General features: G+C 44.2%; 1 protein-coding gene across 2 annotated transcripts; it reads left to right on the forward strand.

Moving 5' to 3' along the window:
* Positions 1–9026: 9026 nt before the first annotated feature.
* On the forward strand, positions 9027–76197 carry RYBP (RING1 and YY1 binding protein). Of its 2 annotated transcripts, none has more exons than XM_036878058.2 (5): positions 9027–9184; positions 9961–10086; positions 71334–71510; positions 71602–71700; positions 72141–76197. In XM_036878058.2, the coding sequence occupies exons 1-5, from the start codon at positions 9153–9155 to the stop codon at positions 72391–72393; spliced, it is 687 nt and encodes a 228-aa protein (XP_036733953.1). In that variant the 5' UTR covers positions 9027–9152; the 3' UTR covers positions 72394–76197. The 2 variants fall into 2 exon arrangements, with proteins under 2 accessions (XP_036733953.1, XP_036733952.2); XM_036878057.2 differs by lacking the exon at positions 9027–9184 and adding an exon at positions 9362–9498.
* Positions 76198–144179: the final 67982 nt, after the last annotated feature.

Raw genomic sequence — 144179 nt, forward strand, 5'->3', positions numbered from 1 at the left:
CAGGTGACTTTCTTCTGTCTCTGTTGCCTTGTTTATAAAAGGAGCACGTCACAGAACCTCCTTCACAATAACTAACAATAATTTCAGGGGGATTTGCAGTATTCATTGAGTTAAAACACCTCAAGTGTTTAAGACCTCGCCTGAGTAAATGTTCCATATATGTTGGATATTATTATTCCACGGGCGGCCTCTCTTTAGCAACCCACAAACTCATGACATGTGTATTAGACTGCTGGGCTGCTGTAACCAAATGCCATAGACCAGGCAGGAGAAATTAATTTTCTCAAAGATGTGGAGGCTGGAAGCCCAAGAGTGAGGTGTCAGCAGGGTGGGTTTCTCTGAGGCCTTGCTCCCTCACTTGCACGTGGCTGCCTTTTTGCTGTGTCCTCAAATGGCCTTCCCTGTGTGCACACCCCCCACCCCCACCCCAATGACTCTTCTTATGAGGACAGCAATCAGATTGGATTGGGTAATGTCATCACTGCTTTAAAGGCCCTATCTCCAAATGCAGTCCTATTCTGTGGGCCTGGGAGTTAGGACATAACATCTGAATTTGAGGGGGGACATAGTTCCATCCGTGACAACATGTAAACAGACTCCAACATTAGGTGTTCCTGCAGGTGAGCCTCTTTCTTAATCTAATTCTTGATTAATAAATCCCAGGATATTTGGGTTCTAAGGATTCCACTTGTGGCGTAATAGACAGAACCTGCCATCAGAAGAGCAGGTTGTGAAGTTTGGATTTAAAACCTGCTCATGGGTCTATGGCCTTAGGTGAGTCATGTGCCCTGCCTGAGCCTCAGCATGTCTTTACCTTGTGGAGGATAATGGTAACTCACATGGAGGGTGGCTGTAAAGATCAAGGGCCCAGTGTGTGCGAAAGCCCTCCATAATCCGCACATTCCTGGGTTTTTGCCTCTGAGCTAAAAAGAGAGAACTGGATGGATTGGCTTGACTCTCTTTTCCATTCTCAAAATTCTATGAATCTGATTTCTGAAGGGTAGAAATGCAAGTATGAAGCACAAGCTTCTGGGGAAGCAATTTTGGGGCCTATGGTGTCAACAGATATTGTCGAATCAGTGAAGGAAATCACACCACCTTAGAAAACCCCCCACTCTGGATATTCCCAAGGCCCCAACTGGAGCAGCGCGGGAGTGCATCATTTGTTTCCTGAGTTCTGGCATAGAACTCATGGTAACATGGGCCCATAAATTAGGTGTGCCAGGACCAGAACACCTCCCTCTCTTTAAGAGGACCCTGGGATCCTCTGTTGTGAAGGACCACTTGAACTTCCCTGTCTGCCCACCTCCCTCAGGACCCCCCTAGAACCAGCTGGTTTTTTGGCAACGGAAGTTGTTTGGAAGCAACATAACACAGAGATTAAGGGATGGAGCTGGGAAGTCTTGGGCACATCACTTTCACTGACTCAGTTTCTTCATCTGTCAAATAGAGGAATAACAGCTCTTATCTCACTGGGTCATTTGGGGTTTGATGCAACAGATTGGGTAACAATGCTGTAACATGTAAAAGTGCTACATTCATCCCACAAATAATTTCCGACTTCCTCCTATGCATAGGAATGCTTCTTAGGCACTAGGGACACAGGATGGGACAAAACAACGTCACGGTCCAGATCGAAATTAAATTCTAATGGAAGAGTCGGGCAAAAACGAATACTAGATCATGTAATGCCAGGCCATGATAAAGATGTAGAGAAAAATAAAGCAGGCTAACAGGATGGCACTGACTGGGGGCCATGCCATATAAGATCTCCTGGTCAGGGAGGTCATCTCTGAAGGGGGAACATTTAGCAGACACTTGGACAAGGAGAGTGAGCCCTGGGAATACCTGGTGGAGAACAGGTAGAAAGATCAGAAGAAGTGGCCGGTTTTGGCAGGAAACTGCAGGAGGCCAGTATACTTGGAGCTGAGTTGGAAATGGATGAAGTCAGGAGGCCTTGAAGTCCAGGGTGATGATTCTGGATTTTAATCTGAGTGTCATGAGAAACCATTAGAGGATTTCAGGCAGCAGAGTGACTGTATCATCTATAACTAAAGGGATCCTGACTGCTGTGTGGAGAAGAGACTAAAGAATCATGGTTATCACAAAGCTGATCGCCAAATATTTCCTGCCCTCCACCTCCCAGGCACATGGTGGGCCAGACTTCCTGTCACTGAGGGAGGTCGTGGGAGTCTGACCAATGGGCTGTGAGCAGAAGTCACAAGTGCCACTTCCAGGCCAAGCAGTTAATTGCCAGTGTGAGGCCCTCCAGGGCCCCTTCCCCCTCAGTCTCAGCGTCCAAGAGTATTCAAAGTGGAGGCTTCTCCATCAGCCTGGCTTCTAGGGGAGGAGATGGGGCACAGAGCTGCAGCTTGCCTGCGTTGCTTCAGTGAGAAATCAACTTTTGTTGGGATAAATCATGAAGACTTGGGAGTTGTAATCCTTGTATGACCTCACACATCCTGACGCGTTGAGGGCGCATGAGGAGAAGCAGAGAGGCCAGTTAGGTGGCTGAAAGGTGATCCGCGCTTAGATTAGAGCGATAGAAACAGAGATAACGACAAGTGGTCAGATTTAGGACACATATTAAAGGTCAAGTGCAAAAGATTTGCTGATGGATTAGATGTAAGGTGTAAGGGAAAGATAGGAGCCAGGGATGATTTCAAGAATGATGGCCTGAATAATTGAGTGAATTACTGAAAAGAACCTTCAGGAAAGTGCAGGATTACCCACAGGGCTGGGCACATGGCTAAATGACAAAATGTTAGTTCTTGTGGTTATTACTGTTAAGGGAGCAGACATACGGAATGCAGAGGCTTGAGGAACTTTTCAGTTTATACTGATCAAAAGTCAGATTTATTGAAATGAAATTTATATACAGTAAAATATACTCTCTCTGGTGTACCAGTCTGAGTTTTGACAAATGCATTTTTATCTTGTAACCAACTCCACAATCAAGATGCAAATTACTTCCATCGCCTCCCAAATTCCCTTTTGCTGCTCCTCCCTTTGTAGTGAGACCTTCCATCCACCCCTAACCCTGGCAACCACTGATCTGTTCTCCATCCCTGTAGTTTTGCCTTTTCCAGAATGTCACATCAATCGAAGAACACAGTGTGTGGCTTCTTGCACTTTATATATATCAACTAATGAATTCACTTAATGAACTTGAGATTCATTTCTGTTGTATGTCAGTCGTGTGTACTCCTTTTCCTTGCTGAGCAGTATGCCATGGTAGGGATGGATCACTCTTTGCTTTTCATTTACCAGTTGAAGGTCATTTGGGTCATTTCTAAATTTTGGTGATTACAAATAAAGCTGCTTTGAATATCTGAGTACAGGTTTTTGTGGGAACATATGTCTTTATTTCTCTTCATAAACTTCTAGATATAGGATTGCTGGCTCATATGGTAAGTATGTGCTTAATTGTGTAAGAAAACACCATGCAAAAAAAAAGAAAACACCTCGCCATTTTTCCAGAGGAACTGTACCATACTGTACTCCCCCAGCATTGTATGGGGGTCACCCCACATCCTCCCCAGCATTTAGGATTATCAGGAGTGTTTTGGTTTAAATGATTCCAATGCATAGCGGTATCTCACTGTGGTTTTAATTTATATTTCCCTAACAAATAATGATGTTGAGCATCTTTTAATCAGCTTATTAACCATTCATCTTTTTTGGCAAAATGTCATTTCAAATCTGTTGCTCATGTTTCAGTTAGGTTGCTATCTTTTTAGTGTATAGTAAAAGTTTTAAAAAAATATTTATTTTGGACATGATTCCTTGTTCAGGTTTATGTTATGTTGTGCAAATACTTCCTCCCGCTCTTTGACTTGTCTTTTTGTTTTCTTAATAGTGTCTTTCAAAGAGCAGAAGTTTCTAATTTTGATGAAGTCCAAGGCATCAACTTTTTCTTTTATGGATCCTGTTTTTTATGTCCTAAGAAATCTTTGTTTACCCAAGGGCACAAAGGTTTCTCTTATATTTTCTTCTGGAAATATTATAATTTTCAGTTTAACACATAGGTCTATGATCTCTTTTGAGTTTATTTTTGAAAGTGGTGTAAGGTATAAACCAGGACAGTTTTGACTTGTGATTTTTCCTCCTGTGCAAGCAGCAGATCAATACAGTTTCTTATCTCTGATAAGCACATGCACAGGTGACATTGTAGCTGGTTGCAAAACCTGGTTAAGGTTCAGACACAGATGGCCAGGGAAGCTCCGCCTCTCTCTGACTCCAGGGCTGCTTTTTGAGAAGTTAATCCTATCTTCATTATTGCTCTGCAGATGTTCAGTGATACCGGCCCAAGCCTGAGTCCTTTTGTGAAATGAGCTAGTTTCTCCCCAGTTCCTAAGCACTCCAGGTAGTGAGTTGCTTCAGGAAACCATGTTCTCTCTTAAACCACTGAAGGAATCTTCTGTGCAAAGCAGGGCATTAAATCTTAGCAATTAGGATAGAAATCTTAACCCTCTTAGCTTCTGCCCTTCTTGGGTGACTTTTTCAGTCACCAGATGATCTCGTTTTCTCCTTCTCTTTCCCTCAGTAACATGAGCTCTGAACGTTTCATTACAATCACTTAGGTCTTGGGATATGTTAAATGTCAGGAATAAAACTGGTGAAGAAAGAGGGTTAGGAAGCCAACTAGAATTGTCAACTTGTGATTCGGTCAATTGAGGACCTTTTAAGAAAGGCAACTACTATCTAGTGTTGCCATCACTCCATTAAACAAAGGGCATTTAAATTATCCAACCCTCCAAGAAAAGACAAAAATTGGAAGGACATCATCTAAGAATAAAAAAGTCTCTCCAGAGAACCAACTGTTGATAATTTCCTTGGAAGTAGGAAAGTATTCATGCATTTACTCCTTAGTTTTCTCATTTTGCTGTGGACTGGTGGAAACCTCCCCTTAAACCACCATTTGAGACTCAGACCATAAAAAGTTGTGACATGGGTGGGGTGGGGTAAAGCCTGAGGAATGTAGAGAAAGGTTTTTTTCCTCTCATTTACTTATAATCCATTTATTAGGTATTCCTAAGGTTCAAAGTCCTAGTCTTAGTGAGTATTTAGGTTTTCTGTCTGGGAAAATCATTTGCACATTTAAAGGCAGGGGGAAGCTGAGTTGATAACATTCTAGACCCTTCCTTTGGTGGGCACTAGTAGTTTTTGTGTCTTTCTGGGCAAAAGAAAGGAGGGAAAGCTCACTCAAGCTGCCCTTCCTAGTCCACCTCTCAGGCCAATTTAAAGGTCCTTCCACTATTGAACTCTCCAAGGCATCTGCCTTCTCCCAGCATCTCATTCATTAAGACTGACCAAGAATAGTTTCGGGTAGACGAGTATTCTTGGGAAATGGATCAGCATCTCCCATGGAACTCAGGGTAAAGGCCCCATCCCAACTAAGTTACCCTGCATACAGGATCTAGTTGGGGTCTACTTCTCCTGCCTCATCCCTAATCACCCACAGGGCTCCAGCCACAGCTGCTTGCCTTCATCTCCAAAGTACCATATCCCTTAATCTCTTCCCTTCTCTTTCAGGCAATCTTAACCTTTTCAGAGACAACCCCCACCCCCCCAGCTACATCAACCCCCTCCCTCTCTCATTACCCTCTCACCTTATATGGTCATCATAACGATGGTTAATTATTTGAATAAGGTCTGGCTTCTCAGCTAGAATGTAAACTCCCTAAGTTTAGGAATCAAGTTTATTTGTTAATCTGATCTTCCAGCCGCTGGCATGGGGTATGGCAACTAGTTGCTGCTCAATGAATTATTGTTAAATGAAAACAATTCTCTTTAATGCCTGTTTACCAGGCACTGTTCTAGGTTCTTACATATAACAGTGGGGGGGGGGGGGTAAGCAAAAAGAGAAAAAAATCCTTGCCCTATTGGAGCTTATATTCTACTGGGGCAAGATCTGCTAAACAAGATAAGCAAACTATAGGCTATGTTAGATGATGATAAGTGTTAAGGAGAAAAAAGTAAAGCAGTTAAGGACATGAGGCATTAGGTTATGGGCTGGTGTGTGACATTTTTAGACTAGATGGCCAGGGAAAACCTCACTGAGAAAAAAAGACCTGAAGGAAGGCAGGCAGTTGAAAATGTGGTGATGTAGGGGAAAGAGCATTCCAGGCAGATAGAACAGCAAGTCCAAAGGCCCTGAGGTAGGAGCAGGACTGTTCCAGGAATAGAAAAGAAGTAGAGTCAGTCAGAGGAGGGGAGGCAAATGTGGTCTTTTAATCTCTCCTGTGTATCTGTGGAATCATATACACCAGCCATTTCTTGGGGAGTGCTTGTCCCAGGCATTGACTCTAAAACCATGGGTTTCAAATAATTTTTAAAGCAGTAGAGTAGAACACTTCTTTCAAATAAAACATGAAATGGAATTTCAAGGTAGGAAACCGAGGAGCAGGGGAGGAGTTCTCTGTTATCTCCTACCCACCCCTGCACCTCACTTCGGTTCAAGGCAAACACCATAGAGGAAGATTTGTTCTTCAACGAGCTCAGGTGGAGATCACTGCTCTAGAATCATAGTCTGCTGCTCTGCCTAGAGCCCTGCTGTTCTACAGCATGCTGCTCCAGCTCCAGAGGTAGTCTTGCCTGGCTCCTGTCACTGTAAGGAGACTTTCAGTGGATGTTTGCTTGCAATGTGGGACTGAAATCAGAGCCTCTACACTTAGAGCCACCTGGGGATGTGTGGCTCTAATATGTTTAGAGAAATTAGTTCTCTATTCTGAAACTTTTTCCTTAAAAACATTTTAAAAACTTTCTGAAAAGGTAAAACAGGTAAAAGAGACACACAAAAAATACACTAAAAAAAAAATCCATGTCCTATGGATAATCAAATTACAGTGTATTTTCAATGACTGCTATACACTTAAGCAAATAAACAAAAATAAGCTACTGATATAGGCAACCAAATGGAGGAATATCATAAATGAAATGTTGAGCAAAAGGTGCCAGCCAGACACACAAGTACATATCATACCACCCACGTATATGATGCTCGTGAGCAGGCAAAGCTAATCGTTGGTGAAAGAAGTTGGAAAAGTGGCCACCTGAGGGAAGTGGAGTAACTTACTGGGAGGATAAAAATGTTCCGTATTTTCATCTGGATGGTGGATACAAGGCGTCGTAGATACATGTATATAAATTCAGAGAGCTGTAAAAATATCTGCATGTTTACTGTATGTAAATAGTAATAAAGTCAGTCTCTTTTCTACTACCTGTGGCTGCAGCTACCCAGTTCCTCCTCCCTGCAAACCACTCCTCCAGCTGGGGTTTCTCAATGCCCCTTTTCTTTCAGTACCTTCACACCAGGGGTGGAGTCCTGGGAGCACGCCAGGCAGACACCAGAGGCCAAGACTGGAGGTGCTGGGCCACACCTTGTATGCATGTCCTTTGGCTCTCTCTGGGTCCTTTGGCCCTCTGCTCCTTGCCTCCCTCCTCCTCGTCCTCCTCTCCTCTCTCCCTTCCTTGGAAGGCAGGGGTGGCTGCTGACCCTTGCTAAACAGTGCTGTCCCTCCTGGCCCTCCAGGGTGTGCCTGCCTGGGACAATTGACAGCATGTGCTGATCAAGCTTATCATTGACACATTCCCTCCCTCTTTCATTCTCTCCCTTCTGATCCCTGGACTGATCCTAGAACTTCCTGCTCCCTGGGTGCTCAGCCTCCCTGGGCTTCCCTGGTCTCATGCTTCCCTTCTACTGAGCTGTCCTGGTAACAGCTCACTTCGTGTTTGCATATAAAAGGGTCTATCTAAGTGGGTGCTGAGGGCCTGTCTTATCTTTCTTCCACACCCCTATCCCCCACACCCCCCAACTTCTAGAATCATTCTTTGCCTGTCCTTACCTCCACAGGGCTGCAGCCCAGCCAACCATTTTCTCTTATTATCTGGAGTCCTCCCCCTACCACAATTCCTCACTGTCTGAGGGCTGAGGGGCCTGAGTCACCTTCAAGTCAATTTGGCAAGCATTCTTAGAGCTAGGCAGAACGTAAAGGGTCCTCACCTTCAAGAATCTTTTGAAGTGGGGCAAATGGTGCGCATCCCAGGTACAGCTGCAGTAGTTCTTAACCCCATACTTTGTATTAGTCCTTCCTAAGTGCCAGGCACTGACCTGAGTGCCTTTTGTGCATTAAGTCTCTGAATTTTTCAAACAACCCTAGGAAGAGGGTTATTTGCCTCATTTTGGAGATCAGGGAGCTGGAGGCACAAGGTTAGACCCCCGGCATGTGGCTGCCAGGATCTGACCGGCAACTTCCCTAGGGAAACGCCCTATTGATGCTCTAGGGGCATCTCAAGTGGGAGTAGGCGCACAGCTTAGTGGTCGGCCTTGGGGAACCTCTACTTGTGCCACACCCTTTCTGCACAGTTCTTTCCTGCGTCAGGGGCCTGGGAAGGGGCTTAGGGCTGGAGTAAGGTTGGAGACAGGGACTTTGGGAGTGGCAGATACAAAGCTCCGCGTGGCAGACGAGCAGAAGGGCGCCGGGGAACCCGGCCAAAAGAAAGAAGCCCTGCCAGCTCCCGGGGCACTGCAAGCCTCGAGGCGTTGCGAGCAGCGCGGCAGTAGCAAGCCCCAAGGGCGCGCACAAACTGCGCGGAACTACTTCCCCGGGGCGGCCTCGGGGCCGGAGTCCGGGCGATAGCCCACCAAGGCGGCCGCGTAGGGCCCCGAGCCCATCGCCGGCATCAGGGCGCGGCCACGTGCGCCCCACTGGGCTCGCACGCTCCGCGGCGCCGGGCGGTGGGGCTACCGGCAGGCACGCGCGCCTCAGCGCGCACACATTCTCGGGCACGCACACCGACGGCCCGGCCCACGTCCGCCCCGCCCCGCCCTCTACCGCGCCCCGCCCCCGCCCTCGCGGCGCCGGCCGCCGCCCTCCTATTGGCTGCACGGCATATGACGCGCGGCGCCCGGCCCCGCCCCTCGTCAGTCACTCGGCGGAGGCGGTGCTGGCGGGGACTAGTCTCGTCCGGAGACTGGCGGCGGCGGCGGCAGCGGCGGCAGCGGCCGGAGCTCGAGCCCCAGCGGTTGAGGGCGGGCGGGCGGGCGCGGGGGAGGGAGGGGGGCCAGTCCGCGACGACTCCCCGGACGGCGTTTCTCCTCCGAGCGGCGCCGGTTTCGGCTTTGGGGGGGGCGGGGGTACAGCCCATCCATGACCATGGGCGACAAGAAGAGCCCGACCAGGTACCTGCTCCGAGCTGAGGGGGCGGAAGGGGAGGGAGGGCTGGGGGCGGGCGGCGGGCGGGGGCCGGCGACGACTAGGCCCCGGAGCCACCCGGGGCGGGGGGAGGCGCTGCTAAGATGGAGATCCGGGGGCGGGGGGAGGCGGCGGCGGCGGGCGGTGGCGGCGGCGGCGGCGGCGGGAGGCGGTGTCGCTCCGGCTCGGGGCCGGCGGCCGTGCGCGCCGCAGCCATGGCGGCTCCTCCTCAGCCTCCCTCCGCCGCCTGCCGCCGCCGCCGCCGCCGCCACTTCTCCCAGACAAAGGGAGATTTAACCAGGTGGGGAGGGTGGGAGGGAGGGCGCGAGCATGGGAGGGGAGAGGGAAGGAGCCGGCCCACTCCCCGCCGCCGGCCTCGGGCTGCCCCTGCGCGCCCCCTCCGGATCCGGCCCGCGGCTCCCCTCCCGGCCCCCCCCGCCAGCCCCAACGCTCAAGTCCACAAGTCCGCCCGCTTCCTGCGCCTGCCGCGGCCCTTCCCGGGCGCCGCCGCCGCCGCCTGCTGTGAGAGGCAGCACGGCCCAGGCGCGGAGGTTGCAGGGTGCCGGTGGGGGCGCCCCTTCCCCTCCCTGGCCCCTCTTCTAGTCCTCGAAGAGGGTGGGTGGGTGGGTGGTCGCCTGAGCGAAGTTTCTAGCGCTGGATTCCTGCGAAATTACGACGGCTCACCAGCGCCTGTGTTTTGCTGTCTCTCCCCGTTTTTCCTGCTCCCTGTCTCTTCCCTCCCCTTTCCCCCACTCCTCCGAAGGCCAAAAAGACAAGCAAAACCTGCCGCAGACGAAGGCTTTTGGGATTGTAGCGTCTGCACCTTCAGAAACAGCGCCGAAGCCTTCAAATGCAGCATCTGCGATGTGAGGAAAGGCACCTCCACCAGGTACCTAAGATCTGTGTTAGCTTTTGTTAAAGGACTTTTTTTTTTTGTAAAGGTGGGGGAGAGGGTAGGAAGCTGTACTTTTCTGCCTTCTTTGCAACTTGTTGATTACAGCTTTTTCTGCATTTGGGGAGGGTGGGTGGGTGATTTGCGGTTTTGGTCGTGTGAATTTCATGTTGGGTGCAAAGCCTCATGTTCACTGAATGATTTATGGGAGGAAATTTTTCCAGGTTTTCGTCTTATTTCAAACACACTAGATTTATTTGACACTCTATCCATTGGTTTTTTGGTATTGGCTCAAAAAGAGGAAGCAGTACTTTTGCTGTGGATTGTAGGACATTAGACCTATTATTTTTGCCATGTGCGGGCTGTTTTTAATTTGCCTGTCTTGAATTATTTTTCTTTTCCTTGAGAAATTTAATGGTGTTTGTTCGGTAATCCTGGTGGTTGTGCCTTTCCTGTCTTGAGATGCAAATGTCTGTTTTCTTGCACTCGAAAATAAACGTTTGGGGTTCAATAAAGTGCATTTTTTTAATAAGCCTGGGCTGTCAGTTTTGTTTTTGTTTTTGTTTTTTCCTTATCTTATGCAGAGTAGTTTTTGTTTTTGTTTTTTCCTTATCTTATGCAGAGTAGTGATAAAGGACGATTTTGCAAAATGGTGAAATGAATAGTATGACTATTGACTTTGTGTTGAAAGCTTTATTGTAATGAAAAGAATGTTGAAAGAATTCCTCTTCATTTTGGCAAAGGTAGCAAACTGCATCTGGTATCAAAGTGAGTTGAACTGCTCCAGATTTAACATTAAGATATACTCGGGTAAAATGTCAAGAGTTGATTTTGTAGTCTCTCTGTCATTTTAACTTGTACCTGGAATTTCAGTGATGCTAGAGTTTGAAATGAAACTATTCTTGATGTCATTCAATGGGCAGTCATTGGGGTGTGTGTGTGTGTGTGTGTGTGAAAAAAAAGTGAGCCACAGTATGGATGAGTTCCTCCTGGATCCTTGAAGACTTAAAGTTGATTGCCAAAAGTCTTGTTTTTCGTCTACCTGTTTTTGAATTGGTGACATTCCAGTATGACTGTGTTGTAGTGCTCTGTAGTTCTAACTGGATATTGTTCTTTGACTAAATGAATGTGTCCTGTTAGGGTTTCATTGCCTTATTTATACCTGGGATTAAATAGGATATTGTGCAACCTAAAGAATATAACTGGGATGAATTGGTACAATTACTGGTGGAACAGTTCTGTGAATTCCACTGACTTTAAATAATCTGCCTTTGAATAAAAGTATTAAAGAGCTAAAAATATTTCCCCATAGTTTTTAAAGTAAATTAGTGTCATTTTTTATCATTGAATAGTTAAAATAACACCATTAAGAGCGTAATAGATTTTATTTTGCTATCTAAAACAGGGAATTCCATCAAATGGCATGAGAGTTTAGAAATGTATTTGTTATTTAAAGCAATAGTGGTTGTATTTTATTTATGAGTAATGTTTTTTTACATGTAGAATCCCTCAGAGGCCAAACCTCTTTATTGTGGTTTTGCTTTGAGTGTTACCGTAGATGATGTTCAAATAAATGACTAGGAAACTCCTAAACTTGAGAGAACTTTACTGGTGAAGAGAAACTTAAACCAAATTCAAAAGTTTACATCTGATGCATTGCTGGGAATAATTATCTTATAGGGAAATGCATTTAATTTCCTATATGTATTTTTTAAAAATCTGACTCATTCAGCTTTTTGCAAGCACCTGGAAAGTTTTGACTTTAAAAACAATATAGATGGTTTAAGTTTTTTCAGAGTCACAGATGATAACAGTGAAATTCAGTTTTTTAAACAAATAAATTGTTACTAATGAAAATATTTTAGAGTCTGTTCAGGAACAGGATGCCCCACTACTGTCTTTAAGGGTCTTCATGTAGTTTTTTGATGTCTGTTGTTGAGTAGGATTTCCGCACAGATGTCAGAGATCTGAGCACTTAAGCTCCTGTCACCTCTTGATACACTTAAATAGCCAGGATTGTTTTGTCTTGGTTCTTGTCAGTTCTTTGCTGTTTTAGATTTGTCTTAGAAGTCATTATTAATTGGAAGGCAAGTAACATTTTGGCTTTCTCATGCTAGAAATGGCCTTCCTGTGGGAAGGTATCCCATCCAGTGTGGTAACGGTTGGGTTAGATTTCTCTGTGGTACTAGTTGATACTAATTAATGCAGGGCTTTCTCCCTGGGCCTTTTTCTTGGTACCTCAAAGGTTGGACATTTTCTGCCTTGCATGGTTTTAATCAGACTTGATATTGATGGCAGTAGAAAATTTGTTAGGTTTTAGATGCTGGATAATGAGTAAAAATTTGTGACTTTTGAATTATTTTTAAATAATGAAAGGGCTTAAATTGGGTTTTATTGCCCAGAGCTCATGTTTGGTATTACAGCAGCCTAGCTGCTTGGCTAGCCAGTAGTCGTTTTGGAGTTTCCATCTGTGTCACTGTTGCCATTTACCAGTCAACCAAGGGAGTCAGCTTTGGTTAGTGTTAGTCCAGTGGGACATAGAACTGTGTTTATCCTTTGAGGACAGAAGTGATATTCCTCAGTTTCATTGAGAAAGTATTGCCATTCCTCCAGAGGACTTTTGTTAAATTACTAGGATGTGAAAGGTACTGCTCAAGAGCAGGGAGGAGAGGAGGGTGTTAAAAGATTGATAGAACATGTGCTGGAATGACCAAAAAGAGAGGTGAAATAAAATGCTATAGGGGGTAGGAGCGATCTGGCTAGACAATCAATGAAGACTCCCCCCCATCCCCTGTTTTCCTTGTCCAGAGAAAATTGATTTCTACAAAATCACCTGCCAACTTTTCAACTGTTACTGTTGTGTATGTACCACATATATTTAATTCTGCAGGCGGAATCATGAAAGTGATGCAGAAGGTCTTCATTTTCTGAGCAACATAAAAGCTGAATGAAAGGAAGGTCAGAAGCTGTTAAGGAATATGTGAAGGGAAGAAGGAGGGGACACTTACTTAACAGGCTACTTGGAGGGTCAGGGGGCAGTAGAAATCTTTATTTTGGATGTATTATCAATTATATATTGGGTCTCTGGCTTATTGAAGTATAATTTGCATACCATAATCTTAAAGAGTTGTGCAGCCATCACCACAAACTAGTTTTAGAACATTTCTACTGTATCACATGGTTTCCTCATACCTGTTATATGATATACTTCTACATCCTTAACATTAGAGCATGGAGGAGTCACCTGCAGCTGGGAAGGTTGCCTCCACACCATGCTGATGGACTGTAAGCCTTTCAAGGTAGAAAATAAAGGAGCGGGTATGTAAGGTGGCGGTGGGTGGGGAAGAAACACTATCCCTTTCCTAGGTGATAGCTAACATACTATTTCCCAGCCCACTTTGCCAGTCCCATGAAAGAGGATACTAGCTTTTAAGAGAGAGACAAAAAATCCCACAAATTCACAAATTTACCTAACCGTAAATTCTTGAGTGTTGGGCAGAGTAACTTCATAGACTTGGCAAGAAATATATTTTACTTTTGGTCTTCTTATTTCTCTGAATGCAATAATATCTTTATTGTCAGATAAAAATTACCAAGACTTTGCTGCAACTCTTTGATTAGTGGTTCCTTAATAATTAATATTCCATTTTGACCTTCAGCTACTGTTTAAATTACACTTAAAAAATTGGAAGATTTTTGCTTTGGATGATTATCAAAGATTTAGAACTTTTCTAGTCTTCAACTCCAGATTTTGTCATGGTGTTAAGTCAAAATATGTTTTCTTCAATTCCTCCAGTTCGTTGGACTACTCTATCTCTGAGAAGTGTTGTGTTTTTAGAGCTTTTACTGACAAGTTAAAGTGAAGAATTCACTTTTCACTGTGTAATAAGATTATGTAGCTTAAAAAAACTTGGTACTTGGGATGTTGAATTGGAAGTTGGCCTTCAGTTGTTTTTTTGTGTGTAAAACATTTTCCTTGTTGAGAAATTCCCTTATTCTTTGCAGTTGTAGCTTTGGACTTTTTCTCCCTTTAAGTTTACATACATAACAACTCAAAAACCTCAGGAGTAGTCATGAAGCACTTTAGAAATTTTAGTGAAAGACACATAATCAGTGATAATGTGGAAGTTTTCATCTTCGCTGGAAGCTTCAAAAGGTTATCATCCTGTGATACTTTCCAGATAGGGAAAACTCCCGGAAACTAGAGGGCATACCTAACGTGGAGCAAGAGCCAGGCCTCTTAGGGTTTTGGGTCATCCAGCCCAGTGATTTTGCTCCTTACGTCACATTGATTTTTTGTAGTGTTTGTCTTTCATAAAAAATATTCATAAAATACATCAGAAAATTTCTTGTCCTCCAAATCATCAAACCTTACCAACCAACCCTTCAGCTTCAGAGCTGGTACAGTTTCAAAGATCACGCTTACCCAGAAATAGTGATTATTTATTTTGTATTTACTGTGACTTTGGACTTACTGATTTATTGGTACTGACTTGATCTTATGTATACTTGGTGACCTTAAATTTACCTGGGTAGTTGTGGTTCTTTGACAAGTTTTTATTAAGCGCATGGCCATCTGGGCTGATAAGTGTACAGCGGTGTAAAGATAGACAAAGTCCATGTTTAAGTGGAGCTTAAATACTATGGAGAAGAAGAGAAAATAAACAGAAAAATAAGATAATTTCAGCCAGTAATAAGTGAGAAAGTTTAAGTGATAGTATGGAATGAGAGCAGGACGGGGAACTGGTGTGATAACTGGATGGAGCAGTGTAGACAGTATTGAGATGCACATTTGCCTTTTTTGGAAACACTAATGCTGCTATCTTTTGGAGCAGGGAAGTAATTATTTCTGTAGGTTTACCTGTGCCAATTAACTCACTTGGGTGGGGACAGTTCAGGGCTGGAGGCTTTCTGCACAGGCTACTCAGTTTTTGCTAGTTGCATGTTGTAAACTAAACTCAGGCCTGCAAACTTGCCAGTGTATCCTATAAGTTGGTAGGGTGAGAGGTTTTGAATGGATTCAGTTATGTATTATTTATCGGTGTGGTATAACATTTATTGTGTGCCTCTAATTGGCTGAAGAAAATCTGAGATTAATAAAACTTCCTCGAGTGGCAGTAGTTTACCACAGTGGTTACCAGCACAATGGGCATTAGTGGGTCTCTACATGTCTCCTTTACAGCTTGAACTGAAAGCTGCGGCAGTCTTTCTGGCTCTGATTTTCTCTTAGGCTCCATCACTGGGGCCTCTTCTCTTTGCAGCATCTTCCATGATCTGCTCCATCACTGGTGCTCCCCTCCACCTCTTTTGCCTGTTATCTTTAAGTAAACTTTGTGAACTGTAGCATACATTCAGAGAAGTGCAATCATTGTGAGGCTTGATGGACTTCTTTGAAGTGAGTTGTATAACCAGTGCCCATATTCAGAAACAACATTACTTGAAGTCTCACATGCACTCTTTAACAGTCACCCCCACCTACCCCAACTGTTATCCTGACTTCCAACATTGGAGATAAGTTTCACTTGTTTCTGTATGTAAGTGGAGTCATACAGTAGGTACACTTACGGATCTGGCTTCTTTCACTCTCTGTTATGTTTGTGGTGTTCATCCGTGTTTATTTTACCAGTGCTGTTCTACCCTAAAGCTGTCTTAGGGTAAACTCAACTCTTTGCATCTAGACCCTTACACATTCCAGACATAAGATCTCTTTAATTTCTGTTCATTACCTACATACTTGAACACAGTTACCTCCTTCCAGCAGTAGCAGAAGTCCACACATCATTAGGTAATAGAAATAAAACCTGGTGTGTAAAACTTTGTGGGGTACGTAAATGAGGTAAGTTTTGCCTGTCATCAGTGGTTGTGGTCATCAGACATTTAAATTTCAAGGCATTGGTTCAATAAACAGAAAATTGTTGCTTTCAAGGAACCTAACAAACTTATTGAAAAGATAGGACCATAAAAAGGTGCCAGTGGTGTAAAGTACCCAGTTATGTGAACTTCATGGTAGGCATGGGATGAATGAGTACGTGGTGCAGAGCGTCAGTGCTTTTTCGAAGGTGTTAGAGACAGCCTGTGGAGGAGCATTGGTGAAGGCCTCACTGGATTTGGGGTTTCCTTTGTGATTATTGGATATAAGGTTTGTTGTATAGGCTGATAGAAGTCAGTTAGTCCTTTGTCCCCTGCTTGCCTTCTCTTTAACTGTTCACTCTCTGCAGATATCATCCACACCTTTTCACTTCTCCCCACAGGCTGGTAATTTCCAGGTACTGTTTATTGACCACCCATCACCACCCCCATACACACATACACATGACAAATCCAATTGGTTCTTGGGCCTCTCCACTTGGACAAGTGGCTCCCAGTTCACATTGCCTTTAGGATAAAGTCCAAATTCTGAGCATCACAAGGGACTTCTGCTTTGATCCTTTACTGTTTTCTTTAGAATTTCTGGAAGCAGCCTGCCACCACCCCATCATCCCTCTGTGCACAGCCTGAGTGTGTTTCATACCAAATGGCTTGGTGTTTTTTCCAAGGCCATGATGTCTCATTTCCATACCTTCACACATTCTTTTCCTCCAGATTTTCTTCCAGAATGCTTTTCCTTCGTTCTGTGTCCTGGCTGACCCCTTGTCCTAGAAACACTCCTTTTTGTCCCTCACCCTCCAGTCATGTATATCTCGTCATAATACTTGAACTGTGTCTTTATATGATTGCCTCTGTTTTTGCACCATTTTTGAGGGTAGGACCTTCTTTTTGTAACTTTATTTTTCTGTCTCTATTGCAGTCTCTTAAATGGTAGGGGTTCAGTAAATGTATATAGAATAAATGAAGAGTGGGAATTTCAGTTTGAGTCCCCTTTAAAATGGTTCTAATTAAGAGTTCTAATAAATACTCTTTTGTATTAGAACTTGTGTCTTGAGTGTGTAATGTTATTGGATTAGGGAAAATTGTCTTTATGAAGTATGTCCTCAAAAGTAGTATTCCTGTTACTTTCTGGTTTTGCTTTCTAAACATGTCCTAGAAATTAAACATATAGCTGCAGCCTTGGAGGCTGTAGGCAGTGCATTGTGAGTACTTGCTGGAGTGGTTTTGAGGTTCGGAATGTTAGCATACTTACTTAAGTAACAATAACTGTGATGATTTTTAATCCTTTTTGGTTGCCCATTTGGTGCTTTAAGAATCCAGAAGTTGTATTGAAAAGTCTAGCAATAAAACAGAAGGTCAGTCATGTTGTGTCAAACCAGTTTGAGGTGTGATAAGAAACTAGATGCAGGTGCTTCTAAGCTGGCATCTAAAGGCAGTTTAAAATGGCTCCAGAACATTTTGAGTGTTGTTGGAAATGTAATGCTGTCCATTGTGTAAATTGTCATGTTAACATACCCATAACTTGATAGTTGTACCTTGTACATAGTGTGCATTACTCTTTTGTTGATTAATTTGGATTAATTATTTGTGTTAAGTTGACATCGTCACTCATTCATTTCATTCATTTACTTAGCTACACTTCCCTTTCCATGCAGTGATTGACATAGACTGTGGTGTCAACGGTGAATTCTCAGTAAAAGCAATGCAAATAAACTACTGTTATTCAGAGATCATGAATAGTTTCAGTCATAAGGTAAACAGGTGGAATTGTTATTTTCAGATGGGATTAGACACTCCCTCCCCAATTTAGAAAATTATTTAAATTATCCTTTGGTTAGAAAAACCAGTGGAGAGCATACTTAAAACTTGTTCAAAACATGGTTTCTTTGTAGGTAAGGAGCATTAGCAATACAATTTAAGAAGAAACTCTGATAGCCCTTGGGGAGGGCAGGGGACAAGATTTTAAGGGTGATGTAAGATGCCATTTCAACAGTGTACTGGGACTTAAAAAGGGAGAATACCTGGTGACTGCTTTCTAAGAACAGGTCAAATTACATACATAGGTTATAGAGTTTATGTACTGTTTTTTTCATTCTTTTACAAAACTAAAAGTTGTTTGGTCACTCACCCAGTTCCTGGACTTTCCTTGTTGCCTGGAGGTTGTCATTCTGTGGTTGGCCAAGCCTGAGATGTGCGGGGTCTTGTTACTTGAAGGGAGATGGAAACCTTACTTGGGTGGATAGGAAATAGCTACCATAGTTGAGAATACTGGCTTTGTTACTGGTCTCATACTCATGATATGTTCAGTTCTAATTTCTAACTATAGTAAACTCCTTGAAGGCTGGAACTCTGTTTATCTGGGAAACTGTCTATCTTACTCCTGCACCTTGTAAATTTTTATCATATCAATAAGGGAAACATTATCAGTGTACGTAGCTTAATTGTAAAAATACTGGTGTTCTGTAGGTTAATTGCCTTTACCATAATATATGTGGTCATTGATTATTTTTCCTTAATTTTACTAATGTAGATAATATTTATTACAGAAAATTTGGGGACAAAACAGAAGAACATAAAGGCCACCAGGAATTATTCTAATTTATTGAGCAATTATTATTCATTCACTGGACCACAAATATTTGAGTAACTATACTTTTTCAGGGGCTGTGTTTTAATATAACTAATTAAATTTTCAAAATGATATGGGTGGTAGTTCCATGTGGGAATGGGTAAATCAGGCAGCGTGTGATATGAACCAAATTGAGTCTGATTTGAAAGATACGAATTCTGACCTATTGGTTTAAGTGGCTCATTTCAGATTCTTCCTTTAAGGCAACTTGTTTGTGAATACTTCATGATGTTAAGATTCCTGTTTGTAGAAAATAGTACTAAAGTCCAGTTTCCAGTGCTTTTTTTGGATTGTTTTAATTTAGGGAAGAACAGAAATATGTAACTAAGTTATTAATACCTGTAGAATAATTAACTTTGTTCAAGTTCTACCTAGATTTAATGTTCTTACGCTAAAATTTTTTTAAGTGATGTTTTTCAAACTTCAGCATGCATCAGATTCACCTAGAAGGCTTGTTGAAATACGTTACTGCGTCCCACCCCCAGAATTTTTAGTAAGTAGGTCTGGGGTAGTGTTCTGAGAATTTGCATTTCTTAGAAGTTTCCAAGGTAATGTTGATACTGCTGGTTTGGGGGAGCACACTTTGAGAAGTACTTATGTAGATGACCTTAAATTATTGAAAGAGAAGTCAGCCAGCCTTCCTAATGAGGCTGATAGTTTTGATGTTTGTTATGGAAAAATTATGTCTTGGCATTTCAGAATGAACTTAAGAGAAGTACAGATCATTCTAGGAACCATGCTTTTAATGTAGAATTGGCATTAGAGGTGATTCCTTAATTAATATACGCATTGTGTGAAGTACAGAAGTACTTATAAATTGGGAGACCATATCTGTTAAACTCATCTTTTTCAATTCTAAAATCAACTATTTTGCATTACTAACATTTGGATTGGATTTCAGACGTATTTAAAAAACATTTCTCTGCAACATATATTAAAGAGAATGGGAATTGGGTCTTATAATCAGTGAACCAACATTCCAGTAAAATGTTGGCAAAGAACATGAACAGGTAATTCATAAAATAACTACAAATTAAGTCAGGAAATATGAGAGCTGTACAACCATCCCCTTTCTTAAATAAATAAAAAACAATGCTTTTTTGGCAAGGCAGATTTTAAAGATGAAAGTGTTTCTGATGAGGCCAGGAAACAGACATTCTCACGGATCCTTGGTGGTGGACTTAAATTTTCTGAAGGCCAATATAACAGTATCAAAAGCCTTTAAAATATTTGTACCCCAAAATTTAACTTAGAGGAATTTCTGTGATCTGCATGTAAAAATTTGTGCTAAGTATATTAATTGCATCATTTTAGCAAAATATGAAAATTATCTACATAGAAATCAGGGAATTGTTAAAAACTATGGAATACTGATAAATATTTTGAAGCTTTTAAAACTGTTTTGAGATCTCTCACACATTCGTGGTGGGAACGTAAAGTGGTACAGCCACTCTGGAAAATAGTTTGCCAGTTTCTTAACGAAATTAAACATATACTTAACCATATGACCTAACAGTTGCACTCCTGGGAATTTATCCCAGAGAAATGAAAACTTAAATTCACACAACACCTGTTCACAAATGCTCATGGCAGCTTTATTTTTGATAGTCCAAAACTGGAAACAACCCAAATGTCCTGCATTTGGCGGCGGTTATACATCCATACCATGGAATAATACTCAGCAGTTAAAAAGGTACAGACTATGGTACAACTCACATGGAGCTCAAGGACATAATGCTGAATGAAAGAGGCCAACCACTGAGGGTCACATACTGTAGGTTGCCATGAACATTCCTGCAATGACAAAATTACAGAGAGAACATATTGGTTGCCTGGGGATAGGGAGGGAGATAGGTGTATATATACACACCACCCCCTATATAAAGGGGTGGCAAGAGAGGGAGGTCTTTGTGGGGATGGAATGATCTGTATTTTGATGATGGTTTTGCTTACTTGAATGAATCTATATGCATGTGACAAGATGGCATACAAGTATTTACACACACATTGCACCAATGTCAGTTTCCTATGCTTGGCATTGTACTGTAATCAAGTAGATGCAGCCATTTAGGGGAAACTGGGTGAAGGTTATATACTATATCATACTATTCTTGCAACTTTTTGTGAATCTATAATTATTTCAAAAAATTTTTTTCGAATAAAATAAAGTTTGTAATTATTTCAAGATAAGTTATTTCACATAAAAACAAAACAACATAAAAAGTTTATTTCAAGATAAAAAGTTAAAAATTTTAGAATAAGTAATAAAATGTTCATAATATATTAGAAAAAAGCAGGTTTACAAAATGATAAACCTATTATCCCACTTTAATATTTTATGCCATTTTTTATTTAACATACATACCTGGAGGTAATGACTGTCAGAACATAAATTCTGATTTGTGGGATGATGGATTCTTTCTGTATGCTTCTCTTTCTATACTGTGGATGAGTTGGTATTACTTTTGTAGCTTGGAAGACCAGTTTTTGTAATGGGGAATTTAAATGATCTAATTTATAAGTACTGAAAATTAAGCAGAACTATATGCATTTTGAGGGACTTTAAAGTTTTGTTTATATTGGTTATACCACCTTAATATTAAAATAGCTATTAAGATCGGAAAGTATTTGTATGTTCTAAAACATGTTGTGTTTGTGGATTTAAAATTCTTTTGTTTTCTTTGTATTACAAGATATCCTGTGTGATGTTCTAAACCAGTGCTGTCCAATATGTTCTATGCATTTCAAGTCCATGTAATTGTAAACTTTCTAGTAGCCATAGCAAGAAAGTAAATAGGTGAAATTAATTTTAAAAATATATTTAATCCATTATATCCAAAATACTGTCATTTCAACATGGAATCAACATAAAATTGCAGTGAGGCATTTTACATTCTTTTTTCATACTAGGTCTTCAAAATCTGGTGGACATTTTACAGTTAAAACACAACTCACTTGACACCAGGCACATTTGGAGTAAACTATAGCCTCGTGGGGCTTGTGGCTGCTGTACTGGAGAGCGGTAGTAGCAGTAGTTGAGAGCCAGGGCTTTGTGAGATCTAAGTTGGGAGTAACATCAGCTCTGTCGTTTGTTTTGCTTGTGACTTTGGGCAAATTAATTGAACTTGTGCTTTAGTTTTTCAGTTGTGGCTAACAGCTTTTCCATGGGGGTATGGGAAGGATTAAATGAGGAGTGAATGTATGTAGCTGTCTTGGCACAGGATACATACTGTGAACAGTACATACCTGTTGGCAGTGTTATTACCCCAGTAGGTTGTGTATTGGGTTGCATGACTAATTGTTTTAAAAGCACAACTGGATTCTAAGTATTACTAGTGAATACACACACACATACATATAAATATATATGTATATTTAACTAGTACATGAAATAATCTTTGTTTTCCAGAATTAAAGCTTTGGGCCCTAACTTAAATTACAGTTGAATGAACAAATATTTGAGCACTTGTGTGCAAAGTATTGCTCCATGCACTTGAACATTTACACTGTAAGTGTTAAGGTGATATCCTTACATACTATATATTCACACTGTACTTTGCATTTTGCTTTGTGTGCCAGTTTTATGTCTGTTTTCCCAGTGTAATACTCAAAGCAATATCCTGACAGAGAACTGTTTTCCCATCTCTCACAGTTGAAGCTGAGGCTCAGAAAAGTAAAGTAACTTACTTGATTTCATATCCATTTAGTAAAGTAGAAGAAATAATAAAGGTGACTTAACTAAATGGACAAACTAGTATGGTATCAAAGTGTTTTAAGTGCATTCTTCGGATTTTTTCCTCCCATCTGCTCTCACTGGGGAGAACACATCACTCAATTCCAGGGCCATTTAAATTAGAAGAGGGTGATAATAGAATGTCAGTTGAATAGCACCTTGCTCAGAATTATTTTGAAATTATTAGTCTAATCAGTCACCTATGATGTAAAAAGTTGACATAAGCCTGTAATAGATGAGGTGATTTATTCTGCTTGTTGTGAGGTTTCCCTTTGTAAAGTTGAGTGTTTCTCATTCTGTCTTTGTGTTAAATACACCCATAAAAATGGCCTGGGAATATGTAATAATATGCTGACTGCTTGAAAATCAGATTTCTTTGAAGTGCTGTCCATTGCTTGGCTTATTCAGAAAATTACACAATTCTTTGAAAGGATATTGCATGCTACTGTTAAAATCAGTGGTGAGAGCAGCGAGTTTTTGAATGATTGGCTCTCCCACCCCCTGGTGCAATGGAAGGCAGTCTCCTAGGCAGAGTCAGATGGAGCATCTATCATTAGGTGTTCAGTTTCTGTGTTCTAGTATGCAGATACTGCTTTCACTGTATGCACTGCTAGCTTTCTGGTTTCTTTTCCAGTTAAGAAAATTGAGATGTCACAGGTCATCCAATTTGTTGTTGGGTACTCTGGGACAAAATGTGTGACAGTAAACTATAAGCTCATCTTGACAGGTACTTTTTGGTGAGCATCACTGAAGTTTATTTATAAAAATGAGAATTGTAACAGGTACCAAAGGGAAAGGGACTGGGGAGGATGGGTGGGTAGGGAGGGATAAGGGGGGGAGAAGTAGGGGGGTATTAAGATTAGCATCCATAGCGGGGTGGGAGAAAGGGGAGGGCTGTACAACACAGAGAAGACAAGTAGTGATTCTACAACAGGTTGCTACGCTGATGGACAGTGACTGTAAAGGAGTATATAGGGGGGACCTGGTATAGGGGAGAGCCTAGTAAACAAAGTAAGTGTAAGTGTAGATTAATGATTAAAAAAAAAAATGAGAATTGTATGTTGGGGCTCTGAATAGGAGGATGATAGGGAGGTAGAATGTTCTTTACTTCTTGGTTTTCTGTCTGCCTTTTCAGATCTTTTTTAACTTTGGCTCAGTATGGTTTGCCTGACAGTGCCTTTCTTACTGTCTACTCAGCCTTTACTTTTGATTGAGAATTAAAAATCCTACATAAAGAGCTCATCAGAATCCTATATGAAGAACTCACATTTCTCATCTTGGTGAATATTGACAACATGAAATTCTGCTTTTTTGGGGGGTGGTGATGGTTTTTTGTTTTTCTTTTCATCTTAATTGAAGGGTTGTTGTGAGGATTGTGGACTGGTTATCCTGATCTGACTTTTGGGGATAAAATTTGATGTACTCATGTTTCAAAGATTTCTGTTTTGGCAGAGGGACTCTCAATGCCTAGGATTCCCTAAAAGTTTCACAGTACACACTTTCTGCTACTGCAATAATGTGAATAAAAGCTTAAAAGAAGCACATCGTAAGATACTACATATGTACAGATGTGTATGCTAAGTTGGGATTTTAAACTGGGTTGTAATTAATATTTGAAATTCCCTGAAATCACAGAACTAGATAATTTCTGTCTCCTCTAGTTCTAAAATACTGTGATTTATGTCAGTCTTGGCTGTTTATAATATAACAGTAAAATGTCTCTTAAATGTACTGATACCAAATTACCTGTCTAAAAATATTGAAAATAGTTTATTCGTAGTGTCTTACCCCACCCCCAGGATACATCAGTAGATACTTACACATTTCAGAATCTCTGAATAGGAAAGCTTTATCTTTAAAAAAGATTTTTGTCATTGTCAAGTTTATGCATAGCTGAACAATTTCCTTATTTAAGTTATAGGTAATGTTTTTTATTTTGAAATCCTTCATTTATGGGTTAACAAATCCTTGTCCCTAATTTTACCAGTCCTAGAAATTACACTAATTGCAAACTGACCAAAACACTAGATTCAGTTAATCTCCTATTAACGATCTTTAAGTTAAGGGTTTCCTGTTAGAACACCTGGTGTGGCAGATGAGTGTTTTTTTAAGTACAGACAGGTGTACTACAGCCCTTGGGGTGTTCTTAGTCGTTATATCGGTTAATTAAAAGAATCGTCTGATGCATCTTTTTTGGGGAAAAGTTTTTATTACTGAAATAGTTAATACTTGGCATCATGCCCCAAGGCAAAGCTTGTGCTAATAGAACAGGTGTACATTGGACACTTCTCATGCTGAGCATTTATTGGACAACTGTTCATTGAATGATTTAGGTGCTGTTAACTGTAACACAGACCCAGACCCAGAAGGAGCTACATTAGGTAACAGGAAGAAGAGTGGAAAAGAGCTCATCAAAGGCTTCATCAGTGATTTGTGCCCAACCCAATAATAATGCTGATAAGGGCCAACATTTAGTGGACCTTTAACCTATATCAGGCACGATTAAGCCCATTTCATGCATTGTCTCATTTAATCCTTACAAGGTATGATGGACACAAAGACATAGCCCCATTTTACAGATAATGAAATGAGGCTTAGAGCTTACATTCCTAACCCAAGTTTATATATAGGACATTATATATATCACAGTTGCACACTTATTTTTTTCCCCCAATTTCAGAGCATTTTCCATTGTCTGTTTAGTCCTTTCCTCTGAAAATGGTATTACTATTATCTATACAGCCACCCAATCTATACACATCAATTTAGACAACCATCTTACTATCATATAGCAAATTGTTTTGATTTATTCCTCCTGTATTCCTTTTCTGCTACCTTAATTTAGGTCCCCATTATTTCATTTTTTTATTTCAGTATGAACTTAACTAATGTAAGCTTCTGTAGTCTGATTTGTAAGTCTACCACTGTGGTAGCCTTGAAACATACCTGGACCTTGAAACTGGTCCACCAGATGTTCAGTGGTATTTCTGGAAAACTCATGGATCATATAGCTTGTGTACTTAGAATCCTTGGTATTGCCTTGTCTCCTTAAACACGACATAAAAGACCCACATGGTCTGACTGTGTGTCCTGCCTACCAGCTCAACTGCCACTTCTTAACCATGGACCTGTGAAAATTATTCCCGCAACAAGTTGTTTTATGCCACTGTGCTGCCTGAAGACAGCTCTTACTGCTACCTGGTAAATACCACCTTCTGGTTTAAGACCCAGCTCATGTTAGTTCTTCCAGGGAGACCTTCTATGGTCATTTTCTTCTGTAATCATTGAGGCACTTTGTGCTTGTCTCTTCCGTAGCATATCATCATTTTGTACTGGGATTTCTTGTTCACATTTGTCCTCCCAAATTTATAGTTGAAGCCTTTTACATTTGGTCAGGGACAGTGACATTGTTAACCCTTCAGAGGCAGGATCTTACTGTGCTGCTGCTTTTTATTCTTCAGTGTCCCTTTGAGAGTGTAATCCGTTCTCCCATTATTTTTAAAATAATTGTGCCATATGTTGGTTAACCCACTCTGCAAATGGGTATGTACATTAAAAAAAAAAAACACTTGGTAAATGACTTGGAAGTACTCTAACATTAGTTTACTTCCTCTATTTAGTTTATCATTTTACTCTTTGTGTACACTCTTGTTACTCTATAGAGAGAGGCCCCTTGATGATCTCCCTTTCAAGTTCATACTTGCTTTTCTGCTTACAGCTGAGACAATTGATTGCAAAATAGAATTGTTCTGAAGCACTGTTTTAAAAAGGTGATCCCTTTCAGGAGAACTCCTTAAGAATGCCATCCTCTGAAATTCCATTCTGTTCTGTGGTTGCTGGCTAAAGGTTTTAGAAACAGCTGTCTTGAAAGGTTTGTAAAACAGTGACTGGAGTGGTCTAGACTCAATGTGGCTTAAAGAGGAAAAGTAGATTAATACCGACAAGAATATGAAGTCTTTTTTACTTAGAAATTTTTCATCTGAATAGGACTCAGAATTCAGTAGTTGTAATTCTCTTAGCAAAGGATTTTCAAAAGGTGGGCTAGAGAATTTCTTGAGCTGATTAATAATTGAGATACTGGAATTGTATCTTTACTTTTCAGTGAAGTCCTAGATGATCTTTCCCTTGTCAGCCGGTTCTGTTTTACAAATGAAGCCTCTGAATTGTTTAGTGTTTTCAGAACTCTTTGACCTAATAATGAATTTCATGAGAAGATATTGATTCTGATGATTGGGGTGCTTTGATAAAAAGAATTGGTTGCATTTTAAATTAACCTATCATCTATTAATCACTTAGTTACTGGAGCACGAACTTTGAGAATAAATTTTCAATGAAAATAGAGACTAATGCTGAACTGCAAAGGTGTTTTCAAAATAGATGTTACATGGAAACTTGTAAAATCAGTAAATTTAATACATAATCATAAATTAATATATATATAAACCCATACATGTAATTTGAATATATTATTATAATATATTTAGTATGAATTTAATCATAAGTTTAATACATAGCAACCAAGCTGATCCCTAGGCTGGGAAATTTTTGCTGAATTTAGTACTAGAATTAATTCTAATAGCTAGGTCAGCTAATGGTAATTTGAAGAATTGTTGTGATCCTCTTATAGTATTGAAAGATGTATTTTCAGAATTAATTTTATTCACAACATGCTCACAGGAGATTGGTATAAGGATATTGTTTTTCCTAGTGGCCAATGCATTCTTTGAAGAGTATTTTGATATCAGTGTAACTTTGTTCTGTTTTCAGTCCTACTTAATCTTTCCCTATTCCCCTTTTTCCAGTTTCTCCAGTCTGTTGCTTTATATGAAATAATACTTTAGAAATGAAATTTTTATTTGTAACTCTTTACTTGTTCAGTTATCTTGCTTATAAGGTGTAATTCAAATTTGTAGTAGTTTTTTTTGTCCAACTTCTTAGTAGTAGTCAATGTGGTGAAGTGGAAAAACCTTTTAAACTAATGTAACAAGTATGTCAGGGATATTTTTATTACCATTTTAACTTTTCTAACCCTAGTGCTGATAATCAGGTTTTTGAGGTAAGAGGTAGTAAGGGCTGTACTTCTAAATTTGACTTTATGTTGGTGTCTGTTACTCAGTCTTTATCTTAAAACTCTGTACCTCTGTGTAATTGAGTAAACCTACCTGGATTGTTAAAAGTAAGATCATGTGATACTCTTGTGCTGTTTATATTTTTACTTTAAAGAGTAAGCTTTTGGAGTGATGGATTTTTCCTTCTTCAGAATATTTGTAGTGGCAGATAAATCAGACTTTATGTATAGCTCTGTTCTCAAGGATATAATTTGACCTTAGGTTTAGCAAATGTTTGCATTAAGGTTTGGGATACTTTTAATTGTATATGAATGAGCACATTTTAAAATTCTTGCCACTTGGCTGTGTTTGGAATCAGAAAACAGTCTAGTTGGCTGCTTTCTGCTTCTGATTTACTTAGAAAGCAACATAAGAATGATGAGCGCACATTTCCACTTGTCTTATGTGATTGAGAATTTCCTCATCTAACCCCAAAATTCATTTTAATCATTAGCTTCAGCCTTTTCACCCCACCCTCTTAAAAGAAAAAGCCAAACCCTGGTGTTAAACAAAGGAAGGCTACTGGCAAATGAAAGTTAATATACTTTTCTTTCATTACCTCTCTGACGTTTCAGGACTTGCGGATTCAAAAGTAGTAAAGAAGGCCCACCTCTCTGCTTGTCCAGCCCCATGAAAACTTTGAGCTTGATATGAAGCAAGAAACAGCTAACTTCATCACTGATCATTGGTCTTTGAGTAAACTGAGCCTGGCTGTTTCTTTTCTTTTATACCTTTTCTTCTGTTGGACACAAAAATGTTTGGACCAGATATTGGTGTGGAGATGAGGAAGGACATAAGAAGAGTAGAATTACTCTGTTGGAGGGAATATGAGAAATAGCATAGTGATAACAAATCATGTGAAGTTGTAAGTAAGCTAGATCTGTGATCTCTTCCAGTCACCGAGAAAACTATTTTATGCCTTTGTGAAACCCTGGTGGTACAGATTGTTCCTGAAGAGGTGGTGTTAATAATTTGTAGGTTGGGCTTTTTTTGTGTGTGTATGTAATGGTAACAATGGTATTGATAATAAATTTACAGCTAAGATTTTAGGCTCTACTGCCAATTTAAAATTACTAGGAATGAAAAAAGCATTTTGAAAATACTTACACTACTTTGATGTACAAAATATGATTGTAGCATTTCTAGAATACATCCCCATATAGTACTGAACAACTGGATTTTGTCTCCTAATTTTAAAAGATGATAAACAGTGAAACCTGTATAGTAAATTTTGTGCACTCATGATTTCTGTATGAATTTAATCCTCTATTTAAGAAAACCCAAAAAGTGTTTACTGCAGTCAGAAGAAAAAGCACATCATCTTGTCATTCTGTTCAACTTTTTTCAGCTTTATAAGATATAATTAACATGTAAGAAACTGTACATTTCAAGAATCACCTAAGAATCTACTGCGAGTAAGATAATGATTACATCTGTTATTCCTAAATATTTTCTCTTGCCTGTTGATAATTCCTCCTTTTGCCCCTTTATGTCCCCAGGCAATCACTAGTCTGCTTTCTGTCAGTATGGATTAGTTTGCTTGTTCTTGGATTTTATATAGTGTAATAATATAGTATGTTCTCTTTTTTGGTCTTTTTTCTTTCAGTCAACATGCTTATTTTGAGATTCATCTTTGTTCATTTCCCTTTATTGCTGAATAATATTGCATTGTTTGCATATTATGCTATATGTTTATCTGTTCACCAGTTGATGGACATTGGGGTTAACAATTTCTGGCTGTTACAAATGTAATTTGTGCATTCCTGAACAAGTCTTTGTGTGGACATATGCTTTCACTTCTCTTGAGTAAATGCCTAGGGTTGGAATCTGGGTGTTACTAACTTTTTAACAGATTGCCAAACTATTTTCAAAGTGATTGTGTCATTTTAAATTATGGGTATGAGAGTTCCAGTTGCTCCATGTCCTTGCCAACCTTGATAAGGTCAGTCTTTTTTTTAGTTTTAGACTGATAGAGGATGCTGAATGTTATCTCATTGCAGTTTTAATTTGTGTTTCCTTAATAAGTAATGTTGAGCATGTTTTCATTAGCTTGTTTTTCATCTTATTTTATTTTCGTATCTTTTATTACCTTTTTAAATTTGGTTTATTATTATGAGATGTGGATGTGTTTTAAAAGTCTTTTGAAGAGGAGACATAATTTTAATTAAGTTTAATTTATTTTTTCTTCTGTAACTTTTTTGTGTCATATTTAAGAAATCTTCACTAAACCCAGCATCACTAAGATTTTCTCAAGATTTTTATGTCTAGAAGTTTTATAGTTTTAACTTGTACATTTAGGTCTTTAAGTCTGTTTAAAATTACTTAATATTTATATACACACTTTTAAGTGTGAGTTTTTTTTTTAACATGGCTATCCAGTTCTAGCACCATTGATTGAAAAGATTATTCTTATTGGATTGCCTTGGCATCTTTGAAAATCAGTGGACTGAGGCTCTCAGAGAGGAGGTTCTGAATGGAAAACTGGAAAACACTTTGTTTTTTTTTAAAGCAAGGTTTATTGAGGTATATATAGTAAAATTAATCCTTTCTGGTGTACAGGTCTGTCAGTTTTGATGAGCTTATTAGTGTTGTGTAATTTCAATCAAGAAAAAGATTGTTTACATCTTCCCAAAAGTACCACTTTACGTTCTTATCAGCAGGATAGGAATTCTAATTTCTGTGCATTCTCCTTAATAGTTGGTATTGCTCTTGTTGTTTTGTCTTTTTTTTTTTAATAGCTAGTCTAGTAGGTTATAGTGGTGTCTCATGTAGTTTTAATTTCCATTTCCCTAATGAAAAATAATGTCTTCTTTCATGTTCTTACGTAAGTCATCCATATTATCTCTTTGGTGAACTGAGTTCAAATTTGTTTTTGACCATTTAAAAATTGAACTTTTAGAATTTCCCATATATTTTGGGTAACAGTTCTTTATCAGGTATGCATTTTGCAAATGTTTTCTCCTAGTCTGCGGCTTTTCATTTTGTAAATCATACCTTTCAGGAGAGAGGGGAATTAAAGGAAGGTGGACAGAAAGTATAAACTTAAAGTTGAAAGATTGATGTTAGGCATGTGATGTACACCATGAAGATAGTTAACACTGCTGTGTGAGATAAAGTTAAGAGTAGATCCTAAAGAGTTCTCATCATGAGAATATTTTTCTTTTTATATTGTATCCATAGGAAATGATGAATATTAACTAAACCTATTATAATCAAAATTATAATTTTGGTTCCTTTATAGTCTATTCTGTATCCTTTGTCTTTTGTTACCTGTTTAGTTCAGAGTACAAAAGACTACAGTATGTGCCCATCTTGCTTTTCTTTCTGTTGTTACAACTATTAGGTAATGTTGGGGATTTTTAGTGGTTCCTTTACAGCTGCTGCTGTGTTTGAAATGAAGAAACCATCATGCTGTCTGTACACCTTAAACTTAATACAGTGGTGTATGTTATTTCTCAGTAAAACTGGAAAAAATAGTGTCTTTCAAAGAATAGAAATTAAAAAAATTTTTTTGAAACCCAGTATACCATTTTTTAAATGGTTTATAATACTTTTTATGTTTTAATCTAAGGAATCTTTGTATAAACCAGGTTCATAAAGATTTTTCTTCATGTTTTCTTAGAGGTTTTATAATCTTGAGGTTTTATAATTAGGTGCATGATCCGTTTTGAGTTATTATGTATGGAGAAAAATATGAATTGAGGTTCTTAATTTTTGCACAGGACGTCCCAATTTTTTCCTACACCATTTCTTGAAAGACTGTTCTCTGTCAAATTTCATTGGTGTCTTTGTTGAAAATCAAATGAACATACACACATGGGTGTATTTCTGGACTGTTTTATTCCACTGATTCTGTGTATCTCTTCTTTTGCCAGTACCACACTGTCCTTAAACTACTATAAGAAGTCAATATGAATCATGAAATCAGGAAGAGTCCTTCAACTTGGTACTTTTTCAAAACTGGTTAGACTATGGTAGGTCCTCTGTTACCCCATGTAAATTTTAGAATCAGTTTCTCAATTTGTAAGAAACTTGATGGGATTTTGATGGGATTCTTTTGAATCTATAGATCAGCACTATAATAGAACTTTCTGTAGTGATTAATCTTCTGTATTTACACTGTCTAATGTATGGTGGTCACGACATGCAATTATTGACACCTTGAAATGTGGATAGTGAGGCTTAGGTGAATTTTAAATTTCATTTAGTTTTAATTAATTTAAACTCAAACATAAATAGTTATCACTAGTGGCAGCTATAGATCATTTTAAGGAGAATTGACTTAGTAACAATATTGAGTGTTCGAGTCCATAAGCATGGTATATCTCCTGTATAGTTAAATCTTTGATTCACTCATTACTGTTTTATAGATTCCAGCATATAAGATCTTGGACATATTTTTTAGATTTATCCCTGAGTAGAGTATTTCATGTTTTTTTTGGTCTACTGTAAGTGATACTTTTTCTTTAGTTTTAATTTCCAGTTGTTCATTAATAGTATGTACAAATAAAATAGATTTTTGTATTCGCTTATTTTAGTAATTTTTTGTATGTTCTTTGGGATTTCTGCATAGACAATCATATAAACTGTGAATACAGTTTTATTGTGTCTTTTCCAATCTGCTTCTTACAGAGTTATTTTTTTTCCCTCTTACTCCATACGCCAGGAACGCTAGTATAGTGTTGACTAGAAGCTTTAGCTTGCTGGCTTTTTAAAAATTATTATTATGAAAGGATGTTGAATTTTGTTAATGATTTTCTACTGTATCTGTTGAGATGGTTATGTAGTTTTCTTTAATATGTTGACATGGTGAATTATTTTGATTTTTCACATACTAAAACAGCTTGCATTCATGGCATAAATTCTACTGGTCATCATGTATTATCCTTGTTGTGTATTAATGGGTTCAGTTTACTAGTCATCTGTTAAGGAGTTTTGGGTCCATATTTTTGAGAGAACTTTGTGTGTAGTTTTCCTATGTTGTCTTCGTTTAGTTTTGCATTTTAGTAATGCTGCCCTTGCAACATTGAGTTTAAAAGTGTTCTTTTTTCTTCTGGAAAAGATTATGTAGAATTCTTTCTTAAATTTTTGGTAGAAATTCACCAGTGAAGTCATTTTAACCTAATGGGTTTTCTTTTGGTTTTGTTATTTTAATTGTTGAAAGTTTTTAAAATACATGAATCAGTTTATTTAGTTAGATGCATTCATGTTATCTATTTCTTCTTAAGTGAGCTTTGGTAGTTTAGAATAAATCCTTGAGACATTTCTTCTAAGCTGTCAACCTTAACATAAACTTTTCCATAATTTTCCTTTACTATCCTTTTAATGTCTAAGACTTGTAGTAATCTCTTCTTTCATCCCTGTTAGAACTTTTCTTTTTTCCTTTGACTTAAACACTGCTTACTTTTTAAATGTAAGGAAAAAAATCATCCTTCAAACTAATAGAAAAACACAAAAAGTAATATACAGTACTGAAGATATGTACTCACCACCTGATATTAATAAATGTTAACATTTTACCCCCACATATGCTTTGGATAGTTTGAATGGAAATGTTTAAACAGCTAATATTTAGCAGGATTTAAATGGTCAGCACCCTCTTCTCTCCAGCCTCCCCCCGCAGTGCCTTTCCCAAATACCCTTACTGAAGCAGGTATATATAATTCCTATGCATATTTTTAATATCTGTTTGTATGAAGCCATCATTGATGTAAACCTTTTTCTTTGTTTGGAAAATGACCTAAATGGTGCACTCTACATACTCTTGTGCACCTTGTTTTTTTCACACAGCATTGTTTGATATATAACCTTGTTAATATTGGATCTGGCTTGCACATTATAACTGGTGCAGTATTTCACTGGGTATACTGCTTGTCTGTTCTTACATAGGTTTTTTCTCCTTTTCTTTATTACAAATAGCTCTGTTGTGAGCATCTTAGTATATATATCCTTGTGGTAAGTATGAGAATTTCTTTAGGTTAGAAATCTGGAATTGCTGGATCATAGGATATAGCCTTCTTCAGTGTTAAGAATTATTAAATTGGTTCCCAAAGTGTTTTTGCCAACAGCAGAATTCCAGTTTTCCTCTGTAATACCAACATTATGGGCTTCAGATTTAAATTTGAGAAGGGAGAGTGGAATCTATAGTTTGGAAGTGCTATTTCATTGTTTTAATTTACATTTTCCTTATCAAGAAGGTTATTAAATATCTTTTCATGTTTGTCAGCTATCTGAAATCCTTCTGTATTAACTTTGTTGTTGGAATATTGAGAGGGTTTAATCCCCTCATCCTACTTCCCCGAGTTATAATTTGAACTTTGGTATTCATTACTGTTGGTTCCTTTTTCGTCTATTCTGTATCCTTTGTCTTTTGTCACCTGTTTAGTTCAAAGTACAAAAGACTACAGTATGTGCCTGTCTTGCTTTTCTTTACAACTGTCAGATAATGTTGGGGATTTTCAGTGGTTCCTTTACAGCTGCTTCTGTGTTTGAAATGAAGAGGAAGGGTCTCCCACCTCCATCCCCAACTCTCTTTTTCCTGTGAGCTCTCCATCTGGGTGCCATCCTTAGGTCACCAGATTAAGGGACTGAGCTTTGTAAGGTTTTCATGGGGATAACAGAGGAAGAGGAAGATGAAATCAGCAGAATTGCTGTTTATTGTCATACTTCTTTCCAGTAACCAGAATGTGAGGCATCCCATCAGATGCATTTTGTTACTTGCCAAGGCACTAAGAAATCAAGGTAGTAATTTGAACTTGCTTGGTAAATTTGGAGTTCATGAGGAAAGATGTGCCTCTTTGCCTTACAGTCTTGAAACCATGGCTCCATTTGTATCATACTAGAATATAACTTTCTTGAGGTATTTCCTCAAGTAAATACCTTGATGAGATTGTTCTTGTTTTGTGTGAAAATTTTAAATACATCTCTAGAGATTATTTTACGTGATTTTGTGTAGAAGTTTTAACTACTGGATTTCTTTTCTGCCTTTTTTCCTCTGGTGTTTAGGAATCAGTTATTAAGGTTTGATTTTGATCAGAGACTTTTCTTAGGTCTATGTTCCGAAAAAGGTTTAAAATAAACCCCATAAAAAACAATGATATGTTGGAAGACTTAAACATACTAATAGCCTCAGAATATGTGATGTGTTGGTATTCATCAGAAGCAGTGGTGCAAATACAGTGCATTGATTTTTTCTTTAACTTAAAAATAAAAATCCCTGTCTTGAAATACTGGTAGAGTCACATGCTGTTATAAAAGAATCCTACAGAGAAATCTCATATACCCTTTACCCTGTTTTCCCCAATGGTAACATCAGGCACAGTGATAGTACAGTATCACATCCAGGAAATTAACATTGATAAAATATAATACAGGCTTTATTCAGATTCCTCTAGTTTTACTTGGACCCATGTGTGGTGCTGTGAGAGCATGTATGTGCACATATTTAGTTATATGTAATGTTTTCACATGTAGTTTGTGTGACTGTCACAGTTATAATACAGAATAGTCCCATCACAATACTTCCTCATGCTGTTTCTTTATAGCTAGTCACCTCCCCAACCACCCTCAGCCTCTCTGGCAACTGCATATTTTCATCTCTATAATTTTGTCATTTCAAGAATGTTCTGTAAATGAAATTACCCATATGTAACATACACATGTAGCATTTTGAGATTGTATCTTTTTTCACTCATCATAACTCCTTTTGAGATCCATTTGAGTTGTGTGTATAAATTCACTCCGTTTTATTGCTGAGTGATACTCCAACATAGGGATGTACCACAGTTTTAACATTCACTTGTTAAAGGACATTTCGGTTTCCAGTTTAGGACTATGAACATGTGAATATGAATTTTTATTTCTTTTGGATAAATGCAAAGAGTACAATTAAAAGGACAGTACATTGATTTTTTTTTTAATGATCCTGGAGATAAGACTTTAACATGTGCTATGTTAGAAGTTTCTAAACAATGTGCCTTAAATGAGAAACTGCTATATCTTGAGTTTCCTTTAATCCTAATACAGTTTATGTTTGAAAATATAATCTTTTGCCTCTTGGTAAATAATAAGATCTGAGAATATTTCAAAAATTAAATTCCCTTCATTAAAAATGTTTAGAGGATTGGGTTGGCAAAGGTTTTATTTTTAACGTCTTTATTACTTATAATTTACAGTGTAATTCACCCATCAAACAATTCAGTGAGTTCCAGTGAACTTAATACAGTTGTGCATCTATCACCATAGACCGATTTTAGAGCCCTTAAAACACCTCAAAAAGTGCCCTTATGCCTGTTTGCCGTCTGTCCTGACTCTCCAGGCAGCCATGGATACACTTTTTGTCTCTGTAGAAATTGCATGTTAGTAGAATCAGTGTATATTCTTTTGTGTCTGGTTTCTTTGACTTAGCATAATGTTTTTAAAGTTTGTCCACCTTGTTGCATTATTGCTGTGAACTGTTTTATTGCATGGATAAACCACATTTTCTGTGTTCATCAGTTAATGGATTAGGATTATTTCCAATTCATGGCTGTTATGAGTAAAGCTGTTATAAACACACATTTGTGTGAACATGTGGTGGTGTTTTTCTTGTAGATAACCTAGGAGCAGATTGCTGACTTATAGTTTAACTTTTTAAGAAACTATCAAACTTTTTTCCAAAGTTTTCTTATTTTGTATTTGCACCAACTATTTTATATTGTACCAACAACATACGAAGTTTCCAGTTTCTCCATGTCCTCACCAACACTTGGTATTATTTATCCTTCTCTTAGCCTTTTAGTGGGTGTATTATGGAACCTCCTTGTGGTTTTAATTTGCATTTCTCAAATGACAGATGTTGAGTATCTTTTCCTGTATTAGCCATTTGTATATCTTCTTGGATTAAATATTTGTTCAGTTATTTTGGCCATTTTAAAAATGGGGTTGTCTGTCTTTTTAAAGTTGTAAGAGTTATCTCCGTATTCTGGGTTATTTTTTGTCAAATATATGCTTTTTCATTTTTCTTACCGATATCTTTTGAAGAGCAAACATTTAAGTTTGATGAAATCCAACTTAACCATTTTCCTTTCTCTTACAAGTACACCTTTTCATAGTATATTTTTAAGGTATGCTATTTAAATAATTAAATATATCATGTCTTTAAAAAAAAAGTACACCTTTTAAGAAGGCAGCCTTACCAGTGAAAGGATAACGTATATACATTATGAGTCTTTATTAATGTGTTTCTAAGTGATACTGAGTTACTGTTTTGATTCTTTCTTGGTTTTTAGTTTTCTTAACCCAATAATTAAAAACAGCTATAGTACCTATATTTTTCCTTCTGAACTTAGCAGTCTTGTTTGAAAATTTTGGTTTTTGTCACATTACTTTGTGGTGAAAAAGCAATGCTTTTTTCATCCTGCCTGTTAAAGACACTGTCTTGGAGAACAAGTAATAATTAAGCTTGGTTGAGACACAAAAAATAAAGAAGTTGAAACTAATGACAAATGCCATCAGATTATTATTAGAAATGCAAGTTAGTGAGGAGCCAGTGTCCTTCTGAGCTCTGTTGTCTGTCTTCATTCTGTTTAGAACTCATAGCAGAATAAAAAGATCCTTTGATTTCTCCTTTTGCAAATTTTTAATGTAGACTTAACTGTTGCATACAGTTTAAAAATTGCCGTCTGAAGATCAGTTACAGCAGTATAATTCTGGCTTGAGAGTTATCAAGTTTTTGTCATCCTTGTTTTCTCTTTCATACCTATGTTTCAATTTTGTCTTAATTTGCTGTCAGCTTGCTAGTAATTATCAAAGTGCAAGGTAAATCTTGAACAGATTTTGTTTTATCAGATTTAGGAGAAAATCTGAGAAGAAAAATGCAAACTGTACACCTAATAATGGTATTAAGATTGAATTTCTTAAACACTCATCATCTTCATATGTAAAAGTCAGTACAAAGATAACACTTAATTGAAAGTGAACTTCTCAGATGGATTTCAGGATGGGTATAAGTTAGAATATTTGAGTACTTTTCCATATACTTACAGCACTGCTTTGCAACAGTCATCTTTTATGAATCTCACCTATGTAGAACAGTCCTGGCTTTGGGGTAGTATGTAAGTATGTATGGACATGTATGGACTGCAAGCCATGTAAGTGACTCTGATAATAAAGATTAGAAACCAGAGGTGCTTGAGATGACCACCTCTCGGAACACAATAGTATGAACCAAGGAGTGGTCATTTCCCAATTTGTATGCCTATTTTTGCCTGCAAAAGCTACAGGTTTTTCTTGCTAAGAAATAAAATGACGTATCTAAGCTTGCTGGTTAAGATGGGGGAAAAAGTAATAGGAATTTAATTGTTGCTTCACTTAATAGCTTCATAAATGAGAAAATTCTGTGAGGAAGAACGTATATGCGGCATCTGGAGTACTGGTAAAGTGATACATTAAGCTCTTGTACAGGATCTTTCCCATCAGAGAATTAGCTGCATTTTCGCAAGGAGTCTATCCTTAGTTTTGCATTGTATACAATTGTGTAGAGGTTCATCTTGTGGAGGCAGTGCCTGCTTCTGTAAGACATTTAACACAATTTTTTCCAACTTAGTTGATGCACAAAAGTTAAAATTTGGAGAAATGTTTTAGTAATAAGCATGCTGTATATAATTTTTTAAGCATGTACTGTCTGGAGCTTGCCAGAAATAGATATCAAAGTAAAGGTTTTCAAGCCTTCTATGGTGATGGGTCTTGCTTAGTTAACCACAAGCTTTTGGTTAGACTACAGTTAGCAAAGCAGTGTTCAGTTATACATATTGCAGTCTGATCCTGTGCTCTTAACAACCGTAGTCCAGTAAACGGAGTGAATAGGGGCCCCCAAGCTGATTTGGATGTTTTCCCTTAATTACAGCAGAGAGCATGTTTTGCAATTGTTGAAGAAATGTGGATTGGTAACCAACATCTGACTTGATTTCAGCTCCTTTCTTTAGCTTTCTTCCCAAGTATGATGGTTCTGCTCTCAGTGTCAATATTTTCACTATATGACTGACTTAAGACGTTTTAAAGTGTTTAGAGGTGATGATGGATTTTCCTTTTCTGTTTTTGAAGAATATTCTCTAATGCACGTGTTTGTCAGGGTCTTGTGGGGGAGAGGGGATTGTTTTGGGAATGAATATCCATTTGAGTAGAGAACATGCCCTGATCTCTAGGCTACTCTCTACTCCGTTTAGCTTAAATGTGTATGAAAAGGTAAATCTGTTAATAAATAATGGAATCCCATTTGGTGCAGTATAGAAAAAAAAATGGTTGGGTTATTTGTCCTCTGTTGCACAGTTAGTATGGCTACATAAGGATTGATTGGAACCCTTCTGAATCTTGTGCAGCCAGTAAGAGTGAACCAACCTCTTTGCCTCCCTGTAGATCTTGGCCTTTAAAGCTGCCAGGGTGCATCAGTAGCCCAGGTTATCTGTGAAATGGTTTCCTGGGACATGGGGGATCCTCTTTACACTAGTTTGTAGAGATAAACACTGAGAGGGCTTCTCATCACAGACTTACAAATTGGCTTCATCCTTAATTTTTGCAATTTTTTTGTCTAGTATTTGTTATCTGGGCTAAACTTGATAGCTCATGTTCTTTATATATAAAATACACTTAGATTTGTGTTCTGAGGTGTCCATCTAGTTTAGAACATACCTTAATATTTCTAAATGGATCATGGCAAAAGATAAATAAAGTCACTCTTAAAACCTGTAGCACAGAGAAAATAAGTTTGAGCCAAGTAAATTCAAACTTTGCTTATACCTTTTGATAAAGAGAAGGTGTAGATGAAACAGAAGATGTTGAAGTTGAATTTGTAAAAATATCTTAACAGGAACTTTAAAGGAGAACTTGGTGTTCTATTTTTAACTTTTTAATTTTCTATTTTAAAAAAATCACTAAAAATTGGCTATCTGTAAGTTAGATATGCTTAGCACGTAACAGAGTAGTCCTCCTGATAATAATCATTTTCTCACTGACTAGCTACAAAGTCAGTAATGCAGTAAACAAACTTAAAAATATTTTCAAACTTCAAGAAGTTGACATTGAATTATAACCAGATAAGCTTAGTTCTTAGCACTTAGGTATGTTCAAGTGATACAAATACTGAGTTTGGGAAGCATTATAGAGTAAGCCTTTTTTCCCCCATCATTGCAATTGCTAATATTTACTACATTATAAAGCCCTTTTTTGGGAAGTGGGGGTATGTTGGTTGAAAAGAGAACAAGTGGTGAACCAAAATGGAGAATGCCTGCACAATATTGTGCTCACTGTGGCCTCTGCCCAAGCAACATGCGTGACACTGGGCAAGTCACTTAAACCTTCCTTGGCTTTTGTTTTGTAATTATAAAATGAAAGGTTTATACTTACTAGATCACAACAGTGCTATCTTTCCAGCTCTAATTTGTGGGTTGTAATTTTTTTTTTTTTTTTACAAACCTTTGTTTAAAAAAATACATCATCCAAAATGCTTAGCAATTAAATGATTTGCAGATATGTTAGACTGTGGGAAATTGCATATGTTAATGCGTTCCCACCTCACATCTGAGAAAAAATTGTAACAGCAATGGAAATTCCTTATTGCTTACTTGTTTTCAGATAAGAGTGTAAACCTCAGGTTGAGTTACATAAATGTGCTGTGTTCACTACCAGTACCTGCGAAGACAGTTCTCAGAGCCAACAGGCTTTCTTAACTGGTTCTGAAAAAAATTAAGCTCTGCTGCTCTAAGGCTTTCATTGGAGATGGTGAATTAGCTTCTCTCCTGCATGCGGAATCATACTAGTTACATACATCCTTGGGAGAGTTGAGAAAATAATCATTGATGTCATTTTTTGGTGTTCTGTGGCTCAGGCTGAGAAAGCTGTGGAGCTAGAAGAACACCCTGGCATATAACCAGTCCCCATATGAATTTACGAATGCAAAAGATAACTGGCAGCAAAGTGTTCCTTGTACTTGAAACATCATCACCCACCACCTGGCATACACTTTTAGTTTTAAGTAACCCAAATATTTAGTGAACACCTACAGTCCTTTCTGTCACTGGTGATAATGTACTTTGGTACCCAAATTATTTGGGAGTTCCCCACACACTCCTTACATACACTTTTCCCCCGTAAGGATGTTCCCTTTATTCACCTGGTTCACGATTAGACTCCTTACTTTCCTTTACTCATCTCCCAGGGCAAAGTTTGTATTCTCTTTTGTAATACCTGGCCCCATGACTGTCATCTTTACCATTTAAAAATAATAGTTTACAGAATTGTCTTGCCACCCCTATCCCTTTCCATCCCCAGAGGATGGGTACTGTTAGCATTATTGATACCTAATGTGTGTAATTGCAGCGTGTGTAGTGAGGTTTTGCAATAGTAACAACAGGTAAACACCTTGCTCTGCATGGAAATAGGACACAGCTTTGACTTCATTCTCACCACCACACTCAAACTAGCTGAACCTGTAACTACTGCTCTCCCTGACAGGAGCATGAAGACATTAAAACATGTCCCAAGTGATGTAAGACTGTAGTACCTCAAGTAGAGGCCTGCAATTAGTGGCAGAGAACAAGCCAGCAGGTTATTTAAAAAGGACAGATGCACGGACAGACGGACCCAGAAGACGTGAGTAAGATTGCCTGCACTGTCAGTAGCTAGAAAGTCTTAAAAGGTCAGTACCATCTTTGGGCCTTTCATAGTTTTCTCATTTGTGAAATTGTTGTTTTCAGAGAACTGCTTGAGAATGTGCGAGCAAGTGAGTTGAAAGTGAGAAAGCAACAAAATACAAGTGTGAAGTGTAGCAAAACTGAACAATTTCCAAGTTTGGATTGTTGAGGGGTTTCTAGCTCCTCTTGTCAGAGAGATTAGCACATAAGGTCTTGCATGTAGTGGATGTTCACTAAGCTTTTAAGTCAGCAAAAGAAGTGAGTCTTTAGGATGTAATTAACAAGGACACTGTCGTTGAGTTGAAGGGCAAAGAACAGTCTAGGCAAAGGGTACCTCTGGAGAGAACATCTGCAAGTGCCAGTGCTACTTAAGAATGAAGGGAATGTGAAGTTAAGAACTTAGATCTGAAAAAAAAAAAAAAAAAAAAAAAAAAAAGAACTTAGATCTGTTCCAAGTTACATATATAGGTAAGTATGATACACTAGCTCGAGTTGCAGAGAAAGGAGTCACATCATATATCGAAGTAAAAAGTGGGGCTTTGGGGGCTGTGGGCGGTAGCTGTGTTTTTGTGAAGGATTGCCCTTAACTATGGCCCTCTTCAGGTTTTGTGTTTACAAATTTTGTGGAGAACTAAGGTGAAGCTGGTTTTGATTTCTTTGGAAACATTACTTTGTTTTGTTCGAATTATTTACCAATTACTTAAGTAAGTCAGACCTTTAAGTTTTTCTGTTAATTGAATATTAATCTTACTTTTTTTTAATATGCAAAAAAGTGAGTATCACTTATTTTTAAAAGATCAGCTGATGAATGAATGGTGGTAATGTAAAAATTTCTGATTTGGGGGAGAAAAATAACAGCTACATACTTATGAAAGTAAAACTAAGAACCCTGTCTAGTTATTACATTCCCACTCGAACAATTCAACCATATTAATCACCCAAAGAAGAAATAAAAATAAAGTTTTTATTTTTCATGTGTTTGACTGTGCACACTGTCTGTCATCGTGTATTTTAGAGCCCCCTTTCTTGAACACATTTTTTTCTCTCATCTTCACACTTTTTTACCTTCTATGGACCATATAGATTATACTGCAAGCCTTCTTTCTAGCTGCATTTATTTCTAAAGTGCTTTATATTGGTTTGTCAGCTCCATTCCCTAAGCAACCCTTCAGACATGAGTCATGTAGATTTCTGTAATATCAAGAAGTATTCAATGATTCTATAGGAAATCATAATGATTTATTGCAACATACTTCTGTTACTCCATTGCCTATTTATTCACCAGTCCACTGACTGCACTATTTAGTTTGCATCAGATTTTTTGTTTTTTTACTTGGTATGCCCTGAGTATTTTGTGTTGTTTATAGGTTTAGATTATAATATCCAAAGGAAATTAAAATGTGTTTCATTTGGTTGGCATTGAACTTACTCCAACGTAAACAGGCTTACTACTTCTAAAAAGGTTTTAGGAAGAAGTGGTAGTGTAGTTTGGTGCTCGGTGTGTGTTTTAAGCTATAGCAATTGGATAAAATACAAAAGGTAGAGGAAACAGTTTGGAGAATATTAAAATTGCTGAGTTTATAGAAATAACTTTTAAATACCACATGAAATAAGCATGATACATAAGTAATTGTGCATTATTTCTACCAGTCCTAAAGGTTATGTTAAGTTAATATTCAAACACAAAGACATACTATTGCCCTAATGGTAAGGATGGAATAGAACATTTCCAAGAATGCAGCCACTGTTAAGAAAGGACTTCTTTTGGATGACATTTTTAAGTCATCTTCCAAAGTGTAACCATGTTTTGGGAGGGAAATAAAAACCCCACTGAAATGTGCTTTAAATTATGTCATCAAAAAGTGGGATGGAATGTTCTTCCTGGACTTAAAGAGAACATAACAATATATCATGCATGTTTGAAACTTAGAAGTTTGGAGGCAAGAGGCATTTGCTGAGCAGACACTATTTCATTTCATTCATTCATTCAAGACTCTCCTTAAGACACTTCATGTTAGGCTGATAGTTGCACATGTGTTGTATAGTCAGACACAATGCCAAGTGTCAAAGCTTCTGCTAACATTAAGTAAAGGTATTAAGATGCCCACTAATCCATTGTCACATCAGCTCTGTGTACTCTCGTCGGTGGAACTGGGGGAGAGAGTGGGCATTAAAGTGATAAGGGTAATGAAAGACACTTCTGCCACTGATCTGAGACTCTGTAAATGTAAAATGACCTCAAATAATGGTGCCAATGTGGTGTGATGTACAGTTGGCCCAGGTTCATCTTAGAATGGAAAGTTCTTGGTGAGAGCAAATTTTTCTCATTGTGTCACTTTTAATTGTTTTAGTGGGTTCAATTTTAAAATAGAGAAGGCAAAAATTGCACCTTTTGAGATGAGTTTTAGTAATAAACACTAATCCTGATTTTTTTTTTCATATGTAGAAGTGCTTACCTTAATTGGTTAAGGTCTCCTTTATGCTTTTGAACCTCAACCTACTTCTGAAGAGACATGCACAGATAATCCAAATTAGCCAGTGAAATCTATGATTAATTAATAAAGTGCATTTAATTTTGAATCATCATAAACATTACCTTTATGTATAAACCAGTATTGAGGTAGAATCCTGTTACTATTGATAACAGTGACTAGCAATTTTCTTATATAACAAAACACAAACTATAGTTGAAGTGTCTGCTTAAATTCAGGCAGTTTGAATAGCTTAAGAGTTGACCAATATTTGACTTGTGTTTGGGTTCTTAAAACTGATAATATGGCTGCAACTTAAACCATTTTGAATGCTCCCCTGTCCCCCAGTGTCTTGGGAACCTCTGTCTAACACTGTCAGGTTCTCAAAGCTTTTTGCCTGGGTCAAGCAAACATAAACCATCAACCATCAAGTGATTTCCATTTCTCTGTTCTTTTTCCTTTTCTGCTTGTGATGGGGCTTGAGGGTGAAGCTTCTCTGTTGGGACAGAAGTCACTCATCTCATCTTTTTATCTTGTCTGCCACTTTATATATTTTACTTTTCTCCTGCAACTAGAGTTTTGACTAGAGTATTCAAGACTAAACAATTGCTTGCTTTTGGGGTGGTTTTATTATTCCAGGTCAATACCTCAGTCCACCCCCCACCCCACCTCCCACTTCATTTTTTATATACCAGCTTGTTTGTTTGGAAGGGTGTGCAAAGAATGAGTGTGGTTCCAGGAATTTAGCTACCGGATGTGCTTGGGACCCAAGCAGTCAGGTTAAACCTAGGAGGAATCCAGGGGGCAATGTCTAGTGTTGAGGGAAGGGTTATAAGCAACACTAGGCTATTGGAAACATTTGTTGGGAGAGCTGTCCCTAAGACAGATGGTTCTCCACCCATGAATCAACATTCGAGTCTCCAGGGGAGCTCCTTAAACACCTTTGCCTGGGTGGGCCCCATCTCAGACCCTAGATCAGTGTCACTGTTGGTGGGTTGGAGCATCATTGTTGTTTAAAGGCTCCCCAGTTTATTCTAATGTGCAGTCAGTTTGAGAAACACTGATCTTACGGGTAAGCATTGCTAAGAATCAGTTATAGAATCTGATAGGATTGTTTACCAGGTTGCTTATTTCTTTAGCAACTTGTGTGTGTGTGCAAACAAGCACACTGGTATATAAAAAATGAATACATACAAGTTGCTAAAGAAATAAGCAACCTGGTAGACAATTCTATTGATGCATCTAACTTTTCATTCAGCAAGTGTGTATTTTAAGTTCCTGACTATATAGTACTATAGTAGACAGTATAGGAATTTATAGTGGCTCAATACATGATCCTTAAATTAGAGCTCCAGTCTGGTTGCCTTTCCATGGCATCTCGTGGTGCCCAGCTGCTGCAAATCAGCTTCCTTGGTCTTTTAGCATTACCTGCATTATACAATTTTCCTTCCTACCGTAGGGCCACTTCCCATGTTTTCCCTACCTAAGACTGCTTGACCTTGACTCTTCACTTCCCCCAATTCCTGGATAACTCCCTCACCCCAAAGCCACTTCCTTTGAATATGCCCTTGACTGATGTTCTGTCCTTTGGAACACTTCCTTCAGTTTAATTTTCTGTTTCTATGTGTGATTTTTTTGCTGGTTTGACACCTTATTTAGTCCAATCTCTTTAGGAGCAGGAATCAGCCTATTTTTACTCATGGTTGTATTTTAGCATCTAGCACAGTGCTTGAAATATTGCATATGTGGAATGCATAAATGAAAGTGCAGGGTAACTGGATGGAAATTCCAATAGCTGTATGTGTCTGGTACAACCAAATAAATAGGAGAGCCTGTAAGAACACCAAGACTTCTGAGGCTGGAGATAATGTGGACAGGAGCAGTCAAGGATGGCCTTGAAACAGAGGTAAGAAGTAGAGAAGGAGGGGAATGGTGGCCAGTTTTGGAGTCTGGGGGTTCAGTGGCCAGACTCATTTAGATATGGTGGTCAGACTGGCCCATGATATTGGTGTTACTCTGTGGGCTTTAGGTTTTACTTTGTATATAGCTGGAAGATATTGAAGGTCTTAGAGGAAGGATCAAAGCAGTATTTTAAAGATGCATTTGGCATTACTGCAGAGGCTCAAGTGGAAGAGTAAGAAGGAACTGGAAATACTAGGTGTGAGAAAAGAGGAGGATATGGTTTATCTCACAGCTTCTTGGAGGGTCCTGCAGACCTATTTTGGGCTCTGCAGTGTTTGTTCTGGGTTTGGAGGGGAGAGAATTGTAACTTTTCTGGGTGGCTTTTTTTTTTTTTTTAAGTTCAAAATTGGCAGGCAAACCAATAGTTTATTAACTCTGCTTATGAATAGCAGGTGAGTCTTAGGACGAATTTCTGCTATGCAGGAATGCGTTTTCAAATGTCTCTGAATATTGCCTTCAGGATACTTATTTCAGTTTTATGAGGAAGGTGGTGATACAGAATTTTAAAAAGCAAGACAAGACCACTGTACCCAGAAGGTAGAAGACACTGAATAACAGTAAGACCTTTGGTATAAATCACTAAGTATCTGCATTTCATTTTTGTTATCTGTAAAACAGAGTAAAATGTACTAAATATTTTCTAAGTGGGGAGAGCCAACAGAACATGGTTACCTACTATTCCTTTTTGTCTGGCCTTTCCTCACAGCTTAAGAGAAAACACATCCTTATGAACCACAGGAAAAAAATAATCATGGTTGACTTTTTTTTTTTTTAATAATTATTACTGTTCTTAATTGTCCAGGAAATAAAACGCACAGGGATTTATCATTGTTCTTAGCTAATGACTGTCCTTGCAGGAAGCCTAAGCCTGTTGAGTGGTTTAGCCACCGGAAGGCAGTGGCAAAGCCGGAATATCCATGGCAATATTCTGAAGACCTTTCTGTGATCCTGGTGGGCACCTCTTCTGAAAATTTTCCAAGAGAGGGTCAACTTACATGGCCTATGATGTAGAACTTCAGGGGGTCAGTTTAATGCTTGTACATTTGCTGAGGTGTGCTCTCCAGGTAACAAAAAAAAATTGAGCCTTTGCCTGTAACTGCTTCTGCTGTTACCTCACAAGGGGTGGGTGGCTGGTGTGCGTGCCTTAGTTGTTGTCATGCATCAGCCCTCACCTCTGTAACTGGGTGCTGGTATCTGGGTGCCCTTACCAGAAAATTCTTTTGCCAACTGATTCTGTTCAGCTTCTCCCAAAAATTGGCCCAAAAAGTACTAATATAAAGGAAGATTAGAGAGACTATTTAGTCCATTTGCCCCTAAACTTTTTTCCTTAAGGATCAGGTGGCTCTGGCCAAAAACTGTTCCCCATTGGTTCTCAAAAGTGCCTGGAAGACCTCAAAAACTCAGAGCCAAAATTTGAGAGTTCAATGAACTGTGGCAATAGTGGTGTAGATTCTTCTGTTGTAGTCTTAATTTCCTGTTTGTGTTTCTCATTATTATTGATTTGCTTTTATTCATAAATATTTAATCTTTGGAAGTCTCCTGACTGCTACACTGTTATGAGGGCCAGTTTAATAAGCCCTTTGCGAGCATCCATTGGTCCAAATAAGTTGAGTTTACAGAGTTGTGTGCTTTTTTTTTTTCTTAAATAAAGTAGGAAACCTGTAACTTGGAATTTTAAAGCCAGAGGATGTGATGGTAGTTGATGGTGAATTGTATGATTCCTTGCTGTATTAGATAACCAGTATGTCATTTTGCTACTCAGACCCCTTGTTTAATGATAAATTTATTTGCTGGGAACATTACCATGACCACCTTCTTGCCCCTAATGTATTGTTTTTAGGACTATGGTGTCAAGATATTGTTCACTTTGAAATGGCAGCTTTGCTCTCATATGAAAAAATAGTTATTCTAGTTATAAGTTCTATAGCTGCTGAATTAAGATTTTCATAATATGCATCCTGTGGAGAAGTCCTTAGAAGTACAGGTACTGAGAGCTTCTGATTGCTTTAGTATGAGAGACCATAGGCTTTTGTAGTCTACACTCTGTAGTTGGCAAACTGTGGCCCACCACAGTGGTTTTCATGTTTTTAAATGGTTCTTGCTCAAGTGTCCTCATAATCTTCTTGATTTTGCCTTTTGGCCTACAAAGCTTAAAATAGTTACTATCTGACCTTTTATAGAAAAAGTTTGCTGACCCGTGGCCTAAAGGAATACAATAAATATTATTGGCTGTGTGATTGAATATCTGAAGATCATTGACTTTGAGGCTAGATCTGGATTACTTATATTAAGATTCACTTCCGACTTACTCAAATAGCCATTATTCCCTCTAAAGTAGATCTGATCAGAATATATAACCTTAAAGGTTTTGTAGAATATAGTAGATATATCATAGCCTAGAATATGCATCCTTTTTTCTAGTTATTTTTCTTTACATTATGAAAAACTGTATATAGGAATGTGGGAGGTATATGCCTGTGTATGAATTAATCTTTTGCTCTATAACAAATTATCCCTAAAACAGCAGCTTAAAGCAAGTATTGTCTCACTCCTTCCTTTCAGTTTTATTCAGGTATAATTGATACATGGCAGTATGTGTGAGTTAGGAATTTAGGAGTGGTTTAGTTGGGTGGTTCTGGCTCAGCGTCCCTAATGTGAAGGTTGCAGTCTTCTGAAGGCTTGACTGGGACTAGAGGATTTGCTTTTCAGAATGACTTAGATGACTTGCTGGAGATCTCAATTCCTTGCTTGTTAATGGCAAGCAAAGTGCGTTTTAGTTTCTCACCTTAGGATCCTCTCCTTAAACTTTGTCCCCATGACAGAACTGTCAGCTTCCTCAAGTGGTCCAAGGGAGAGCAAGGAGGAAGCCACAGTGCCTTTATATTCTAAGGTTAGAAGTCACTTGGGTCATCTTTTGTTTGTTAGATGTGTATCATTAAGTGTAGCCCATAGCCAAGAAGAAAATTAGACTCTCGAGGGTTTTCTGAAGGGATAATTATCAAAGAATTTGGAGAGATTTTAAAGCCATGGCCTATTTCAGTGGTAGTAATGGTAGGAATGGGTTATGTGTGCTCTGGGAGGTGTGGATGAGTTGTTTGTATAGGGTGTGAAGGGGTTACATATAGCATATTAAAGTGTTAGTTACTTTTCTAAGTGACAGTAGAAAAATATATGAGTATGGATCTTTTGGGTGTGAAGAATTCTGGTTTATTTGGGAAGTATATATATATTTGTGTGTTTATGTATTTGAACAGCATGTGCATTTGAGGGGGGATATGTGCTTGTGTGGGGTGGGTTTACGGGGTTTGCTGGAGGTGCTTAGGAGAACGTGTGACTGTCTGCAGGTGTATGTGCTTGTGGGTCTGAGACGAGGTAGAGTCATGGTGACACCAGGGTGTTGTTCCTGGAAAGAAGGCTGATCTATGGGATTCTCACTCTTATGAGGTGGGTTGAGATTTCATTTGGAGGCCTCCAGAAGAGGCCACGTCACATCTCTGCTTTTAGGAGATGCCTTTGCCCTGAACTGGCATTATTTAACTACACACATACACATGTATGTATGCACATACAGTATATGAGTTTTATATGGACGGCTTTGCTACACAAGTCTGTGGAACTCATCTCACCCAAGCCACACCATTTTAGTCTGCCCCATCAACTCAAGGATCTGCTTGAGGTATTGCCAAACTGTTACATTCACATTTCATATTGGGCCCAGTGCATTCAACTATGAGGGCGATTGAATAAGTCTTTGTATAAAGACTTATTACTCCCTCATATTGGAACATACTCCAAAACATTTCTATTCTGAAACCTCTTTAAAGTGCAGGTTTTGAATTTAGGGCTGTTTTTCGGGGTTCACAGAAGAAAAGAAACATACCTCTCAATCTCATAATACTTGACATTGGTGATGTTCTCAATCTTCAACATGACAGAGGCCCCTATTAAAAAAATGAAAACAAAACTATTCCTGATCACAAAATACTTAACACTTAGTTAAGTAAGTTAAACACACTAGCAAAAACTCAACTTAAGAATAGACAGCCCAGTCAAAAAATAAACACTATGTTAATTTCTCTAATAAAAGGCAGTGATACTGGGGAAAGGGGCAGGTGGACTACTTCCTAGATGTAGACATTAAATTGCACTGCAGTGGACATAATGTAGGTAATTATCTATAGGAAAAAGGTAGGTTGACATTTGTATGTGGCCATTTTCAGTCATTTGATTTAGCTAAGTTTTTGAATTCTGTTCAATGCATGGTGCAACTTAAATGCTGAATTTGCAGTTCTCATAGTTGATGAGAGGAGATTGGATAGCTTGAACAGTGTAACATCCCGAAAGTCTGCAAGTCCCAGATGGAATCGTAGCCTGTCATCCTTGTTGTTTGTTTTTAGGTAAACTGGTATTTGCAGGGATCTACAAATAACATAACATGGGATCTACAAATCTAATGAAATTGCATGCAGAAATTTACATGTGTGTGCACTTTCTTCCCTGAGTAGGTTAATAGTTTTCATCATGCTCACAAAAGGTTCCAGGAAATTTCCCACCCACCCACCCACGTTAAGAAGTACTGTAGAATTTATTTGAGATACAGATAGTGTTCTTTGTTTCCTCAACACTTAGCATAGTGAATAAGTATGCCCCAGGGACACAAATGTGGTATTTTTCTGGGAAAATTTATTACTGTAAATGCCCCATAGTTCCCTCCTTTCTCCTTGGGCTCCAGAACAGCTGCATAAAATGCAGAGCATTTTAAGGAGAGGACCTTTCCTGTATCATGTTGAAGATCTTTAGGTGCATGATAGACCTACAGTACACCAGCCACCTCCCTGAAGCCTTAGGTTAAGTATTAATGACAATTAACTGTTTTGGGTTAAGTGGTGAGAGGATCCAGACTGATTCAGACCTTGAATAAACAGTGTTCTAAAATTAATTCAGTTTTATTTTTAAGTTCTATTATCTCTTTATTGCAATTGTGTAACTACTCTAGGCAGGTGTTAAGTGATCGATAGGAGTAATCAAAGCATACCCTGTTTTGCCTGTTCTGATATGTCAGTTTCCCATATTTAACCTTTCTGAAATGGTGACACATTAAAATTGTTGACATCTCAGTTGGTATTAGAAAGTGGGAGGGTAAAAATTACCTTTTGACGTCTGGTAAGATTAAGGAAACATGACATCATTTGGGACTTGAAGTAGATGAGTAAGAGATTTAGTTATGCACTAATGCTTCTGTTATGTACTGGGAGAAATGTTCAGGAGTCTTCCTTAGGCACTTAACTGTTTTTTTTTGTTTGTTGTACAATTTTTTTTTATTAAGGTATTACTGATATACATTCTTATGAAGGTTTCACATGAAAAACTGGTTACATTCACCCATACTATTGAGTCTATCCCCATACCCCATTGCAGTCACTGTCCATCAGTGTAGTAAGATGCCACAGATTCACCACTTGTCTTCTCTGTGCTACACTGTCTTCCACATGATTCCCCCCACACCATGTGTACTAATCATAATACCCCTCAATCCTCTTCTCCCTCCTCCCCATCCGCCCTTCCCCACCCCTCCCCTCCCCTTTAGTAACCACTAGTCCCTTCTTGGAGTTTGTGTCTACTGCTGTTTTGTTCCTTCAATTTTGCTTCATAGTTAGACTCCACCAATGAGGGAAATCATTTGGTACCTGTCTTTCTCCGCCTGGCTTATTTCACTGAGCATAATACCCTCTAGCTCCACCCATGCTGTTGCAGATGGTAGGATTTGTTTCTTTCTTAAGGCTGAATAGTATTCCATTGTGTATATGTACCACATCTTCTTTATCCATTCATCTACTAATGGACACTTAGGTTGCTTCCATATCTTGGCTATTGTAAAATAGTGCTGCAGTAAACACAGGGGTGCATATGTCTTTTTGAATCTTTGATACTGTTTTCTTTGGGTAAATTCCTAGGAGTGGAATTCCTGGGTCAAATGGTATTTCTATTTTTAGTTTTTTGAGGAACCTCCATATTGTTTCCCACAATGGTTGGACTATTTTACATTCCCACCAGCAGTGTAGGAGGGTTCCTCTTTTTCCACATCCTCACCAGCATTTGTTGTTCTTAGTCTTTTCGATGCTGGCCATCCTAACTGGTGTGAGGTGGTATCTCATTGTGGTTTTAATTTGCATTTCCCTGATAATTAGCAATGTGGAGCACCTTTTCATGTCCCTGTTGGCCATCTGAATTTCTTCTTTGGAGAATTGTCTGTTCATATCCTCCGCCCATTTTTTAATCGGGTTATTTGCTTTTTGGGTGTTGAGGCATGTGAGTTCTCTATGTATTTTGGATGTCAACCCCTTGTCGGATATGTTGTTTTGCAAATATATTTCCCCATACTGTAGGGTGCCTTTTTGTTTGGCTGGTGGTATCCTTTGCTTTTTAGCTTTATGTAGTCTGTTTGTTCATTTCTGCCTATGTTTCCCTTGCCTGAGGAGATGCGTTCAGGAAAAAGTTACTCATGTTTATATTCAGGAGATTTTTGCCTATGTTGTCTTCTAAGAGTTTTATGGTTTCATGACTTACACTCAGATCTTTGATCCATTTCGAGTTTACTTTTGTGTATGGGGTTAGACAATAATCCAGTTTCATTCTCTTACATGTAGCTGTCCATTTTCACCAACACCAGTTGTTGGAAGAGGCTATCATTTCCCCATTGTATGTCCGTGGCTCCTTTATTGTATATTAATTGACCATATATGCTTGGGTTTATATCTGGACTCTCTAGTCTGTTCCACTGGTCTATGGGTCTGTTCCTGTGCCAGTACCAAATTGTCTTGATTACTGTGGCTTTGTAGTAGAGCTTGAAGTTGGGGAGCAAGATCTCCCCACTTTATTCTTCCTTCTCAGGATTGATTTGGCTATTCGGGGTCTTTTATGGCTCCATGTGAATTTTAGAACTATTCACTCTAGTTTGTTGAAGAATGCTGTTGGTATTTTGATAGGGATTGCATTGAATCTGTAGATTGCTTTAGGCGGGATAGCCATTTTGACACTTAACTGTTTTTACTACATGGAGGGGAATTAAACCCAGACTCCTGAGAAGAATACTAGTTATCTCTAAACTAATTCACTCATCTGTAAAATGAAGGAAAAGTTTTCATTATGATGAAGAAACAATTACAGATCTTCCTCAATTTACAATGGTGTTGCATTCCAATAAACCCATCATGACTTGAAAGCTTCCTAAGTAAAAAATGCAATTAATATGCCTAACCTACTGAACAGCATAGCCTAGCCTGCCTTCAGCGTGCTCAGAACACTTGCATGAACCGGCAGTGGGGCAGAATCATCAAACACAAAGCCTGTGTTACAAAGTTCTGAGTATTTCATATTTTAAGGACTGTACTGGAAGTGAAACAGAGTGGTCGTATGGTTACACACTGGATGTAGCGTACCTGTTGCTTGTTTACTTTGAGTGGGTAGCTGGCTGGGGTCTCCAGCTCACTGCTGCCATTGCCTAGCATCATGAGAGAGGATTGTACTGCATGTTGCTAGCCTGGGAAGATTAGAATTACAAGTACAGAATGCTTATTATTTTTATGCCATCATTAAGTTGAAAAATTGTCAGTGAGCCATTTTAAGTCCAGGGACTATCTGTACTTTGAAACTCAGCAAAGGAGAGTATCCAGCATATTCCAGCAACCCCTGCGGGTATTCTCCTGTCTCTGTATTAGCAGTCCTGGGCAGCATTTATAATCAGGCAGCTAGGGTAAGATACCCTGGGAATTGAATGTGTAAAATGTATAAACTCACTATCCTATTGGTTACTAACTCAAACTTTTATCACAGATACCTAGCACTTTTTGGAGTTAACTTTTATTACTAGAAAAAAGGAAAACAATGAAACACAACTTCTTTATAGTAACAGAACACTACCTCTACTCCACTCTCCTGAAAAAAGCTCTAGTCCTCATACTTCAGTTTGATGGTGAGACAAATGGAACATGGAAAGAAAACCCTGTAAAGGTTAGAAGTTCAATGACTGTAAACAGAAAACAGCAAAACCAGAAAAGATTCTGTGATGAAATAAATGTGGAATCATTAGGTAAATACAAAGTTGTACAGATTTAAGTGGAACTTTGGGTCTTTGATGTTTACTATTGTGAACATATGACATACATGACAAATATCTCTCAGCTATATTTCTTAAAGAAACATTATTTGCACCATTTCTATAAAGTCACTTGACTACAAGTCCAAGTTAGATGTCTTCAAAAGTTAAAAAATCTTCTTTATTTCTTACAGTCCACTTGAAACCACCTCCTACTCCTCCTTAAAGATAATTTTTCATCACCCCAACTGGATGTATTTTCCCATTTGCATGAAACTGATGCTTATTTTTATACCTTTTGGGTGTTTATCCTACTGTACCTCATTATGGGCCCTGTACCTTCATTTTTCTCACAACGTCTAGTATGGGGCCAATTTTGCATGTAGTAGATCCTTAAATATGTATAGACTTTCACCCCCATCCTCCTTGATAAGGAACAGAAGTGAGAGACGAGCTTCTGGTTTTTTCCTAAGCGCTGTTGATTTCCTCTCTCAGTGGTGCAGCCTTTCACAGGCAGAATTGTGGTTTCAGGCAAGACCCTGTTGATCGAGAGGTGGCAGTTTCTGGAGCTTAGGTGTATGTGAAACTAGTTTGACTGTCAGTCCCCCTGTTCAGTCTAGTCATTGCAGCCTGTGGATGATGGACTGTGGATAAATACAGCTCAAAAAATTAGAGTTGGGGAATTGGAGGTAATGCTGTACCTCCTCTTAACTGAACCAGCTGCTATCCTTACCACTTCTGTTTCAAACATGTTTACACTTTTCTTAACTCTGTGGGATAGTTTTGCCAAAATATGGTCAGCAAAGGGTTTATCATATTTTTCAGTAGTTGAGAATATTAAGTGAAGCTAATTATGTTACTGTGCACAACAAATAAATCAGTAATTGATTAATATTATTTAAAGTTTTGTTCTTTTCTAAAAATCAGGAATTGAATTTGTTGATTCAGGAGAAAACGGGCCATTTTTTGGAAAGGAACACCTCTTCTATGATTAAGATTTTAATGGTTAGTCTTGACAGGTCCTCACCCATCTCCCTGCCAATCAAAAAAATATTTCCTGGCTGCTATTTGAAGGGATGGGGTGAGGGGGATGGTCTTGATTTACAGTATTTGTAATCTCCTTCCCATGAGATATTATTTCATGCTTGTGGAATGAATGTGACTGTTGATGTGTTTGTGTCTTTTTGGAGTTTTCCTTACTAGATATTAAGTTTGGATGTGGCTACATTAGTGAGATAACATGGCTATGGCTTATTTAAAGGACACTTGCAGAAGATGCTGAATTAATGGTTAAAAATGGAAGGCATTGTAATCTTCTGAAACAATTGTATACTTAAGTCTAGTAGGTTATTTTAAGTGCATTCCAGTTTTCAGAATGAGGACTCATGGGTGTGGATTGCTCATAAATTAGCAGCAGGAACAATGGACAGCTGCTAGACACAGCTGTAGGACACTGCCATTGCTGTCTGTATACCATGAAAACTGGTGTGGGCTCCACAGGGCTGGAGCAGCTCAGCATACTTCTTGGGAATCTCACTATAGTTCCAGCCTGAGAAGAGGGCTCAGTTATCTTCCATGTAGTGTTTAATAATACAAGGAATATGGAATACAATTTTTTAAATAAGTTTTTAACTCTTTGCCCTGGGTGTATTCACTTATTTTAGAAATTTCACTTAGAAATCACTGGTGGTACCCAATAAAAGTAGTGTGGTAATTAAGGCTTGCTTTTTTCTTCTTGTTCTTCTTCTTCTTCGAGTATTTATGTAGCCTCAACCCTCTGAGGCATATAATGGTATGAAACTTGGAGAAGTATCCTTCTCTTTTTACTAAAACCAAGTTTTTAACACTTGAACTTGATTGATGAATATTATAGAAAAACTATGTGTGTGAATGTGAAAATCAAAATCAGTAGCTCTTGTATACTCCTCCTCCCCCCACTCCTCCATGTGTGTGTTTTGTTGGAACAAATATTTTATCCTTAGCCATTTTGAGAGGAATGTAGGACACGTATTTTCTGTCTTTTACCTGTTGGGAAAAGTGAGGCTGAAGGCTATGGTTCTTTGTTATAAGTCATTCTGCAAGTTGATAAAAGAACCAAGGCTAAAATTCCACTAGACCAATTACGTCCAGATTAAGAAATACAGCAAGCAGATTATCTCCATAAATATTGCTGTCCTGTTAAATCTTATCATCAGATCTCAGATCCGTTATTCCAGTTCGCTGAACCCCTTCAGATTTTCATTTTGTCATCTAAAGTGGTAGATAGCCCTCTAGCTATCCTTTCCAGTCTTGTCACCTGTCTACTGTGTCTAAGTCCAATTCACTGAGTTTTACAAACCTTCATGTATAGTACATACACTGTTACTCATCTGGGTCAATTGGGTAATTTTTAAGAGTTAGTTGATAGTAAGTTCTTGAAAAAGCTGTTTAGCTCAGAGTCAGGAATGCTTTATTCCGTTTCTCTGTGCCTACATTAGACAAGTAGTTATCTTTCATTCTCTTCTTTCTAAGTCCTTGTACCTCAGTCAAGACATTAAAACATTCCCTGGGACTGTAACCCAACAGACTTCTAGTTTATTTTATAATGAGCACAATTTAAACACAGAAGTAGAGCCAGCAGTCTCCCTGCCCATCACTCAGACAGTCAGCATATTGGCAAACTTCACAAATAATTGTAAAAGTGTACTGTTCCTGGTTAAGCCATCCACTGCACTTGTTTGAAAGTGTATCCTACCTGTTGCATCTTACTACACTGATGGACAATGACTGCATTGGGGTATGGGTGGGGACTTGATAATATGGGTAAATGTAGTAACCACATTGTTTTTTCATGTGAAACCTTCATAAGAGTATATATCAATCATACCTTAATAAAAAATAAAAAAGAAAGTGCATCCTAGGCAAAAAGTTGGCTCAGTCATTGGAGAATTGCAAGTTAAAACCACACTGAGATACTACTCTACACCCACTAAATGACCCAAATTAAGACTGACAGCACCAGGTGGTGTTCAGGATCTAAAGCAGTTGGGATACCCATTCTTTACTGGAGGAAATGGAAAATGGCATGATCACTTTGAAAAAGAGTTGGTTAGCTTCTTAAGAAGTTGAGTAAACATTTTCCATAAAGTTAAATATATACCTGGTGCAGGTATTTTAGCCAGGAGAAATGAAGACATGTCCACACAAAGAGTTGTACATGAATGTTTATAGCAGCTTTATTCATGGTAGCTAAAAACTGGAAGCAACCTAGTAGAAAACTGGGAAAACAAAACACAGAGTGACATGGAGGAATCTTACATTTATGCCCAGCGAAAGTAGCCATATGCAAAATGAAGAATACATGCCATATAATTACATTTGTGTGAAACTTGAGGAAAGACGAATGTAATTCATAATGACAAAAAACAAATCCATAGCCTCCCGAAGCTGGAAGTGGGGAATGTCTGGAAAAGAACACAGGGGAACCTTGATTGGGGGTGGTGATTACACTGCTATATACATTTGTCAAAACTTCAACTCTGAAAATTAGGTGCATTTCATTATATGTAAATTGTACCTCCTTAAAAATTTCTCCTGGGCAAAAATTGTCCAGGTTAGCAGACCTCAGTGCTTGTTACTCCTCCACACAGCCCCCAGCCCCACAACACCCTGCCTTTGGGTTGAATGGCAGATGATCATGCAACTGTAAGCAAGTAGGGAGTACTTTGGGAGGTGCCACTGTCTTCAGTTCTTTAGGGCTGTGGGAAGGGCTAGATCAAGTCACAAGGAACGGTTGCTTTGCTGCATTCCTTCACCACAGGCGATTTACTCTTCTTTGGAACATGCACTCAGACTTGGCTCTTGTACCTTTATTCCTGGGCAAAATATCCCCAGTTTCTTTCAGTCTGCAGTCTTTTCCCTTTCCTTCCCCAGAATGCCAGAAAAGTATATTTTATGTTTTAGAAAACACTTTGTCTAACTAACTGGAGTCTACCATCATTCCTTCTGGCATTTTTACCTCTGGCCACAAAATGTTCGATGAGCAAATAGTCTTTAGAGCACAGCAGTTTTCTGCTAGTAGAGGCATTAGGTTGGCAAGTGTATTTGGAGAAAATACACATTATGACATCCAGAACCTCCCACTTTGCTTAGATACCATCCAGCTTCTGTTAGTGGTCATGCTGTCTAGAATATAATGCTGATTGGGATAGGATGTAATGATTTATCACTTTGCCTGACTGGCAAGTTAGAATATTTTATTCCTTTTCTAGCTGGATTATAATGGTTTTCTTTGAATACAGTGCTGGGAATGTGAAATAATCCAAGAACAGTTGATCCTAAAACTTCTAGACTCAAGAAAGGATGGGAGCTTGTCAAAAGAACTCAACTTGGAGGAGTGCCTGATGGCCACAGCTGGACTTGAGCAATAAAATAAATTGGTAGTATTGGATTTTAACCCATTGGATAAAATTAATGTCCATGAAATAAATTCTCTTAACTGCAGAAGAATTCTAATCAATAAGTATATGTAGCAGGAAAGAGGGAACTGGAAAATGACCTTTAGGGAAAAACAAAACTAACTAAAAAAAAAAGTTTTGTAAACACATGCTTGGGTGCTAAGGTTACCAGGTGAAAAAAGTTTGAGGAAAAATAGTATATTTGCATATGTAGTCTAAAGATACCTTCTAAGGTATTTACTTGAAACATAATAACTTCAAAGTGGAGAAACCTGACAGATACCACCTTAGCCAAGAGGTCATGGTTAACATCACCAGTAGTGAGACATGGAAACATAATGAATCCCTTGATACGCATTCAGGAGGGCACATGTCTTTGCTGTTCTATTTTCAAAATGTGTAACCTTATTCTGATCATGAGAACATCAGGCAAACCCAGGTTGAGGGACTTTTCTACAAAATAACCAACCAATACTCTTCAAAAAATGTCAAGGCCATCAAAGACAAAGAGACTAAGGAGCTATCATAGACAGGGGGAGACCAAACATGAGAACTGACAACTGAATGCAATGGAGAAACCTAGATAGGATGCTGAAAAAGAAAAAGGACATTAATGAGAAAACTGGTGAGTACCAAAAAAATGTCCACTTTAGGTAACAGTCTTGTACCAGTGTTAATTTTCTGGTTTTGATAAATATACTATGTTTATTCAAGTTGTTAGCATTATGAGACCCTTGCTGAGGGATATATATATAGGAACCTCTACTGTTTTTGCAACTCTAAAATTAGTTGAAAATGAATCATTTAAAGTTTCTTTTCAGACTTTCAGAAAAGCATTTATAAAAATCTCTTACCTTTGCAAGTTAATGAATCAGATTTTCAGCAAATCTTCATTCAAAGAAAGTGCACTTGCAGCAATTTAGCTAAATTAGAATAAAGTCCTTTTTAAACAAAAATATCTCACAGTCATTTTTTGGAACATAGAGGATCCTTACATTGTTGGAAACTGAACACAGGGCATGCTGTCTTAATGCCAAAAACAGATAGTTAATTCGGAGTGGAATACCACTTGTATGGGACTGATGTATGTACTTGGCCTGTATGCACTGTGCCATCATCCCAGTTTATCCAAATACGCCTTTTTATAAGCGAAGAATGTAGATATATCTGTATAATTGGAGAGCTCGCTGGTAGTGTGAGGATCCCGTTTGATGCCATGGTACTTAATCTTGTGATAATGTGGTTTCTCTAAGGTTGATTCAGCAGATTTAGCAGTGGTACCATGCTTCAAGAAGTCAGTTGTTAACTACCCATAGATCTTTTTTAACTTTGGTAAAGAAACAGAAAAGACTAAGAGCATTCTTGAAGGACTTTGGTTTGACTTCCTAAGAAATTTGTGCTAACTCCTTGACCCTAGATACCTAAAAATACAGAATGTCATTGTAAGCTTTTTTCATACCTGTATGGTTGTGAGTGTAGGTGTGGGGTATGTTGAAGTAGTTGGACTGTGTGAGGTGGGAAAAAAGGTGAAGGGTTAAGGGGCAAGTGTGTATGTAATCTAGTGAAGGAACTGAAGAGAAACAGTTCCCTTAGCTGCCTCCTTGATTGGCAGATTCGCAGATTTGTTTTCAGTCCTCAGTTGCTACAGTTTATTACAGTAATATTACTGACCATTCTTTCCTGGAAACTCTCTCTTTTTAATGGTATACCATTCTACTTTTTTCCCCTCATTTTCACTAGCTTCAGTTCACTTCCCTTCTTCTCAAGGCTCATTGGGTAGGCAGTGTAGGTTAGTGGAAAGAACATAAACGTGAGTTAAATTCTACCTGCAGTAGCCTTCAATGTACTTTTGGACCTTTGGGCTTCGGTTCCTTCAATAACTTGGAAACATTGTGAGAATTATGAGATGATACATTTAGAACACTCCACGCAGTGCCACTTCATACATAGAAAGCATTTCATTACCTGTTAATTTTCTTTCTTCTTTCCCCTCTTTTAAATTGGGAGCTGTTCTGTCTTTGGGGTAGATACTTACATTCGTTGAGAGCCTACTATACCCAAGGCTTTTTGTTGGGGAGTTGTAATTTGAAAGATGAGCTTTACAGAGTCCCTCAGTTCAAAGGCTCAGAGACACTGGTAAGTATAGCATTTTAATACTTGTTTCATGCTGATAAAGATTCTGCTGTCTATACCGCATTACACAGAGGACAGACATTCTTGTAGCTACTGTTAACTGGGCTATGGTCAGGAAACAATTATTTTGAAGCAGGTTTGGGGAGTACGGCATAAAATTTAAAAGGTCAGTACTGCCCCAGAATTATTCATACTGTGTTAGGAAGAGACAGATAAATAAGGTAATATTATAATGTAGACTTAAGTGGTATGTGAGGGTGGTTTGGGAACCCTGAAAATCTTGCCACAAACTTACTTGCCTGGAGAAAATGGGAAGGCAGTAGCATTTGAGCTGGCTCTTAAGTCTCAGTTTTGCAAATGAATAATGGGGAAGGACATTTCAGAAGCTAGGGAATCAGCAGATAAGCAAATAACAGCAAGTGGTAAAAGGTACCTTCTGAAAAAGATAAGACAAAGTCCTGTGTGGCTTAAGCTAGAACTCAGGAGCAACCTGACCTGGAAAGTGTGGAGGAATGGTGAGGAGTCCTCCTATACATCAAGCTGGGGAGTTAAGATTTGCTACTGTAAACCTACTGTGGCAGAGGTTTTAAGCAGAGAAATAGGCAATTACACTTTCTTTTTTGGACCTTTGGTCTCAATAATGCCGTGTACCATAAATAAAGGGAAGACTGAAAATGACCAGATAGGACATTGTGGAAGGTGGCTACGTCCTGAACTATAACTGAGGAAGGCAATGGAGATACAGTAGTGGAGATAGGATAGATTTGGGTCTTTCTGATGTAGTAGTTCTAAGGTCTTGAGGCATATGAAAAATGAGGAAAAGGAGAAATATACCAGAATATTCTTAGGAAGGTGTTCTCAATATACTAATAATAAATGTTTGACACTAGTGACAAAGCTTTGACACTGAAAACATGAGACAACACACATGGTAATACATTCATTCATTTGACATCATTTCAGCATAACTTGCCAGGAAACTTCTTTTGAGGATTTTGCTTAGGTAAGAAAAGTACTCATAGGTAGAGGCTACACAGGATTCACTTTTTATATAGAAATGTTTGTTAATGTGATGTCCTAAACACCACTTCTTTGGTCCTTCAGAATTTCAAAGGGATACATTCTAGAAAGAATTGGCTCTCAAGGTTTTCTAACAGTTGTTTTCTTCAGCTAAGTGGATTTTGATACTTGAATGACTGATCTCTTAGTATAATCAGTTGTATGCTTGGATGTGTTAGGATGTAATACAGCTGTTGATAGTGTATCTCCAAAATATTCTTGTCTTTATTAAACTTTCTATTACCCAAATAATTATAATTATTTTCTGGTTATATTTCTTCTGAGAAATGTTCATACATGTATAACAAATATGACTAGCATTTAATTCAAAGATTATTGTTTAAATTGGAGTGTGAATTTCCATCTTCAGCCTGTGTCACACTGTCTCCGCACTGTTCCAGCCAAGCAAAATTACTTACTGAGTTGAAGGAATTCTCAAACTCTGGGCCAGTGTCTCAGAAGACAGCTACTCGTGTTTTTCAGAGTCTTCACCTTCATTCACATCTAATTTTTCAGCCACTGGAAGTAATAAAATACCTTAAAATTTTCCTTCCCTTACTGGAAATAAAGACCTTGATTAAACGAAAGTACCTCAAATCTAGATGATATTGGGCAGAGTTGTGACTGTGTGGAGACCATCAAATAGTCTTCCCTCAAGCATCTGTTTGGTGATGAGTTGGATTGGTCTCATGGTAGTATGCACCAAAGTTGCTTTACATTTTTCCCTGGGCACTGAAAACATCAGACAACACACATGGTAATACATTCATTTGACATCATTTCAGCATAACTAAGAAATAGGTGCTTACACATTAAAATAATGTTACTTAGATCTGAGCAGTTAATATGTTCCTGCCCCAGTGTGTGATGCTTAGCTATATAGAGAATTACCAAGCACATCATGTTTAATCATTGCTGATGATACATCTTATGATGGATAAATCTATGTATTGCTATGCAGTACAGAGCTTTATTAATAAAACCATTGCAAAGTATTTGAGAATAGTGATCATGCAACTAACTGTATTTAAAGAATAGCATGGTTTCAGTATATTTAATGTTCTCAGCATTTTTCTTCCTAATCCTGCCCTCTGATCACCCCCACCAATAAGAATGATGAACACATTACAGATGTTAGGGGCGTCCAGGTATTAGGGGCATTTGGAAATGTCTGGAGAGACTTCTGCCTGTCACAACTTGGGAATAGGGGTGCTGCTGGCATCCAGTGGGTAGAGGCCAGAGTCCCAGCTAAACATCATGCAGTGCATAAGCACGGACCCCACAGCAAAGGATTGTGAGATACGGAATATTAACAGTGCTACGGTTGAGAAACTTTGTAGTAGGCTGTGTTCCAAAATGATGGGCTTTAAGAACGTTTTGATTACCAGTGATTTAGGAAACCCATTATAACATGATAATTTGGACCATGAACTAGCTTGTTAGAACCATTATTTTCTAGCATGTACATTTTTGTTTTAAGGATTAGATTTAAGGGAATCCTTAAAGATTACCTTAATTCAGTCTAACCCTTTAACTTTACAGATGAGGAATTCAAGACCTGTAGAGGATAACTGATTTGTTAGATGTTGGATTTCTATGAATTACCTAATAGTTTTTCTTTGCCTTTGAAGAATTACTAATTCTTTTGTGTGCTTTTGCAAGTGTCCAGTTTTGTGACATGAACTGTAATTTCAAAATGGTTTAATGCATTTTAAATGGGCTCTTTTGACAGCTATAAAGTAATTGGCAGGGCAGATTGAATTACCTTAGTATAGTGTTTCTTGGAGAGAGAGAAACTTGATTCATCATCAGGGTTATTTGCATCTGAAAATATGATTTGCCTAAAGATCTGTAGTTTCTATGATTCCTGTTCAATCATTGACATAATTTATAAGGTTATTTTGTGTGTCTTGTGGGAGGGGGAGAGGTCATACCAAAATCACTAAACCCAGTAGTGTAGTTTGAAGAATGTATCTCATGGTGTTTTTCCTGTTTTTTTAAAAAAAGGTTAAATGAGTTACTAACAGCATAAACTGCAAACTTACCTGTGCCTTAAGAACAAATGCTCTTACTTAGTTGTCATAAGTAAATATTGAATACAAGTGTCTGAGCTAGAGGAACCTTAGAAATAAATCACTTATCCTCATCTCTTCTTCCAGTGAGGAAACTGAAGTTTAGAGAGCATACATGTAACTCATCCAAGGTCACCAAGTTAGATTCCAAAATAAATACAAAAAGCAAAAAGGGGCGAGCTTAGTCATCTCGCCTGTTAAGTGCTGCGATCCAGTATGTGCCAGGGAGCATCCCATGAAACACAAAGGACCCCAACCAGAGAACCGAGCCATTGAAATTATGCGTGTATCTCATCAGCTCCTTGGAAAATGAACATGTCCAGAAAGCACAGCACCTTTCCTCCACATCTGTTAGGCACCAGGAAAAGTCTGTTTAATGAGTTTGGAAACATAAGCCAGAATGCCAAACAAAGGTGAAATGGGGGCAAGGAATGTCACATCTCTGCTCCTGTGCCTGAACAGGGTTTGAGAATCAGGGGATGGATACTGGCCCTGAGAGTAGGGATTGACTACCTCCCTGGGCTCTGCTTCTCTAACGATGCCGGTAGTCCACAGTACCAGGAGCTACTGTATATCCCTTTGCGTCAAGTGTGGCAGTGACCCTAAAACACTACTCAGATCAAATCCTCAGCAAGCAAAAGACACTTTTTCAATCCTAACACCAAAGAGCCTATAGAAAAAATTTGTGTTGAAAACATGGAATGGAGGTATCAAAAATAAATTGTTAGCCATATTCAAAACAGGTCCATTTTGAAAACAACTTAGGGAATATTTTTCTAGATGTGGTGTCAACTAGTACATTTTTTGTCAGTAGGCTTGCTTTTAAAAAATTGCTGTGGGAGATCTAAAGGGCATATTTATTATGGGACATGCTCTTAAAATTATTGGAATGACCACAATGAAATTATGTTATTCTAGTCAGAGGAGAGGAAGTGAAAGGAAGCCAGAATTATAGTCTGTGCTTGAAATACTTTAAGCCTACTTCTTGAAAGTTGTTCTGGTGTTTACTAAGTTTAAAATTTTTCTTTATTTTCAAAGTATTTTATTAACCTGCAATTGGAGGTGATGCTGCTTTTCATGTTTCTCTTTTGAAGTTTTGCTGAGAAAGAATGTAAGCCTGACTACTTTAGAAGTTGCCTTCTAAAGAAAGTCTCTTACTTACCAGTGATGAAGCCGACTTGCACAGGGAAGTATTGGGCATGGCCCTAGTGTCGCAGTTCTCGAGGTTTTTGATCAGAGGCTCTCTTACAGTCTTTAAAACTCCTATGGATCCCAGGAAGCTTTTGCTCATGGTACTTGGATCTGTAGATATTTTCCTTATCACAAATTAAAACTGAGAAATGTTTAAAGCACAAGAATATACAAACATACATGTCATTAGCTGTCAGAGCAGTGATATCACATGTCACATAGTTTCAGGAAAGTGAAAAGGCAAGTAATGTCTTAGAATTATTATAGGAACAATTATTATGGGGAAAAAAATGACTGTGGCAATAGTTTTTGGGCGGGTAGACCCTCCTGAAAGCAGCTTGAGCACTCCCGGGAGTCTGGTGCTCCTTGGAGAACCTCTGTAACACACCTGTCCTTTGCTGCCAGGTTGCTTTATAAAATATATGTTTAGTTTTCAAGAATCTAAAGCTCCTTTTACTTACTGACTAGTTCTTGAGTTGCAGAAAAGTTATAGTGTGTGCACTTACTGGGGCTCAAGTATTTGCTAAAAGTCAGCGTGTTCTCATGGTATAAGAGAGACATTTGAATATTCAAAACAACAATTTTAAGTCTAGAGAAGAACATTTCAGATTTTACTGTTTATCAAGGACGCTTAGCTTTTTTGTAGCCAGTTGTTCCTAACCCAGGTTGTCTCTGGTGAAAGTTCGTGTCATACTATGTAAACTGTACAACTGAAGTCCGTTGGCCTCCCTGAAAGGCACCTATTTTAAAAGGAGTATCTGCACAACCAAAATTGTCTCTGAAATAAGCAGAAAACTTGGCAGTTAAACCTGTGAGGCTCCTTAGTACTGCTGCTGCTCAACAGCATAACTAGCTTAAGGACATTATATGTGCAAGGGTTTGCATCTCCAGGACCACTTCCCAGACAAGGCTAACCAACTTCTTTCATTTGGAAATCTTTCCATTTGCTTCTCAGTATCTGGGGAAGGGTAGTAGGCACATTTAAGCAGGAAAAGTAGTCCTCTAAAATGTATACATTGTTTTTGAGGGGAATTATTTTGTTGACTATCTACATGTTCTGTGTACATGTACTATGATAAGACCTGGGTGAACTTTACCTTGTCTAATCTTGACTTCAACCCTCTTAAATTAGATGTCTTATTCCCATTTTGGGTAATTTACCCAAGGTTTCACAGAGCCTGGATAAAGTCCAAAGGCTGGCCTAACTCCAAAGTCCATACTTTTCCTGGCACCTATGACAATGACAGAAGGGGAGATACATGCGAAAAGGGGACGGCTTGTTTGTTTTTTTTTTGTTTGTTTGTTTTTTTTGGTTGTTGGAGTCAGATTTGCAGAGAAATACTATTTTTCTAGTACAGAGCAGAGTGGTTTTCCTGAGTCAGGGATGCATATTGGCGGGCTAGAATGTAAACTAAGACCCCTTTAGGTCACCCAGCGGCTTGTTCTGGAAGATGAGCCAAAGGATTTGAGAAATTTCATAAGGATGAATGTTTATATGAGATGGGCGAGAACTATTTAGGAGAGTAAAGAATAGCAGGAAGAGACACTGTTTGGGGAGCAGAGGAAAATAATGCCATGCAGTGTATGATCCTAGCAAAATTAAATTACAGTTGACTTTCTGAATCATACATATAATGATAGCTTCAGTAATGGTCACAAGGTCATAACAGGTTCCTTAGTACTCCGGTGTAGCATGGCCTGGCATGGTGGCAAGAACAGCTTGGGGAAGACCATGAGGACTAACCTTTCCAGAGCAAAGCCAGCTCAGTCTGAGAAATGCTGGCATGGCCTGAGTCTCAGCAGCTGCAGGGACACCCTGAGCCCTGGGGCCAACTCATACAGCAAGGCCTTAGGTTTCCTGCATCAGGGAAGAAGCAGGTGGGAGCCATTCTGTGTTCTTCCCATAGCTGCACAGACGGTACTTGTCTGGGGGCCTGGTTAGATAGCCAGCCCTTTAAAATAGTGACAGAGAAAGTACCCACGTAGAAACTCCCTGAGGGCTTACTTCTGAGCCAGGTGATCTGCCGTATTTCCTCATCTGTCATTCTTCACTGGGCTTGGTGTTTCTGAGTAACACTGTACTATAACACTGCAACAAGCATGAAAAGGTACAGAAATGTGTAAGACATTAAAACCCTTTCTTAAGGAAGCTTCAGCCTAGCGTAGTGCAGCTGAAAGAACACCAGACTAATCATCTGGACGCTGATTCTCTTTGGTCTAGTTGTTAACCTTCTCTCTTTACAAAATGGGAATATTAGTGGCTGCTATCTAATTTGCCTTTTAGAAATGTATGTTGAGGATAAAATGAGGCAGTAGTTGTTTAAAAGGGGGAGGGGGCAGGGCAAGGGATGAGCCATAAAGATAGTCAGCCTATTAAAATCCGTTCTATACATTGCTGGATTTAAAAAAAATTATTTGGATTCGCCTTTTAAGGTCTCTTGGCCATTTGTGTTGGAGCTAGAGTCCTAACTTGTGTATTTTGTTGGCAACATTTCTCCTCTGGGACTCAAGAAAACTACAGTGGATGAGGAGTGGGTGGGTAGAATGCACAGTTGTTTCCAGGGCCTCTTTCCTGACTTGTCGTCAAAGCCTGTGGCCATTAGTGTTCAGTGGACATGTTGTGGAGAAAGACAAGTTCTGATGCTTAGCACTTATGCATTGCCGTAGAGGTAAATACAGGCATTACTCAGTCTTGAAGAAGAGGATACCAAAAACTGTTTTTGGTGTCAAACCTACTCATAAAGAAAACCAGGCACTCTGTTTACTATATATAGCATTACTGGTCAAACAGACTTTTTGTCTTTTGTTTTTGTTGTTGGTTGATAAGCTTTCACTTAAGGTCTAGACACCAAAAGCTATAAACCATATCCTTTAATCTCGTTTTCCACTTTATAGTGAAGGCTGTTAATTGCTTATTTAAGATTTGTTGGGGAACCAGTAGTTTTGGAGAGCCCAGACTCTTACCTCCATATTGAAGAATTGACTTTCTCCAGCATGTTGAAAGTTCTGCCCATTAAATTAGCTATTTACAGTGTGTCATATGACACCTGGAAGACATCATTAAGCAGTGTAAATCTGTGGGAGGTAACTATCTCACTGAGCAGCTTAAAACATCACAGAGTTCATTCCTTACAGGGAATGTTCTAGAGGCTGTGGATAAGTTCTTGTCAGCTGCCCTACCTTTTTCTCTCCCCTTAAGGACCACCACATAGTCCTCCTCTTGCCAGTGGGGATGATGTAACTGGGTTCTCGAGGAGGTGCCCAACTAAACTGTGTCTTAGGTTGACCTGGTTTTCCTCTCTAGTACCGTGTGCCCAAGTCATGTCACTCTCCCCACCCCACACATACATACACACACAAAAACAAGTCTGGGCTCTTTGAAAGCGGAAAACCTCATTTAAGGTTACCTTCCTAAGAGGAGGGCATGAAGAGTGCAGAAGAGTGCAGATGGATGTGGGTCAAAAATCCCAGCTCAGGCACTTAACTGTAAAAACTTTAGACAAGTTTCTTAATCTTTCTGTTCCTCAGTCTTCATGATTCTTAAAGAGGAAACAACAGTTCTTCCTCTAGAAGATGTTGTGCTAAGTCTAGCATGCTGGTGTGATTGTCTTGCAATGGCTGTGAAATTGTCCTACCTCTCCTCTCCTGTTTGAGACACAGTTTGCAATGTTGGAGAGCCTGGCATGGCCCCATGGGAGCAAAGGGTGTATGCTCTCATAGTGCAGATCTGACCTTCTCATTCTTTGATACGCAGTGTGTTAGCTTAGAAATAAGGAGGGGAGGGGCAGATGGCAAGAGCCACCTGCACAGTTCTGACACCGTGGCGCCTTTACCTGGAAGGTCTCACACTTGTGGCTTTTCTAGTTTTGTTTACCTTCCCCTTCCCAAAGGTTTACACTACTTTTTGAGCCAGTAAGTGTTAGTATGTACTTCGTTCAGAAATTGTGTGCATCTTTTGAAAATTATTTAGGTGTATTTCCCTCCCTCATCCCCCATTCCCTAACCCCAGAAGAGGTCTTGTTAGGTTTGGAAGAGCAGCTGTATTAATTAAAATAAGAAATGCTTACCTGCTGTTGGTTTTTTTGTGGGGAAGGGACAAGTGATGACTGAGGAGCCAGGTGGTTACTTTAAGAAATGAAGATGACATTAGAACCCAGCACTGCTTTTGAAACAACACAGATGGTTTTCGCAGTCACTGCATATATCTTGGTAATAATCAGATCCCAGATAATCTTGAGGCCTTCTCATTTCATTCATTGTGAAATTTGGGTTCGGTTGACCATTGGAGGAGAGGAATACTTACTTCGCCATTCTAGCCAGACATTTTCTTAGGAGCAACCAAGGACTCTCAAACTGTTGTACACACGTGCTGCATCCTAAGAATTAGAGCTGAATTTTACCTTCTGTATGTATTAGAAGAGGGGTTCCTGTTTCCTGACTTACTCCTCTGATGGCCATCAGCCCCTTCATCTTCACAGCCTGAGGCCATATGGCCTGCTCTAGAGGTCGGCAGTGACCTCCTGATCACCAAAGCTCGGGCCCTCTTCTCAGCCCTCATCCTACGTTGTCTTTCTCTGCAGTGTTCATTTATTCTTTGTTCATCCAGTAATGCTTAGTGTGAGTTTCTGGCACTGTGCTGAAAGCCATGGTAACAAAGAAGATAACACAGATGTGATCTTGCCGTCAAGGAGTATACTGTTGATGGGCAGTTACAGCGCAGTGTGGCCAGGGATGTTCTAGTACTTCGTAGAATGTCCTAGAGTGAGACAGGCAGCTTTAAATCAGTTGGGGGGGCGGGGCGCGACTGGTGGTAGGCTGGGAGTGACCTGGACTGGGCACCTGGGGCACCTCTCTCTCTCTCTCTAAGGTGCTCGTAGACCTAGGTGGTCCAGGTGTGCGTGCTTGTTCATGCGTCAGAGTCTGTGCAGTAAAGTACACATACTGGCTTAATGGAAATTCTCCCTCAAGGTGTAGTTTTTCATAAAGTAGTGGTTTATTCACAGTATTAATAACTGGCAGAGTTTTTCATTTGGACACCTGAGTATCGTTTGTGTATGGCAATTTGTTTTGACTCTGAGTTAAACTGGTAATCCCTGTAGACAGCTGATCTGTTTGTGTCCCCAATGAGTGCTTGTGAAATGTCTTGTGGAGGCGATTGTCTTCTTTGTACTAACCCGTCTCACTGCTCTCTGAAGGAGTAGGGCGGTTAGCATGGCTGCTACCACCTTCGTTAGAACCAGTGCAGCACAAGTTTCACGGGAGGCCAGAGTATGTTTGGGGGCAAGGCTCAGTTAGAGCAAGCCCTCCCTTTTCCCTGGGGGCACTTCACATCTGTGTCTGAGCCTTGCTCAATGAGGGATCAGGCCATTTGTGATCAGGCTGAGGTGTGCCTTGCCTGGGTTTCATGCTGTGCCCTGTCTGATGAAGGCCCGTGTTGTGGAGGCTGCTAGAGAACTGGCTCTGAGATTGCACCCCCTGTATGGTTTCTGGCAAAGCCAGCCCACCCCGAGCCAGTCTCGAAGACCTCAGAACCGACCAGCACAGCCACACTCAGCCTTGCCTTGATGAAGTCGTGGAGTAGGCTTCTGCCCCCTCCTTGTCCTGCATGCCTTCTCAGCCACATCACACCTGCTCCCAGCAGGTGCTCTAGTAACCATGTTGTTTAACTTAGAGGTCACTGTCGTGTGTGTCTAGCAACTCTTTGTTTTCTGTGAAAAACGGCACTATTGTTTAAGAAGGAAGCTTTGTTTTGTTTTTCCTAGGTTGACCCTTAATTTTTTTCAGTCTTCCCCTACTGGCCCTCCCGTTGATTATTAGCCAGACCTAGTCTGTCCACGTAACTTTCTTCTGGCTAGCTCCTCCAACGTGGGGAGTGCAGAGGGAGCGCTAGAGCCTGCTGGTGATCTTATGTTGTGGCAGCCAGTTATTTCACCTCCCTAATGACCCATTTGGGTATTTGTTTCTACCCTGTACTTGGAGAGTTTATTGTATTGTAAATGTCCATCTAGATGGGAATGTCTTTGAAAATTAGTATTGCCTAGAAATAATACATAGGCTTTCCTTTCTCCCTCTCTCATTGGGGTCTGAATGGTCATGCATTGTGGAAAGTGTTTGTCACCACTTAGAATTTGTAACCAATAGTGTTACTGTAAACAATAGTGTTAAGAGCCAGTGTCAGTCGGAGATTGGTGCGGACATAATGGCTGATGGCACAGTGAATGTAGCACTTGTCTAGGATTTTTTAATAGTGACTTTTAGTCTTCACCCCCTTGGGAGCTAGTATGAACTGAAGTTACCTTTTATTATTGCTCTATGTGTGTTGTCCATGCCAATCACAGACCTGCAGGGGAGCAGACCAAGTTGGAATAGAGTGAGGAGTGGATGTCACACTTCTAATTTCATTCCCTTTTCAAGGGATTACCAGTGTCCATTTAATAAAATGAGATTAATGCTTTGCAGCAGTATTTGAAAGCTGTCAGTCAGTATAATCTTGACAGCTCAAAAGAAGCAGTGTTCTCAGCACTCTTAGAAGCAGTCACATGTTTTATTGGCTGAAAGATTTTTTTTCTTAACCACAAGGGATGATACATGTTCGTGTGAGCACGTGTGTCATGAAAGACAGAGGTGCAGAAAGTGGATCTGAAAGAGGATGAGTTCTGTGGACTGATATCTCCATACTATGTAGAAATAACACCATGTAATTTAGTTTTGAGTTGCCAGATACCAGAAATAGCATAAGAAATTATGAGACCAAAATAAAAAAAATTAAAGAAATACTTAGAAAGCAAACAATGATGTTTCTTTTCTTGACTGTTTTTAGAAAGCCTCGGATCAACTCTCAGCTGGTGGCACAACAGGTGGCGCAGCAGTACGCCACCCCGCCACCCCCCAAGAAGGAGAAAAAGGAGAAAGTGGAGAAGCAGGACAAAGAGAAGCCTGAGAAAGACAAGGAGATTAGTCCTAGTGTCACCAAGAAAAACACCAACAAGAAGACAAAGTAAGTCCCCGGGTAACTTGGTACAGTATAGTATTTTGCAGGTGAATCAGAAGTAACCTTTAAATGCTGCTTTTTGTATTCCCCTTCTTAGACCAAAGTCTGATATTCTGAAAGATCCTCCTAGCGAAGCAAACAGTATACAGTCTGCAAACGCTACAACAAAGACCAGTGAAACAAATCACACCTCAAGGTATTTGAAATGAGAATGAAACACTACATTTGCTGCTCTGATTTACTTAGTCATGATCAAGAACTCAGGGTGGTTGGTGCTTGTGGGTTTCTAGGCTAAGAAGTGGTAAGTGAAGAGCGAGGGTGGAACTGTTAACTTAAAACACAAGTGTGTGTGGCTATGTCTGTCTGAGCTACTTCTATATTGCTGTGGCCAAACCAGAATAAGGAGAAGTTGCTAGTAATTTTGCAGTGGTCCAAAGCTTGCTAACTCATGGTAGTTTCTGTTACTGCTAAGCTCAGGCAGCAGATTTTGTAGTGAGCTTCTATGCGAGCGGTGGCAGTTAGGGTCACTGCCACAGTGGCGTGGAGTCCATGTGTGTGTGCTGATGGCGTTCTAGCAGAAGCTGTGTCAGACCCATGGCATATTTACTTGGCTCTCCCCTGCGGTGTTGCTTTCAGGCCCCGGCTGAAAAATGTGGACAGGAGCACCGCACAGCAATTGGCAGTAACTGTGGGCAACGTCACCGTCATTATCACAGACTTTAAGGAAAAGACTCGCTCCTCCTCGACATCCTCATCCACAGTGACCTCCAGTGCAGGGTCAGAACAGCAGAACCAGAGCAGCTCCGGCTCGGAGAGCACAGACAAGGGCTCCTCCCGCTCCTCCACGCCGAAGGGCGACATGTCAGCAGTAAATGATGAATCCTTCTGAAATTGCACATAGAATTGTGGAAACTATGAATCAGGGTATGAAATTCAACTCCTCCACCTGCCCGTGCTGCTTGCACCCCTGGAGAATCATCTGCGGACATCGACCTCTTAGTCATGCTGCTAGGATAATTCTGCTCGCCATGGGCATCTGGCCACCAAGGAATTTCGCACCCTGACGATTACTCTTGACACTTTTATGTATTCCATTGTTTTATATGATTTTCCTAACAATCATTTATAATTGGATGTGCTCCTGAATCTACTTTTTATATAAAAAAAAAAAAAATCTGCTGTGCACAATTTTCCATGTACATTAAAACTGGTTTTTGTTCTTGTTTTGTTGGGGATAGGGGGGAGGGCCGGGAGGGAGAGGGAACTTTTATTTATTGTGTTCACAAACTCCATCCTTTCAGCATATCCTTTTAAGTTTAGTTCTTTCTTCCAGTTATACTATGTACTATCAGTTTTGATATAACTATATATATATAAATATAAAATTATATATAAAGGGTTATTTGAAACCAATCCATGGCAACGCTGGTGCTTGATACACTGTGAAGTGAATACAACATTGAACAGTTACAGATCTGGGACACTCCCTTCTACGAAAGTGCTGAAATTAAAGTCAGTCTTACATGAAGTATATTCCAACTCACGTGGGAACTTGACTCATCTGTCTAAAGCGTACTGGAAGACATAAAAAAAATTTTTTTTTAAACAATGTGATCTCAAATGTAAAGACTGCTCCAGGTAGCCTGCATTTGCAACAGAATAACTGACAAATCACAGGTGGTTTATTTGGGAGGGCTTTGGTCATTCAGAATAACTAAACTAGCTCCGGAATGCCAAGTATTCGTGTAAATCACAGTTAACATGTTACCTTTTATGTATTCATAATCAAGATCACAATAAATTAACATGTTAATTGCCGTTCCTACATAAGCACTCATGAAAACACAGTGTTCTGTAACTCGAATTCCATCCCTTTATCCAGACTCTACTCATGTCTGAGGTGAATCTATCGATCATCTCTTAGTTTGAGGATTCAAACCGCCAGAACTGTATTTGTGGTCTATTCAAGAAGCAAATCGTGCTCCACTTGTGCTCGGCGTTGCAGGGCGGTGTTTTGTCATTGAGATTTGTTTGCCTCATGTCCCCCTTTTCCCTTACCCTGCCAGTTCAGTTGTGAAAATTCTTTTTCTTTCTTAAAATCTACTCTTGTTTGTTTCACTAAACGAAGGTCATCAGCTGCACAGTTCCAGCACAAGCTTTGCAATGTTCAGAGACGTTTCTCAATTCCCTGCTGTGGGACGAACTCAAGTGGTGAGTGGTTTAAGTGTGAACCGCGAGTTGCTGGGAAAGCTCTTATTTCCTACGAGCCTGTGATCATCCTTTTCCTCAACATTTAGTTCCGAGCAAACTCTCTCCTAAGGTTTCTGTTCACTCATTCATTTCATTGTCTTGAAAAGCAAAAAAACCCAAAAACAAAAAAACCACTAGTATGATTCTCCCCTTCCTCATTTTAAAAATGTTTTGTTTTGCTTTGTTTGAACTTAGGGTCTCTTCTATCTGGCTCTTGCACTCAGATCCTCAGAGTTCATAACCTTCAGAGTCATTTCAAGCATGGGAACTTGATGATGTTACCTTCCTTTATCTGATCACACTTTAGGGACTCATGGGAAGGCAGCCACTTTGTAAGGAAGCAGCCTGTTCAGGTGTGAAAAACCTGGTTTGCTTAAGAAAAGTACCTGTTTGTGGAGGCAACAAGTAAAAAAAAAAATTAACAGCTTGATTTGAGTAGCCAACAGGAAAGGTTCCTTTCACATTTACATTAAAACTATTCTGTAGTCACTAACGTACCGTAATTTAAATTCTCTTTGCAAAGGTATAGATGATAAAGCAGTGCCATTTGTTGCTGTGGTCCTATTCTCAGATGCATGGACAATGTTCCCCTCTTCTTAAAATAATGCTTGTATCTGGGATACAAGCTATGCTTATCTTTTTAAATACATTTTTAAAGTATTTATTAATGAACCAAAGGAAATCAGATGCTTTCTGTGAGCATCAGAATATATAATACATAGTGATTTGACTATGAATTTTAAATCCACATTTTAATATTAGTGGTATATTGCAAAGACATTCCTTCTAAAGTTTTAATATTCCTTTTATTAAGGGTCTCAGGGAGGGTAAATTAGTCAGCCATATTTATTTTCCAGAGATATAAGGAATTGCTACGTTTTTTAATTAACTTTTTAAAAAATTTAAATGCCACCAAACTCATGGGTTGCACTGCTTTTGAACCAATAAGTGTTGGTATGCACTTTGTTCAGATAAACACTGTGTACTTTTTCAAAATTAGTTTCATGTAAAGTGATTGGACCCCCTAGATTAGTGGAAAAAAGCTGATTAGCCAGCTACTCATAGGCTGCTAATTAATTCATTGCCAGTGTCGTGGTTTTCATTCAGTTTTGCCTCCGTGATAAAAATAAGTTGAAGAATGGGGAGGGGAGAAGGAAGGGAGGATTGCTTTAGAACAGGTGAGATGAAATTGCTGTTTCAATAGAAACTGCAGCCAACAGTGGGCTTCTCTAAGCAATGAGACGTTACCAGGCTAGTCCTCTAGCTGCCTTTGTGTGTTCTCTTGAGGTAGCCAGGTGGTAGGTACTTTAGACTTTAAATTTCTGAAATTGATGACACCCCCTCAGGCATGTATTCTGGAAATGGAATTCTTGTAACTTCCGGTGTTTGCAGTTTGCCCTGCAAATTAGTAGGCAATGCGAAAAACACTAGTGTAGATTATGAAGATATATATTAAAAGAGGACCAGAAATACTTGGTATTTGGCAGCACAGTAAGCAGGTTATAAAAACAAAAACAAAAGCACAGTGTTAACGCTTGCAAGTTTCCATCCATTTTGATACCACACGATCTTTCACTCCGGTGCGTGCGCACACAGAGGTTTACCTGACTTGGCTCTACTTGAGTCATGCAGTTAAAAAAAAAAAAAGTAAAGACATCGCGACACCCAGAAAATATTTTAATCAAAACCTTTCAGTTTCAATCTGGATATTTAAAAACATTGGCAGAAGCTTCTGTGAGTTTAGTTCCACTAAGGTGTTTCACCTGCCTTATCAAGACCATTCTCAGTCTACTTTTTTAAGCTACGTATCTTAAATTATTGAAAATTTAATTGCTGAATATATAATAACCTTTGCTTGTATGTAACCGAAAATGGTTTAAGAGCCAACATTTAGAGTATGACAATGGAGCTGAACAGTTTTTAATGCGCAAGCAGTTCTGTTCTTGTGTATGACTTGTAACCTTAATTTACTGTGTAAAGATGGTTACATTATTTCCTTAGCTTTGTTTGTTGGAGACAAATAGAGAATGCTTGTTAAGTATGTCAAAACATAATCTTATCTTGTGAATTTTTGTTAATGTATTATACGAGCTATATTTTTCATTTGCCCAGAAAGACAGCTTGTATAACGCTTTGGGAAGTTTCTGCTCTGTAATGTCTTTAGAGCTGACAGTCTGTTAGGTTTGTTTTTTTTCTTCATGCTAAAGTGTCAGTTGGTGGTTTTGTGAACTGGTCAGAAATTCACAGGTCTTAAATGTTTTGGGGAAATTTATATTGGACACTGCTCTTTGTCTAGCAAATAAAAGATGTTAATATATTCCTGTTACTGGCATGTGCACGACTATGTTATTAGAAGCCACTTTATCATTTTCCTGCTTTAAATAGAAATGTCTATTTATGAATTCTGCTTGTAGTTTTTTCACAAATAAAATAGTAAAATTTACATTGAAATCTTTATTTTTGTGTGTGTAGATTTTAGCCCTTAGGAAAAAAGAATACTTAGTTGTACTCAGATTTTTAACTTGTGGAATATTTCCAGTGGGAATAGGAGGCTAAGATTCGAGTCATTGATCAGAAGCTGAAGTTGATTTGGGTGTCTTAGTAATGTCTCAAACTGCAGCAGGAAGTATAATTGAAGGAAAGTGGTTGAATTTTGGAAGAAAATACCACAAAGTGTGACTTCTGAGATAGGATGCAGTGATTTAAAGAAGTAAATGGTGAAGATAGCTAACAATTGCTAATTTAGTGTATGACTCGACACTTCTAAAAACAACCATTTCTAGCCAACTGTATAGTTCAGTAAATTGTGACTTGGAGGTAAATGAAATGAAGTGTAAACCCTAAAAGCCACACAAAGCTGGCGTGTTGTGCCATGCTATGGAGACTGCTCGCTGGTGAGGCCACAGTGGGCACAATAAATTTCCAAAGAATAGAGAGACCTGCATCTGTACTTGAACTAGCATGGAAAGGGAGAAAGAATAGATAGTGCAAAGCCCTAATTTGGAAATGAGTTTGTTGTGGTAAGAAAAAAGAGCAAACTCCTTTCTCCATTTTCCTTACTTACCCGTACCAAGTTATAATCCAGGTCTGGCTCCTCTGACATCTCTGATTTGGAGGGGTGGAAGGGCAGGGAAATGATGGCGTCTCTGATGTTTCCCAGCGGCTGTTGTGAATGCAGGTGGGCGGTCAGCTGTAACCCCACCCTTCAGCTTTCTCTGGTACCTGAGGATTTCTCTGACAGGCTCCACTGCTGGTGGCCCTGGCATTACCCTTGGGGAAGATGGAGGCAGCCTCTCACACTAGCTGTAGGTGTACAGCAAGCGGTTGGCCCTACACTGAATGTGCAATGGTGTCTTTTAGAAAGAGTGGATTCTCTCAGGAGGATGAGAAGGAAGGCGAAGGCATCCCTCTTGTCTCAGCTAAGTCCCAGTGTTGATGCATATGTAGACCCCCATTGAGGAACACCACGGCTAGGATGTGACTCTGTTGTGGTGAGAAGCTCTCGGTGGATTGATCTTGGTTAGGGGTAAAATGATGTCTTAAACTTGGACGTGCCCAGGCTCGTACGGAAAGACTCAGAGCCAGCCGTGTGTTAGGATTAAAAATGCTTGATCAAGGTCCTATTTGCTAATCATCAAAAGAAGCCAGGGTCGGATCTGGTGCCCTTAATGGCATTTGTCAGGAAGGTACCATCTTTTCCCCAGCAGCCTGTACTTCGTTAACTGCAGAAGAAATGGACTGAATATTGCAGGGGAGAGCTCTGGTTTTCCTAGAAGAGATCAGAGGATATGTCTGGAAGGATGGGGAGGGAATCCGGTCTAGGGAGACCCTAGAGTGGAAGCAGATAGCCAGGTGTGGGATTTCACCTGGTAAACCTGCCTTCACTCCAGACATGACCCACGAGGCTGGGACTGGGGCTCATAATAAGGTGTCCAGTGCTGGGTGCTTCCATCAGTCCAGGTACTCGTCCAGTGTTGTGTCAAAACCCGCAAATGGGGATGAGTGTGTGGAGAGGAGGGCACAGACTGAAACTGGCCCCTTCCTGCAGGAGCTTCTGACCCAGAAGTGGCAAATAAGTGACACCACCCACAGCTCTTCTGCACACTTTGTGCTTGTGCCAAACATCATGAATCGGTCACAGTGCCCTTTTGTTCAGCTGAATTCAGATTCAGAACCTCAGCACAGCTCTACAGGCATCAGAGCCCCACGTTCCTGTGAGTTCCTGAAACTCATTTGCCATCCCTGCTTGGACCAAACCCACCCAAGGCAATTGCAGAACCCGGCAAGGCCGTTTTACACCAACTCTTCAATCATGGGGCCCTCCCTGGAGCCATAGAATTCCAGAAGGAAGGCTGGCCGAGCACCGTGGAGGAGTCTAGGAGAAGAGACAACTAAATATCCAATGCTGACTCTTCAAAAGGCTCAACTTCCTGTTCAGAACAGGACCAGATGAGGAGGCCAGTGTGGAGCGTGTAGCTCTAAATGCCAGACCCACAGGCCTGCCAGCTATGATGGGTGTCACCAGGCAGGCCAATCTGGGACCTGCCCAGGCTGTTGCACCGGTTCTGCCAACCTCAAGGACTCGAAAATAACAGGGCAGAACCCCAAACGGATGTGATTCCTGGAAACAACAGGATGACCCATTGGAGTCAGAACTGGGAGGGCTCCCACCCACACCTGACTGCGTGACCTTGGGCAAGTCCGCCTCCCTGGCTCCTTTCATCATCTCTGGAACTCACCCTCTCCTACCCTGTTTTCTCCTCCAAGGGGCCACAGGCCAGTGCCCCAGTGGTGGCCTATGTTTGGCTATGATCTGAATGATGGGGAGCAAACTATTTCCTGAACCATTCATTGTAGTGCTTCACTGATGTCAACACTGGGAATGAGAGAGGGGTTTGTTTTCTTTTGTGATCATTTAAAATATTTATTTATTTATTTTCAGAGCCCAGTGGAAGGAACAATTGGTTGAAAGATGCATGTAAATTAAGTCCAGGGGTATTTTTGACAGCTGCTTGGTGTTTCTGTATCTGCAAACTGTGTTGCAATGAATATGGCTTTTCTTCATTAAAGTTTTGATTTTTTTAATCAAAAAATTGATTAAACATCAATAAAACTGATGTTCATTGCCCTCCTATTAAAAAAGAAAAAAGTTTAGTGGAATGGGAGAATTCAGAGAGTGCTTGGCATCACTATACAGTCGGAGCTTATTAATAAGCATTCATTGCTGGGTTACATACCTATATATACACATACTTGTGCATATATATGTGTATTTACACATAGGTACTTACTAATTGAGAAGGGGATTTTTCTCTCCATGCATAAATGTCACAAGCTCCCAGCATAGAGAAGTTGGAGCTACAAACCAATAGATCAGCCACAAATATACTTAGGGAGAGTAAACTCTATGAGAACCACTTCTTCAGCCTGAGCAATTCAGCGATCACAGCAGCTCCGGAATGAGGAGAGCTCCATGGTTGGAAGCAAAGAGATATATAAATTGTATTCATTGCCTCTTCACATTTAAAGGAATTGGTACCCGTTTGGAGACATCTGCTGTGGAAGTATCTCACGAGCTGGAATTACAACATTCTGCCGGAGCGGAAAATGTGCGAATTTGAGAAATTCCCAAGAGGCAGGACCCTCTAATAAATTACACTGTAAAATTCCAGGCAACTCTGCATGCAGAGATTATCCTGACAATGCAGATGAAGGTAGCAAACAAATGGGGTAATAAGGGGGAGAATTGCAAGCACCCCCATTCATCTCAGAACAGTCAGCAGCTACTGGGGCTGTTAATCATGTCAGGGACAGATGGGCCAGGGCCTGTGCGGCCAGTAAGAGCCAGGGGCCACTTTGGTGGGCTGCTGAGCAGAGGCTAACCAGGCTCACTGCTGTTCTGCAGAAGCCAGTAAACCTCTAGGGGAGACTTAGACCCCAAAGGCGATGGAGTGAACTGGGAGTGGACATGTGTGAGTGGTGGGGTGACAGTCCACTGTAGGGCCTTTTTTTATATTCCCAGCCCTGTGACATTTCCTTGTTTCATTGAGTTTTTGTAAACCCATTCTACTCAACATGGACAGGCATCATCGTAGGAAAATTTAGGTGCCTTTCCTGTGTTAACTCATTTAATCCTCCCAGTAACACTACCGAATACAGCAGGGGTGGTCAAACTACAGCCCACGGCCCAAATCCATCCCTGCTGCCTGTTCTCATGCAGCTCTGGAGCTAAGAATGGTTTTTACATTTTTAAATGGTTGAAAATATATATATTTTTAATTTGTGACAAGTGAAAATTACATGAAATTCAAATTACAGTGTCTATAAATAAAGTTTTATTGGCATCCAGCCATGCCCATTCGTTCATGTATTGTCTATGGCTGCTTTCCCACTACAATGGCAGAGTGGAGCTGTGACAGACTGTGTGGCCTAAAATATTTATAATCCGGCCTCTTATAGAAAAAGGGTACTGGTGCCTGGAATATATGCCCATCTGTCACTTTCTGTGGGGTAAGTGCTGACATACCCTCAGTGTCCAGAAGTGTGACTGGTGGAGTTGGCACTATGTCAACGGCTGTGGAATGAAGGAATCGCTGCCTGTCTTACAGATGAGGAAACCCCAGTGCAGAAAAGTCAAGGAACTTGGCCTAGGTCACCCAGTTAGTAAGTGAAGGAATCAGGATTTGAATCAAGGCTGCCTAATCCAGATTCCGAGCTGCTAGTTTTCAAGAAGCTGAATAGGCAGCTTGCTCCAAGGTATGTTCCTTGGACCACCAGTCAGGCCAGATGCTTAGTTGTAGCCAAACAAATTTGGTAAATGCTGTTCCATAGACAAGCTCTCTTGGAGTTTCACAGTGATCGTTAGCATATCAAAGGCTCTGAGAAGTCCTGCAGGAAAAAAAAACATTTAGCTTTCTTTAATGCGGTGTTTGTAAAGCTGCTTTGACCTACCTTCTACCAACTGATACAACTCCCAGGAAACACTAGTGAAGACTTGGAGTTAAGACATACTTGGTACAAATTGCATCTTTGTGACACTGAGAAAATTACTGAGCCTCTCTGAATTGGTTTCTCTGTAGAATGGTGAGATAGCCGGAAGTAAGGGTTTAGTGACCTTATGAGTTCCCTGCTCTTGGTAGATGCTCACTCAATGTCAGTTCCCTGCCTGGCAGGGTGTCTATCTCAGGTGTCCTGCCTGCCATTTCCTTCCCTACAGGCCACATTTGGAACCCCAGTAGCTTTGCAAAAAGGGATAGCTCATTTTGCCTTCAGGTACCTATTAGTTAACAGACATAGGCCCATTTAGAGCTATAAAGTGGAACCCCCAGGGCAGAAGAGGGCAGGTTCTGGCATCCTAAGGCAGCCAGGAAAATACCCTTGGAACGAGCGCACAGGGAGCTGGTGGCTGGCCGCCGGGGCGGGGAGCATGCTCTCCACCTTGTGGGTTTCTCATCCGTCACTCTGGGGAGATCTTACTGTGTCCTCTGGCTGTCAGCAGTGCTCTTGAATCCATTCGGATATAAGTCACACTCCTGCTTAAGTGAGTCGTTCTTGACTCCCTGGACACCAGAAGCCTTTCTTCTTGACAGCAGGTGAGACGCTGGCTGCCTCTTGACATGACCATCCACTTCAGTGCCTGTGAAAATCCCTGCTGCCCTGCAGCCCAGACATCTGAAGATTTTATTTAACAGAGTCCGCTGCCCAAAGGAGGTGTGCTGGTCCAGGAAGCCAGACGGGAGACTCGCTCTGCCCGAGTGGGGTGGCTCCCCGGGTGGCCGCCTGGAAAGGCCACACTGCGTGGAGTGGGAGAGGGGACATGACATGCTGCCTGGCACATAGGAAGGGCTAAATACACAGCATTGTTACCAGCAGCCTGGGCTTCAGTGTGTATTTTTTTTTTTTTGTATTAATCTACAATTACATGAAGACAGTATGTTTACTAGGCTCCCCCCTTCACCAAGTACCCCCCACAAACCCCATTACAGTCACTGTCTATCAGCGTAGTAAGATGCTGTAGAATCACTACTAGTCTTCTCTGTGTTGCACAGCCCTCCCCGTGCCCCACCACACTATACATGCTAATCGTGATGCCCCCTTTCTTTTTCCCCGCCCTTATCCCTCGCTTCCCACCCATCCTCCCCAGTCCCTTTCCCTTTGGTAACTGTTAGTCCATTCTTGGGTTCTGTGATTCTGCTGCTGTTTTGTTCCTTCAGTTTTTCTTTGTTCTTACACTCCACATATGAGTGAAATCATTTGGTACTTGTCTTTCTCCGCCTGGCTTATTTCACTGAGCATAATACCCTCTAGCTCCGTCCGTGTTGTTGCGAATGGTAGGATTTATCTCTAACTGATGGCTGAATGGTATTCTGTTGTGTATATGTACCACCTCTTCTTTATCCATTCATCTACTGATGGACACTTAGGTTGCTTCCATTTCTTGGCTATTGTAAATAGTGCTGCGGTAAACATAGGGGTGCATCTGTCTTTTTCAAACTGGGCTGCTGCATTCTTAGGGTAAATTCCTAGAAGTGGAATTCCTGGGTTGAATGGTATTTCTATTTTGAGCTTTTTGAGGAACCTCCATATTGCTTTCCACAATGGTTGAACTAATTTACATTCCCACCAGCAGTATAGGAGTGTTCTCCTTTCTCTACAACCTCGCCAGCATTTGTTGTTGTTTGTCTTTTGGATGGTGGTGATCCTTACTGGTGTGAGGTGGTACCTCATTGTGATGTCAGTTTGCATTTCCCTGATAATTAGTGATGTGGAGCATCTTTTCATGTGTCTGTTGGCCATCTGAATTTCTTCTTTGGAAAATTGTCCAGCTCCTCTGCCCATTTTTTAAATTGGATTATTTGCTTTTTGTTTGTTGAGGTGCATGAGCTCTTAATATATTTTGTATGTCAACCCTTCAGTGTGTATTTTAAGAATAAAATTTGGGATCTCAAAGAAATTTCTCATTCTCGGTACACTTACTCTTCTGCCTTGAAGGATGCTTCTGATGAAAAGTCTGAGGAAGCCTGCTGCTTTTCTGCGCCCCAGCCCACGTGGAGCCTCATTTGGGGAGGGTATGTGGGGCGGATGAAATATATTTTGCACAAGGCACAGGTTCCAGGGCACTGCTATGTGCACTTCTCTGCCCAGCTGTTGGCAGATGCAGCCCCGCAGCGCTCCCTCCCACATACTCCTGAGTGCCTCTACACAGCAGGGGAATCAATCATGTGAAAGCTGCCCCTAACCTCCTTTTGTTTCCGGCTTGGCTCTCCCCCCACCTTAAGCCTCAACGAAGACCATCACTGACTCTGCTGCCACTTCATGCTAAAAGGACATAGTTTCAAAACAGCAGCTCAGCCCGTGCCCTCACTCACCACCTTCCCCCACTCCTCCCCACCCAGAAGATTCTGGCTTCCCCTTACAATTCTCTTGGAAAACAAGCTCTGCTCCAGGACTACCAGTCCGGCTAGGAGCTTACCTCCCAAGAGGCAGCAGCCCCTTTGGGAGGTGCCTAGACGGTGGTCAGCCTTCCACCATTGCATTGAAAGGCTTAACATTTTACTTCCTGAGTTTTGCATGCCTTGGTTTGGCTGTGTTTCTCTTCACTTCCCAAATGTCAGCATATTTACCTTCATTTCTGCCCAGGCTTAAGTCTTGGTCTTCAAGGAGTACCCCTGGGAATGAGAGTCTGACCTGACCTCCCACTAAACAACCATCATGGACTGTACACAGACACACCAGTCCTTCTGCCCTAACACTGACAACCCTTGCTCCATGTTGCAAAGTCAGACTGAAAACCAGACCTGCCTGATTAGAAGAACTGTATTTAAATATAACAACAATGACATCTCCCAATTATGCAGTAGAGACTGACCTCTAATGATGGGAAGGATGCAAACATCCTTTAGCTTTGCCTGACGCCTCAAGCTTCTGGCTTGGAATTTGAATGCGATGGCTGGTACTCATCTTGGACTATGAGGTCACCTTAAGGTTGGCAGCTACATAGTAAAGATAACAAGAGCTGAAAGATAGATGCTGGTCCCCTGATGGCTCCATAGAGCTGCCATCCCAGGTCTGCCCTAACTTGCTCCAGACCTGTTATAGGTAAGACACAAACTTTTCTTTTATTCAAGCCATTGTGTATTACAAAGGACTCTCCAGAGAAAAAGAAACAGAAGAACATATATAAAAATAGAGATTATTACAGAAATTGGCTCACATAGTTATGGAGGCCAAGTCTGCCATCTGCCAACTGGAGAACCAGGCAAGTTGGTGGTTTGACTCAGTCTGAGTCCGAAGAAGGCCTGAAAATCCAGGTGCCAATCTAGTCTGAGTCCAAAATCCCAAGAACCAGGAGCATGGATGCCAGAGAGCAGAAGAAGATGGATATCCCAGCCTTCCACTGTCTTTTTGTTATAGTCAGGCCCTCAGGAGATTGGCTGATAACCATCCATGGTGGTGAGGGGGAGGATCTCTTTACTCAGTCTACTGATTGAAAAGCTAAACTCTTCCAGAAAACCCTCAGAGACATGCTCAGAAATAATATTTTACCAGCTATCTAGGCATCCTTTAGCCAAATCGAGTTGACCCATAAAATTAACCATCACACACTATTGTTTTGAATTCTTCTGTTACATACAGATGAATTTACTATTAACTGACACGCACACAGAAAAAATCCACTTAAGCCCCAGAAAATGTTACATTTCTCCTATAGCCTCTTGTACCACCGGGTTTGAGTAGCTTGCACCAAAAGACAATGCCACGGTTTAAAGTCAGTAGACTTGGGTGCAGATCCAGCCATCGCTGCTGGATGACCTTGAGGTCTTTCCTGTGCAATGCGATGCCTTCCCCCACAGAGCTGCTGTGTTTAGTCCAACATACATTTCTTGATTGCATGCTTTGTGCTGAATATTGAAATGACCCAGAGGAGACTGTTGGAGTCCCTGTCCTCTATCAGAAGATTTCTTAAAGTGCTATGTCCAGGTTTCAACTATACAACTTAGTTTCTGCTGTTGGGAATTTTTGAAGAAGGCAAGACTGAAGTTAGACCTTAAATCAAGAGTTCATGAATGGGCCACAGAGAATTTGTGAAGTGAATTCTTTTAAAATTATTTATAAAAATGTACGTGTGTTTTATGGCAATTGTGCATTTTTAATGGAGGGACAGCATTCAGAGTTTTCATTGAATTCTAGAATGGTTCCATGGTCCCAAACTGAAGGCCATTTCAGGCCAAGAAGATTGCAAGGTAATTTTGATGTGGCTCTTGCTCCTCTTCCTCTAAATGACTTCCTCCCTGAAAAAGAATCTGTATTATGCCCAGAATGTGATGGCCATGTGAGTTAACGGAAAACTACAGGACAGCCTCAAACTGGATAAATAAATCCCCACCTGAATCAGTCAGCTTAGGCTATGTTTTGCTGCTGTAGCAAATAGCCTCAAATCTCCAAAGCTCACATCAACCAATGTCTGCCTCTTACCCATGCTCCCCGTCTCTCATAGCTCTACCTCACATCATCTTTACTCTGGAGCCCAGACTTAACGGAGTTGCCTCTCCCTGGAACATTACTGTCAGTCTTGAGGAAGAAAGGATAACAAACCATGCTTGGGCTCATCAAGCCCCTGCTTATAGATGACACACATCGCGTCGGCTCACATTTTATTAGCCAAAGAGTCACATGACCACACAGGATAGGGATGTATGATCACCCCATAGAATGGCTGCCCCAGGGAGGGGCACAGATATGTCGAGCATTAAGCAGCCTACCACACTATTTTATTGGAATATTAGAAGATAAACAGAAAATTAACCAAGAAGTAGAAAGAACTAAATCTAACCTTCCTCCATTCCACCGTCTGCACTCCTCCCTCCCCCACCTCCTCCTTCCCCACAAGTATCTAAGGAGAGACTCTGAACAGAAAAACCTGTTTTTCCTTCTGACTGCACTGTTGAAATTGGAAGAAAAGTAAAACCAGGTGGAGGCACTTGGAATTCTGGGACCGCCAGGCTGAAGATGAATACAGCTGCACATTCCCAGTCACATTTTTATTTCTACTCAGACTCTTCTTAGTGAAAATTGGGAAATATTACTGCATTTGGTTGGGGAAGTAAAAAAAAAAATTTGTATTGAAGTACGTATGATAAAATGCACAAATCTTAGTGTACAGCTTGATGCATTTTGATATGTGTATACACTTATGTAACCATCACCCAGATCAAGATATCAAACATTCTCACTAAATGTTTTTCCCCTTCACCAATTTCACCCATCCCCCAATCCACCTCCCCTATGGCAGCTGCCTGTCGGTTCTCTGTGTATGAGCCAATTTCAGTTTTGTTTGTTTTGTTTTTTAAGATTCTACGTATAAGTGAGATCATATGGTTTTTGTCTTTGTTTGACTTATGTCACTTAGTGTAATACTGTCTGGGTTCACACATGTTGTCACAAATGGCAAAATTTCATTCTTTTTTATGGCTAAGTAATATTCCATTGTGTATATGTATCATATCTTCTTTATCCATTCACCTATCAATGGACATGTATTTTGTTTCCATATTTTGGCTATTGTAAATAATGCTGTGATAAACAGAGGAGTGCATGTATCTTTTTAGAGGAGTGATTTTCTTTTCTTAAGGTAAATTTCCAGAAGATTTGCTGGATCATATGGTATTTCTGTTTTTAGTTTTTTGAGAAACCTCCATACTGCTTTCCGTCGGGGCTGCAACAATTTGCAATCCCACCAGCCATGTATGAAGATTCCTTTTTTTCCAAATCTTTACCAGCACTTGTTATTTCTTGTCTTGTTGATAGTAGCCACTGTGACTGGTGCGAGGTAGTATCTCACTGTGGTTTTGATTTGCATTTCCCCAATGATTAATATTGTTGAGCATCTTTTCATGTGCCTGTTGGCCATCTGTATGTCTTCTTTCGAAAAATATCTATGCAGGTTCTCTGCCCATCTTTTAATTAGGCTATGTGTTTTATGGGTGTTGAGTTGTATGAGTTCTTTATATATTTTAGATATCAGCCCCTTATCAGATACATCATTTGCTAATATATTTTCCCATACAGTAGGATGCCTTTTTGTTTTTTTGATGGTTTCCTTCGATGTGCAGTAAGTTTTTAGTTTGATGTAGTCCCACTTGTTTATTTTTGCTTATGTTTCGCTTGCTGGGGAGATGTATCCAGAAAGAAGTTCTAATGCTCATCATGTTCCAGAGTTTACTGCCTATGTTTTCTTCTCTAAATTTTATGGATTCATGTCTTATATTTAGGTCTTTAATCCATTTTGAGTTTTATTTCTGTGTTTGGTGTAAGTGGTCCAGTTTCATTCTTTTACATGTAGCTGTCCAGTTTTCCCAGCACCATTTATTAAAGAGACTGTCTTTTCCCCATTGTATATTCTTGTCACATATTTATTGACCCTATAGGCATGGGTTTATTTCTGGGCTCTCTCTTCTGTTCCACTGGCATATGTATGAAGTTGGAAAATTTTGTGGTCTGAAGTCTTGGGTAAGGGAAGAGATGGCGTTGCCATTGCACATTCAGTTGCTTCTGCTCCAGAAGGTCTCTGTGTGAGTGTGGTCCATCTCTGCAGCCCTTGGCAGTGGGTGTCCTCTGATGACCCAAAGGCAGGACTCACAGGAAGCATACATTTAACAAATGCTCACCATTTGCCCCACACTTCATGCCTTCAAGCCTGGCATCTATATCAGGATTCCTGAACACAGTGGGACTTCCCTTGGCCATCATCCTGGCATGCCCCTTTCCTTCTCTTCTGTATTGATGTCCTACTTCCTGTCATGTCATCTTCCTCTTTCTTGCTTTCCTCCTTCATTTTGGTGGAGCTCATCCTCCAGTTGCACCCTGAGAGAGGAGGTGTGTGTGTGTGTGTGAGCTATATTCTTTGAGACCTTTCGAGATTAATGATGTCTTTAGTCTTCCTTTACATCTGCCTGGCACAGTAACCTGATTGGAAGTCATTTTTCTTCCACATAGCTGGTGATGCTAATGAGAAGCCTAAAGCCCTCTGGTTGCTGATCCTGGGCATGGGACTGATTTTTCTTCTGTGGACACTAAAAGAAGCTTTTTGTATCCCCAGTGCACTGGTATTTCGTGACTAGAGTGGAGTGGGGTAGGGGCAGACACCCTGCATCCTGGAGTGAGGAGTGGGCCCAGCAGGCAAATCTGATAAACTTTCTACTTCTGTAATGGCTATTAAACAATCCTCAATCCTCAGTCCTCTCAACCCTTCACCTCCATTTGTAGAATTACATGAGCAACAAATACTTGGCCTTTCGGAGGATTTGGTTAGTGGTTGATTTTTGTAGCTTAGCTTAAGATTTGGCTTTCTCAAGGCCATGGTTACCTGCCTATCTATTTTCCATCTTAAAATATTTTCTTCTTGTCTCCTCATCATACTCCCAGAACTGTGGCTTTTCACTAAAAAAAAAAAAAAAAAAAAAAAAAATTTAGATGATGTTCTAAAAGGAAACAAAATGAAATGTATGTTTAATGGTCTGTCTTTATCTGAAAGTCTCAAGTACTCTTTAAAGCTAACCTTCACCTTCATGATAAAAATACAAAATAAATTAGGAATGGAAGAGGACTTCCTCAACATCTATGAAACACCTACATCATGTTTCATGGTGAAAAGCTAAATTCTTTCCACAATAGATCAGGAGCAAGGCAGGATGTCTGTTCTCACCACTTCAACTCAACATTGTACTGGAATTTCTAGCTAGGGTAATTAGGCAAGAAAATGAGATAAAAGGCAACCAAATTGGAAAGGAAGAAGTAGAATTATCTGTATTTGTAGACGGCATGATCTTGCATAGAGAAAATCCTAAGGAATCTAAAAAGCAATTGTAGCTAATGAACAAGTTCAGAAAGATTGCAGAATAAAAGACCAATATATAAAAACCGATTGTATTCCTATACACTAACAGTGAACAATCTGAAAATGAAATTAAGAAAACAATTCAATTTTACAATAGCATAAAAAAGAGTAAGATACTTAGTAAGTTTTACAAGAATAGTACAAAACTTATACTTTGAAAACTATACAGTATTGAAAGAGGTAAAAGAAGACCAAAATAAATGGAAAGACATCCTATGTTCATGGATCAGAAATTTAATATTGTTAAGTTAGCAACACCTTCCCGATGATCTGCAGATGGCCTGCAATTCCTTTCAAAATCCCATTTGGTTTCTTCACAGAAATTAACAAGCTGTTCCTAAAATCTAAATCGAAATGCAAAGGACCCAGAATAGCCAAAACAATCTTTAAAAAAAGAACAAAATTAAAGGTCACCCTTCGTATATTCAAAACTTAACTACAAAGCAACAATAATCAAGATAATGTGGAACTGGCATAAGGATAGTCATATAGATGAGTGAAATAGAATTGAAAGTCCAGAAACAAGCCCTCACATTTCCAGTCAATTGATTTTTGACAAGGGTGCCAAAACCATTCGATGGGGGAAAGAATAGTCTGTCTAACAAATGCTGCTCTGATAATTGGATATCCACGTGCAGAAGCATGAAACTGGCCCCCCTACTTTACCCAACATATGCAATTAATTCAAAAAGGATCAAAGACCTAGTTGTAAGAGCTATAATTCTTATCTCATGATAAAACTTGTAGAAGAAAACATAGGGATAAATCTTCATGACCTTGGATTAGGCAATGGTTTCTTGCATATGACCCAAAAGCACAAGCAACCAGGACTTCGTAACAGTTAAATCCTTTTGCAATTCAAAGAACACCATTAAGAAAGTGAAAAGACAACCCACAGAATGGCAGAAAATATTTGCCAATCATATGTGTGATAAGGAAAGTGTATAAAGAATATCTTATAACTCAAAGACAAAAAGGCAGTGCAACTAAAACTTGGGCAAAAGATGTCATAGACATTTCTCCAAAATTTATGTACAAACAGCCAATAAGCACACAAAAAGATGTTCAACATCATTAGCCATCAGGGAAATACAAATCAAATCCCTGATGAGATACACTCATAGGATGGCTATAATAAAAAAGACAGATACTAGAAAGTGCTGGAGATTATGGCGAGAAATTGGAACCCTTTAACATTGTTGGTGAGAATGTGAAATGGTGCAGCCACTGTGGGAAATAGTCTGGCAGTTCCTCAAAAGGCTAAATACAGAACTACCATATAACCCAGCAATTTTTGGGTGTCCATCAAAGAAATGGAAACAAAAACTTATACACAAATATTCATAGCAACAGTATTTATAATAGCAAAACGTGAAAACAATCCACATAATCTATCAACTGATGAATGGGTAAATAAGCTGCAACATATCCGTATGATTTCCAGTGGTGGCAATAAAAAGAAACAAAAAGTACTGATACACACTGCAACATGGATGACCCTTGAAAACATTCGAAGTGAGAGAAGCCGACATTGATAAGAACTGTCGAGAATTGGCAAATCTGTAGAGACAGAAAGTAGATCAGTGGCGGCCTAGGGCTGGGGAGAAGGTTAGAGAGAAATGGGAAGTAACTGTTAAGGGCCCAGTGTTTCTTGTGGATGAAAATGTTCTGAAGTTGATTTGGTTGATGCTTGCACAACTTTGTGAATATATTAAACATCATTGAATCACTTTAAATTGTTGACTTGTATGGTATGTGGATTATATGTAAATAAGTCTGTTGTTAATACTAATTTTTTATCTGTCCTGCTGCCTGCATGTATATTACAGCCTTTTGTGTTAACTTTGGATGTGGCTGGGGTGTGCATTACAAATCAGCATAATGACACTATGGTAGTTGGAATGTCAGACATTTGGCTCAGGCAGACCTGATGGGAGTCTGGCACACCTGCCACTTACTAGCCATGTAGTCTTGGATGAGTGACTCAACCTCTTCAGGCCTCAGTTTCATGGTTTGTGGAATAATATTAATAATAGAACCACAAGAAGGGGTTTTATTTTTGTAGGTAGAGCTCTGTTAAATAGACTGTAGGAAACACTAAGCTGCTTTTGGCTGTCTTCTTTCTAGCCAGGAAGAATGTATTGGAGGGATGTATTAAGCAGGACTCTTTGGTTTCAAGAGACAGACAACGAAACAAAGCAGCTTAAGCAAACAAAGGGAATGGACTGGCTTACGTTACTGGGAAATCCAGGGGTAGCTTCAGGCATGGCTAGATCCAGGGGCACAATTGATGTCATCTCTCTCTCCTTCCCTTGTTCACTGTGTGGTGGCAGTTAAGAGTGAAGACTCCAGATTGCCTGGATTTGAATCTTACTTGTTGTGTGACCTTCAATAAGTTACCTTTCTATTCCTCAGTTTCCCAGTATATATAAAATGGGGATGGTGATAAGAGTGCTGACCTCAGAGGAGGGTAGTGGTGATTCAGTGAGGTAGTATATGTATGTGTTAGCATAGTGCTTGGCATAGTAAACACTATATAAGCATTTAACTATTATTATTTTTTATTATTACTGATTTTGTGATCCAGCTGCAACCAGGAACATTCCATCATGCAAGAAGGTTGGTTCCTAGAAGCATGGGTATATATCCCTAGAGCACAGAATTTTAAAACATCTTTTAAGAAAGAGGATGACTGTCATTATACACTAGCTATAAATCACAGGGCATTTGGGTCATGTGCCCATTGCCAATCCAAACAAAAGGATGCCAAAGGGCTAGGTACCATAATGACAGCCTGGTGAGACTACAGAGAGACACAGGAGTTGAAGAGGCTGGAGGAAGCAGAAGGGGGCCAGGCAGACAGAACCCAGTATTGCCCTTACCTACTACAAAGATGTTTCCAAGCACGGCTGGAGAGAACTGAATTCTGGGAAGGCAGCAATGTGGCCACGGCAAGCAGAGAAACTCTGGCACAGCTAATGGTGGGAAGGAGCTTAGCCCTGGTGCGGGGGGCCTGCTCTGGATGGTGCCATTCCCATTATCACTAGGAAAACGAGACCTCTCGGGCTGGCTTGAGGCTGAGGAATGCCATGTGGTATGCATTACCCACCAAGTAATAGACCATTTACCTTCCCCAAAGCTAGGAGCAAACAGACCTAATTGGTGTAGCCACTGGAATATTCTATGTCTCTCATTGTGGTCCCAGAACTTGAGACCCTCTTATGTTTGCAACCAGGACAGCATGTTGAAAAGATGGTGGTCTTTGGTCTAAATGGAAAAAGCAACAAAACCACATTTTGGATGGTTTTGGATGGTTTGAAGTGGTTGTTGGTTAATCCCAGCTCCATCAGGCCCTCCGAGAGGTCTGCTACATCTGGGAGCTGCTAGAATGAGGAAACGATTTTGCTAAGCCAGCCTGAGCCTGCATTCCCAAATATGGAGTTCAAGCCTTCATCTTGGAGAAAATGAAACAGAAGCTTCCAACAAAGGGTTCTTGGAAGTCGGTTTGTAATTAACCTTTCTGTGTAACACAAGATTTCTCAACTAAATGGAGGGGAAAGAAAAAGTAGATTCAATTTTAACAATTAACAGATACTTGTAAACAGCAGATCCAGTGTGCTTTACAGAGCATTGATTACCATATGCTGGGGGTATTAGTTGCAGCCATGTCTAAAAGGATCCAATCTACCTCATCTTTCTACTTCAGGTTCTCTGTCCTGGACTAGCAGGCTGGGCCTTGTCTGGCTCTGCATGGAGGAGCCATACAGCCTCTGGAACCGGGGGCACAGGCGGCAGAGTAAGGCCCCGGCTTCAGTACCTGCCCTCATTTCATCCATGACCTGGCAGACCTGTCTCCAAACCGTAATTAAATTCCCATTTGATTTGTTTGACCTCAGCTGCCCCCAGAGCCGAGCCCCGGAGGACAGAGCAGGCTCTGGGAACTCAGCAAGCAGAAGGGGTTGCCACCTGCACCCTCCCGGGCAGATTGCGGCCTCCGGATAAGTCTTACTTGGCCCACCGGGGTTGGAAAATGTTTTTGAATGAGAATGCCTTTCGCTGCTGTCTCAGTCTGCTAGGGCTGCCCTAACAAAGCACCACAGACTAGGGGCTTAACAACAGAGTGGATGGTCTCACCATCGGAGCCAGAAGGTCAAGATCAAGGTGCGGGCAGGGTTGGTTTCCTCTGAGGCTCAGAGGGAAGGACCTGTTCCAGGCCTGTCTTGGGGCTTGTGGATGGCCATCTTCTCCCTGTGTCTCTCTGTGTCATCTTCCCTCTATGTGTTTGTCTCTGTGTCCAAATTTCCCCCTATTGTAAGGACAGGGGTCACATTGGATTAGGGCCCACCCTAGGGACCTCAGCTTCATCATCTGCAAAGACCGTATCCCCGTGTAAGGTCGCACTCTGAGGCACTGGGGGTTCGGGCGGACGTCAGCACAAGCACCGTGATGCAGCCCAGTTCAGCCGGTAGCGGGTGCCACGGCGCTTCATTGTGCCGCAGCCCGTCCTCTCATAGTGCCGCACGCTGGGGCCTCTCACTGCTCATTCCCTCGTGGCCTCTGAAAGCTTTCGGATTGTGACTCTGCCTTTGTTTAGAAGTTCATTCGTTCGTTCATTCATTCATTCATGCATTCATGTGTTCCATCAATCAAACATGACAGTGCCTATAGTCTGCAAGATTGCTGAGAAAATGTGATGGCATACTTACATTTTTAGCTTAATGGCTGGCGTATAGTAGGTATTCAACTGCATGTATCCATCATTCACTTACCAATATTTATCAAGCACCACTAAAAGCCAGGAATGGAGCTGGGCTGAGCATGCAAGGCCAGGGAAGGTGTCCGCCTTGGCGAGCGCAAGGGGAGGTAGAGGAGGCAGACTTGATCCGGGAGCCACAGCAGACATGTGTGAGAACCAACTGTGGTAAGTGCTCTGCCGAGCTGGGGTCCAGAGCAGGGGCCGGGAGGTGCAAGATGGCCTTGAAGGGGCAGGCCGTGCAGAGCCTGTGGCCCACGGGTGGCGGCTGAGCGTCCCCCGAGCACACTGGATGATGCAACTGATAACTTGTGAGCAGAGGGAGACGCCGTCAGAGCAGCACCGAGGGCACCAGGTCGGACTGGAGCAGGAGGGGATTCCAAGAGGACCCCTGGAAGCTGCAGGAGGTGCCCCGAGGAGAGAGACGGGAGCTTGGCCCGGGAGGGGCGGTAGAGACGGGAGAAGGGGTTGGCTTTGAGAGATGAAGGATGGGTTGGTGGAATGTGGGAAGAAGGTGCCAAGGACAGACTGGCTTGCAGACCTGGCTAGGGGCCACAGCTTCCCACTGAGAGAAGCGAGAGGGTCTGGTATGCAGGAGTTTGTTGATTTGAGGTGGAAGAGTCTAGACTTGATAGAGTATGAAGAGTGACTGTCAGTCATTTATGTATTCATCCCACAAGTATTTATGGAGCGCTTGTACATGGCCAGCAGAGTGCTGGAGAGTAGGCTTCCTGTAGTCAACAGTGCAGGGTGCCTTATGCACTGGGCATTCTCTGGGAGGCCAGTGACCAGCATGTGAGCACATAGCTAAGATCCTTCTAGACTATGATAAGGAAACAGGCCAGGGAGGTGAGTTGGGGTGATTGGGACCTACCTGATTTGGACAGAAAAGGTGAGAATAAGCCGGATACAGAAGAGGTTGGGGAGCACCCGCCAGGTGAAGGGCGCAGCATGTGCAAAGGCCCAGAGGAAGGAGAGCAGGGCTTGGAATGAGGTTGGAGTGAGAACCAGGGCCAAGTCACACAGTGGCTTACAGGCTAAAGGAAGGCGTCCACATTTTCCCTGAGGCCGTGAAAAGGCATTCCAGAAGGCTTTCGGCAAGGGAGTGCCAACTTTGCAAACAGCAAAGCGGAATTCTAGGGACTCTGCTCATACATCCTCCTTTTTGCTTAACTTTGTGACTTGAGTTTTTGTCCCATGTACCCCAAGTGTCTTGATTGATATGTTTGGGAAGAAAAAGTGTTTTGGCAGGGCACAGGGTGTCTGAGCTCAGGCACGAGCCAGGCGAGTAGAGTACTGGCTGCTCCTGGTAGAGTTTGAGGGGTCTGAGACCCAGGCCTCTGGTCTAGAACAGCTGCTCTTGTCGGTTCTACAGGTGGGGTCACGGTGAGCTTTCATAGTGGCATCCTTGCCTTAACCCTCGCAAGCCACGGAGCCAGGTCTGTACCACTCTTTTAAAGCACCTGGAACCTGAGGCCCAGGGAGATTAGTGAGCGCCTGAGGCCACACAGCTGGGGAGAGGTCCCATTGGGAAGTGGGCATGAGCCTGCAGCCCCTGTGTGCTCTGTGGTGGAGAAGCCCTCCTGCTCCCCAGGCCCATGCTGGGGAGTTTGCTAGGAGGGCAGAGGGTTCAAGCCCTGAGGGTGTCCTTCCTAGATATGGCCAGAGATGGGCTTGGAGATGCTGCGGCTTCAGATTCATCCTTCCCCAGAGAGGGATGGAGCCATGGGGCCAGATTCACAGGCTGGGAGATGAAGGCTATGACGCTGAGCTTCTTCCTGGGGTTTTACACAAGACGGAGGTGACTCTGGCAGACCCAGCATGCCCTGGGGCTGGTTAGTACCCAGGACCATGCAGTGCAGCCTAAAATAGGATCTGGGTCACATGCTTTGTTATCAGAGCTGAGTCCAAGTCCTGGGCCTGCCCCTGGCTAGATGGGGGATGCGGGCACATCACAACATCTCTGAGTCACAGTTTGCTCATCTGGGATAAATGTATAGCAGCCTCACAGAAATGTGGCGAGAACTTAATGAGATTTTGCACATCAAGCTTGGAACACAGTGCCTGGCACCTGGGAAGCACGGAGTAGCCGCGGCTCTGCTACTGTCATTTAACAAGGATCAGTGGTTCCCTCCTCGGTCCACACTACACGGCTGGCGACAGGAGGCTCAAGGCAAAGCCTGCAGGAGGCTTGACCCAGGGCCTGATTTATCAGTTGGCTTTAAAATCCCACCTCCTAGGAAACTTGCAATGGAAATGATGGGTGGGAATTTAACGTTTTCCCACTTACTGGAATTGTGGCTTTTCTTCCAGCCATGGCACTTTCTCATGGTGTAAAGTTGTGGCAAATGCTGCTGCTGTTTGCCTGTTTTTTTGTTTTATTTTTGTTTGTGTGATGAACAATTAAAATAGATTAAATGGGCTGTGTGACTTCAAGCTCCTAAAACAAAAAACAAAACAGAGAAAAACCTGCCTTGCCAGTCAGTGTTCCAGACTCGTTTTCTCCCGGGTTCAGTCATCTGGGGGCTTCCTTACTGAGGGGTTATAGATACACTCTTATTTCAGGATGTTCCCAAGGCTCAAAGGAGGGGACTGAACATTCAAATGCATCCTTGCTCTCCTCCAGTAATTAAAAAAATTAATTAATATAAAGCTAACATTTCCTGAGCTTCTTTACTGCACCAAGCTCTGTAACTGCGTTTCATATATTTATTTTCTCAATTAGTTCCCCTAAATAGCTAAGGATTAGTATTATTTCCTTTTGTGGATGAAGAAACTAAGGCTAAGAGAGGGCAAATGCCTTGCTCAAGGTCAGAGAGCTGGTAGAGATCCCAGCAGCCTCTGGATGGAGGAGGGGAGGGCCGATTTCAGGGCTGCACCAGAGACGTTGGAACTCCTGGCCCACGGAGACTTTCTTTGGTGGGAATTGCCGTTGTGTTAAAATACGGTGCCTTTCTAGATGCCTGGGCATCTTTGCAGAATAGAGACTGGCCACAGCTCAGAGTACTAACTCCCTGAAAGACGGTTTACTTCAAAACATAGTGATCTCCCTCAATATAAAACCTCTTAAATTTTCAAGAAAGTGTGATTTTGCTGTAATAATGCCGCAGGACAGCTCTCCCTAAATCTCAGGCGCTTACGACAGCCGTTTGTATGTCTTACTCTTGCGCCTGTGGGTCATCTGGGGTAGCTCTGCCTTAGGCTTTGGCTCTGTGATCAGGTACGTTCCATGTCCGTCTTTATTCTGAAATCAGGGTTTACCCAGAGGATATCTCACGGCAAATGGCAGCAGCACAGGGGACTGAGCCAACTGACGCAAACACATTGAAAACCTCTGCTTACCACACTCACACACGTTCTGTTGGTCAAAGGCAATCAAGTGGCCAAGCGCACCATTAGTGCAGGGGGCTGTACCATCCGCTTCCCCTGCAATGCAGTCTCTCACCCTGAGGCCATCTTGCCTTGCTGCAGTGGGCAAAGGCCTTGCCTTTTCTTTCCGTGAGGTTGAGGTTGGAGATTTTCCTAACTTGACCGAGACTGAAGGGAGAAACAGAGATGTATAGTAGATGCCCTTTGGTTCTGCTTATCGAGTGTTCATTCTGCTAGTACACAATTCCCAGCTTTCCTTCGGCGAATCGCCCATCTAGTTCCTGTGCTCTGTGATTTGTGGATGGTCGGTTGCCTTACCTGCCAACTTCAGGGTCCATTTCTGGCCAATGGGGTACTGCATCCCCTTGATCAAATGATTGGTTCTGAGGCAGCCATGTGACCGAAGCTGGGCCAGTGAAAATGATGCGCAGGACCTGCGCTAGAACTATTAGAACAGAGGGTCTCCTCCCCGGAGAGTCAGTTTGTGAAACCCCGTAGAAGCCTGGAGCCTGCGGCGGCCATCTGTGTGCCTCTGGCACCATAAAGTAGAGCTGACACCGAGAATAACAAGGCCAGAGGATGAGACGGAACTGGGAGAACAGTGTTTGAGCATCTGGATCCGGCTGTGCCTAAAGGCCCTAAACACTACAACAGATTCTTTTATGGAAGGAGATGGGCCTAGGCCAGGTTGAATTACTTGTCTCTTAGAATCCCAGACACCTTACTAACTCAGAAATAGGGCTATAGGCTGTAGAGTGAGATGGCTAGGATCAGCCCTGGGTTCTAATTCAGTGCTTGACATTTAGACTCAAGTGATCTTGTTGAGCCTCAGTCTCCTCAGCTGTCAAATGGGAGAGTGGCATGGACCTTGATGATTTTTGTGTTGGGAAACCGAATAAAACAGGTCATCTGGGTTTGGCAAATTATAGATACTCAGTGAATGGTTGATGTTTATCATTGCCAAAGGATTCAGAAGCAGGCTTCCTGTCTTCCCTGGGCAAGTGTCCAGCTTCACGGTTTGTTTGCCCGCAGATCCCACAAGTCACACGACATCCCTTCCTGTCGCCCGTGGGAGGATGGGGTTGGCACGAGCTCTGAGCTCTGGTAGGCTGTACCTTCTCTCCCAGAACCGCCCTCTCGCCTGCCCTCTCAGCCTGCCTCTGGGCCCAGAAGGCTCAGCGCCTTGGACACGCCACTGTCCTGGGCCCACAGACCAGCCATGGCCCTGTCCCTGGGGGAGGCCCCTCGCGCTCACAGAACATCAGGCTCCTAGAGACGGGGGACCAGGGGGCCCGAGACACCTTCCACTTTGGTGAAGGGAGGATACGCTCTTGGGGCCCAGAGCCAGGAATGGCACACCCTGAATTCAAACCCTGGTCTCTGTCAACCCTGCTCCCCATCCACCCTCGAAAACTTCTGTCCGAGGGAAGGTGGGGGATGGCAGCACGTCCCCACGTGGGGGTCACAGACAATTTGGGGGACATGCCACGGAATGCTTTTACTTTTCACAGGTCTGTATTTACTTGGGCCATTATCCCCCAGCCCCTCCACAGGAGACCACTGGGTCCTCCAGGACAGGTTTTGTGTCTGCGTGGTCCCCACTGTGTTGTCAGAGCCCTCAATCATGCCCCGTACATAGTCCACGCTTCGGAAAGGTTTTCTGGACTGAATACACGAATAAAGGGGTTAAGCAAATGAATGATAGGTGGTCCTTGACTGGGCCTCCCTACTCATAAAGTTCTGTCTGGAAACACATTTGAGAAAGAAAAGGTTGCCTTGGTTTGAAGCCCGTTGCTAAGGGAAGGAGTGTAGCGTGGGGTGTGGAAGTGGGCACTGCGGTCGGAGGAGAGCCTGGGTGCCCGGATTTAGGAAACACCAGGCAACTCGGCCCTGTGTCCCTTCCAGCAGAAAATTCTGGGATTCTCAGAAGCAGGTCCTTTGTGGGATGAAGCAAGAAGGGAGCCTGCTCTTCCCAGGTGTGCTAGTTTTCTGGTGGCTGTCATAACGAATGAACCACACGCTGGGTGCCCTACAGCGACAGAAATGTACTTTCTCATGGTTCTGGGGCTGGACATCTGCAGCCAAGGTGTCAGCAGCTCCGTGCTCCCTCCGAAGGCTCGGAGGAGGATCCCTCCTTGCCTGTCAGTCTGCGGTGGCCGCAGGCCACCTGGCACTCGTGGCTGTGGCACTCCGCTCCCTGCCTCTGTCTGCACGTGGCCTTCTCTGTCTCTGCGTCTTCTTGTCTTCTGTCTCTTAAAAGGACACTCATTGCTGGATTTAGGACCGACCCTAGGAATACAGGACGATCCCATTTGGAGATCCTTAATTACAGCTGCAAAGACTGTCCTCCAAATGCAGTCACAGTCACAGGTCCTGGGGGTCAGGACTCGGACATACCTTTTTGCAACCACCTGTAACCCATTTCATCTGGGATCTGATCCTACAGCCCCATCCTGCAGTGTCACCGTCTCCAGGGAAGCCTACGGCCTCTCGGGGCGCATCTGGTGGGGCCTGAGCGTGGGGCAGCGGAGTCACTCTCAGAGTCACTCTGAGGCCTGCTCTCAGGCGGCCACCGTGGGGCCTCCCACTGCTGAAGAGGGAAAGGGATGAGCTGGGCGGGAGGGGACTTGGCGCCTCAGGGTCTCCTCTCTGGAGGTGCCTAGTCCTTGTACAGACTTTGATGAATATTGTTTTCTGAATGCTGATGGGAAGGAAGAGGGGACAGGAGTGTCTGTGTGAGGACCTGGCAGGGGAAGCCTGGAGGCCATCTGGTCATGCTGCTGTCACTCAGCAAATATTCGTAGCTCAGCTCCTGCAGCCAGGCAGTGAGCCGCACAGCCACGGTTCCTGCCCTCATGGGGCTGACAGCTTAGTGCAAAGAGAGATTATAAACGAACCTGTAGATAAAACAATGACAGACTGTTATCACTGCTAGAAAGGAAATGGACCGGTTATGGGGATGGAGGATAACAACAAGGAAGGCCTTTCAGGGGAAATGGTAGTGAACTCAGACTTAAAGCTGGGGGAAAAGCATTCCAGATGCGGGAAGAGCATATGCAAAGATCCTAAGATTAACAAGAGCCCAGCCCATTGGATAAGTGGAAAAATGTCCAGTGTGTCAGGATGTAGTCAGTTAGGGTTGAGAGGGGGAGATGTAAGCAGGTACCAAATCCTGGTGGCCCAGTGGGCTATGGGGAGAAATTTGGATTTTTTTTCAAAAGGTTTTAAGCAGATTGTATCATGACTTGAGTTAGCTTCTTAAAGGACCCTTTTGGGGAACAGGCAGAGATACCCATACAGGTAGGGGTTGGTAACTTTTCTTTGTATAGTTACAACTAGTAAATATATTTTTTTATTAAGGTATGATTGATATACACTCTTATGAAGGTTTCACATGAAAAAACAATGTGGTTACGACATTCACCCATATTATCAAGTTCCCACCCATACCCAATGCAGTCACTGTCCATCAGTGCAGCAAGTTGCCAGAGATCCACTATGCCCCTTCTCTGTGATACACTGATCTCCCGTGATCCCCCACACCATGTGTACTAAACATAATACCCCTCAGTCCCCTTCTCCCTCCCTCCTCACCTGCCCTCCCACACCCCTCCCCTTTGGTAACCACTAGTTCATTCTTGGAGTCTCTGAGTTTGTTCTTTCACAACTAGTAAATATTTTTTGCTCTGGGGGCCATACAGCCTCTGCTGTGACCCATCAGCTCTGCTGTTGTATAGCACAAAAGCAGCCAGAAGCGTTTCGTGAGCTACCAGGTGTGGCTGTGTTGCTGCAAGACTTTATGAAACCAGCCAGCAGCTAGATGGATCTACAGGCAATGGTTTGCTGATTCCTGTTGTAAGGGAACAAAAGTAGGAATGTGAAGAGCACTGGGGCCCTGAGCAAGTGACTTACCCTCTCTGAGCCTCAGTTTCCTCATCTGTGGAATAGGCACACCTTGCCTCACAAAAACACTGAAATGTAAGTATTAATGGAGATACAGTGCCGAGCACAGAGCCCTGGTCTGTGGCAGATGCTGGACACGCAGTGGCCACACAGTACTGGCAGTTTTTTCTATTACATCCAGCCAGGATGATGGTATTTCTCAAGCAAGGCCTTTAAAACCTGGGGTCAGTAGCCTTAACCAAGAGCCTCGCCTCGCGGTACTTTAGTGGCCGATGGAAATGTTTGTGTACGGAATCGAGTGAATGCCTTGTTTATACCTTCCCATTGCCTTTTTTTCCTCTCCCAACATGGGAGATTTATAGATTTCTCTTTCTGGTAGCTTGGTAGGAAGGAAGCCATACAGAAGGCAAGGGCTCTGTTTTTCCTGACAAGTCTGGCTGGGAAGGGAGAGGTACGTCCAGAAAGGCGGGTGCGGGAGTCTGAGAGAGCACGTCTGCCTTCACCTTCAAGCCAATCCTGGGAGCACAGTTCAGGCTGAGTGTTGGGGGGGCGAATGTGGGGCCTCTCCCACCACGTCATCAGTGTCCCTGCCCTGGGCACTGACATCTTGGAGCAGGTACCCCAGGGGTGGGGCAGGGGCCTCCGCGTGAGGTCCTGCTGGGTGGGACCCCGTCCTAAAGCCCAGAGAGGCAGAGGCATAAGGGATATGCCGAGGAGCTGGGAATGTGGCCAGGACCTCAGGGCAGAAAAAGGGGGTGGTGGTACCCAGAGTCCAGAGAAAGAGATGGTGAGACAGACATGAGAGGTGGGTGAGTGGATAGATCTATAGACACATAGACATCGAGCAGTCTTCACTATGTAATCGGGCAAGAGCCATCCATTCATTCATCAACCAAGCTTTCATGAACACCAACGATGTGCCTGGCCTTTGTCCGGCACTGATTATACAGTGCCAAGGGAAACAGGCAAGCTCCCTGCTCTCACGGGGCCCTCAGTCTGTTGTGAAATTGAATGCCCTGGGCCAACAGAAACTATTTTTATTCCTCTGGTTATTTCCTAGGGTGAGTCACCCAGCAGCCCACAATTACCGCATCATCAACCAGGAAAAGGCAAAGGGCAGGGCCTCAAGGCCTGGTACCCACATAAATAAATTTTAAGAGGCTGACAGGCGTCACTGAGCCAACCCATTAAGGTAAGGGAGTCAGACCCTCCTGGGTTCAAATCCTTAGCTAGGCCACTGATGAGCTATGTGACCTTAGGCAAGTCACGTGACCTCTCTGAACCTCAGTTGACGCCTTTGTTTATCTGTTATTGTAGGTGATGAAGATACAGCAGTTAATAAGGTAGACAAAATCCTAGTCTTTGTGCAGTTTTCATACTAGTTGGAAGAGACAGACAACAAACAAATGGATCTCTGATACACCAGTTGGTGATGGGTGGAACGGAAAAAAGTCAAGCAGGATCAGAGGAACAAGAGAGTACCCGGATGTGGGTAAGGGGTCTCATTTGAGCAGACCCTTGGAGGAGGTGAAGGCACAGGCCATATGGCTATCTGAGGAATAAGCATTCCAGGCAATGGAAAAGTAAGTGCAAAGTCCCTGAGGCAGCAGTGAGTCTGCAGGTGTGATTAGTTTAAGGATCATGAGATGGGAAGATTATTTTAGCAAGTCCAGTGTAACCACAGGGCCCTTATTAAGATGGAAGCTGGAAGGGCAGAAGGCACTGTGCAAATGGAAGCAAGGGATTGGAGTGATGTCAGGAAGTGGCCACAAGCCAAGGAACATGTCTGGCCTCCAGATCCTGGAAAAGGCTAGGAACCACTTTCTCCACTGAATACTTCAGAAGTGCAGACCCGCTGACCCCTTGATTTTGAACTTCTGACTTCCAGAACTGCAAGGAAAAAAAAGTGGGGTGGTGGTAAGCCCTTGAGTCAGTGCCAGTTTCCAGCAGCAGCAAGAGGCAACTAACACAAGAAGCAGATCATTTTTCCTTTAGTGAAATAAGACAGTCAGAGCTCCTGCCTGAGACCCTGTAGAATCAGGGGAGAGGGGAGCCCAGCAGCCCTGCCCCAGGCAAGAGAGCAGCTCCCAGACAGCCTGAGAACCTCGCTGAGGCCGAAAGGCTCACTCCCCCGGTGTTCCTGGGAGCCAGGGAAAAGGGCCTTAGTTCTGCCCCCATCTTACCCAACCACAGGCCTGGGGCATCTTTTCTGCCTTATTTCTCTGGGACTCTAGCTTCAGCCCCACCCGCTGGTCAGGGTGCCCCCAGATGAGCCACTTTCTCCAGCCTGCTGGCCTTTGCACCCTCTGCCAGGCTCTCCCCAGCTGGGGCAGCCTGCCCATTGGCTTAGCCCTACTTGTCTCTGGCCCCTTCTATTCCTTTGTCATCCTCCCATATTCCTTCACTAAAAGGAGAGCCCTCTTCTGCATCCTCACTTTCACCTAGCCCTTAGCATACCCGTGGTGTTTAAATGCTCGTTTCCCCTTCCAAGAGGGAGACAAATAGTTCCTGTGGATTGAGCCCTTGTTATGTGCTAGGCAGGGCCATCATGAAGAGCTGTCAAGGCTGTGACTGATGAGCTAGGATGTGAATGGTGGCCCCCGGGGAGTGGCCGCTCTGCTAAGAGCTCATCAGCTGCTCACAGTGATGCTGTGGTGTGGGTCACTGACCCATTTTGCAGATGAGGAGGCAGTTTCAGGGCAGAAGGGACCCGCTCTCAGCTCCCTGAGCCTTACATCCCTAAGCATGTGTTGAGTGCTTTGTCGAATCATGACCCTGTGAGATTGGTGGGATAGTCATGCCCATTTTACAGATGGGAATATTGAGACCCAGAGGGGAGAAGTCACTGGCCCAAGGTCACAGATCGGGTAACCAGCTGAGCTGGGATTTGAAGGCAGGTCTGCCCAGCTCCTGAGCCTGAGGTCCCAAGCTCCTGAAGGAATGGTTGGGGAAGGAATGAGTCAGGAAGTGACCTTCTCGTTCTTGGCAGTGACCTTGGGAATGCTTCATTACCTGGTTTGCTGTAATTTGAACCTATGTGTGGCTGTGAAGGTCAAATGTGCTCACACCCGCAGCAGCCCTTTGAGAACCCGGCGCCAGGGTTAGTGTGGGAGGGATCTGGGGGCTCACACCCAGGTTCTCAGCCTCCCTGGGAAATTCCACCCCGCAGCCTTCCCCGGGCTCAGAGGAGAGCGTGGCCTTTCCTCCTGGCCCTGGAGGGCCTGAGAGCATGCGTCTTCCTGGAAGAGGCCCCTGCCTGTCAGGGCCTACTCACGACAGCAGGGCCCTTAGCTCTTCCCAGGGGAAGCCCAGAGAATTTCCTCCTGTTTTCACCTCCCTGTCCCTGGTGTGAGGAGCAGCTGGTGCCCCCAGAGAGTCTGTCAGATCCTTTGGGGGACAGGTGGCATTTCAGGGCGACTGGGGAGGGCCTGGCTGCGCTCCGTGAAGGAGCAGTTGCCAGGCTGTGGCACTGCGTCCTACCACTTTGGGGCTGAGCCTCGTGGCCTCCATGCTATAGTCACACGGAAGATCTTCATTAGTCCTAATACAGCCCCCATGAGAGGAGTATTAATATTCATGAAAGTTCACATTTCTTGGTTGTTTACTGGGTGTCAGGCACTTAGCTCAAGTCTTTATCTGGATTATGTTTTTTTTTTTCCTCTCACAGCAAGCTTATCGAGTAAGAGCATTGTTGATGTTCTTCCCATTTGTGGGTGAGGAAACCACACATTCAGCCAGTGGCAGAGGCATCTGTGAACCCAACCTGAGTTCTGCCGAACGGCTTCCTGTTAGGAGTATCTGTTCAACAGATGAGGAAACTGAGGCTCACGGGGGTGGAGTGCCTGGCCCAAGGTCATGAACTCTGTCCCTGAAAATGTGCTGCCTCATTCCCTTTGGGAGAGTAAGACAGGGCTGGAGCTCGCCACTTTCCTGGGCTCTGGGAGCGCAGCCCCAGGAGGGCTGGGTCTCGGGAAATGCCCTGGACCCCGAGGGCTGTGGGCCTCTGTTTCCCCAGCTGTAAAGTGGCAGAGGTGATAGCGGTATCCTGACACACACACTGCTCCTTCCTAAGGCTTCCCCGGCCCTACATTACAAGGCCTGAGTTTTCTAGGGCAGCGTTTGGCCCTGGTCCAAGCCTCCTAACCGGCAGGCAGAGGGCCCCCACCCCACCCCCACTGCTTCCCCCTCTCCCTTCCCCCTCCCCAAGCTCCTAGGATTGGAGCCTGTTGGTGAGTTATTGGCTCAGTATTTTTATAGGTTCCCTGGCTCCCCTGCCCCCACTCCCCCAAATAAAGGAGCTGTAAGACTGGAGCCAAAACACAGCTCAGAGAATGTGTGCCGGGGGCCCAGCCCCTGCGAGGGTGAGGCAGAGAAGTTTCCATCTGGGCCCAGCCCTGGGCAGGGCTGGTTCCTGTTCTCCCTCTGCTGGCTCCCCTCTCCCTCTTCCTGCCCCAGCTGCTCCACAGAAGCCGCTCTGTGCCCCCAGGCTGGGCCGGCTCCCGGTAGGGCGGCTAATGGTTCTGGGACAGGTAGTGTGTGCACAGGCTGACCGTGAGGCAGGCAGCCAGGAGAGTCAGTCAGTCTGTCATCGTCTCACAGTCAGACTCTTGACATGCAGCCAGGGCCACCCAGCGCGGCAGGGCCGCTCACAACACGAGTCACAGCCTTGGTCAGCCAGCTGCCTGGCCAGTCAGGCAGTAAGCCACTGACTCACAGCTGGACTTGGTTATAACCAGTCACAGCCATTCACACCGGGGGTCACACTCCCAGCCAGCCAGCTGGTCAGTCAGCCACCCACCCAACCTCAGCCAGCCGGCCAGTCTAGTCAGTGGGTCACAGTCAGATGTGGTTATACGGTCGGGGCTACACGGTCAGACGTGGCCGCTCACAATGTGAGTCACAGCCATGCTCAGCAGGTCTGCCAAAGCGTCAGTCTCAGTCTGACAGCCAGTCAGTCAGTCAATCAGCAAGGCAGGGTCAGCCAGCCATCTCCAACAGCCAGCCAGTCACCTGGTAGTCATCTGTCACCCAACAGCCAATCAAAAATCCATCAGCCAGTCAGCACATTCAAGTCAGTCACGTGGTGGGATATTGTCTCACAGCCAGACTCAGTTACCCTGCCACAGTCACCCCTTGAGCCAGTCAGTCAGGCGGTCAGCCGTCAGTCCAGTCCATGTCAGGCAGCCAGCTTTCAGTGACCAAGGCAGGTAATCGGTCCACTCAGCCAGATCAGTCAGCTGAGACTAGTCCTTCTCTGTCTGTTGAAAAGTCAGTCACAGTTTATCACAGGAAGCCACTCTCTGTGGCCTGGTCAGTCACAACCACAAGGAAACAGCAGCCAGCCAGCTAGTCAGTCAGTCTCAAAGCCAGGTGTGCGGTAAAGGCAGTCAGTCAAGGCTCTGGGGTCACAGTCAGACATCCATCATCCAGTCAGGCTGAAAGAGACAGGCACTCCCCTAGCCATTTAGTCTTTCAGGCAAGATATCGTTCAAGGCCATCCGCTGGGAGATCATAGCCAGTCACCCAGTGATCCGGTTAGCTGAATCAGCCTCCAGCCACACTGAGTTAGTCAGTCAGTCAGAGTAGTCAGGAGCCAAAGAGTCAGCAAGTCACAGTAAATTGCCTAGTTATCCAGTCAGTGTGAATTAGTCGGGTGGCCAACCAGTCACTACCTACCCAGCCCTTGGTTATCAGCCTGCCAGCCAGCTAGCTGTGAAGTCAGCGCCTCATTCTCCTGGTCAACCAGGCACAGCCAGTCAGGCTCAATCTGCCAGCCTAGCTTCCATCAGCCCAGTCAGGCATGGTTAGTCACAGGTCCCCAGTCTGAGGCCTGGTGAATCCTAGTTGCAACCAGTCAGCCACAGTGAAACAATCACCTAGTTTCACCATCAGTCAGTCGCTCACCCAACCTCATCAACCCCGAGGCACAGGTTGGCGTTTTACAGAACCAAATGAATCATTAGCAAATCACTACAGAAGCCCTAAATCAAACGGAAAATGTGCCTTAACCCCCATCAGCAATGTGCAAAATTAGTGGTCTCAAATCAGCCTCTAGCTCCTGATTCAGCAGGAGGGCTGTTGGGCATGGAGACAGGGCAGGAGACCTGGCCAGCTTTCTACCCCCACCACCTTCATGCTCCATGAGGCTTTTCTCGGAGCAGGGGCCCCCACACTCTTCCCAGTGGAAGGAGGCAGGGCACAGGTGAGAGCATGAGGACCCCCGAAATCCTTGGCATGCCCCTCTCCCCGTCCCCTCCTGCTTCCTCTTTCTCTCCCTCCTCTTGACCCCCACTCCCTCCACCACTGTTACCTCCCACCTGCTCTGCCCAGATAATCGCTAACCCTCCCCCATTTGCTCAGACCCTGTCCTTGACATCTGACAGTGCCACTGATATCCCTTACACACACACACACACACACATGTGCACGTGCACGCATGCCTTGCTCCTTGGCTTGCCTCCTCATTTCAGAACATCCTGTTCCAAGCAAACTGGGTGAAACACTCAGCCCCTCTGCACCCCTGCCCCTCCCGCTCTGCTCTCACGGATTCCTTCTGCCCAGAGCGTGCCCTTGCCAGACCCCCTACCCACTCCTGCCATGAGCACCAGTGACCTGGACATGGGTTTTTCTGGCTGCAATTTCTCCTCCATGCTGGGGTAGAGGGAGGACAAGGAAAAACCTGGGGAGGGAGCGACTCATTCATTGAGTTCCTGGGCCTGGGCCTGGGGCTTCCCCTGGAGCCCGAGAGGCCTCCCCAGGTATTCTGCTTACCAGGCAAGCAGGGCTGGACTCCAGCTGCCTGCAGCCAGGATTTCAGCCTGAGGGGGAGCGTCCACCTCAGAGACACCGAGGCTGCTTTCTGCCGGAATGGAGAAGGCTCTTGGCAGAGGGGACTCTGGACCCCTGAGCTCAATAGCTTTTTGCCAACCCTGGGCACATTAGATTTTTAGAGCCCTGGCTCCCTCTTAATTAACATGGAGATGAGGACAGATGCCACCTCTTAGGGTCTGGGTGGGAATGGAATTAAGGAAGTATGGAAAGGGCTTAGAGCTGTGTCCCGTCACTGCTGATTTAGGAATCATGTTTTCCAAGCAGGCAAATTGACGGCCCAGGCCAGAGGGGCACCTGCAGGCTGCTTCCCGCGCCCCTGCTCTCAGCCTGGTTCTGTGCAGTGGTGTCACAGCTTCCAGTCCCTGAGGGGTCCTGTGTGCCCCGCACTGCTGGGCGCCCTGTCCAGCACTCCCCCTGCACCCTTAGCCCCACGACATCCGTGCTTTTGCTGTGTCCGTTCTTCCCTGCCCTCCCCCTGGGCCTCCTCTCCTTTTCTGGGACGCATTCTCTTTCTGTTGGTACTTTGTCTCCTGCCCCACTGACCTTCCCTCCCAGCCTCCCTCCTCCCGCCGCTCTCCTGCAGTCCGTGCTGTGCTTCATGCCTGTTTCTCCCTCCCTCCCTTGCTCCCTCTCCTTCTGTTTCCTTCCTCCTCTGGGGAACCTGAAGCTACAAACTCTGGTTTGCAGGAGCTGCCCTATGTCTGACTGTTCTCTGGACTCCAAGTCCCTCCATGCCTGTCCCCATGGAAACTTCCACTGTCCCTCCTGCAGGGTTTGTGTGCAGACTAGAACCCCCAGGGGGAGGCTAGACTTAGAGGCCTGCCCCCCGCAGGCCACAGCCTCAGTGGATGCCAGCCCCTCCTTGGAAGGCCCCCAGGGCTGTTCCTTCTAAGCCATGCTAGGGCTGGCCTTGGTTTGGTGTCAGATGCATGGCCACCCTCCTTAGGGATACCACATGGTTGGCATGATCTGCCCCACACCAGCCCCGCCTGCCCTGGGCTTCAGACCCCAAACCCTTCCTAGGAACCCCCTCCCCTCTCTTCCCTCTGGGAACCCAGCCTAATCTTTTAGACTGCACAGCAGCCAGAGGAGAGGCTATCTCCCAGCCTGCAGGAACCCCAGCAGGCCAGGCTACCTGCTGGGGCCCACCAGGAACCAGCTACCGACAGGTCTCTTCCCTCTGATTCTTCCCCAACAGCAAAGACAAAACAAACACACAGGAACCGAGCTCTCCCTTAGATATGCCCCCTCTGCCTGCCTTCTCTGTGCTCCCAGGTCCCACTTGATCTCTTTTGAGCAGGGCACCTGTTTCCTGCCTGAGGGCAGGTACCGTGTCCCGGGGGTTTGCTTGCAGCAGGCCCACGTGGGCACGCCCAGGCCACCAGGTCACACAGCTGGCTGCCGTCAGGTCCACCACCCAGCCTGCTCTGCTCTCGTGACAGCCTCCACTCAGAGTCTCAGGGTCTAAAGACGACTCAGGCTTCTTGGCAAAGACTGCAGGGGCCTTTGCTGGGGTGGGGTGGGGGGAGGAGGTGGGGGCGCCGCGTTTCCTTTGCTCCAGTTACACCTCTGTGGGGCCCCTCCTGACTCCGGCTCCGCTCCTTCCCTAGGCACCTGAGAGGATGTTTGCCGACAGCATGTGTTGATGTAGGCTGGGCGGATATTGCAGGCAGGAGGCCCCCGCAGACTGGGGAGTGGGGCACAAGGCCACCGGGGTCACTCCAGAGACTCTGGTTTGGCTGAGGAATTTGGATCTGAAAGGAAGGTGGGGAAAGACTTTCAGAGACAAATAGAAGCTATCTGTTTAGGGGCGATGGAGGTGGTGGGAGAAAGGCTTCTGGCATTCAGACTGAGGACCTGAGGATTCACCCCATGCCCCCTGGGATGGGGCTGCCCTGCACCAGAGGCAGCCCCACCCCGAGGGCCTCGCCAGCCCACCCCTGGCAGCTCTGCAGACTCCTTTCTCTGTTTGGATCACGCTTGGCAGGGGTGAGGCTTTCTGAGGGGCCTGCAGGGTGCGAGTCAGCAGTGGCAGAAGCGCTTCATTCCCAGACCCGAGGGAGCTTGGCGAAGACAGCTCCTCTCCTGCTGAGCACAAACCCACCATTTCCCTCACTTCCAGGCTCCGAGGGGGAGGGCCAGGCTGCAGTGTGAAACGCTCTTAGAGGAATCCTGCTGGGGTGACAAGGCTCCGAAGAAAAAGGCAGATGGCTCCCCACTGCACGCGGGATGACATCCAAACAGCCTGCCTGCTGGATTAACAAAGGCCATCCTCCTCCCGCCTCTGGGCGCTGCTCCAGCCATGCCCTTGCCACACGCAGCCCATTCCGGCCAGAGGGCCTGCAGTCCTCAGAGCAGCTCTCCTGCACCCCAAACCGTCTCCTCTACAAGGAACACTCCTGCCTCCTAGCACCTCTTAGCCAACTCCTATGCATCCCTCAGGAGTTAGGGTCACTTCCTCCAGGAAGCCTTCCCAGAATGCCTCAGGGGGGAGGCAGTAGAACATAATTGTTAGTTCAGGCATGCTTGAGTTAGACTCTCAATTACTAGCTCTATTAGTTGCCCAGGACTGCAGTAACAAACCACGGCAACCTGGAAATTTATTGAAACTGAAATTTACTGTCCCACAGCTCTGGAGGCTAGAAGTCTGAAATCACAATGTCACCAGAGCTGACTCTGTCTGAGGGCTGTGAGGGAGAATCTGTGGCATCCTTCTCTCCTAGACTATGGTAGCCCCGAGGTGTCCCTTGGCTTGCAGGTGACACTCTCCCTATGCCTTCATATCATCTTCTCTGTGCGATGTCTCTGTGTCTAAATTTCCCCTTTGTGTAAGACACCAGTCATTAGAGCCCAACTAATTGCCTCATCTTAACTGGATTACCTCTGTAAAGATCCCAACTCCAAATGCGTTCACATTTTGAAGCACGGGGTGTTCGACTATAGCATATCTTTCTGGAGAGACAGGACTGACCTGTAACACTTGCCTTGTGAACCTGAGTGTCTTCTCAACATCTCTGAGCCCTATTTGCCTCATCTGTTAAATGAGGATTGTGAAGGGATGCTTGGTCCAGGATGCTGGGGACTTTGGTTCAAGGTTTAGTTCCACTAACCAGTGATGTAACCTTGGGTGAGTCCCTCAACCTCTCTGAATCTGTTATGTTCTGCTGCAGACAAAGCACCCCCATACTTAGTGCCTTAAAACAACAGCCATCATACATTTTACTCATAAATCTGAAATCCGGGCAGGGCTCAGAGCAGCAAGCTTTTCTCAGTTCCATGTGACAACAGCGGAGGCAGCTTGGCTGGGGCTGGAAGGTATACTTTCAGGATGACTCCATCGTGTGGCCAGCAGTGGGTGCTGGCTGTAGGCTGGGGGCTCAGCCAGGGCTGTGGGCTGAGTGCCTTGGTTCTTCTCCGTGGGAGTCTCTCCACAGGGCTGCTTGGGCTTCCTCACAGCATGGTGGCTGCATTCCAAGAGCCAGTGTTCCAGAAGAACCAGGCGGAAGGTGCATTGCCTTTTTGGATCCAGCCTTGGAAGTCACATAGTGTCGCTTCCACAGAAGCTGCAGCCTGCCCAGTTTCTCCAGCTGGAGCATAGATAGGAGTGCCAAAGTTGCACTGTAAGATGAGGTTCAGATGAGATCATCGAGGTTCAGAGAGATGACTTGCCCAAGGCCATGTCCCTAGTCAGTGGCAGAGCTGATGCTCTTTGCCTCCAGAGCCTTCTACAACTCAGACGGGTGTGACCAGTCACTGCTGTCCAGAAGTCCCAGCCACTGCCCTCTCCCTCCCACACCAGATAGCCCCTGGCCTCAGGGCTCACCTGTCTTGTTGCTTTGTGAATGAATTCTGCCTTCACGCTCCAGTCATTTCTCCTGTAGAAGGGCCAGCTGGTGGGAGAGTCAGGCAGGTGTGGTCCTCAGAACCAAACCTTAGGCGCCTGGTGGCTTAAAGAGAGTCTTGTGGTCTGAGAACCCTGTTTCCATGGGAAAAGCACCCAGGGTTCAGCCCACCACTTTCCAGACACTTGTAGAAACTTCTGGAAATGTAATTAGAAACTGCCTCCTACCAACAACTTCGCCTAGATGGATGTGTAGGTAAATGTGTATATGTGTCAAGGGGAGGTATCTTTAGATACAGCGATTGGAGTCTCACAAATTGGTTTCAAATCCTGATTCTGCTACTCACAGGGCATCAGTTCATAATCGGAGTACAGAGAGCGAATCCACGCCACCACCCATCTTAGAGACGAAGGTCTGGCATCCAGAGGGGTGGACTGACTTGCCTAAGGTCACAGAGGGCATAAAGGGGGGAGTGGGGAAGTGACTCTTGAGCTTGGAACATTTTGGCCTAAGCTCTTCTACTAATAGCCGAGTCTGGGAAGGGTTTTTGGATGCAGTGGCTCGTGCGGGGGTCCTGGTGGGCAGCGGGCAGGATGCGCAGCTGAGTGGCTGAGCAGCTTGGTGGGCAGGCCAAGGTTCAGCAGACTTGAGATTCCTGCAGACCTTGCTGGGAGCCTGGCTGTCTACTTGTTGTGTCACCTTGGAAAAACACGTGACCTCCCTGAGGGTTCATTTCCTCGTCTGAAAGAGGAGGCTAATAATAGCTGCTTTACTGGGTCACTGGGCGTATGAAAGAAGAGAAGGCCTGGGGAGGTCTTTGCTTGGGGCCTGGCACGTGGGACCCTCTCAGTAAAGGGGCCTACTTTTGTTCGTACCCATCGCCTCCCAGACACCTGAGATGGAGCAAGTGTCGTAGGCTGGGCCCACAGTGGCACTTCACAAGTGTTTTCTGGCTGAATGACAATTCCCATTTTCTAGAGGCTCATGGGAATCACTTTTTATGCTCATCTTATGGCAGAAATGCATGGAGGACTCGGAGTGTGAATGAATGAATGAGTGAATGTTTTCTATGTGAGGCCGGTTTGCCTCAGAAGCAGACTGTGAGGCAAAGATCTGAGGGGCCCCCAGAAAGCACTGGTAGAGGTGTGGGCAAATGAGACAGGGAGGGGACAGCAGCCAAGACAGGGTATGTTAATGAGCAGGTTACCCGTGAGGGCAATGGGACTCAGTGCCATTGGTCCCCTGGGAGACGGTGTGGGACACGCCTTAGAACCGTCCCACTCGAGGTGCAGGGAAGCTGGGCATTCGATCCCCACCTCCCCGTCACCATTCCTGGAGGCTGCTCCATTAGCTTCATATTCTCTGCATGGCCAACCTCTCTTCTGAGAGCAAGGGCCTCCCATGGAAAGAGGGGCACAAGGGCTTGATTAAAAAGGAATGCAGGCAGGGTACTAACAGACTCAGTTTGGGCTCTGAGGTCTCCCTAATCCTGGCTGTCCTTCAAAGGCAACGCGTGATTCTGTGTTGGTCTCTCTGTGGTCCTCTGCCCTCTATTACACTCTGAAGGGCCCACATGGCTCCCTTCGAATGATGGCTCTCTGTTTAGCAAGCCTTCCTCCTGCTGGCACCTTCTCTGGCCTTTCCTCTCCATTGCCTCTATGCCACCGTGTCCTGGGTCTCTGAAGAGGCAGGCTGGCTGGGAAATTGCTAGGCAGGTCAGGGAGGAGCTGGTGTGCATGAGGTCATTTAAAAGCTTCTGGCTAAAGGAGCAAAGAGGAGGTTCCCTGCAGGGGGAGGTTGTCTGGGTCCCCTGGGGTGAGAACCCTGGCCTGTGCTCTGCCTGCCCTGTCCTTCCCCAAACCCCATGTTGCGCTCTGAGTCCTTTAGAGGAAGAAGCAGTAGGAATGGAAGTCACCCTTTTCTGTGGAGTCAGGGGGCAAGCTGCCTGCTCAGCCCGGGTGGGGCCTGACTTTCACACTGGACTCTCACTTATGCGTGGGTTCTAACCCTGGCTGTGCCTCTTTCCAGCCATGACCTCATACAAGTTGCTTTCTTCTCCAGGTTCATTCTTCCGCGTCTGTGAAATGGGGCCAGTTCTTTAGACCTACCTCGCAGGCCTAATGTGAGCGTGACTTTAGATGTGGATGCCTGTGATAAATGCTGGAGTTGGACAGTGTCTCCCCACAGTGTCAGGCTGGAACCTGTGGCTTCTCAAAGTATGTTCTTGGAGAACTGGGGCCTTTGAGGAACCCGCGAGTCACACATACTGTTGTTCTGGATGTTGGGGTCCACTCAGCTATCTTGGCATGGGAGCACAGCCAAGGACCCCCTCAAAAAGCTCCAGGCAGTGAATATTGATGGACAGGGGTCTCAGAGAGGATGTCCAGGGCACATGTGGGAGGCAGCAGGTTCATAAGCCCATGGGATAGACAGTCCCTTGGAAATCTGACCTCACGCAGGGAAAGCTGGGCAGAGAAGGAAAGGTCCTGGTGTGCAGTGGGGCAGAACCACGAAATGCTTGTTATGTTTATTCACAACCACACTAAATAGCCTTCATTGAGCATGTACTATAGGCCCAACACCATGCTGGCTGCCTGCCACAAAAAAATCAGATTTCATCCTCGTGGCAGTGGGTGAGGGAGGAACTATTATCGTCTTCATTTTGTAGGTGAGGAAACAGAGGCTCAAAAAGGAGAAGCGGATTCCCAGGGATCCACAGCCACTATGTGGCAGAGCTGGGGTTTGTCTGGTGCCCTGTCTGGGTGACTCTGGAATCTGGATCTTCACCACAAGTGAAATGCAAAGAACGTTCTCCTTTATTCTGAACAGAATGGAGAAAAATAATTTGAGAAAACTCATCTAACATCCAGATCAGAAAAACTTGCAAAGAGGGCAGGAGAATTCTCCAGCAGGACTGGCTATATAATTTGCTCAACCCAGAACAAAGTGAAAATACGGGGCCCCTTGATAAAAAAAGATAATTTTAAGATGGTGATGGTGGTTATTAAACTGAGCGTGGGGCCTTTCAAAGTGAGGGCTCTGTGACCGCTTGAGTCACATGCCCGTGTAGTCGGCACTATTCCTCTGCTTCAAACAGCCAGTGGGGACAGATGGGTTCCCTCTGGCAGGATGGGTAAGGGGCAAGCTGCAGAGACAGGTGGCCTGGACTCCAGTCCTGGAACCCAGCTTCCTAGCTAATGACCTTGAGTGACTTCTTCAAGTCCTCTGAGCCTCACTTTCCTCATCCGCAAAATGGGATGTTGTTCTTTTCTAGGTGTAACCTGAAGGGGAAATAAAATGATGGAGCTGAAGTGCCAAGCACAGTGGCACAGCCGTACCTGGGGCTAGAGTTACCAGTGCCTCCTGCCCCCCGCAGCTCCCCAGGGCACGGACCCCACGGAGGTGCCCAGTCCCGGCTGTTATTACCTCCGCGGTTCAGCGTGGGCTGGCATCTTGGAGGCTGCAGCCACCCTGCTTTAGCAGCTCCTCCTCGCCTCCCCACCCCCCAGGCTTTTAATGAGTTTAGTATTTTCATCAAATCATTCTTCCTACAACACAGGGCCTGGGGAGGCTAAAAATAGCTCCCCAAGTCACATGACGGCTCCAAATGTGGAGGCTCCCAGCAAAGGTACAAGTGCGACTCCCTGTTTCCTAGGAAATGAGAGTCACTGAACTGCCTGACGCCAGGCCGCTGCCAATGCAGCCGGGCCAGCTCGAGGAGGCCCATTGTTCCCTGTGACATCGCTGCGTGTGACAGGCCCGGGGAGGTGGGGGGTGGGACACAGGGAGGCAGAGTCTCCAGAACCAGCTGACGCACAGCCTGGTGCCTGGAGTCTGGGCTGGAGGCTACCCCTGCCGCCTCCACCCCCCCCACCCCCCCACCCCGGCCTTGTCCCTTCCACAGGGAGTCTCGGGCATTGCTTTGCAGAGGGAGCTGGGTTTTCTCTCAGTCACGTCCATCCCTGCCCCTCTTCCGCTCACCAACACCTGGCACCTAAAGGCATTTTACTGTTTGGTGAGGAAAGCAAATCTGGGCACAGACACCCCCCCAGGAAAACCTTGCCAGGGGCCTCCCCTCCTACACCACTGTAAAAGGTAGCTCCTGCTCCTGGACCAGCCTCAAGACTCCCAAACCCCAGCGCGTGCTAGTCCCTGGAGGGCTTGTGCACACACAGGGTACTGGGCCCCAGCCCCTGGGGTTCCCATCTAGTAGGTCTGTGGTTGGGCCCCCAATTTGCATTTGCAGTTGGTTCCCACACAGTGTTGATGCTGTGCTCTGGGGAATTCACTTTGAGAACTGCTGTCTCAGATGCCATGGCCTGTATTTTTCCCCAGCCCTTTCCTTCCTCTCTTCACCGCTCGGGCAGCCGCCCCAAATCACTTTGAGCCCCTGCTGCCCGGGCCCTGCACACCACAAGACTTTCCAGCCTCGGGGCCTGGGCTCTGGGTCTTGCTGCCGGGAGTGCCCCCCTCCCACTTCTCATGGGTACTCAAGCTTTGAGAGTAAGCAGTAAAAGCAACCACTTACTGATCAGAAGCCACAGAGGCCTCCCTCCTCACAACTCCATGGAGTAAGCCCTGCTATTATCTCCATTCTACCCACTTTATTACCTCCACTCTGACATGAGAAAACTGACAGTCAGGTGGCAAGTCAGAACCCCACATCACAGAGCTAGAAAACAGAGCTGGGACGCAAGGTGGTCTGAATTTCAAGCCCAAAGGTGAGTCGCAGGGCCACCTGACTCCCTCACAAAGCCCCCAAAGCTTCTACACTGGATTTGGAATACCTTCTAGGGGACTTCCTACACTCTTGGTGCATCTGTCAGTGCCCTGACAACCTGGCAGAGCAGTTATCTGTTGACAGGTCTTAGACCGTTGTTTAAAGTCATGGCATTTGTCCTAATCATCATGGAATTCCAAGTGCCTGATGCGTAAGTACTCAATAAATGTCCACTTACTGGCTGACTGACTAAATAAGGGTTTCTCCAATGTGTGTTGAATAAATGAATAAGTGGTTGCTGCCTAGTCACTATTACATGAACTCATAAACAGTAAGTGCTCACGACTGAATAAATGAATGAGATATTGCATCCTCTATGCATGTCAGTTGGTTGAATGAATGAATGAACAGTAGTTGCTAGTAAATGTTTGCTGGACAAACTAATGAATGCAAAAATGACTAGTAGGTGGTCATTTAGAGCCTGTTGCCTGACTGGGTGGACAGCCGCATTGGCTGGTAGATGGACAGTGGGGTGGGTTGGTAGGCAGTTGGATGGCAGAAAGTGGATAGGCAGGTTGCTACAAAGATGGATGGATGGGTGAATAGACAAAAGGTTGGGTAGGTGGGTGGATGAATGAGTAGATGGGTGGGTGGGTGGATGGATGGGTGTGTGGGTAAGTTGGCATATAGATGGATGAATAGATGAAGAAATGGGTGGGTGGATTGCTAGAGCATGGATAAACAAGGAGGTTGGTGGTTGAGGAGGTGGCAGGTGAGGCCGTGATCTGAGCATTATTGGCATGGGGCACTCTGTGCAGTGCCATTTGTGCAGATGGATGACAAAGAGTGAGTTATTCATCGAACCCCAGGGCACATGGTGTCTGCAGCCAGCAGGGTGGCCTGAGGGACCTCTGGTCACCAGCTGGGACTTGAGAAAAAGGATGGGTGATACATCAGGAGCAGTGGGTGGGGGCTGTGCAACTGTTTCAAATGTCAGAATGCCGCCAGCCGTGAGACTGGGGCTTGACGTTTGTCACGTTCCTGAAGCACTTGTTTTAATGACTAATTATTTTCCTTCTTCTGACATGGCTCCTTGGGAGGGGAGCTGGGAGCTTGGCTGCAAGCCGGAGCATGGAGACCTGTGCTTGGCGATTGTATTCTTAATAAGCCAGAAGTGAATTAACCCCTACCTGCCAGGTGGGGAACAGAACATGGAGGGCCCAACTCCCAGGCCCAGCCAGGTGCTGCTCAGCTGGGAACCCTTTCCAGGCTGAATGGTACCTGCACAAGATCCAGAATGTCTCAGCCAGAACCCAGGTGGATGCCCGAAAATCTGGGAAAAGGAAGGTTGTTGGCTTGAAAGTGACTTGATTTTAATGGAAATGAAATGATCAACCATGTGTTAAAAAAATAATAATAACTTACTATGTACAGAACACTGTATAAACACTTCCCCTGAATGATCTCATTTTATCCTGGCAGTAGCCCTTGAAGGTGAACAGTTAGTATCATCATGTTCCCCATTTTACAGATGAGGAAGCCAATGTACCGAAGGTGTTAGAGTGATTTTAAAACACACCCGCACATTCTTTGGCATTTCCTTTAAGAGGTGGTGTCTAACTCCTGTCCCCTTGAATGTGGGCTGGAATTCATGACTCAATTCTAAGGAAGAGAATGAGGTAGAGGTGACCCCTGTGACTTCTGAGACTGGCGCAGGGTGACCAGAGCTTCCTCACAGCTCTGTCTCCTTTGAGACGTGTACTTCTGGAGCCCTGCACCTCCATTAAAGATGCCACCATGCTGGAAAGCCCATGTGGGGAGACCTCATGGACAAAGAAGGCACCCCGAGTAGCTCCAGCTGTTCTGGTCTCTGCAGTTTGAGTCCTTCTAGCCTTCGCATCAGACATGTGCGCCGGGAAGCCTTGGAGAGGGTTCCAGCCCCAGCCCCCACCTGACTGCGGCTGCTTGAACCCCTCCAAGATAGAACCACCCAGCTGAGCCCAGCAGGCCCGCAGACCATGAACGAGAACAATAAAATCAGTGTCGTGAGGTTTGGGGGTGGTTTGTTCTGCCGCTGTAACTGAAGCAGTGGTGAAATCGGCTGCCCTACATCAAGTAGCTAGAGATCGGTGGAACCAAGATTTGAGCCAGAAAAGCTGGTTTAGAAGCCAGAAGCTTAACCAGTAAAGCCATCCAGCCCTACCTTCAGGGTCTTTCCTATGTGATCTACCCATTGCAATGTCTGGCAGGGCACTAGTCCCAGCCTTGCAGGTTTGGAGGAGGCGTGAATTCAACAATTCAAGTAAAGCATCCTGTCTAGTGTTTGGAACATCATAAATGCCCATCTTAGCTAATGACAACTCTGCCCTTTCAGATACTCAGGCATACACCTTGCCACTGTGCACACATTGCTCCCTTTCTCACGTCTAACAGGTCTGCTGATCCATGTGGGTTCTACCCATTTGCTACTATCTTTGGGTCTGGAAAGCAGCTCCTTCTCCCTCCCTCCCTCCGGTCTACCTGCTGGTCCCACCTCCGTCACTGCAGTGGCCACCTGACGGGGTCCCCACCCTCCAGCCCTGGCCCCTTTAGTGTCTCGTCAGCATGACAGCCAGATCCTGATAAAATGCAAGTCACATCATCTCTGAGCACCCACCGGCCAGATTCACTCCCTCCCCTGCCCACACGCTCCTTGCTGCTCCTAGAACTGGCCACACCAGCACCTCCTGCCTCAGCGCTTTACACGTGCTGCTCCCTGGGCCTGAAGGGCATTGCCTGCTGATGTGTCCACATGGCTCATTTCTCACCTCTTTCAGGTCATGGCTCACCTGTCACCTTCTTCCTGAAGCCTCTCCTTTCCACCTATTTAAAATGACACCCCCTTCTCTATCCTCTTTCCCCTTTTAATTTTTCTCCCAAGCACCAATCGCCGTTGGATACACTAATGCCTTTTTTTCTTACTCACCTTGTGTTTCCTTCTGCTAGAACGTAAGCACAGGAAGACAGAGTTCTGTCTAATTTGGCCAGTGCCCCTGGGGTAGTGCCCAGTGTACAGCAGGTGCTCAGTAAATACTTGCCAAATGAATGAATGAATGAATGAATGGCTATTGGATGTGATTATCAGGGAGGCCGGGTAGGAATACTGAGCTACTCCAGACGAAGACAGGCTGGGCAATCAAGCATGGGGGGCCGCATACTTCAGAGAGGCACAGGCCGCGGGACCCGGTCACGTGGGAGTGCTGATGAGTCTGCCATTGCGGCCCGTGCAGAGAGTGTCCCATGGGTGGAGTGGCTGTGGAGGGAAAGGAAGGTGGCATGAGCATGTGGGATAAGGCAGAGGTGCTGCTGGCATGTCTGAGTGAGGTCTGGGCCAGTGATAGGGGGCATGGTGAAAAGTCCAGCATGGAAGATCCCCCAACCAGGGAGCAGTGAGAGCAGGGCAGGGATGCCAGAACAGAGAGCGCAGGAGAACAGAGTCCCTTACTGTAATGCTCATAGTCAGGCGGGTGACACTAGGGAGCAGTGGGGCCTTTGGCAAATGGAAGTGCCTGTAGTGCTGCTGGAAGAAGATGTAGGGCCCGTTTCAGCTTCCACTGACTTGTTTCCATGGGGGATGACAGCCCCAGGCTTGTAAGGGCTTCTGGTTTGTTGAGGGAAGACAGAGATCTGGATTTTTATGTGAAATTTTTTAGGTTTTTTTGAGACAATTTAGTCAAATTTTGCCAAAGGGCTGTATGGGCCAGATAATCCACATCTGTGAGCTGGTCTCAGCTCATGGGCTTATGTCTGGGGTAAGCTAGTGGGGGAAATGTCTAGGGACAGAATCATGGGGAAATGGAGTCGCAGGCATGCCGAAGGGAGAGCGGGTAGTTCGAAGCCAGCAGGGGGTGGGAGTCCTGGACCTCACGGGAGGGCTGTGAGCTTGAGAAAGGAAACTTGGCCTCGGGACGGCCTTAACAGAGCAGCTTTGTGCACTGGTAGGAGCAGAAGCTAACTTCTCTGGGCCTGGGAGCCATCCTTTCTATACCAAAAGGTTTCCACCTTCCTTACAAGAGACAACAAAGGGGGACAGATGGAAGTTTCTTTGCTTCAGACCAGGGCTGCCCCTAGGAGAAAATGGGGCCAGGACAAACCAGGCAGTTGGAGGCTGGTTCTCCCAGCCCACCTGCAGGGATACTGAACTATTGACAATGTTTGGAGGCCTCTGGGGGCCTCCACGAATCCCAGTCTATTTTAAGTGAAATGTTAATGATGCTCAGTACAGAAGATAAGGTTCCTGGCTCCCACTCCCACCTCCTGTACCAAGTGCAAGGCCTGGGGCCGGCGCCACAGTCCCTCCACGTGTGTGGAAAGCCATGCCTAGAACCTTCCATGTCGATGGTAGTGCTCTCCATGCGGGATGCCCACTACAGTAACCACCAGCCACATGTGGCTACTGAGCACGTGAAATGTGGTTGGTGTGACTGAGCAGCTGGATCTTTTATTTAATTTTAAATAATTTATATGTAAATAGCCTCACGGGGTTTGTGGCTGCCACAGGGGATGGTGCAGGCCTAGAGATTTGAAAGGAACTGCCGTGATTACAGAGACGATGCTCTGCTCTTTGCCTGACTTCCTTCTCACCCCTCCCCAAGAGGAGCAAATGCCAACTGGAAACCAGGATTCCTGGTGGGCAGGGTCACTCACGTGCACGTAGCTCCCGTCTCTCGAGGGCCGGTAGCCAGTAGAGGCTGGGCCTATCTCCTTCAGGCCTGCATGCCAGTCTTGGCCTCTCTGTTTTCCATTCCTCTCTGGTATCTCTGACACTCTGATTTTATCAGGACCAGCGGACAGCTGGACATAAGGCCAGGGCTCCAGGCTGCTCAGGCTGGAGTCGCCCATGTGGGTCCTGGGCCTGCACCTCTGGCCTGTAGCCTACCCAAGGGCTCTGCCTGCCTGAGCACTAAGCCCCCCAGCTCATAATAAAAGGGCCACGTTCAGTTTCCTTCCCTGCTCTCTCTCCTGGAAGGGACTTCGTAGGACAGGACTGTGTATGGGGGACGGAGAGGGTTCTGGTTTGGTGGGTTCAAGCATTCCTGACTTCTTACGACATTTGCATCAGATAAGGTTACAAGCCCCTAGCAACGGTATTCTCTTATTTTTTTTCTTCTAGTATTCTAATTAAAAAAAAAAAGAAGAACTTCACATACAACATATAAACACAATCCTTTTGTAAAAGATTAAAATAATTCAGAAGGTCTTCCCCACAGGTAAGATAGGCAATGGCCTTCCTCCCAATCTTCCTTCTGTATACACACATACACATACACACACATGCACACGCATGTACACACAGAGGCACCACAGTGTGTGTGACCACTTATTCTGTGACTTGCTTTTCTCACCTGCCATGCCTTGGGGAATCAAAGTCCCATTCCTTTCTAACTGCTACATAGTATTCCACCATAACCCTGTAGTGTGGGTTACGGACTCACTCTTTGTTGGTGGCCATTCAGGGCTTTTCTCTAGGTTTCAACAGCACAAACAGTGCATGCTTTTGTAGATAACCTCTTTGTGCACAAGTCTGGGTGCAAGCAGACACACACATGTGACAGGGACTTGTGTAGACTGGGTTAAGTAAGGGTCAGCAAGTGTTCGCTCCTGCCATGCTCGAAACTCTGCAGAAGTACGCCTCCTCGTTCCAGTGCCGGGCTCGGCCATAGCACTTCCTTCCTCCGGTGGTGTGGTGGTGGGAATGATGGGGGCAGGTTTCTGAGCCTAGGCCTCAAGAGGCCTTGGATATTTCCATGCGTTCCCCCTTGTGCCTCTGCCATCACCATGGGAATAATATCCCCCAGGGAACTCATCCCAGGGCACTGGGAGCCAGAGCCGGGAGTTCAGCCCAGCTGTGCCCAGCCTGACTCAGCCCACCCCTGGCTGAACTGCAGGCAAGAGAGCCAGCAAATAAATGCTAGTTGTTTTGTGCAGCTGAAATTTCAGTGTTGTCACGTAGTAAAAGTTGTCTGATGCAGGAGTGAAAACAGAGAGCTTTTGGTATCTATCAAAATGTTTAACGACATGCCCTTTGACCCAGCATCCTCTTTCCAGGTGTCTAGCTTGCTAAAACACTCCACATCAAGACACATGAACAATGATCCTTAACCAGCTACCACTTGGTAAGAGAGGACGTCCTCTCCATCCCGTTTGATGGATGGTGCTGTCCCGTCTTGGAGCTGTGAAATCACTTAGCAGCTCACCCGAGGTGCCTGTGGGGGACTGGAAACCTCTTGTACTGAACCTCCCCTCTACTCAGAGCACCAGGGGTCGATGGCCCCCATGGCTCCATGCATGTGGGCCCCACCTGGCCGGTCTGCGGCCACAGATTGTTGACTTGACAGCCTTCCAGTTTTATCACCTTGGGGACCTTTTCCCTGCAGCCCCTGCACCAGTGGTCCCAGTCCCCAGGGAGCTCAAGATTGGCTAGGAGAACTCACAATAAAATGCCTGGGCACAGAAGGAGTTCCCATAGGATTGAAGTTACTATTTTTCAATTACCCCTGAGACAGCCAATCTCTTTTCACCAAAGAACCACAATTTTCAGACTCTATTTTGCCTGACACTCCAGTGGCCTCTCGGATGGGCTTCCATACTTGCTACAGCTTCCTTGGGTAGGAAGGTGACCTGGGCTGCAGCATGGGATTGGCCACCTGGCTCACCCACTTACAAAAGGCTGAGGGGAAGGAAATTGACTCCAACACAAGGGCCTGTGGACACCTCCACAGAGAAATTCGTCTTTCGTTGGGGGGAAGCCCAGATGGAATCTCGGGGCTGGGAAATAGATCTGTTTGCTTGCTGTCCCCATTCGCCTCTCGGTTCATCTGTCACTGTTAGCTTAGTGCTGATAATTCTGTCTAGTTGGAGCACTTGCCTGGCTTAGCAGGAACTTGAGTTGAGAAGGAGTTTTTCCCCGGCAGAAACATACTGTGTCCGTGGCTATTTGTGGTGGCTGCTCTTGTTGGGTTTGGAGTGAGGAGGGGAAGTGGCTTCGTGGAGGGGTCAGGGCCATCAGGCGCTTCATGCCCAGCCAAGCTTATAGGCATATATGCATCAGCCTGCAGGGCCTGCCCACCCACAGGGAAGAGATGAGCCTAGGAAACTGCTCATCGCCATCCCTGGATGTCCACTTGCCCATCCAGAGGGAGCCACGCCGTCTTTCCACATAGGGCCCTGGAGGAAGGCCTCATTCCTTTTTACACTGCTTGCATAGTAGTCTGTGGTGTACATATGGCATGGCAGCCGTGGTGACAGAAGAAATGGCCACTGATTGAGTCAGAGTGGGCACAGGGCTGATGGTCTATAGGCTGGATGGCCACTTAGGAGGTGAAGGGCACAGAGCCCTGCCTTATTGGTACAACGGCATTCCCTCAGGGCCAGGCATACTCTTCCCTCCGCAGTGGGGAACGGGGAGTGTCTCATTGCATCCTCAAAACAACCTTATGAGGTAGGTACTATTATTACCATTTTACAGATGTGTAAAACGAAACACAGAGAAGTTAAGAATCCTGCCTAAGAACGCACAGCCAGTGAGTGGCAGAGCTGGGATGTAAACCCCTAGTGACCACCTACCCCACTACCCCCTCCCTAGGTGGCCTGGTACTCCGGAAATGTGCTGAGTCATGCTACCGACAGGGAAGATGAGAGAACACGGCTGGTGCTTGGTCCCAGGGTCTCTTAGAGTCCAGGCATGATAACAGCCCTCCCAGTGCACACTCAGCAGCTTTAGGTAGCCAGGGTGGGTCTCTGGTTTTGGTCAGCAGTCTGATCTGAAGCCCTTGGCTTTCTGTTCGCTTGCTTTTGCCTAAAGTAAGCAGATAATTGCAGCTGAAGCCAGACACGCAGCCCAAGTTGCAGAAGCCAGGTGCGTCCCTCCTGGACTTACTTCCCAACAAAAGCATTTGCTCTTCTGCTGCCTGCTTTGCGGTGATCACTGTCAGAGCCAGGACCCCGGGGCAGAGCATCAGCTCTTACTCCACTGCAGTCAGAGCCCCCAGGCCTGGTGGGACCGACCCTTCCTGGTCTTGGGGTGCAGGTCAGCATGCACATGCTGCCAGCTGAATTCCCCCCTGCCCCATCCTCTGTAAGCAACCTGCAGGGCCGGCCGGCTGGCTGGGGTGGTTCCTCTGTCTGGCAGCTCCTCGCAGACATGCCGCGTGGGGCTCCAGCACTCGCTCTCCTACGTCCAGTACTCCTGGGCTGGGCCAACACTAATATTTGCATTCGAAGGCAAGGCTGCAGCTCAGGGTGCCTTCCCTCCCCTGCCCTCTCATGGCTCTCCTGGGCTCAGGGGATGGGCTTGCAGAGTTGGGTATTGGGAAACAGCTTGTGTGGGCTGAGCCAGGTGCCATGGGAGATGGCTGGCCAGAAATTAGACCCAAGGCCTCAAATAACAAAAAAACTCTAGTGATAAAATAGCAATTAATTACAAAGTACTTACTCTACTCTAGATTCAGGGATCAGTCTTCCCCATGCGCTATTGTTTTAGTTCTCACCATTGTGCTCCAAGGCAGGTGTATCTCTTACAGCCTAGAAAACAGAGGCAGAGAAAAGTAAGTAGCTTGCCCAAGGTCACACAGCTAGTAAGTGGTGGACCTGGGCCGCCAGCTGAGCAAAAGAGCCTGGGGAATTCTAAAGTCAAATGCCTACAGGGGTTGGGCAGTTTAATTCAATGCCCAGGCAAAGCCTAGGAAGTATAAGGTGACATGGAGGGGTGGGGAATGGGGCCCACTGGAGCGAGAACCCAGTCCAATGCTCAACTCTAGCTCGTTGTTGCCACAAGGAAATGTGGACCCAGTAGGGCCAACTTGTCTGATTTTCAAGATAAAATCATAGCTTGTTTGTTTCTATAATCAGGGAGATATATATATTTATATATCTATAGGTTTTTATTTGAAGTCTTCCAATTTTTAAATTTGGCAGCACATTCCTATTTGAAAAAGAAAAACATAATGGGAGTGAAGTCAAACATGGCTTCAAGGGGTGACAACCCTGCTCTCACTGTGAAGTCCAGCCTGCTCACCCCTGTGCCCCACTTCCTCCAGGCAGTAGGCAAGGGTGACGCCTCAGCTCAAAGGCCCACAGTGTGGACTGCCACACCTGAGCCACTTTTGGGATGGCTCAGTCGCTCAGTCACCCTCAGGGCCAAGCAATCAGATCCTCACTGGGCCCCACACTCCGGAGGGCCTTGCTCTGGCCCACCTCCCGCTGTCCCCTTCCTGTGAAGAAGAGGGTGCGCTGGGCAGTGGGGACATGCCCAGCCGGAGCTCCCATCCTCTTCTAGACCAGCCTCTGGGGAGCCCAGGATTTCCTGCCCCAAAGGCCTTGAGCTCACGTTTATCAGTCTTCAGTTGCTGTGAAAGAAACCACCTAATGCACGCTGTGTGCAACAACCATCATGTCACCATTACTGCCTTGCGTGGTCCTGGGACTGCTGGGGTCAGGGCGGAGGGTCTCCCTGAGGTCTCTCCCGATGTCCCATCAGATGGTGGCTGGGGCTGGAGTTGTCTGGGGCGATCTGACTGCAGGCCAGCACACCTGGATATGCCCTGCCATGGGGCCCGTGCTCCCCCACTGTGTGAAGAACAGAACAAGCATAAGAGGGAGGCCAAGGAGAAAGCTGAATCACTCTAATGGGGGTTTGAGCTGAAACCTCACTCTTGTCCACAGCCTGGAGGTTGCGGAGCGCAGGAGCGAGTAGGCCGGACTTCGCAGTAAGAGCAGAGTTATTACCACCGCAGCTGGGTTGACTTGGCTCCCACTGTGGGCTTTTTTTAGAAAATCACCTTACTTGGTGGAGACAGAAAACGCTGCCCAGGTCAAGGGGAGAGAGGTGAACTCTCCCCTTTGATAGCAGTTTGGGGGGTTGCATGGTAAGGAGAGCCTGTGGAGTGGGAGATGCTTCTGTGGCCAGCTCTGGAGAATATTTTCTATAGTAGCCTGCATGTTTCCCCTCCCCGAGGGCCTCTGGAAGATGGACTGGCAATGGGTGAGGCCCAGGGTAAGGGGTGGACCACGCCGCAGGTGGCTGTGCACACGCCGGCACACGCGACCCTCTGACCCTGCCAGTGTGAGGGGCGGGCTGCTGGAGGCCAGGCCAGGCCCTTTGGATCTGCTTGGAGGAGTCCCCACTGAGAGCCGCATGTGCACAAGGCAGAGGTCGGCTCCTAGGGGATCGGAGTGATGGCCACCACTGAGCAGGGAGGGCCGTGGGAAGGAGAAGAGAGACAGAGATAAATGGCCCGCTGTGCATCCACCAGCCTCCACGGGAACACACTGGCCGAGCATGGAAGGGCGGGTCAGCCCTCCCTGGGTGCTGTGAGGGATCCTATGGAAAATGGCTTTGCTTGTGGATGGGACAAACACGCACCGGCCAGCCATCAGACAGTGGGAGCTGTAAATTTGGTTCAAACCCACGCCTTTGCAGAAGGGAGAGTTCGCAAACCTCCTGCAAATCAAACCCACCTCAGGGAGCTTGAGGACCTACGGATGTCTGGGACCCCCTCGGCTCCATCCCAATGCAGTCCACCTCTGGGGGACCTGTGCAAGGGGAGTTTGGAAAGCTCCCCTGACACACAGCCAAGTTTGAGATGCAGTGACCCAAGGAGAAACAACTGCAGGGGGAAGGCTCTCAGGTTTTAATGAGAGAATGGCTTGAATAGAGCAAGAGAAGGCATTCCAGGGACACAGACCAGCAGGAGCCAGAGAGAGGGGTGGGAATGTGTGCTGCAATATTAGGGTTAGTACGCCCTAAGCCTGGATACTCTGAGGTGCCAGGGTTGGTACTAGGCAACAAAAATAAGTGACTGCCATATACCAGACTCTGGGTTAGGAACTTACTGGTACAATCTAATTTCGCCCTCACTGCAACTTTGTGAGATAGGTACTTTAATTCCCATTTTATAGATGGGAAAACCGAGGCGCAGACAGACTATATGATTTTGCTCACCCAGAGCTGGGATTTGAACTCCTGACTCTTTAATTCTCAAAGTGGTCCTTGGAAGGTCTTTGATGCAAATGTGGGGAATTTTGGACTTGATTTACAGGGAAGGGGAAGCCAGTATCCACTGAGCTGCAAGCATGTGGTATGTTGGAGTAGGTGGGAGTGTGGCAGGGAGGTGTGGGGGGCAGAAGGCAGGAGGAGTGTGTGTGTGTAAGAGAGAGCAAGCCAGTGGGTGTGTGAGTAAGAGCGAGTGAAGGGGCAATGTCCAAGAGGAATAAGGACATCTGGGGACAGCTCTGGGACCCGAGGAGCCCCTTTCAAGCTGTCATCCCATTTCTTTGAGGGGCAGATCAATCAAGGATGCCTGGCGGTCTCCCCTGCTGTGTGGCCTTCCTGGGCATCTCAAGCCTCCTGGGCTTGGCCAGTGCTGCCGTCTGCCTGGGATGGTCTCCTCTTCTCCGCCTGTCTCACTGCTGCTTATCCTTCCTGCACAGTCAAGACATCACTTCCTCCAGGCATTGCACAAACTGAGTTTGAGTTTGAACCCTGCTGCTTACAAGCCCTGTGATCTTGGGCAACCTACTCAACCTCCCAGATTCTTAGTTTCTTCATCTACAGAATGAAAAAGTAAAACGACTCTTGCCTCAGAGGGTGCTGTGAGGGTTGAATGTTATCACACGTGTACATCTCTTAGGGTAAAGCCTGGCTTAGAACGAGTGCTCCCCAAAGTCAGCTCCCGTAGCTGGACTGCAGCTGCTGTTTCTCCATCTGCCTCCCCCCCACCCTTGAGACTGTAAAGTCCCTGAGGGCAGAGGCCATGGCTGGCCTCCACTGAAACTGTGCTCAGTCTGAAGCTTGACATGATGTGGGATGAGCAGGGTCCTGGGGCAAACATGAAGTTCTGGACCTAATCGAGAGCTCACCTGGCCCAGGTGTGCTAAATGCTCACCCAGTGCCTCGTCTTCCCTCCTTGCCACAGAAACTGCGTGTTGACAGGGTTAGTAATGTATATCCCTCTGAAGGATCACGGTCTCCAGACTTATGCAGCCAGGGTGGCCATGTGGGGCAGTCTGACCAACCAAGTTGTCTTAGGCTGGGTTGCCTTAAGATTCTTTGAAGCAAAGATTCAAGAGCCAGAAGTTTATCTGGAAGGTGGTTCAAGGAAGGATTTTATGGAAGTGGGGAATGAGATAAGAGAAGTCAATGCATAATGTATGAGGAAGCAGGTTACTGCTGGGGGCACCTGGGGCTCAATCCCTCTGGGCACTTCTGAGAGGTGGTGGAGAACTGGCCCCAGGTTTTCCCACCTGAGGGTGAGAAAGTGGGGGTATTTGTCTACCAACTGCTATCTGGCATTGGTTGAAGCTGTTCGTGGGCACCATGAACTCTCACCCTTCTGGCCTGCTCTGTGTGTTGATCCAAGCAAGCTACTGGGCCCAAAGGAAGGTATTTGTAGGAGATTCTATGGTACCTGAATGCTGAGTGTCAAGGGGACATGGGAGGGGCAGACCCCAGCAATGTCTGTCACAGAATCATAAGCTGTTGCAAAGGATTTCCAGAAAAGTCCTACAAAAATAAAAAAGAGGGAGAGAGCCTGACTGAACTGATATGGGACCTTTTGCTTATGACCTTCCCACTTTCCTCTTGTCTAGAATATAGATTTAATGGCTGGAGCTGTAGCAGTCATTTTATGTCCATAAAGCAAGGGCCAATAGAACCATCAAGAACCTTTCTCTGTCCCAATATCTCTTAGTTATTTAACAATTTACTACGAAGAATGACTGAGTTAAAACCTGGGCAATGAGTAGGGGTGGGATAGGGGTTTTGTTTTCAGAGCTGTCCAACAGGTTTGACTATATTCTTAGACTGTAAGCTCCCAAGAGCTGGTTGATTATCATTTTTGCTCAGTATTTTATCCATAGCCTGTGCAAAGGATAAATAATTGTTTCCTGAATAAACAAGTAGCCAATGGTCCTGGCAGATGAGAGGGAACTGCAAATGCTCTAGGCACAATTAATTTGAGTTTATTGTTTGGACTGTCTTTTCACATGCTCAACTGTACTTCTTTTTTGCTAGAGGGAGGGAAGGTTGATGAGGGGAGGGAAAGGAGAGCAAGTGAGCTAGGAGGAAGTAGGCTAAACTGTCTCTCTCTGAATCTCAGTTTCCTCATCTATAAAATGGGAATAATGATCATAGCAAACTGAAGTTTGTTGTAAGGATTAAATGAGATAATGCATGACCAGTGATCAGCAGAGTTCCTAGCACATAGTAGGTCCTTAACAAAGGATTCTCCTTCTCCTTCTCTTTCTCCTTCTCCATCTCAATCTCCATCTCTGTCTCCATCTCTGTCTCCTTTCTTCTTCTTCTTCTTCTTGTGGTTATTAATAGGAACGCCTAGTGGGCCCTGTAGAAAATAAATAAAACATGTTCCTAGTCCTCAGATAGCTGATGATCTGACAGGAGGGATTCACTGTATCATGCGGGAGGATAAATATGATTATTCCCACCTTATGGCTGGGGATAAGGTCTCTGATGGGGTATAAAATGTACCTCAGATCAGCCGACTGGTTTGCAGCGGGGATCTCCGCCAGCACCATTTAGGAAACCAGGAGGAACACGAGCAGTGTTACTGACTCTGGGATAATTTCAGCAGAGAAATTCCGTGGCTTGGTCTTGCACTCAGGACCAGCATTTAACAGAGGTCCCAGCGGCTCCGAGCTCCATCTCACCTCACCCGGTCCCTCAGAAACCTCTGCAAAGTTCACTCCAGCTCAGAACTTGAAAACGCATCTGTTGAAAGGAGATAAACTGGCACAAAACGCTGGACGGAGGTGGAGTTTAGCAAAGCTATAGGTGGAAATATCTTCCAAATTAGGATGAGGAGCATCATTTCCCCGATGAGTCCCTGAGCAAGCGCCTTCATTCTCTGGGCTGTCTTGCTGCCGACCGACCGCAGAGTTGTTCTCACTCAGGCTATGAAACACTGTCGGTGATTGGGCGGGAAGAGAGCCGAGGAGGTGAGGCTGTTTCCAAACCACTTTCATGGTAATTGATGGAGTTAGAAAGATTCACTGGGGAAATAATGCTCCCATTCAAAACAAGCTCTGGTCTTAGCGCCTCTAACTTCCCAGTGGGCAGGCTTGTTTCTGAGCATCAGAAGCCTGACGGGTTCCCACGGCCTCCATCACGGCCTCCCTGTGACCGCCATGCTGTCTCATCGGAGCAGTGACTTGCCAAAGGGTGGAGGCCTCAGGTGGCCACCCTCAGAGGGAAGGACAGGGCACAGGGTGGGGAAGGCTTGCTTGGCCTTGGCACCGAGGCACTGGGGCCAGCCCAGATGGTGCTGGGTTCCGGGTCTCTGCCACAGCCCCTGTGCTGGCTGAATGTCTCGGGCACAAACCAGGGGTACCACTCCCTCCTCTAGCATCTTGTCACCTGAGAGATGGTTTCCTATGATGACATCTACCCACAGGCATATCTTGACTTTCTGTGACACAAATAAACAAAAATCATCGCAGTCCTTGCCAGATGTAGCTAGGAGCCTGCGGTGGGCGGTGGTCTGTTCTCTGCTCCTGCTGTTCCCACCTGGCTGCCTCCTCCTTTCTGCCAGCTGTGCATTTTGTGCTCATTGCCCCAGGGAGGGGATGACTCAGCTGGAGCTCTCCGAGAAAAGAGTGTCAGCTCCTGCCTTTGGAGTTTCAGAAGCTTAGGCCTCAGGGAGATGAGAGAGACTGTTAGCATAAATAATAGCTGTGGGAGAAGAGTTGGGGAAGAGATGGGGTTCTCGGCTGGACCTGGAGGTGGGAGGGCTTCCCCGGGCTGTGGGAGGGGACAGAGGTCAGGGGGCTGCGATGAAGGAGGAGGGATTGGGCCATGGGGGCCTGAGGCCACTCAGCTTCCAGACAGTGCCCAGTCCGTCCTGTGCACGGCTAGTGAGGACCTCCTTTTCGGGTGGCCCGCACACTGGCCCAGAAGGGCACCGTCAACAGTGTCCTAAGATTTTGTCTAGCACCTTTTATTATCCCACCTGTATGCTTCTATTTCAATGTCTCAGGACACATGTAAACTACAGAGGGGGTTGGGGCCCCAAACCCCTATAGGGTTAATAGTGATGGAAGAGAGTGGTCACTCCATCCCCCTGGCCTGCCGAGATGTTCTTCTTGAGTGGGATGAAGTGGGGAAGGGCCAACCGCAAGGCTCTTAGGAGCCCACAGCACACGATAGAGGGATAAGATGAGCTGTGGGTTCATGCACATCCCTTAGGACCAGCTGTAACCCCATCTTTCTTGCCCCTCTTTGGAAAGCTTAACGGAATGCAAATATGAGAGAGAAGCACCTCCTTCCTGCCTTCCTTGCAGAAGCTCTGGGGACTGGGTCTGTTTTCTCAGGTCTGGTGCCCCACCCCTGGGGCTCTGCTCTGAGCCAGGCTGCCCACGGGGTGGAGTCTCCCAACAGCGCCCCGCCTTGCCCTGCTCCCCATCCCCCATACACATCTGCAGGCCTTTTCATTTAAAGAGTTCATTGCTGCAGGAAACAGATGGGAGCAACAAAAATAATAAACAGTGAGAATTTCAAAGGTTCCGGAAGCTTCGAGTCATGGTCTCAGGCCTGTAGTTAAAGACTTCCCTCTGAGATGGGTCCTGGAAATGATCGCAGCCACTGTTATTTGAGCTCCTGGGATGGCCAGGCAGGTCCTGGCTGGGTTGCCAACTATGGACAACTGGACTGGTCTGTAATCCTTCTGCGGTCCTGACGAGGGAAGGCATCGTCTGCTTTTCAGGGATGCGAAAACTGAGTTGGGATTACAGGACTGGGCTCCGTGACTTTCCGTACCCAGTGCAAAATGAAAATGTGGTGCCCATGTTAAAAAATTATTAGGAATTTCAAGAAGACAACTGCAGAGCATTAAACCACGAGCAGGGCCTTTCTGGGCACTGAGCCCTGTGTGGCTGCACAGACAGGCGCCCCATCAGGGAGATTAGACAATTCGCCCAAGGACACCCTAGTGAGAGGTAAACCCAGGTCTCAGTACAAGGCCTAGGACAGCTTACACTGAGTCTCGCTGTGTCCTTGTACTCACCTGCAGGCACCCCTGCTCCCTCCCTCCTACCGACCCCAGCTGATGAGAGCCTGGCTCTGACCCTTACTTCTATACTTACAAAAATAAAAAGTGGAGCATGGCTTTAAGACACCGTCACCACACAAATCCTGGTTTTGTTCCAGGAGGCCCTTTAGCTTTTGCTCTAGTGGCAGCTAAAAAGATGACTGGCAGTGCCCCATGACTGGCCTTCTCCATTCAATTAACTTGACAAGTAAACATTTTTGAGACAGATGATTCTCATTTTCAATGCAGTTTGAAAGTCCCTGGGGGCAGGAAGAATCCTCAGGCTTGCTTACTTCAGAAGTGCATCTTCGCTCCAATTTATGTGGCCTTTCTGCTAGGAGACTGCAGGAAGCTCAGTGCTGGTAGATAAGCCCCCCTAATGGGATGTGCGTGATATAGGGTTTACCATATACATTCGGTGCAATAGCTTAAATGCCATAATTTGTATGAGTCCATATTTGTACTTTATGATCACAGAGGTTCTCAGTGGAAGGAGCGACTTTACCCCGACCAGGGTACATCTGGCAATGTTTGGGGACATTTTTGTTGTCATGGCTGGGGGGCAGTGGCTGCTACTGGCTTCTAGCAGGTAAGGCCAGGATGCCACTAGCCTTCCTGCAATGCACGGGATGGCATCACAGCAAGGAATGACCCAGCCCCAAAAGTCAACAGTATTGAGCTTGAGAATCCCTGGCCAGCAACCATACTCATTTTGGTATTTTCCAGGAACTAAAGATCTCAAAGACTAGAACCCCAGTTAGTAAAAGTTTGCCTTAGGAAATAAGGTCTGAGAGATGCCAAGGGAATTTGCAACCATTGTATATGAAGTAACTGGGTTCCCAGTCAGAGATCCATTGAACCTCGGGCAGTCCTCACCTCAGCCCCACGAAGTTTGAAGCATTACCCCCATTTTGCTGAGGAGGAAACTGAGGCCCTGAGAAGATACATAATGAGGGAAGGACTTCCTGGAAGAGGGCTTCACCCAAAGATTCCGTCACAGAGCCAGGCCAACAATTGGGGTTCCTGTGGCCCTAAGACATCTACTTTTGTCCCTTGCCCTCCCTCCCACCTAGTTTGATTACCCCGCCATCTAGGGGGCACCCGCTTCTCAGCCTCTGGTCAGCAATGCCCCTTCTTGTGCTTGCCTGCAGTGGCTCTTGAGTTTCTTGCCTGGTGTCCACCCATCTCCACTTCTTGAATGCATTGAATTTACAACACTTGGCCTTTGCATGGAGGGACCCACTCTTCTCCTAGGAGCCTGAGATAAACTGACCCCAGATTCAGAGTCTGGGTATGGTAGCAACCAATGTAGTAAGACCCCCCGGGCCGCAGTGATGGATTTGGGATGGTCCCGTGACCCAGTGTGAGTCAGGGAGAAGCTATGAGAGGTCTGCTGCCCTGTTGCTCCCCCAGGGGACCCAGCCTAAGGGGCTGCCAGGTAAAATACAGGAGGCCCCGTTAAATTCAAATGCCAGAGAAATAATTAATAAAAAATATTTTGTTAAGTGTAAGTATGTCCCACTATTTGGTATAAACTAAAAACATCTAGTGGGACATACTTATGCTAAAAAAGTATTTCTTCTTCATCTTCAATTCACATTAAACTGACATCCTGTATTTTTATTTGCTGAATCTGGCAACACATCAGAGGGAATTAAAGAGGAGATGCTCCTGGTGATATCATCTGAGCCCTGAGTCAACCATACTTAAAGCCAAACTACCCATGGACTGATAGCTAAATGATTGCAAAGGAATTCTCTCTCTGGACTTTCTCAAAGTCCTCTCCTTAGGAAGCTTAGGAAGAAAGCCTCCCAAGGCTGTCCTGCACTTCCTCGTGCCCTTCACAGTGCTCGGTGTCCAGGGACAACAAAGGCTTCTTGAATAACTTTATTGCTCTTGTAATAACTACCTTTATTTTTTTGAGCATCTGCTATGTGCCAGATACCGTGCTGGAGCTTTAACCTAAATGACTTCCCATCCTTCAGATGGATTTGAGTTAGGTAACAGCACACCCATTTCACAGGTGAGAAACCAGAGGTCTGGGAAGGTGACATCCTTTACAGCTCAGGCTGCAATAAGGTGAGAAACGGGGAACTTGAAACAGGTCCTTATGGCTGCAAAGCCACAGCCCCTTTCTTTATGTCTTGCCACCTCTTGGCCCCCACACCTTGCCTGTCGATCAGCCCCTTGGAAGGAACACAGTGTTACCCATGACCCTGCCTTCCTCTCTCAGGCCCCGAGGACCCCCATTAGCTGCCCACCTCCTGCTTGAAACAAGCCACTGAACATCTGGAAGCCCTAGGAGGCTGTTTCTCTGACAACCTTCGCTGTAAGGGCTCATGGAAATTTTTGCCCCAACTGCTGTGACGTGAGCAGCCCAGGTACACAGGAGGCCAGATGGGGCTGGTGACATCTGCTTCCAATTACCCCAGGGAGGGACCTCACTGCCAGTCGCTGGGAACAGGAGCCCCTGGCCGCTGATTTATGGCCCATTTGGAATGAAGCCTTGGGAGCAATTACTCGTTGGATGGAGCCAGGCGAGGGGTGAGAGCTTTGCAAAGCAGAAAGCAGATCTCAACTGGTTTGCGCTCCCTCCGCGGGCAATGGAGAATCATCAGTGCAAACCTTCTCATTTACTTTAGTGTCAAACTTTCATGGACTTGCCTATGCAGGAGGCACTATTCTAAGCGCTTCATGAATATTCACTCAGTCAAGCCTCCTAAAAGGGAGATGCTATTATCCCATTTTACAGTTGAGACTCAGCCCCCAAATATTACATAAGTAGCTGCAGTCACATCGCTAGGAACATGAGCTCAGCTGGGATTTCAACCCAGGCACCATTACGCTACCCTGCAAACGAGTGACCTTTAAAACGCGTCACCAGGATGGCCAGACTGGAACCCCATGGCTTGAAGCGCAAAGTCCTTAAGCTGTAAGGACCACGTTGGCCTGCCCCACGTTCTCTTCTCCTTGCTCACCCTGTTCCACACATCCTGTCCTTTCACGCCTTTTTTTGTTTGTTTGTTTATTTCCTTTGATTTTAACAGTCTTGTTGAGATGTAATTAACATATCATAAAACTCACCTACTGGAAGTATGCAGTCGAGCGGCGGCTGGCTTTCTCAGAGGTGTACAGCTCCCACTCCGATCTAATCGTAGAACATTCCCATCGTGCCCTAGAGAATCTTCATCCTCGGCACCAGTCACTCCCATCCCCCCTTCTCCTAGCCCCCGTGCAAACCACCAGTCTGCTTTCGGAATCTGCCGATCTGCCGCTCTGGACACGCCATATAAATGGAGGCTTCCAATAGGTGGCCCTCCGCGACTGGCTTCTCTCACTGAGCACCATGTTTCCAGATTTGCCTGTGTGGTGTCATGAACTGGTACCTCATTCCCTTTTGTGGCCAAATGACGTTCTGTTGTGTGGATACGCCACATTACATGCGTTCGTTCATCAGCTGGCAGACTTTGAGTTGTTCCCCTGTTTGGCTTGTGGATAAGGCCGCTGTGACCATGAGAGGAATTTGTGTAGACCTTCCTGGTTTCTGGCCAGGCTGAGCACGATCCCCTCACAGAAACTCTTACCTTATTATTCCCTCCCCCGGGGGGGGGCTCTCCTCTAGATCTTCGCGTGGCCCCTCACTTCACATGTCACTTCAGAAAGGGCCTGCTTGACCACCCTCGCTGCTCAACATTCCCCCCTCCCTTACTCTGCTTTGGTTCTTGTTACTGACCTTATCACTCCCAGAAATTGCTTTGTACTCTCATTTGGGTGTTGTGCATCTCACCTTGCATGGAAGCGCCAGGAGGGGAGGGACCTCCTTGCCCCTGTTCACTGTGGGACCTGCAGAGCCTGGCACACAGCCGGTGCTCAGTCAGTAGAGAAGCAGTGAATCGTTGAGGAAATGGAGCCCCCGTGACATGCTCCCGACCAGCACAGGGCTTATTTGTGGTGACATAGCGAGGGACCTTGGTCAGCAGCACTGCTCCAATTATTGCAATACTAACAAGATTTTGATTTATTATTTCTAATTCCCTCATGAGAGAGTAGACCCATGAGGTAACAGGGCGCTGTGTAGGAAACAGGAATGATGCAGCTTTTGAGAGTGGGCACCCGGCTGGAATATCTGGGTTCTGACTCCTTATGAGCTCCGTGACCTTGAGCAGTTCTTTTTATCTTCTGTGCCTCAGTTTCCTCAACTGTCAAATAAGAGACCTCTTCAAGGGAAGGTCATGAGGGTTGTGTGATTTGGGGTTCTTCAGCCAAACAGAACCAACAGGATATATATGGAATTTATTATAAGGAATTGGCTCATGGGGGGATGGAGGCTGAGAAGTCCTATGATCTGCCACCTACAAGCTGGAGACACAGGAAAGCCGGTGGTGTTCCAGGAACTGTAGGGCTGATGTGTATGTCCTAGTAGACGGCAGGAGAAGACTGGTATCTGAGCTCAAGGGGTCAGGCAGAGAGAGCAAATTCCCCTTCCCTAGCCCTATGTGTGTTAGTCAGGCCTTCAAGGGATTGGATGGGGCCCACCCACCAATGGACAGGGCTGGCTCCTTTACTCAGGCCACTGATTTAAATGCTAAATCTATTCTGGAAACAATCTCACAGACACACCTAGAAATAATGTTTAACCTGGGCACCCAAGTCCCAGTCAAACTGATGGAAGATTAACCAGCACAAGAGTAACCCGAAATAAAGAGGGTAAATGCCCATGTACGTTGGTTATTTCTATGTGGATGAATATACTGATTAGGACAACAGAGGGGTGAGGAGGATGGGCAGGTAATGAAGCTGGACAGGAAGATGGGAGGGAGACAGTGAGGGCTTCCTGGGGGAGGTGGCATCTAAACTGAGCAAGTAGGAAGCAGCCAAGGGATCGTGACGGCCCTCCTCCTTCCACACCTCCAGCTCAGGGATCCGACACGCCAGAGGAAGACTGGGGCAGCCATCCCACCACCTCTGCCCCCCTGCTGGTGAGTCTGACGTCTGGGGAAGACCCCTGAGACAAGAGGCAACCTGGCCTGGTGGTTAAGCTCAGAGCTCAGGTCAGATCGGGTCACCTGGTGCTCAAATCTCCTAGCTTCCCAACTGCCTACCTGGGCAGCAAGCTGAACCCGTCTGAGCCTCCATGTCACCTATAAATGGGGGTGGTAGTGACAGTACCAACGGCACAGGAGGGAACACACAGGAAGCACATGGCCTGCGGTGAGGGGCAGGTCGGTGTCAGTGGTCAGCCTTGGCTGCACCCCTCTCTGTCCTCACTATCCTGCTGCCTCCGGAGTCTTCCCAGAGCAAAGCAAAGCCGGCAACTGCTTTTGCATCTGGGCTGCTGCTCAAGCAGATGACGGAGTCCAGGTCCGCTCTGAGCCCGCTGTGTGGTCTTTGGAAAGTGAACCACCCCTGCTGAGCCTAGAGGGTAACTGCAGACGGATGAAGGGGAAATGAGATAAAGGAGGTCAAGCCCTTGCTGCTTCCTGTCTCCCTGGGAATCCTTAAGAACATTCCCCAGCCTGCTCCTTCGCCCGCATCCCTCTCCCGGGGCTTAATTGGGCAGCTGCAGCCACTTGGCACTTAACCTCCTCCCCATCTGCCCTCCAGGGAAGGAGTTAATGCTAATCCCTGAGCTGCTTCCCCGCCTTGTCAAAGAAGCCAGCGAGTGCGGGGAGCAGGGGGGCAGCTCAGCCCCAACCTCCCAAGGCACCCGGCGCAGCTCTGAGCCCAGAGCGGTGCCCCCCCGTCCGGGAGCAGGCCAGGGGTGGGCGGTGGGGGGTGGGGAGGGGGTGAGCCTCCGTCCCCTTCACCCCATCCTTGTCCCTCTAGCCCAGCGCTGTTCCAGGGAAATACCGCGTGGGCCGCCTAATTCTCAATTCTAGCCGTGTTAAAAAAAATAAAAAGAAACATGAAACTGTAATAATACTCCAACCAAATATATCCCAAAGGTGATCTTTTCAAACAAATAACCAGCATGCATGGTTATTAGCAAGATGGTTTACGTTCTTTGACGTGTACTCCACCTTCCAAATGCAGTGTGCATTCTATACCTGTACAGCGCATCTCGACGTGGCTACTGAATTTTCATGAGAATTCTTGCTCCCTATTTAGATTTCATAAAATTTATAGCTGAAAAAGTAGATTCACCAACCCAGGTTGCTCCATATCCACAGACAAGCTTTCCAATAACTGAATGGAGTATCTGTTTTTAAATTTAAATATACATTAATTAAAATTAACATGTACAATCCGGCTCATCAAGCCCATTGGCCACATTGCAAAGGCTCAGGGGCCACGTGGGACTCGTGGTTGCCATAGTGAACGCAAGGCTCTGGCCTTTGCACTCGAGTGCCGACAGCTGCTCGCAGTGGGCCTCCCTGGGAAGGCGTGCTCTGTGGCAGCATTAGAAGGTAGGAACTCGCTGCCTCCAGTTCGCTGTGTGACCTTGGGTAAGTTGCGGGACCCCTCCGGCTTTGCTTTTCCCAGCTGTCACACCTTTTCATGCAAACAAACTGGGTGCCTGCATCTCCCAATGGTTTCTTCTAGGCTCAGGGAGTGCGCTTGGGTAAGGGCTGGGAAGATGAATAGAGCAGGGGAAAGGGGGAGGGGAGCTGTTGTTTTAATCAGGAGAGAGAGGCCACCCTGTTCTCCGGGCTGACCAGATACTCCTAACCTCCCTTGCAGCCTTATGAAGGGCCTGTCCCTGGCTTTGCAGGCAGAAGGAGGCCCCGAGGCGGTGTGCTGAGCTGAGTCCCTGAGGGCTTCCTGGCTCCCCTGCAGCAAGGAGGGGCTGGGCACCTGAGCTGCCAAGCACAGCACAGCCTTGCCAGGCAGGTGCATCCCAATGGCTGGGAGCCAGTGGCCCACAGCTGCTGGGCTGGGCCAGGCTTGTGCCAGAGACCACAGTCCAGAGCAGCAGGACCCCGCCTCCTGAGCACTCATGTTCTTCACTTCTTTCTTCTTCCCCTCTTTACAGCCCTGTCTTTCCTAGCTTCTCCCCTCCCCTTCTTTCTCTGTCTCTCTTCCTCTCTTTCTCTTCCCACTCCCGCACCCCTTACTTCCCATCCATCCACCCACCCAGTATATACTGTGGACCTCCTACATGCCAGACACTGTGTTAAACTCTGGGGACACCGCAGTGACTAAGACACTCCTGTCCTCAAGGAACATGATGGACAACTAGGGTGGCACCAGAAATAAACTGCAGAAGCATCTTAGAAAAGAGACGTGTGCTCTTTGAGAATCACACTGAGGTGAATTTTGAGATTTAGATTCTGTTTGTACAAGGGAAGATTAGTATAGACAGAATCAAAAGACACACTACAAGTTGGAAAATGATTTCACCCTCTGGCATGCACAAGGAGCCCACATCTGTGCACAGAGCATGCTGTTCAGGGCCTGGCACCAAGTGCCACTCTCTTCATAGCAGAGCCTGCTCATATTTTTTCTTTCTGCTTTTTCTTCTCTTCTTTTTGGCTTATTTTCTACATAAAATAATAGGGCCCTATGAATAGATCAGAGTGATAACTTCCTGATTGTAACATGAGGTCAATCAAGAACAAAAATGTCATGGGATTAGTTCACTCATCCTTTCATCAGCACTTTATTGAGCACCTACTATGTCCCACAGGTTGAAGCTCCAGCATTGGGAAGGACAGAGCTCCTGGCCTCAGGGCTTTTGAGTCTAGAGTAGGGGACCAACAAAGGCTCTTCGGAGTGATGAGTGCAAAGAAGCAGGCCATGTGCTAGGGAGCCTCGGGGAGACCACTGCAGTGTAGACCAATGGGGACAAGAAGGGACAGTGAGAAGAGTGACAGCAAAGGAGAGCCCTGAGGCCTGGGGAGGAGTTAGCGAGGTGAGAGGGAAGGGAAGTTGTTCCAGGCCAGGGGAACTGCTAGAAAAGGTTTAGACTTACACACACACACACACACACACACACACACACACACACACACACACACACACACACACACACACACACACACACACACACACACACACACACACACACACACACACACACACACACACACACACACCGACCTTTGAACAACACAGTTTTGAACTGAACAGGTCCACTTGTACACAGATTTTTTTCAAAAATTATATTGGGTGGCAACAAGCCAGCTGCATACAAAAAAAAATGTTTTTGGAGATGGCAACAATTTGAAAAAATCTTTTCTCTAGTTTCTTTCATTGTAAGACTACAATATATAATACATATAACCTATGAAATAGGTGTTAAATGTTTAGGTTACCTACAGGGATTTGGTCACAGTATGCTCTAAGTGATTAAGTTTGGGGGAGTCAAAAGTTAGATGTAGGTTTTTGCATGTGTTGGGGGGTCAGTCCCCCTAGCCCCTACATGGTTCACCGGTCACCTGTAGCTCCACTTTGCAGGGTCTCAATCAGGGAATCCCAAAAGATGGTGTCGAGAGGCAAAGAGGTCAGATTACAAAGGGAGTAATAAACTGTGCCAAGGAGGTTGGACATTATTTGAAGGTCACTGGAAAGCCTTGAAGAATTATAAGCCAGAGAGAAACGGTTTCAAATTTGTATTTTAGAAAGATAATGTTGGCTACAGTTTGAATAATGGAGTGGGGAAATCTGGAGCCAGAGAGACTAGTGAAAGGACTGTGGCCAGAATTCAGGGGAGAATGATAGTGGCTTAAAATAAGGAAATGGCAGTGGGGATGGAGAAAAATGGATGGAAGTCGGGGTCAAGATCAAGGTGAAAGTCCATAGAGATTGCTTATTGCGGGGAGGGAAGAATCAAGGATGACCCGGCTTCATGGCTGGAGCAATGGCAGGGGCTGGTGGGACTGTTGGTGGAGGGTGGGGGTGGGGACCACTGGGTGGGGTACCGTTGAGGAAGAGGAGCATGGATGTTCAGGTTCAGGTTGGGTGATGAGTTTGGGGTCCCTGTGAATCCCGCCGTGGAGGAATTCATAAGGCAATTCAACGGGTCTGAAGCTGAGGTGGAGGCGCAGGCTGATAGGACAGGGAGCTGGGAAACAGCTGCAGGAGCTCAGTGAGACTGTATCATATAAAGACAGAGAGGACCAAACATTAGACCTTGGGTAGGGTGCTTGGATCGAGAACCAGGAGACCCCGGGTGCTTGTTCCTGCCACTTGTGGGCTGCGTGATCTTTTGGCCAGTCACTTCTCCTCTCTGGGCCTCAGTTTCCCCATCTGGGTGAGACCAGTGATCTCCCACTGTCCCACAGAGCCCTGGGAGTTCCTAGGAAGCCTTCAGTGGTCACAGCAGCAGCTGAGGAGGGCATGGGTGACTGCAGCTTAGGACTGTCACCTCCTTTTCAAGCATCTTAGTTCTGTTTCAATTTGTTTTGTAATTTGACCTTCTGACTAAGTTTTGACTCAAAGTCAGGGCTCCATGACTTAAAAGATGTCGATGAGGAGATGACCTCTCATGTCCCCTCCCAGTTGGGAGTTTCTCTGATGCTAGAAAGAGTGGCATCTCGCCAAGTACGAGGAAATTAACAACAACTACAGACCTTACAGCACTGTTTGGTGCAGGCTCTGGATCCAGAGAAGACTGATCATCGCTGTACCCAGGAGGTCCCAGGGGACTTGTCTGGAGGGTTAGCATCACCAACTCAAGTACTCCAGGGATGACAAATGAGATTCAGCTCTAATGACACTTGCAATTGAAGGGATGTTTGCTTGGAGCTGCCCTGAGAAGGATTCTGAGGTTGCATGTCTGTGAGGATAAAGTGCTGTGATTGATTGGCAATGTCTGCTCTGGGTGACAGATGAGTAGTAGTGCTGTATATGCCACATATCTGTTGGCTTTGATCTCATCTTTGCTTTTAACAAGGACATGAAGCCTTTCATCCCCTTCACAGTCACTGGCTGCTCTATTGTGCTTTCTTGTCTTTCTCCTCCTCTTGCTGTGGAACTTCAAAGGTTCATCCTGGCCCACTTCCCAGTGGACCAGTCACTTCAGGAAACGAATGGGCTGCTCTCTGGAGGAAGCCAGATCACTCAATGAGTTCCCATTTCTCCAGAATTATATGGTTAGTCATGCCGACTAGGGGCAGTAGGTGGGCTTGTGGCCAGGGAAGCACAATGCTTCTTTGCTGAAACCTAGGGCGTGGTCCTGGTTTCTGTAGATATGCAAGGCCATGTTCAGGAGGCTCTTGACACCACTCTCAATCCTGCTTGCAGTATTGTAGGGGGGTCCTGCCCACACTAGTGGGGGTGGAGGCCGGAGTAAGAAAAGAGCGCTCTGCTTCTTCTCAGGAAAGTTAAAACCTGCTGTTATCTTTAACCATTTTAAAAAGTAAGAAAAGCATGTGTGTTGCTGAAAAACATGGGTAAGTAAAAAGAAGGAACACAACACTACCTAAAATCCCAATTCTTAGGAAAAAACACTATTTCAACAGGTTGCTGTGTATTTTTCTAGACTTTGGGGGCTTGGGATTCTGAGTAGACTGACTATAGCCCTGGGGTGGTTGGAGCCCCTTGCTGTGCAACATTAACCCTCTAGCTGCTGGATGTGGGAAGGTCCTGGGGATGGGGTGGGGGCAGGCAGGCATGGGGCTCAGGGGACAACTTCTGTCAACCAGACCGGTACCACCTTAATTTTTTAACAATGTGAGCTGGTAATTTATGGATAATTATCACTGGTGTCCACTTGCACACAGTGGTTACACTAGGCATATGATTGGTGGGTGGAGCTAGGAGGCCTCACTTCCCAGTGAACATTTCTATTTGCGTTTGGAATTTTGTTGCTTCTGGAGGGTGAGCTGGGCCAACCCCTTCTTCTTTTTTATCAAGAGTTTCTCCCCTTGCTACAGGGACCAAGGACTTTCCTGGGAGAAAAGAACCTAGGATTCTGGCTTTCACACTGGGATTCAAAGGTAAAAACAACCTCACTTTTTGGGCACGACTAACTTTAGTCAAGGCCAGATTGTCAGAAAGGACCCCAAGATTTGAAAATAGACACTTGGAAGGGAAGGGCCAGCCTGGGCAGGAGCCAGGCCTTGGCACCAGCCCAGGGAGCTGGAGACAGGCATCTCTCTGGGCATATGGTTGGAAGCTGATATGTAAACCCTGCTGGCTGCACCAGCCTAGCCAGTTGGGTACCCCTCGGACACTGTGAGGTTCAGGCAGCATTCCCATCTCTACTGTGGGAGGCTTCACACTCTGATCTGAAGGGACAGTGAGGCCTCCCCAGATGTGGGGTCCAGGCAGTCGCTGCAGATCTCGCACAGCATGAGCAGATCAGGGAGGGACAGAGAAAGACAGAAAACCAGCAGTAGCTGTAGAGTCCAGTCTCCAGGACCAGATTTCTCCATCTCTATCAAGTGGCAAAAATGCTCAGGACTTATCTGACAAGTAGTTTAACTTGGTGGTTAAGAGCACAGTTTCTGGAGCTAGACTGCTGGGGGTTTGCCCATTTCTACTTCGTGCTAGCTGCGTGACTTCAGGCAAGTAACTCAAGCCCTCTGTGCTTGGGTTTTCTCATCTGTAGAGTAGAGGACACATAGGACTTATAGCAATGTTATAAGGATTAAATTAATGCATATAAAATTATGTATAACTGGCTGTTATAAATAATTGCTGACACATACATGCATCTTTTGAAAATGCAACATTTGTTAGGGGAGCCCTGAAAAAAGCCGGCAATTCTTGTTCAATTGGAAGGTGGGGCCTTGAGCTATTGTGTTTTAGGGAAGTAGTTCTCAGACTAGGCAGTGCACCAGAATCACCTGGAAGGCTTGTGGGAACCCAGAGGGCTGGGCCCGGAAGGTTTGCACTGGGCGGAGAATCTGCATTTCTCACGAGCTGCCAGGCGGTGCCCATCCCAGAGGACCACAGCCCACACTTGAAGCGGGACCAGTTTTGCAGTTGTCCTAAGTGTATTTCATTTGTTCTCCTCGGTGCGAAACCTGCTATGTACTGGTTCGCAGTTCGTTTTACTGAAGTGGTATCTTACCTGGCGTTTTGTAACCAGACTGAAAATTCAGCAGGGGCAGGGGCCATGACCTTTCTCCCCAGTGCATGTAGCT

The sequence above is a fragment of the Manis pentadactyla genome, chromosome 1, assembly GCF_030020395.1.
Source record: "Manis pentadactyla isolate mManPen7 chromosome 1, mManPen7.hap1, whole genome shotgun sequence".
Lineage (NCBI taxonomy): Eukaryota > Metazoa > Chordata > Mammalia > Pholidota > Manidae > Manis > Manis pentadactyla.

Excerpts from the sequence above, each read along its gene's own strand:
- RYBP (XM_036878057.2), top strand. The coding sequence starts at position 9,413 with ATGGCGGCTCCTCCTCAGCCTCCCTCCGCCGCCTGCCGCCGCCGCCGC. Across the intron at positions 71,511-71,601 it reads AACACCAACAAGAAGACAAA|ACCAAAGTCTGATATTCTGA; the intron begins GTAAGTCCCCGG and ends TCCCCTTCTTAG. Across the intron at positions 71,701-72,140 it reads GAAACAAATCACACCTCAAG|GCCCCGGCTGAAAAATGTGG; the intron begins GTATTTGAAATG and ends TGTTGCTTTCAG.